Below are 141678 nucleotides of genomic sequence, written 5' to 3' on the forward strand. Positions count from 1 at the left end.
CAACGGCTTTACCTTTTGTATAGCATGGTTCATTGCGGAGCACCAGACTGAGAAGTGGCGGAGATAAGCCCACGGGGGTCACTGGGGAGTCCATGCCTTGTTTATAAGGGGTGATTGATTATGATCCAGGAAAGGTGCGCTGTGGTGGATCGTGTTGTGCGAGGGGTACTGTCATAGCTCCTTTCCGAGGTACCGTGGTGGTATTAAGGCACATAGTGACATGTTGTGGGGCTGTGTCTTGTGAGTACAGTGGTACACCTCTGGCCAGAGTAAAACTATTCGAAAAGCCGTGCCCGCGGTTATGGGCGGGTCTAACAATGTCTTTCGTGATTAGTCTCACACTTCTCATCATAATAAAAGATGCTATAACTGGTAATAATTTGATTAGCTCCTGGTTTGGAACGGTATATTCTTGGTTTGGAGATAGAACTGTGCAGCCGGGATGGTTGTTCAGAATGGTTGGGCCTATGCAACAGGGTATGTTGTATAGTGTTGGATTAATATTGTTTAATTATTACTTAACTGTTTTATTAAATTCTGAAATGTTTATTAAATGCTGTTTATGCAAATGAAACCCCACTGTGCCATCCTTTGTTATCCTGTGCACTTGCATATTTGCTGCGTGGCTTGCTGAGTATGTCATATACTCACCTTGCAATCATTCATCAGAGGAAGAGTTCTACAGTGATGTTGATGGTGTGGAGGATTAGGTGTAGCCCTGGTCAAGCTACCTGTGGAGTGGAGTCGTCTGCGCCGTTTATCTTTTTTTTTCCGCTGCTTAGATCTTTATTGATTGAGATGAACTATCTACCTCTGTAATGACATTTTATTCGCTTATTAATTAGAGTAATAATTGTACTCTATTATCAATTTGTTATTGTGTGCCTCGGCTGATTTCTGGACGAGGGTTCACACACATGTAAGCGTTTGGAATTTTGGATAGAAATTCCGGGCGTGACATAACCCTACATCCTGTTGGCTGGAGCCGGAGTTGCTTTTATTCACCATAATCACACCAATACAATATGTGGGGTAGCCTATCTAACTGTTGTCGACATCTCGGTCTGAAGATCTGACTCGTAGTCGACAACAGGGTAGCCTTCCTCCTCGAATCCGTGCCCGGCGAGATCAGAGATAGCGCTTTCGTCTCTCCTGACGGTATCCGGAGACACCGTAGGGGAATAGCCATGCCTATCCCTGAAGTCGATATCCGGCGTCTTGTCTTGGAGTATGTTGGCTTGTATGTTGTGGCTTCTATGTCGATTGTGTTGGGTGTTGATTGTCTCGTCATGGTGGGTGTTGATCGTGTTGATCGTCTCATCATGGTTGTCCCCCTGTCCTCCTAGGGGGGCTTGTATTTATACCCATAGGTGTCCCCTTGTCCAAGTAGAACTAGGGAAACCAATATGGATACAATCCGAGTAGTCCTTGTCGTTTCCATGTAGAACTCTGGTTGTCTTTCCTTATCCGGAACTCCTCCTATATCCGCAGGTTGTTTCCATATAGGACATGGTATGTGGTGGGTCCTGCCGAGATTTAGTCAACTACTATTAGGTATGTGGTATACATAACCCTGACAGTAGCCCCCGACTTCGATGCAAATGAATGAATTCATATTCTCAACTGCGCAGACATTGGAGTAACTATTATCGAGCTCATGTGACAGTTCTCGGTGAGTTTAGAGAGAACGTTGGACTTCCTTTGTCAGCCTCGTGCGGGCACCGAAAGAGTTTGTCTAAGTCAATCTCTGATGTCGACCGAGAAAGTACAGAGCGTACGACTAAGTCTCCCGTCTTGCTGTAATCGAGAATTTGGATTGAAGTCAAGAAATTTTATCTCGGCGGGTACACCATCTCTTCATTCCGTATTCCTTGTCGAGATCTAGCAACCGTTCTCGAGCGATCGAGAAGGCATAGAGTCCGCGACGGAACTTTGTCGACATTTGTCGTACTCGCCTTAGTCGATCTTGGTGTAGAACCATAGAGACATGCGATCTTCGATAATGTCGAATAGAATTTTCCTGAAATCAATACTCAGAAAAGAATATTAGATAGAAATAGCCCCCGAGCGAATGCTCAAAGGGTGACATGTTATAATATGTATGGTAAATTGAAAATGAATTAAATTTACCAACCAATGTTTTGTGTATGAGCGTCTTCTCTCTTACCGACTTCGATCAGTCAGTTTGTAGAGTCATATACTGTCCCTAGCCCCCAGCCTTGTCGTCGGAGAATCATTCTCGGAGGATAAGGCTCTTGGACCCTTGACCTGCCTTGGTTGAATAAGCACTGATCCTAGCCCCCAGCCATGAAGTTGGAAAACTCAATTTCCGATTACACGGCTTGGTTAATACGCAGGGCGAGAACTGTTACACGACCAGATCTTACATGGTCTTTCGTCTCTACAGGATCCGACAAGGCCTTATCGGCTCTGGGCGTCCCCAGCCGAAGATCCCTTAGGTTCCTCGGAGGCCTTGTCAAGACGGCGTAAAGGGACAGTACGATAGGTTTCAACGCTAGGTGTCGTGTGATAAGGGATCTCTGGGTAAAACACTTGGCGATATTGTGTACCTGCTGCCAACTTTGTTGAAGTAGAGGTAATGGGAGAATCGCTACATCGCTGGTCGAGGACCAGTCAGTAGTCGTAACTCGACCACTTAAAGTGGAAGTAGTGGGAGAAACGCTACATCACTGGTCGAGGACCAGCAGTAGTCGTAACTTGACAACTTCAAGTGGAAATAGTGGGAGAAACGCTACATCGCTGGTCGAGGACCAGGCAGTAGTCGTAACTCGACCACTAGAAGTGGAAATAGTGGGAGAAATGCTACACCGCTGGTCAAGAACCAGGCAGTAGTCGTAACTCGACCACTTAAAGTGGAAATAGTGGGAGAAACGCTACATCGCTGGTCGAGAACCAGGCAGTAGTCGTAACTCGACCACCTAAAGTGGAAATAGTGGGAGAAACGCTACATCGCTGGTCGAGAACCAGGCAGTAGTCGTAACTCGACCACCTAAAGTGGAAATAGTGGGAGAAACGCTACATCGCTGGTCGAGGACCAGGCAATAGTCGTAACTCGACCACTAGAAGTGGAAATAGTGGGAGAAACGCTACACCGCTGGTCGAGAACCAGGCAGTAGTCGTAACTCGACCACTAGAAGTGGAAATAGTAGGAGAAACGCTATACCGCTGGTCGAGAACCAGTCAGTAGTCGTAACTCGACCACTTGAAGCAAATGTACGAGAGATCACTACGATCAACTGGTTGAGAACCGGTGAGTAGGAATCCCTTGATCACATGGAGTCGTGGTACGAGGACCGCTACGCTGCTGTAGTCGTACCTTGACCATCTGAAGTTAAGGTGCGAGAGATTGCTACGTACTGGTGCGAGAACCAGTGAGCGAGCAGAATTATCTCTCGAACACCAATGGAAGTTGCGGTGTGAGAGATTGCTGCGTACTGGTGCGAGAACCAGTGAGCGAGCGGAATTATCTCTCGAACACCAATGGATGCTGCGGTGCGAGAGATTGCTACGTACTGGTGCGAGAACTAGTGTGCGAGCAGAATTATCTCTCGAACACCAATGGTAGTTGCGGTGCGAGAGATTGCTATGTACTGGTGCGAGAACCAGTGAGCGAGCAGAATTATCTCTCGAACACCAATGGAAGTTGCGGTGCGAGAGATTGCTAGGTACTGGTGCGAGAACCAGTGTGCGAGCAGAATTATCTCTCGAACACCAATGGAAGTTGCGGTGCGAGAGATTGCTACGTACTGGTGCGAGAACCAGTGTGCGAGCAGAATTATCTCTCGAACACCAATGGACGCTGCGGTGTGAGAGATTGCTGCGTACTGGTGCGAGAACCAGTGAGCGAGCGGAATTATCTCTCGAACACCAATGGACGCTGCGGTGTGAGAGATTGCTGCGTACTGGTGCGAGAACCAGTGAGCGAGCAGAATTATCTCTCGAACACCAATGGAAGTGCTAGAGTTGGTTTATTGCAAGTGTATCTCATGTGGCTAGTATGACTCACGTACCCAACTTATAGCATATCCGGATGTCCGTTCGCAATCATGTCGGGTGATCAGGCCGACGACGTTCGCGAGGAATTATCCGTTAACAACCTTTTCTCGAGTAGTCTAGCCATGGCAGATGCTATGAGATAGGTCGTCGGTCTTTGTTGGTAGGTTGGGTGCGATAACTCCGCATTTGTCGAAAATGTTCTCGATAATGGAGTGTACTCGACCATAACCTACTCGAGTGCTCAATTGTTCCTGAAAAATATTTTTTAGAAGGCAAGATATATAGCAGATAATATCGAGTATGTACTCAAAAAACTGCATGGATCTTCTAGTATTATCAGGATACAACAAGCAGATGCAAATATTAAGCATTATGTAAACCGTGAACAAGCATGATTTATACAGAAGAAAACAGAGTGAGCCCCCAGCGTTAGACCGTAGTTGGTTTAACGTCGGAAACATCCGCGCAATAGATATTGTATAAAAAACATGCTCTAGGTAAACGTAATAAATTATAGATCTGACAATGCTGTATCATCTGAATAGGTACGATAAATTGCATATAAAATATTGCGTACCTTTGTAGATACATGCCGGATGTATCTACGAAATTAGTAGACCATTTTTAAAAAATCAATCTACTAAATACCTGATCACGGGCGGCCGTTGATTTATCTGAATAATCAACACGTTGCAATTTAGACAGCCATGTTGGTCTTCTTTGCAGGTACACGTCGGCCAACTAATGCATGCATGCCTAAGCACGTACTGAGTCCATGCATATGCATGTGTACACGTCAGGAGCAAGCATATTAGTTGGATCTTTGTCTTGTTGTTTTCTCGATACCTTGGTAGACATCCGTGATCAATAATCCCTGGAACACATGATGTCGGGATGGATGTTCTCAGTATGCGTCAGGGGTCCAAAATTTGGATCCTAATCGGGGTGTGAGAACGATCCAAATCCCAAAAGAATCCAGTGAATAGATCGAGATGTTGATTTTGGTTCCTCGATGGCCGGGTTTCTGAGCAGGCAGCAGCATTACCGAGGTTACCAAAAATCAGTTGATGATGTCGCTTCCGAAGAGATGGAGATCGGAGACCTCCTAGTTGATAATATCAAGTCACTGTTCTCTGTGGCGGTGACGTCTTGAAGTTTGGTCGATCTCGAGAGATCGAGTTGTTGACGACGATGGTTCCGATCTCGTCGAGAGACATACTCTGGTCGGGTTAGATCTCCCCACAGCGAAGTCGTCGAGTAGCTTGTTGTCGGAGAATCTGTCTTTTGAACCCATCTCGTTGAAATCCTAGAGCACCAAAATCCCCCTACCTGGCGCGCCACTGTCGACGTTTGATGTCTCGACTATGGTATTTGGACAGTATGGGGAACGTTGGTGCTAGGATATACACAAGACTGAGGTAAAAGAGATGGAGACGAGGATTTTTATACAGGTTCGGGCCCCTGAGCTGTCAGGTAATAACCCTACATCCTGTTGGCCGGAGCCGGAGTTGCTTTTATTCACCATAATCACACCAATACAATATGTGGGGTAGCCTATCTAACTGTTATCGACATGTCGGTCTGAAGATCTGACTCGTAATCGACAACAGGGTAGCCTTCCTCCTCGAATCTGTGCCCGGCGAGATCAGAGATAGCGCTTTCGTCTCTCCTGACGGTATCCGGAGACACCGTAGGGGAATAGCCATGCCTATCCCTGAAGTCGATATCCGGCGTCTTGTCTTGGAGTATGTTGGCTTGTATGTTGTGGCTTCTATGTCGATTGTGTTGGGTGTTGATTGTCTCGTCATGGTGGGTGTTGATCGTGTTGATCGTCTCATCATGGTTGTCCCCCTGTCCTCCTAGGGGGGCTTGTATTTATACCCATAGGTGTCCCCTTGTCCAAGTAGAACTAGGGAAACCAATATGGATACAATCCGAGTAGTCCTTGTCGTTTTCATGTAGAACTCTGGTTGTCTTTCCTTATCCGGAACTCCTCCTATATCCGCAGATTGTTTCTATATAGGACATGGTATGTGGTGCGTCCTGCCGAGATTTAGTCAACTACTATTAGGTATGTAGTATACATAACCCTGACAACGAACGGTCAAATATATTTAAAATGGTCAACGGCGTCAAACATTTAGGGATGGAGGGAGTAGCAGGTTAACCTTCCAGCCTGGTGGGTCTTCATGGCCAGCCCACTTAGGGCCCAAGCCCGTGACAGTGTGATAATGTGAAATGAGAAGGAAAATGATTTAGTTGTAGATTAATCATGCTAGGTTAAAAATAATAATGGAGGTGATGATGTAGCTTAATAGAAATATCATTTATTACACTTGTTGGGGGCCAATGACGTTGGCGTTAGGATTCAACCACCCATAATGTGCCCATTCATTCTAAAATTAATTGGAGGTTTCTACCGTCTTGAAAGGTAAATGCATTATTAGTGTTAACGGGGAGGTGTTATGTTATGCAATATTTCTAGAACAATGAGGTATGGAGAAACTTTCAATGACTTTAAAGTTTATTCAGTTCAATAAAATGGTCATTTTGGTTCTTTACTATCCAATTATATTTATTGGTATTATCAATAATTTCGTAGGACATCAATATTGATTTGATAAAAGAATTGGCTTCAATCCAAAATTTAGCCAAACATTATTGAGTAGAGGATCAATTAGTAAGGCACATTTTGATAGCTATCCAGAATGGTCCGTACCTCACGATACATATCAACTCAGCTAATATAGTTTAGTTTTGCTATGATAATCCTAAAAGGAAGACTTAGTATCCTGATCTAACATTTTTTTTAGAATATGTCATTAGGAGGGGAGAGTTTCCCCACCTGTATTTCATTGATAAAAGGGTGCCTAGAAGTACAAGATCATTACAAGATCGTTACAGATTTAGAGAACGAAAGGAGGAAAAGAGGAGATCCTTCCAAGCTGAAATTACAAGTCTATTCTCGAAGTCGTTCAGCCCAGAGTAGCATCCTTATACACTTCACCAAAAGGCGATGTAATGATAGTGGTTCATTTCTGGAAACCACACCATGACGGTGGTTCGAGAGGTTCCAAAAGCAGAAAAGCAGAGAAGATAGAAACACATGATAATGCCTCTTTTGCTGCTGACTTCTGGGAGCTACTGAACATCCTGATCTAGCATGCCAAAGTAACGAGTGTTATCTGATAGTATGATCCCTCACCATGGTATGTAGTGGAGTGGTTTACAGCATGGTATGTATCTGTGAGATAATACTGATACACGAGCTTGGGTTGTCATCACTTTCACTATTCTTGCGTGTTTCCTAATGCATCCTAATCCTAATCCCTCCATGTCAATGCATGGACAGAGTTACCATGAGTTTTAGATTTTGCGCGGAGAGCATATGCTAGTATGCATCGCGTCTCTCTCTCTCTCTCTCTCTTATCTATCTTTGCTCCCCTTAATTGTCAACTCATTTCTACAAATGTTGAGGCGCATCTCCTTCTATTATTTGCCAACACCACTACTTATATATAATTAAAGACTAGAAAAATACCCGTGTGTTGATACGGGAGGAAAAGACCGTGGAAGCGGGCGTCGTTCTATGGCAGAGTCCGCAATGTCAACGAAGGAGTAATCATGGCGGAGCTGGTGGAAGTAGTGTCCAGACACCTTGGTGGTTGATGGCACATCGCCGACGAAGCTTAGTGCGGCCGACTACAGGAGCTCTTGCCGGCATGGCAAGGAAAAGCTTGCTGGCGGCAGCAAGATGACGACACACGGCTTGGGAGGGACAGAGCGGCACGGAATGAAACAATTCACGTCCTTGGTGGCATGTTTTGAAAGTGTTGCGAATTGAGTGGCACATCCTGAAGGTGGTGCAGCAAATCGAATGGCATCTTCTAAAAATTCTCTCCTAAACCATTTGTAATATGTGATAGTAGAAATGCCGGCATGTTTGCAATGGAAAAAGATACAATTGCGTATGTAAATCGGGACATGTTTATATGTGTTTTTAAGTGAGACCGTCATAAATTTTAATATCGATTCGTCAGTTCCAATAAACATATTGTCATGGGCGGATCACCCAAAAAATTCTTAGCCTAACACATAAATATACGTATGTGAAAAGAAACTTTTGAAAAAACGAAGAAAAAAGGCTCGTTTTTAATATATTATGATGCATATTTGATCCATTTATACTTTTAGCTTTGTTATATATAAGTTGGATCACCCATATAAAAGTTCGAGATACGTCATTGGTATTGTTAAATCTATTATTAATTAGTCATTTTCATTTTTAAGGGAGTATTGTTTCCAGTTTATAAATTAATTACATTTGAGGTCAAATAGTAGTATTTTTTTACCTCAACAAATTGATAGAGAAATGAGAAAAATAAAAGGAAGAGAGGTCTGGTAGGGAAAAAAAATAAAGAAAGAAAGCAGAGCACGAGAACAGATAAGTCATAAGTCCCCATTTTCACTTTCTCCTTCACTTTCCCCAAATCCATCCGCTCTCATCTCGTGTCCTTTACTCCTGTCTAGCTGTCTCCCCCGATTCAACTCCCCACCACCGGCCACCTCTAGCATCATTGTGCTTCTTCCCCGTCTGCTACCCCCTCCCCCTCCCCCCCCCTCCCCCCCCACACACACAACAATCTTTGAGCTCCTTCCCTACCTGTTGCGCCCCATCTTCCTCTCTTGGCGGCATCCGGTTATGCATCTGGGCTGCAGCTCAGCTCAAGTAGTTGACGGGGGCGGAGTGGCCTCGGCAGCGGCGTGGAGTGGATTCGACGGTGATGATCTGCTTCCAAGCCAAGTCTGATGCCGTGCACGGCCGCCTCCTGGTTCTCTTCCGCACGCAGCCAAGGCCACGACAGCGAGCCTCGACCTTGCGTGGCCCATGAGAAGCAGGCGCAAGGCCGGTTCAGGGTGACGGCTAGGGTGCGTGCATGGTGGTGCTAATTCTGTGCTCGCATCACATGATGGCGGTGATTTGCCAAATTGGTAAGCCATCAATCTGATTTGCTTAGGGATTTACCCAGAAATTTGAGTTCTAAATTTGGGTATTTTTCGTTTTAGGGTTTTGAAATCATGCGACGTGCGGCCGAAGATAGAAACCGGTGAGAATGATTCTGGTGGCTGGAGTTTTGCTTTATTTGGATTTGGGATCTAATTCGAGGAAAATTTGGAATTTAGGGTTTGTGCAAATTGGGTATTTTTCCTAGAACCAATTTTTGTATTTTTATATGTTGTATATATGCAAGTTGTCCTAGTGTAACACGAACCGGTTTAAATTTAGCCCAATTTATGTAAAATCCTGATCGGAACCGATTTGGTGCGGACTTAGGATTACTTTGACTTTTTTTCTCCGTGTCAAATTGAATCGGATCTGTGATTCTTTTGTGCATTGGCCAAAGTATGCGATAAACTCATACGGATACAGACACAATCAGGGACGACGTACGAAATTTGTGGCAAAAACATCTTAAACTTTTATAATAGGAAAAGATAAAGATGAAAGAGAGAGTTGTATGTTGAATTTAACGGCATTGTGTTCATGTGAAAAGTACATATTATAATAGACGTGCGGTTGATGTAATTAAAGGGACTGCACTTGTAGAAAGTTCATAGTAACGAATCATCAAGTAGCTGATGTGAAATAATCCGTTTGCCAAAAAGTTGAAATAGTCTCATGTCTACCGTAGGTAAGCTGTTAGAGAAACTTGTGGCCGAAAACATCTGAATTGCCTAGCTACACAAATACACAATTATACCTTGCAAAAGAAAGCACAATTAATTAGTCAACCCCATCATGCTTTAGTGGGTCGGATTATCCGCTCGCGGATCATGCCAGAGACCCTTTTTTTGTGTGTGTGTTGCTGCGGATAATGTCAAGCTCGATCCAACGATCATTAAGTTCTAAAAGATATGATGATAATCACAAAATTATTTATTTTGACAATGTTATGCCGGAGGACCAAAATATAGTTCACTTTCTAGTTTCTTCAACGTTAGCTGCTCTAGCTCTTGTAGGTCTCTCACCAGTGACGAAGCTAAAAATTTCTTAAGACTAAGGTTAAACTAGGCTCAACTAATATTTTTTTTAATGTCCAAAATTTACATGCATGGTGAATTTAGAGAATTTAATTAAACATGATTTTAGAGGTAAGCCTAAGACTCAAGCCCTAGCTGCTCTATGCCTGTCTCTCACAACGACACTTCACCTAAGCATGTACTTCTCCTCCGAAACACTCCGATATTTTGATCTCTCTATATTTCCCATACAACCATATTAACCAGGGATGTTATCGCCTTCCTTGGTTGTCCGGCTACTAGCACTGAAACCTTACGTCAAGTCTCCAACACATACACTACCTTCCATAGAAAAATGGCGTAAGGTTTCAGTGCTATAGCCATAGTTGTATTTCCTAATACATCCCAATCCTAGTTACAAAATGTGTATGGCAAGAGTTACCATAAAGTTTAGATTGTGTGGTCTGTAAAACTTGTGGTGAAGTTGTACATGCAAAATGTATGTTGTTATTCATCATTTTGTCCTCTCTTTAGCCCGTTCCTCTCATCAGCTAGTTTCTATGAAATGATAGACGCATATCCCTTTCTCTTCTTGCTCAGCCCACTTGTATATAAAGAGAGGTGTAGTATCTTAAATTTGATCTGGTATTGCAGCCAGGGGCGGATCCAACGTGGGTGCAGGGGGACTCAAGTCCCCCTACACCCACAAGACTCATGAATACCCTCCGGAGCACCCCTTTTATTTTTTCACTATGAATGATAAACTAAAAGTCTCTAGATGGCTGAAGGTTGAAAAAACTGCGCAATTGAGCCTCTCCAATTTTTTTGTTCCTGGATCCACCCCTGATTACAGCCATGTGTCCATGGTGCAGACCATGTTAGGCACTTGGTGTAATAAGAAAAGAGGGCATCAGAGTAACTACAATTTATAGAGACCATATATTTGGACACACGATCTGTTAGAAACTTTGATACTTCCTCCATTTCACAATGCAAGTTATTCTAGCATTTTCAATATTTATAGTGATGTTAATGAATCTTAGACGCTAGAATGATTTACATCGTGAAATGGAGGGGGTAAAATATAAAATCTACTGCAGGGTACACCCTCTATGAAAAAAAAAGACCACTTCTAGATTAGAATGGAGAGAGTAGGTGTTAAACACATATTGCCAAGAACAACAATGCGTCCATTTCAACCAACCATTAATCTTTTACGAGGGCACATACAACGTACGTATACCTCTTCACACATGGACATACTACGTGTATACGCTCGGCACACACATACGATTTTTCGTATACATTGGATGTGTGTGTGGCCTTTGTCCATAGGGAGTTAGTTAATCACGAGAAGAAGAGTGAATAAAACCCTCGATTGGACGCACAGCTGTGTCATATCCAATCCAGAAGCCACACGTACGCACGAACACAGCCCAGCTGGATTGCCACCGACCACCGGTCAAATTTTCGTTCGGCCGACTTGGATTGGATCTCTGGCCATGACTTCTGTCCGTGGAAACGCCCTGGTATTCCCGGTTATGACTGATCCATTGCTTCCCAGTTTGTGCCTTTGTGGTGTTTGGATTGTGCATCTGCAACATATACATATATATACTAGTATGGTGTACCGTAAATAATTCTACTATATTGGCTGTGGGCTGGACCCTTTGGATTTCTGCTCCATTATGCATATGTATCGACCAAGTGTATATATATGGCTCGATTGGTGGTGTGCACGTTGTTGCGGTGTGTAGTTGGCGGTGTGCAGTGGTGTAGGTAGTTTTGGTGTGTGGGCAATATTTGTAGACTTTGCGATCTACTAAGATATAATTTGCTAAGCCTATAGATCACCCTAATGCGGAATTGGGGTTTAACTGACCATTATTTGAAGTCATTGATGCGGTTCTCCTTGTTCTTGTTGGTGTAGAGGTAGTAGTGGTAGCAGTTGCAGTGTGAGCACCGGCTTGATCCCGAAGGGGTTGCCGGTAATCACTTGTGGGGTAGCGATGGCCTTCCGGTCGCCACCTACACTGTCCCAGAACCACCACACGTTCTCCCTCCAGCGCTCAGTTGATCGGATAGGTTTTTGGGATTTTCGGGGAGAAGATGATCGTGGAGAGATCGTCATCTATCCACGATACCGGCCTCCCCTATTAGTATGGCGCTGAGGGAGATCGGGGGCAATCCAAACATGGAAGGATTTGGCGCTACCGATCAATACGCGTAATCACGTAATTATGGAAATAATTGCAATTGAATCGCGTTAATCCTATGGGCAACGGGTGGAAAACGGCCGTCTAGGATTTCCTCTCGAATTCCATGCTGAGAGATATGCTCTATTTCACATTAAGGGATTTCTCCGGATAAAAACCTTAGATTCATTTGGATCAGGCGATGTCACCGTTCTGTCGGCGTGTCCTTCTCGAAGGCTTCGTTTTAGGGTTTTTCCCTTGTTCAACTATTGTTCTTAGGTTCAGTGTGTCAATGCCAGAGTTTTAGGTTCAATTTTTCTTATAAATTGGATCAACTCTCTTTTTCTACAGTGAAGTGTAAGAACTCCTTGACTGTTCTCTCAAAAATATATATATATGGCTCGATCTCTTTATGGATCATCGTGACAACAATGGTGAATTCGTCAGCTTTGTGGAATGGTCAGTGCTCACAGAAATACAAGAACTGATCACTGTAAAAGATATAAGTAATTAATCTAGTAATCTACTCCATATAGCCAAAACTGGAATCGATGTATGTTCAAACGTTTACTCTGTCCAGTCACTAACTCACTATGCTGCCGGAATTGAAGTTGTCTTTAATTAATTTCTTCCGTGTGCCAAGTTATGTAGCCAAATGAATAGTATGTTATGATGTACATGTAATGCAAAACTAGTAACACATCAATTGGTCCCATGGATTTGTAATTTTCAACCACTTTCAGACCAGAGAAAAGGAAATTGGAGCGATAGTCTTGAGGGGAACAACGTGTCTCACTCGGCAGAGGAGGAAGCCATCTCCAGCTTTGTTCTATGTGTTCTTTTTTTTTTTGAAAACCATGCGTTTTATTAAGCTCAGAAACAAAGTACATGGTTGACAGTACAATTTCGAGCCCTCAGGCTAGATCTTAGGGTAGAAGCAAAACATTGATTGGATGGGTAAGCAATATGAGCAATGTTTTGGCAACTAAAGATTGGAGGGGATGAAGGGTTCCCTCTAGCATCCTTGGCTAGCTTATCTGCCAACTTGTTGAGATGTCTTGGAATCCAGTGGACCTTGAGCAAATGTCCTGGTAAGAAGGTTAAGATTTGACTCCAAATAGGTAAAAGACTCCAATGGCTTGGATCTTCATGGAAGTTTCCTTTCTTCGCTGTGTCCACCACCGTTGAGCAATCCATGAGGAAGATTGTGTCTGTGAAATTCAAAACCAAAGCAATCTCCATAGCTAATTGCAAAGCAAGCAGTTCAGCTTGTAAAGGGGATTCAGTCAAGTGACAAAAAGCTTTAATGAAAAGAGCATTGTGAGTAGCAGGAAGATGAAAAAAGATCCCAATGCATGCTTTATTATGTTCCCAGGAGGCATCAACATAGCATCTGTTACCTTCAGGCAGCTGTTCCATTCTTCTCTCCGAAGGGCTCTGGTCGATGTTATCCTGCAAATGAGGTTGCTCAATCAAGCAAGAGTAAGTGTTGATCATAGCTTCTGCTGCAAAACAGACTTGTGTTGGCTCGAGCACCTTCCCCTGAAATTTAAGATCATTTCTTGCTTTCCAGATTTGCCACATGATTGAGAAGATTCTATTAAGGGAGGCTTTGTTAGAGCAATTATTTACAATGCAAGCAATAATGTGAGCCATTGAGACATTATCAGAAAAAATGTCAGTGTTCAGATTGATATCTGAGATTATCCAGGTGATTTTGCTAAAAGGGCAGTCCAAGAAAAGATGGAAATCATTTTCAATCATGCCACATCTAATGCAATTTGGAGAAATTTCACTGATTCTGAAATTAAGCCTGGAAGCAGTAGGAAGAGCTCCCATCAGCAATCTCCAAGCAAAGGTTTTAATCTTTGGAGGCATACACTTGTCTTTCCAAACCTGTTTCAAGATTGTTCTGGCATGTTCACTTACTTGAGATCCATGTGAGGCTTCTCTTTTCCAGATCTCCTTGTATGCACTTTTGGAATTGCACTCTCCATTGGGAGTGAATTTCCATCGAAGTTTATCTTCAGAGTTGTCTTGGATGATTGGTACCTGCAATATCATATTAACCGCTTGCTGCTCAAAGATTGAATTGAGCTTTTGGGCATCCCAGCACTTGTCAATTGTCCAAAGATCTGCAACAGTGTTAGGAGCTTTGTTCTATGTGAGAGTGTGTTGAGGCCTTGCAGCATTTCCAAACGCCTCCAGTTCCTAGCTAGCCTTGCAAATGCTCATGGCTGACCTAATCATCACTGCTATACATGACAGTTGTGAAGTTTTGATTTTTGTCATGGAAAACAAAGAGCAAAAAACTCTATAAATCATCGATCACCTCCCGAGTAACTTTCCAGGAAGCTGTGAAAAACTACTGATAAGTATTTATTTCCTCTCTTATTTTGCTACCTTCCATTAATGAAGAATATCTCTATGGTCCTCTCATAGTTAAGGAGAGTGTAGTATTTTTCACTTGACGTAGTTTAAACTGCACTCACTACAAAGGGGCTGCAATAGTAGCATTTGGTTGGGCATGTACTCACTACCAGGGTTCCGACGAAAACCGACCGGATTTCGTGAAATTTCGACGTTTCGACGAGGCTCGAAAGTAGAAATCGTCTGAGATTTCGAGAAGTTTCATCCAAATTAAAATTTGAATTGATAAAAAAGAAAAATCAAATAAAATCTTATAAATACTATGATATTCATAGAACCTATTGGGATATAAATTTTCGAAAAAAATGATGTATTGTATGTATTTACTGAAACTTACATCAGGAAAGAAAAGAATAAATAATCAAGAAAAGGAAAACACTTACATGGGCAAAAACCGACCGGAAATAAAAAAAGGAAAACATTTACTGATTTCGATGATTTCGATCAGAATTTCGCCAAAACCGACCGGTTTTCGAGAACTTGTCGGCAAACTTAGGGAATTTGTATTCAAATTTTGGTTTATGAAATTTGTTCAGAATTTACTGGTTTTTCACCGGATTTTGCGAAATTCCGTATTCCGCCAGTACCTGAAACAGAAGGGCCTGTCGGAATCGTAAACCCTGCTCACTACTGCCTACCGAGCTAATGTAATCCTGCCGTATTCCTGAGCAGAGTAAAGGAACAAAGGAAGCCAATAGCTTTTTGGCACTTCACCTTGTTAAAGCCAATAGCTATAAACATAGTATATAGTATATAGGATTATTTGTGAAACATAGTGTGTGTGTGTGTATTACGATATGTATGGGATTTGTACATGATCTACGATCATGATAACACGATCCACTAAATCAACAGATATATTTTTATGGTTATTTATAGGGACTCTCAACACGATGTGTGATTGCGATAATACGATACACCAAATCAACGGTAAGTTTTTTTTAATTAACGCAATAGCTCCTAAGAACTGTATAATCAGTTTAATAATATAGCCAACTAGTTTCAAAAATTAACATATCATCTATAGCTAACTCAATAGCCTACTAATACAATAGTCAACTATAGATATATATTACATCATTAGTGCATTCCCCGCATTTCTCTCACATGGTTTATTGGAGCTCGTGCTGCAGCTGGCTATAAATCTATAGTCTGCTTTTCCTCTCTCTCCTCTCCTTTCTGCTCCACATAAGCACAAATACATGTGAATATATATATAGCCCATTTACATCATCTTATTATACTCGCTCTTACATCTGGCACACCACTAGGCTTATGTAGCTTGTCCATACTACAGTGATTGGAACGCAGAGAGATTTGGGACTACGAGCTATAAAATCTATAGGCCGCTTTTCCTCTCTCTCCTCTCCTTTCTGCTCCACATAAGCACAAATATATGTGAATATATATAGCCCATTTACATCATCTTATTATACTCGCTCTTACATCTGGCACACCACTAGGCCTATGTAGCTTGTCCATACTGCAGTGATTGGAACGCGGAGAGATTTGGGACTACGAGCTATACCCAAAGCCGTCACTTTCACTGTAGTTGTGTCTCCTAATCCATCCCATTCGTAGTACTACTTCCATTTGATTTGCATGGACATGTTATGTTTGTCATGAGGTTTAGATTGTGCTAACATGAATCTCTTGTCTCTCTGTACTCTACTCGATCATCTGGTTTCTATGAAATGTTGGGGTATCTCTTCTCGCTTCACCAACACCGCTTATATATAAAGAGGAGAGGGGTAGTATCTTGAATTTGATCTGGTATTGCAGCCATTTGTGGAAGGTACAGAGTACAGACCATGATAGGCTCCTGGTGTAATGAGAAAGAAATACACTATAAAGTTCAGAGTCACTCCATCATGAAGTAGCTGTGCTGCAAAAATTGATGAGACCATCCATATACTCCCAAATTGTTTGACACCGTTGACTTTTTTAAAAATGTTTGACCGTTCGTCTTATTAAAAAAATTAAGTAATTATTAATTATTTTCCTATATCATTTGATTTATTGTTAAATATACTTTTATGTATACATATAGTTTTACACATTTCACAAAAGTTTTTGAATAAGACGAACGGTCAAACATGTTTAAAAAAGTCAACGGCGTTAAACATTTAGGGAAGGAGGGAGTATATCCTTGAACACATGGTATGTTTGCCCATAATCATGAACACATAATACTAGCAATTAGCTGCACTGGCACAGTGGTACATGAATTGATATACTCACACACAATAACATCTCCTGCACACACATACAAAAAAAAAAGCAAAATTCAAAATATTACGCACTATGCAATTATAGGAGATCTTATGGGAAAATCGGGGCAGTAGTTTGTCCACAACGAAATTGAACTTCACAAATCAGTTTATCCAGCTAGTGCTAAAGTAATTTCAATTGCGAAAGAATTTTTTTTAACATGAACATGAGGAAAGCTGTCTCTCTCAGGCGAAGGAATGCTTGAACACAACTTCACCTAGACTTTCATCCACCACCAACATAACATACAATGCTGCAGCGGAATTTTCAAAATTGATCGTTATTGCTTAGACAGCTGTGATTAGTTCCAGGAACTCATTCAGTTCATCCCACATCCTGCTTCTCAGAAGACATTATCTAGTATCTTGTGCAAGGAAAACAACGATGCTTCTCGGTATCTGAAAGAACATAGTCATAGTTAGTCTAACGAAAAGGTAGGAAAAGTATCTTAAAGATACAAAAGAAGAAATTGTCATGAGCAGACGTACTAAACCATGTAACTACTGACTGCAGAAAATATACAATTGCATTTTGGACATTCATCTAACTCAAGTGCACGGATAAATTGGAAAGATGAAAAGTTAATCATAGCATTATGCCCTCTGCTGTCCAAGCTGTATTGGAGAATTTGATGGTAGAAGTATGCCAATGATCAGTAACTTAACCACAAGACTGCAAGGAGCATTCCCAATAGGCATAAACAAAAAATACACATGGAAGATCAAGAGTGTATAATTATGTAATACCCACCAAAGTCAGTGGCTACCTAAGCACAGGGACCCAGTGACTTTAAGAGTTAAAATGATTCAAGTGTAATGAAGATTGCTTTAAAGTTAACATCCGCTATACTCTTGAGACTTCCTATTTTAGTACATCAGACTACAAAGCATGGTTTTCAAAAAAAAAACATCAGACTACAAAGCATGCATTTTTTCTGTTGGCCACAATTACAATTTAGCAAGTTCAAATAAAATTCTGATTTTTACTGCACAGATGGTACACTGGTACTGCATGAATAGTGTATCAGAAGATACTGTCTTTGAAGCCCCGATCTTCTGAAGGAAGTTATCCAGTTCAGAATACACATAATTTCAAGTTACGCTGTATCTAGACAGAATCAATGGAACTGATGGCAATATTACATAGGGCTACCGCTCTAAAATCTGCAGCATTTTCTATTGATAACAGGGGCGGAGCACAATGGACCAGGGGGGGTTCCCAGGCACCTGGCCCAATTTCTAAATTTACTGCTTACCGTTAAGTTTCACCATAGGGGCACCCCCCTTGGCCCAACTCAGTGTACCCCCCGTTGGCCCATACGCAGAGGAGAAGGCTGAGAATAGGCTGCTCGCTGAGATCGCCAGCACTCGTCCTCGATGCCAGGACCGACGCCTCGATCACTTCGTTCGCAGAGACCCATCTCTCTTTCTCTTCTTTTCCTTTTCTCTAATCGCCATCAGGACCACTCGCTGACTCGTGTTAATGCCCTCAGGCAACAGATCCGCCGTCATCCCATCACCGTCGACATCTTCTCTTACGTGTAGCTGGAGGAACCGATCGATCAGCATGGCAAGAAGCAGTTCAATCCACTTGCTAAGATTTGCTCATCTAAATATGCCACAAAAATTAAAGGTATCGATTTTTCTCCTCTTATTTCTGATCTAGTTAGTTTGATTAATTTGTTCCAAGCAAATCTCAAAGTTAAATAGCGTTGTTTGAACTATGTGACTGTTTATAATTCTTTTTTTTTCATATTAGGGTTTGAACAATTCAGGATACATTTTTCATAGATCGATTGTTTTTTTTATATTTTTTTATGTTTCCCTCCATGGCTTCCTTTCATCTTTTATTTCGGTAAGCACTTTTCCTCGCTGCTCACTGATGTTGTAGTTAAAAGTTGTCTAGGAATATTTAAATACCATTATCTAGAGTGTTATGCCACCATACATATGGCAAAGTGGTGCACCCCCCTCAATTGTGCTCCAGCTCCGCCACTGATTGATAACACCATAAAGCATCGGTCTTCTTTCAAAAAGAGATAAAACATAGGTAGCGTTCTTCGTGTTGCAATATGGAATGATTGACAAATTTTAACGAATTCAAGTTACCTTAGCAGCAAAAGTTGTCCTTAGAGAGGCGTGGTAAATTTGATAGCCTTGAGAATTCTATTTTCCAGTTCATTATCAGCAATCCACACAGAGCTCTTCCTGCCCAAGAGCTCCCTGTCCTCCGCCCTCTTATCTGCTTTGAGCTTCTCCTTCTCCCTCCAGTTCTCCAGCTTCTCACCTCTTACTTTCATCTGTACATCATCTCATCTCAGTTATAAAGTCATTTCGCTGATATTTTTAACATATCGTACCAGAAAAAAAAATTAAATTAGTAGATTCATTTCTACAAACAAGTAACGTAATTCACTTGATCCTCTAAAAAAACCCGCACGGTAATCGTAAGACTCCCACTCCGGCAATTCAACAAGCAACTCATGTGCAACGGGTGATCAACGCAAAAGAAGGGGGATGAAGCGGGACTAGGAGGGATGTTTACGAGGGCTTGAAGGAAGTAGTCCTCGAAGGCGCGGCGCTCGGCGGCGCGCGTCTGCGCGGCGGCGGCCTTGCGCTCGTCGGTGGCGAGGCGGGCGGCCTCGGCGCGGGCCTCCGCCCTGCGCTGCCGCTCGGCGCCGAGCAGCTGCGCCTCGTAGGCGTACTGCCCCCGCAGCCCGCACGTCGCGCGCGTAGCCCTTGCGCAGCCGCTCCAGCCGCGCCCACGCCTCGCGGGGATCCCCAGCGGGCTCCCCCCAGCTGCCGAGGTGCTCGCTGGGGTTGGAGAACTCGTGCGGCTCCGGCCTCGCCAGGGCCTGCGCGGTGGCGTGGAGGCCCCGGAGGAGAGGGCGGAGGAGGTGGCGCGGCCGGGAGGACGAGAGCGCCATCGCCGACGAGGGGACAGGGGAGAGATCGCCGCGGCGGTGGCCGGCGACGGCGAGTTGGAGCAGGAAGCCCTTCCTGTGGGCCGTTTGATCATGTTCTGATGGCCAGCTCGGCCCATGTAAAGCCCAACAATTTTTTCCTTGATGGGCTTAATCTGAGACCAATATTACGATACTGTTTAAGTGTAGCAATTTTAGTGCAACCTATATTAAGTTGTGATCCAAATTCATTTGCACATAATAAAGGCCAGTTTCTACCGGAGTGAAGCGGAGGTCCGTCGCCAGAGGCTTGTTACGAATCGTTATCCTTTTAGGGTTTCACCTTCATATATACCTGTTATAAGCCGTTGTTCGGTGTTGTTAACCTCACCCCGATATAATGAAGATATTTTGCTGGCTGGCGCCCGTGGTTTTTCTCTCCTGTTTTGGAAGGGTTTTCCACGTTAAATCTCGTGTCTTCTGTGATTGATCTCTTGTTATTTATCGTTTATTTGCCTATCGCTTCCTAACAACCTGAAAATATAAGTTCTAACTGAAATTGGTCTCAACATATTCTGGAACTGCAGATGCTGCACAAGACGCATGCCCATCCAAGATACCCTTCTTTCTTTTCAGGATTCAGAATGCATCATGTACAAACATACTAACTAGTGCAAGTCTATTTTCACTGTTTCAGTTCTGTTCCGGTGACCTTATTAAACCTGATACGTCTTCACTAATGAATTACATGGTAAATTTACATTAAAATGATCAGCTGCCCTACACTTATACACTAAAATGCAGGAGCATCAATTACAGAATAGATGCGTGTCATAATGCCAATTGTAGGGATTGAAGGAGCAAATCAGCAAAGGGAATCTGATGCTACCTCTGCTTACATATCCCAGGCTCATCCAATTCAGTTGCATCTTATCGACATTCCATCCTATTACTACTATAATAATCTGTGAATTCATCGCGTTTTCCACCACCTGACACCAATTTTTTAGCTTTTGCATCAAGCTCTCTTCCAGCTTTCCACAGGTAGTTCAACCCAACAAGCAGCTCAACTATGGCAGCCTCGCTCTTCTTCTGGTCAGCAAAATGCAGCGTCTGCAGGAGCAGCACACCTGTACCGCTCGACGCAACATTTCTCTGCTCGAAATTCCTCTCCGATTGCCATCGCAGCATGTTGTGAGCCAGCGGAGCTAACCATCCGAGGATGCGCTGCACCGTGCCAGACCACTCTGCAGCCATGGCAGGATCACAAGCTGAAGAAGAAGATGATGAAGAGGCTGCCATGTTCTTGGCGATCGGCCTGAGGCGAGCTCTGAGAGATGCCCGAATCCGATCGGTGAGCATGTTGTACAGGGCATCTCTCTCGTCTGGGCAGATATGGCGAGGCGCGACGGCGAGCTTCTCGATGAAGATGATGAGATTCGCGTAATGCAGGGCCAGCGCCGCGGCGCCGAGTGTCGTCACCGCGGGCGCGTTCATCACCCAGTTGTGCGATGACGACTCGAACACTATTGAGAGATTCGAATTTGTGTGGTCGCCTTGGAACGGGGAATTGATGCTGGAATAATCGTCGTTGCTGGCTGACACGTAGTAGCTGAAGCTGAGTGGAAGATCACCATCTCCATGGATCTTCCACCTCTCGCTGTCCGGAGACCTGCTCCCACTGACCATGCAGCCGATGAGGTGCTTCCCGGCCATTGGCCATTTGAGTTGTCTCAAGCTCTGGCTCCTGGAGACAAGAAACCGACGAACATGTTCGCCGCCATTGGAGACCTTGCCGGATTTTGCATCGAGCAATGATCTCCGGGGAGTATGTGTATCTGCGGCGAAATCTGAAGGATAGACCAAGGAATGCACGCTGCCGACGAAGGAATTAGTCCATGAGAGGCGGGTGGTGGCGAGCGAGATCATGGCGTCGTCGTCCATGGTGGCGACGTTCTTGGGCTCCAGGCCGAACACTTGGGCGATCCTCGCGACGATGGTGAAGAGCGACCTGGCGAGGAGGCGGACGGCGTAGTCGAAGCTCCGGTTCCACAGCGAGGCCGCGCGGAGGCGGTCGACCTCCTGCCTCTGCTGCGCCACGCGGCGGGCGGCCTCTCCTTCTCCGCCGCCGCCGCTCGCCGCGCCCTTCCGTCGGGTGCCTGATCGGCGCAGGCCCCCCGCGGCCGCCTGCTCGAGCTCGGCGAGCACGTCGAGCTCCTGGGACAGGAGCGCCGTGGACGCCACGAGCCGCTGCATCTTCCGCGCCTTCCGGTCCATCTTCCTCGCCGCGGAGTACCGCAGCCGGTGCGGGTCGGCGAGACGGCCGCCACGGACGAGGGCGGCGAAGAGGGCGTCCAACCTGCGGAGCAGCGGGTCGGCGCACCTCGCGGACAGCCGCGCGACGGCGCGCGAGAGGTCGGCGCAGGCGGCCGCCATCTCGGCGAGCGCGAGGGACAGGAGCGCCGCGTCGTCGTCGGCCACGAGCAGGCGCACGCCCTCGAGGCGGACGCGGTCCCCGCGGAGCCGCCCCACCTCGGCGTCCCCGAGCGCGCGCCACAGCCCCGCCGCGCGCGACATGAGTGCCGCCACCTCGAACGCCACCGCCCCCACCACCCTCCTCTCCCCGCCGCCTCCGCTCAGCTTCCGCATGTCGTGACGCGACGTGGGTGGGTGCGTGCGGGCAGCGCGCGGCGCGAGTGGGTTTTAGGCGAGGCGACGAGGCGAAGCGAAAGCATAGGTGGTGTCACGGGTTGCGTTTGCGCGGTGGGAGTTGAAACCGAGTGAGGTGGGGGGGGGGGGGGGGGAGATTATTCGGTGGATCGAGAAGTTGGGGTGATTTGGGTGGATTCGGCGTGCGTCCCGTCGCCCAGCGCTGCGCAGCAGACGGAGGGGAACTATTCTAACCTCTCGAATATCGTTTTCGTTATTTGCATGTCATTATCTTTTCAATATTTACATGTAATTAAATAGTGAAAGGATCTTGATATCGTCTAAAGGGGTGAATAGGCGATTTTTAAATAAATACGGAAGCTAAAACAAAACAGGGTCGGATTGTCTGATATCAGGTCGGATAGTTCTATGTGATCGGATAGTCTGAACTGAGATCAGACTATCTGACCTGCACAACAACAATACAAACAAGAGAACAACCTAAGATATCTAGATTCAATCCACAAGCAAAGAGGTGAGCTCAACCAACAACAATATTAGCATGCCACAAAGCAATGCAACAAGAAGGTAAAGAGAGTGAGGATATCACCGAGGTTTATGCGCCGATGTATTTCCCGGAGTTCTAATCCTTGAGGGGATTCTAGTCTCCGTTGAGGGGCTCGCAAAGAGCCGGGTCTTTTTCAACCCTATCCTCGTGAGGTTGCACAAATGGACTCCTCCTTTCACTAAGGGTATCTCTTTCCTTGCGGAGGCGAGATCCGGCCTTCACAAACTTCTCTTGAACAACCACACGTAGATCGGTGGCCCAAGAACGACACCTAGCCGTCTAGGAGTCCTCAACCTCCAAGAGTAATAAACACCACACAACTCTTGGACAAATCCTAGTGCTCAAGATCAAAAGAAATATACACTAGACTCCCAAACTCCAAATTCACACACAAAGATCCAAGTCACAAAGAACAAGGGGGATTTGAGATAGAGAGGGAGATAGCTCAAAGATCCAAAGCACTTAGCACAAAGCTCAACCCAAAACAAGATTTGAATAAAATGAGTTTGGGCAACCCTAGAAAAGGGGTTAGTGGGGGGTTTTTATAGATCCCCCAAAATGTGACCGTTGAAGGGGAATCTTTCAGTCCACGTCGGATAGTCCGATATTTTAAACCTCCAAGGCAAGGAGAAACAGAGAACGAAGTTTCATGAAATTTCGGATTTTCCGAGACATCAGACTATCTGATATTAAATCGGAGTATCTGATATTTTAGAAGCAAAAACTTCATCTTCAAACAGAGACTCAAGTTCCATGAAATTTCGGAGTCTCTGTATCATTGGACTATCTGATCCAACATCGGATACTCCGACACTTAGAAAAACTCACTCGAAAGGATTTTTCAAACAAAGACAGAGAGTGAAGTTCTGTGAAAAATCAGATAGTCCGATACATCGGATAGTCTGATTTCAAATCGGATAGTCTAATGTTGCTCAAGCAAAAATGCAATAACTTTTTACTCTGAACTCCGATTTCGAAGATCTTGGACTCTATGGAAAGCTAGTTTCGTGGGCTATCAAACCCAACATAAAACATGGTCCAAAACCTTCAAGAGATATTGAAAAACTTGCAAAGAAACCCGGTGTAAGTGTTGTGACAAGTGAAACAACTCGGGATTAAAAATTTTGGCTTAGGTTTTTCAACTCACACAAACATGAAGCATTTTGAGCACTAGTATTTAACCAATTATATGCATGTGGTATCCCTCTTAATAGTACAGCATCCTAAACTCAAATTTAAAAAGCAAAGTTATACCAATAGGAGTACCTTCACACCATATTGATTCTTCACTTGGAGGGTTACCAACGTCAAAGTCATTTGATCATCGGGAAGATCTCATCTTCTTGATCTTTGACATTTCATCTTCCATTTCTCAAATGATTAATGTGGATAATCCATGGCTTCAAATGGCCTCGCACGGTTCATCACGACACAGTATTCACTCGCCCTTCACCACCGGTTTCGGTTCGTCGGCGCCAAGCCCCTTGCTTGCCCTTCACCACCGCATGGTCCATCGCAACTGAGCGTCGCTTGTGCTTCACCGTCTTGCCATAGGTAGTCACTTCATACCCGCATCTTCAATATCTTCTCTTTAATTCTCATCCATCGATAAGTCTATTTCCTAGCTTCTTCATAGGACTAATCACTTGCTTATACACTCAATAAGTGCATTAGTCCCTTAATCGTTTGTCATCAATAAACCAAAACCCACTAGGGGCATAGATGCTCTTTCAAATAGTTACAAAAAATATAAAAAAATTAATAATATATATTATGTGATAAATTACTCCACAAATATGCAGTATAAAATTTAACTTGTGCAAGTTACAACGAAAACAAATTTAACTATGAGAATACGTTAACTGATCGTAGTTTAATTTGTTTTAATTTGCATATTTGTGGAGTGATCTATCATATACTTCCTCCATATGTTATTCTATAACGTCAATGACTTTTTGACTTACATTTGACCATTCGTTTTATTAAAAAAATATTATATAATTATAATTTATTTTATTGTGACTGGATTATGATCAAATGTTTTTTTAAGTATGACATAATATGTTCATATTTGCAAAAAAAATTTGCATAAAATGAATGGTTGGTAAAAAGAAAAAGTCAACGGCATCATGCACTAAAATACGAAAGGGGTATTAATAAAATAATTTTATTATTTCATAATTATTTGATAACATGCACCTCTGGAATTCAGGATCCACTACCCAGACGGAGGCGATGCTCTGTTGCATGGCTGTGTTGTGGTGCGGGAGGGAGGGTTGGGATGTTCGCCGCGGCGCGGGGATTCCAATGATGGAGAGGGTGGAAGCGGACAGCCGGTTAATTTGTTCGTCTCGGTGGCAGGCCTGCCACTTTGATCGCCTCTTTGACTGGCTTATATTACTGCACGGATAATTACGAGTTTATCAGTAGTGGAGACGGGAGAGTACCGCCAGTACAATTTACAGGTTTTGATGCTGGTGGATTTGGCGATTTCCCCGTGTCTGTGTCATGCGGTATGATGTGATGCGTCCAAATTTAAAGTTCGGTTTCATTTCTTGTGTGTTTGTGTGAGATACCGGCCGAAGTGGGTTCGATTATTGGTCCATCATACTAGTACAGTGTGTGCGATACTAACACGTTAGTGTCAAATATCAGTGATCTAGGTAATTATTAAGTCCAAAGTATACTAATAAATCCTTCTCACTCAAGTATTTTGGCTCATTCTTTCTTCATTTTATTTATTTTTTTGCTATATACTTTGGCTCATTCGATATCAACTAACCCAATGATGTACTCTGAATTATTTATGTCAGTTTTGGATCACCTTCGATAACAATAAGTCGTATACGTTTGTAGTATGAAGTATCATGACCCTTTCGACCAATTACAATAACAAGTTTGACATGATGCTATATAAAAAACAAATAAAAAATATGTTAACTCTCATGCAAGACTTAGCTTTTCACATATTTCAAAGTAAATGGATTAAACAGGTAAAGAGAGAAGAGAAGAAAATTAAAGACAACATTATATATCATCTATTATACATATCAGTTTCAACATTAGTTTCAACCTTATAGCTAATAGTTAGCTCTACTATTAAACTCGTTGTTAGGTGCTACAAGCCTACAACATAATACTCCATCCGTTTGAGGTTAGTTTGAGGTTATAAGACGTTTTGACTTTGATCAAAATCAAACTACTTTAAATTTGAGTAAGTTTATGCACAAATATAGTAATATTTATAATACCAAAATAGTTTCATTAAATTAATAATTGAATATATTTTCATAATAAATTTGTATCGAGTTGAAAATATTATTTTCTTTTCTACAAACTTAGTTAAATTTAAAGCAATTTAACTTTGATAAAAGTCAAGACATCTTATAACTTTGAAACGGAGCCTCCTAAATCCGAACTGATCCAAAACATAACGTCACTATTGGCCCTGATAAATGATAACGCATCATCCTTCGGAACCATTTCACTCGGTGGATGCCTGTGCGTGTTGTTGACCTATTTGACTGGCTGCAGAGATGATTGCAATCAATTTTTCAAAACTAGTTTTGATGTAAGAGGATTTGGCAATTTGCCGGTGTCTATGGCTAATGGCATCATGTAAAGCGGCCAAATATAAGATCATTTCTACCGGCCCAAGTAGGTTGGGGTATAGTACCAGACTGGTCCAGCTTGACGAAAGAAAGAACAGTTAGGACTTAGGCAACGGCAAGCTTTCTACTATATACCAGTAGGGTATATATAACTATAGGTATGTTGGTCTGAAAATGTGTGCAATACTAGAACATTTGACTACCTGTTAAGAGAAGGGTTAAAGTTTTAAGCCTCAAACATCAGCGAGCTAAAATTAAGTTCAAAGTATATATGGTAAATCACTAACCCTTCCAGAGTGAATGTTGAATGGCCGAATGATTATGATAGTTATTCGAGAGCGGAAATGAATAATTAAGTATTATAGAGTTAAAAATAAATTATATCTCAGAGAGTCATATATATAAAGTTATTAAAAAATACACCATTTAGAATTTTAAAAAGCGTGAGCATTTTATCATTCCATTATAAGGTGAGAAGAGCGTAGAGTACAGAACTAGCTCATTCGAAATCAAGTATGTAACTCGCTACAGCTTAAACTAATATAGTGATGTATGAATTCATGTCAGTTTTGGATCACCTTCAATAAAAAATATACTTTTTTATATGTTGCTACCTACGCTTCCTAACAGATCCAAAACCTAACATCACCATTGTCCTTGATGTATCATCCTCTTTGGAACCATTCAGTAGCGGTGCACCGTCTCACCGGCTCCCCTGCTCAACCAGAAACTTCTTTTTTTTTTGCGGGATTTAAATCGTTAGTGATCCAAACAAGCCATAAACTAAAACTCTTCTTCGTCTTGTTTGTTATATTAAACCTCAACAACTTTCTAAGGTTCTATTTAGGCCTATTTAGCAAGGCTCTAACTCTAAATTTAAGTTAAAGATTAGGTCTAAAGTAACCTAAACCACAGCTTCACATCTCTAGTTTATTTTATGATAGCACTTTAACCAGTTCCAATTCCATTTTAGATAGAGCTAGAAATGTTAGTTGGAGCTAGAGCGCTCTACCAAACAAACCCTTAGAATAGCTCCAGATCTTATATCCATGTTGGATTTAGAGTTTGTATATTAAATTATAGTGATTTAAAACTTTATATTTTATATAAAATAAAAATAAAATGATTTATATAGATATTATCAATGATCCAGATCTATGAATTTGTAGAACTAGGAATACTCAGCTCTAAGAAATATTTGAGTTGTGCCTAACATCCCCTAAATCTTGATTTTCCATCGAATAACGCAACAATTAATTCCCTGTCTACCCTCCTCCCATCTCTCTCGTTTTCATAGGAGACATTGTACACATATTTCACAGAAAAAAACACACTCTTGGCTCAAAATACCATGCTGGGATATCATCGATATCTTCATTCTTCATGAACAGACCATGCAAATTTTAACATAGCATCTTTCCTCCCGGAAAATTTCACGCACCAATTCGAAATGAACGAGCGAGCCATGCGGCCTCCTGGGCCCATCCGGCCCACTGGGCCGGAGAATCGGTCCAATCCCACGACGCGATCACGCCGGCGCCGCCCCACCCCCACCCCACGGTGAACGGAGCCGCGGCCGCCGGCGATCGAGGCGGGCCGCCACCGCCGGAACGGCAGAAACCCACCATTGATTCGCCGGCCTCGTCAATCGCCCGGTTCCGTTACCCTCATCTGCGGCGGACTGTCTCCGTCTCCTCCCCAAGTCGTGGACGGACGCGGCGTCGACTCTCAAACTCCTCGGCTAAATCGGTGAGACGGTGACCCTCTCCGGCAATCACTTCCCACAAACTCCTCCGCTCCTCTCATCTTCATGCTTGATACTAACACAGTCACTCAACATTGTAGCGAGGTTGATGATGCTGATCCGGCACGATCTTCTGCGTAATCTTGTTCTCCGATGTCTGGGGAAATCAAGCTAGGTGTTGCCGGTACGTATGCTGGTCTGGATTTTTCTTTGGGGTGGCAGCAATGCAGTTCCCAGAATTCGTTATGAAATTCTCTCGCGCCGAATTTAAAATTCGGTGTTCTGCCGATCATTTTGTTGCCATATTGTGTTTGTGTACTTAGCATAATGGTTCGGAAATCACAGGTTGATCTGGAAATGCAGCAATGTGTTTGCCACCCTGAATTCATCATGATGACTACATTTGTTTCCCCTTTCTACCACTAACCTCTAGAGCTAAGATGAACACCTTTTGTGACTTGTTAGAAGCATGAATTTTACTGATGATAGCACCTGTGAAAACACTAAGGATTATAGAATGAATAATGGAAGGATATATTTTGTATTTGCATATGAAATCTCGGTTCTCACTAGATGCTTAATTGAAGTTGTTGATCTTGGACCACTCTAGTTCAGTAGTTATGTTTGTTTATATTTTACCACACATGTTGCTTGCATTGTGTATTGCGGTATTACCTCCGTTTTGTTCAGCGGAGTGATTTCTGAAGTTTTGCGTCATTCCCAGATCTGCACTATACATAGATCAGTTTATTTATTTTGTTTCAGATATAAAATAACATTAGTTTCATTGTTTTGTGTCAGTGAAAGCCGTATCATAGAGTCCTCATCCTCATTATGTTATTTATAGACCAATATTTTTTCAGCTTCAAGTCAGGGTGTGTTTAGATCCACGCCAAAATTAGAAGTTTAAAGAAATTGGAACGATGCGACGGAAAAGTTAAAAGTTTGTATATGTATGAAAGTTCGATGTGACGAAAAAGTTGAAAGTTTGAAGAAAAAGTTAGAATCTAAACAGGGCCTCAGTTGGAAAGTACAAACTACTGTATATTACATTGAAGTCACTGAAATATTTAGTAATTGGGTGAGCGCGATCGCCACATGTACTATATACATCGGCAAGGTAGGAGGTAAACAACCTTTTGCTTTTACTGTGAACATAGATGCAAACCCACAGGTATGTGCTCCACATTTCATTGAATATATTGTATACTCGACCTTAGCGTGAATCTCAAAACAATACTAATAACATTTTGAGGAAATCTATAATAGCTAGCGTGATAGACATTTTTTTTTCACATATATATCATTATCATAAAGAAGGTATGCATTTTCTGATCTGAAGTCATGAAGGATTTCTCTTTTCTTGAGTTAACATCGATCTGTTAACTCATTCAGTAATTTTTGTATTGTCCCCAGACCTCAGCCAAGTGGGGGAGCTTGTTGGCTGGGAAGGGTGCTTGAAGGTCATGTGAAAGGTTAGAAAAAGCATCATATGATGGTACTCTAGGTCTGAATTCTCTGTTTGTTTTCACTTTAATTATTATCTGGCAGCTTTATAATTTTGGTTCCCGTATTGTTTTCACTTCTTTAGCATATTAAAAGTTGTAAACAACAGAGGTGTGCTAGCTGCTTCCTCTCGTCCTGTTTTCTTTTATATCTACAATAGGCTTGCAAAAAAGTTTGAGATCAGAATTCCCCCCTTCCTTGTGTTAGGATAAAATACCACCATCATGCCTAATTTAATCATGAAAGCCTTATCGGTAATCACCCTATTAGTATTACTACTATTAAACTTTGGGCGGCGAGTTTTGGCTCCTTGTGAGTACTTATATCAAGCAAAGAGGGCTATCAATTGATCCATACTCCACATCTGCCAAGTCAAATATCTCCAAAAACTTCAAGGATAGTCTTTTTCTGTCTTTTTTATTTCTAGTTTTTGTCTACCAAAAATGGGTTTTTCATAAACTTGTCAGGTTTCTAATTGGTCTGTTTTAGTATTAAGACACAAATTTCTTTTCGAGAATACATACAAGTATTGCGCATCTTTATATTAAGACTTGGGGATTCACATCAAGTATCTACACACAAAATCACTAGTAATGTACGATACTATCACAATATTTTGCATTGGTTTTCATGTCGATTACACCTGTGTCATTAGTGATCCTGCTTATGTGGGTTTGGCTGAACAAAATTATGATTGCTCAGTTGTTGAGATCAAGTAATAGAAAGAAAATGCTGTTCCAAACATTTATCTGAATAGAAATGATTGAGGGAAAAAAAACTTAAAGAAGGTCAAAATTATTTTCTGCGTAACAAACTAACAACTGGCAACATTATCACGCTGAAAGTAAAATTTATAGTAGCACATTTATCCTGTTATGTGCATGGCCCATGTTTGCATGAGTTGTAATGTCCTTCATGAATGGTGATGTCCATATGGATGGCAACTGTGTTTTACAATTCCTGGTTTCAGACGAATAATTCCTACTAACAACTAATAAAGTAAGTGCAGTAATGAAATACAGCTCTTTTGCATTGTATTTTGTTTCAATTATCAGAGTATGATCTATCTTTTTACCCTTTTCCTCATAAAGGTTTCCATTTCTCCACAAACATGCCATTTTTGGGCAGATCTCTGATCAAATTTTTGAAATGGGCATATTGATTTCTAATTAAATATTTTATACATGTTTATTTTGTTTAGCAAATACTTCCTCCGTTTCACAATGTAAAACTTTCTAGCATTGTCCATATTCATTTAAATGTTAATGAATCTAGACATATGCATGTGTTTAGATTCATTAACATCTATATGTATGTGAGCAATGCTAGAAAGTCTTACATTGTGAAACGGAGGGGGTATGTTATAACAGGATTATTATATTTAGAAAATTATTTCAATTTTGAAGGGGAAAATGTTTGTGACAGTTATAGGAGATCTTGCTTCTTTGCAAGGTACCTATTCCAAAAAGATTTGGAATAGACACTAACCGCTTGATATGAAAAAGCTGAAAACAATAGGCAAATGAATATTTGGTAATGTGGCCTGAATAATGTTGTTTACATGGGCTGTGTTTAGTTCCCTTCAAACTTCCAACTTTTCCGTCACATCAAATGTTTGGACACATGCATGAAGCATTAAATGTGAACGAAAAAAACCAATTGCACAGTTTGTATGTGAATTGCGAGACGAATCTTTTGAACCTAATTACGCTATGATTTGACAATGTGGTCTACAGTAAACATTTCCTAATGATGAATTAATTAGGCTTAATAGATTCATCTCGCAGTTTACACGTGGAATCTGTAATTTGTTTTATTATTAGTCTATATTTAATACTTTAAATATGTGTCCGTATACGTAAATTTTTTTTACCAAAACAACTAAACACGGCCATGCTCAAGTATCTGAAATGTTGTACATGGAAAAACTGTAGTATTCATTCTGAATTGTTTGTGCATGTTCCAGTATCTGAAATGCAATAAATGCAACAGTTATTACTAGTGCATTGCGTATCCATCCTTTTGATCTGCACTTCACACATTTCCATCTTTCGCAGTAGATGCCGGCATGCCGCAGTAGATGCTGCAGAAAATTTGCTCCAGCTGCTGTACAGCTCCAGAGTTACAGCTGTTGACATCATTGTTTCCAAGTAAAATTAAAGGAAACTGAAACTCCCTCTCCCATGCTCTCTTATATACAAACTTCCCTGCAATTTCTAGTGTAGAGCATATGTTTTGATACTCCAGTATTTCCTTTTGCTTCTTTGCCGGAATTATCGAAGGAGGTCATTCAATATAATTAAGATAGAAAGAAATGTTACAAGAAAAGTTTTACATCAACAGCTGGCTGTCGAGAAAGGATGTGCACCAGAGCACACGCTTCGAACCATGTGCCAACCGTCCAAACACGCTACAGAGAGGAAGCCAAGCACGGAACCGGCCGTCGCTATGCGAGACCGATCACCACCGGGACAACAAACCACCACGGCGCGAAGACTCTACAACGACACCCTCACGAGGGTCGTGACGCCGAAAGACGCCGTCGTCATCCATCCAAAGAACTGGATAAGGTTTTCACCCAGAGCTCCTTTCCAAGGAAGGAGGGGGTACCTCAACAATGCCCTCAGGAGGCTTACCACGCCCGAAAGCGTGGTCACTGTTGGCCCAAAGAAATTGGGCTAAGCTTTCGCTCGAAATCCCCTACTGCCGTGGTCCGTCGCTCAATCCGAATCCACCATCTAACACCGGCGGCACATGGCTTCCGCCACACCTGACCTACGCCCCTCCACCGGCCGACTTCCAGTCCTGCCAATGACAAGACTGCCATAGCACCGGTCACCTCCGCCAGCGCGCTGACCCAGGCTGCCTCCGCCACGCCGCTCGCCGGCCTCCCAGTCGAATCCGGCCCAAGGGTGCCTGGACAAGGAACAACATTGCCTCAGCAACCAGAGTTTTCCTTGTAGACCGACCACCACCTTCATCCTGCCAAGAAGCTCCCCACAGAGAAGGGGAGGAGCTCCCCAAACAGGGTTAGCCTGCCCGACCGCAAGGAAGACGACCCTGCCGCCAGCGCCCTTTACCACGCCGCTACTCCCTAGCACGCTGACCCAGGCCACCTCTGCCACGCCGCCTGTCGGCCTCCACGTCGAATCCGGCCTATGGGATCTGACCGGGAACAACCTCGCCTTGGCAACCTGAGTCTTCCCTGTAGGCCGGCCATCGCCTCTACCCGTGCCTAAAAGCTCCCTATAAAGAAGGGGAAGAGCTCCTTAAATATAGTGGTAACCTGGCCAACCACAAGGAAGACGACCTCGCCGCCAAACCCACCGCCGGCCTTGTCGATGCCACCACTCCGCCGCCACCTTGCCGCCCACCAACGGCCACTCGGGCCACTCAACGTCGTCGGTCGAGCCTCCAAGCCACATCGCGGCGGCCCTAGGCCGCCGATGTGGGCCGTCGACATCCGTCACCGGCGCCACCGCTGCCATCTAGCCGCCCGGACACTACGCCGCATCCAGCGCCGTCGACACCGACGCCGTCCAGCCTCAGTTGCCTAGCTGTCGCACCACCACCACCGTTGTCGTGCAGCCGCGGCCGCCGGCCCTGCAGCTTCCCGGCTAGATTCGGCCCAGGGAGGCCGGATCCCGCCGCGTGGGGGCCGGATCCGCGGCTGCCCTCACTTGGATGCGCCGTCGCCGCCGCTATCCACAAAGGTTCGTCGCGCCGCCCGAGCCTCTGACCGCTGTCGCCGCCCCCACCATCGTGGACACCAGATCCGCTGCCGGGGGGTGGATCCACCGCGCCGGCTGCCAGATCCATCGCGCCAACGCCCGACCGTCGCCTCCCGCTTCTCGCTGCCGCTAAGCAACCCCGATGTCCTCGCCGGCTGGGTATCCTCGTGGGGAGAGCGCCCCGCAGCCGCCGTCCTTGCAACCGTTTGACTTTGCTGGCGAGCCGCTCGGGCGGCGGCGAGTCGAAGGGGGGGAGGTGGGAAGGGGTGGCGGGGGAGAGTTTTTCGCCGTCCATGTCGCCCCTGGGACGGGAGCGAGGTGGATGGAAGCGACTCAGAGAATCCTTACTTTAGAGCAAGTTTAATAGTATAGCCAACTATTGGCTCCAAATCATCTATAGCTAATCTAATAGACCATTCATATAATAATTAACTATAAAAATATACTACATCATTAATACCCAATCCCACTTGTCATACACACATAATGTCTTGGAGTCCATGTTGCAGCTAACTACAAATTTGTAGCCCGCTTTCTTCTCTTTTCTTCTCGATACGTGGTTATAGCTAGCTTATAGCATGCTATTGTACATACTCTTAGTGGTTCTTCCTTTTGCTTATTAGAGCAGGTACAATAGCAAGCTATAAGCCAGCTGTAAACATATTTTAAAGAGATAAAGGAAGAGAGAGAAGAGCAGCGGGCTATAGATTTATAGCCAGCTGCAATACGGACTCCAAGACGTAATGTGTGTATGGCAGGTGGGACCAGGTATTCATAATATAGTAAGCAACTATTGTATGAATTGGCTATTAGATTAGCTATAGATGAATTAGAGCTAGCAGCGGGCTATACTGCAAGTTTAATAGTATAGCTCACTACTAGCTCCAATTCATCTATAGCCAATCTAATAGCTAATTCATATAATAATTGCTTACTACTATACTATTAGTATATGGTCCCACCTATCATACACACATTGTGTCTTGGAGTTCATGCTGCAGTTGGCTACAGATCTGTAGCCCGCTACTTTTCTCTCTTATCTTTTATCTCATTAAAATATGTTTATAGCTGGCTAATATATAGTCTACTATTGTACATGCTCTTAGCTCTTAGAGTTGTAGTCTGGTCTTTTGATTCCTTTAGCATTTTCTTTCTATGGATGATACTAGCAGGTATAATAAGGGCTAGGATGGCATCAGTGGCCTTGTTTACTCAGATCATTTCATTCGTTTTACAGCAACGAGGATTTCGTGCTTTTACAGTTGCAGCACATCATGGATTTGACTGGGATTCTTTATTGTTCACTTTGAATTAACTCCAGTTTTACTGATCAACCAAATGAACTTTCGGTCTTACCCCGTCAGAAGCCTAATGGACAGCTGTACAGGCAGAGTTTAAACAAAAACAGAATTGTTTCGCTTTGTCAATTGATGTTCTCATAAAGTACTACACTTTTAACAGTTCTCGTACTGTACGAGAGTCTCATTTGGAGACTGCCCTGAAGGTTTACTGTAACCGCTGGAAAATGAATGAGGGCCTATTTGGGAAACAGGGACTTAAAGTCCCTGTCACATCGGATGTTTATACACTAATTTAAAGTATTAAACATACACTAATTATAAAACCTATTCTATAACCTTGGACTAATTCGCGAGACGAATCTTTTGAGTCTAATTACACCACGATTTGACAATGTGATGCTATAGTAAACTTTTCATAATTATGGATTAATTAGGCTTAAAAATTCATCTCACAGATTAGCTTTCATTTATGAAATTAGTTTTTTTATTAGTCTATATTTAATACTCTAAATTAGCGTCAAACATTCGATGTGACACGGACTAAAAAGTTTTAGCCCCATCTAAACACCCCCGGAGTAAACAAGAATCTGCTTTTGATGCCTTTTTATGCAAGCCTGGGAATTTTAAAGAGGAAGGAGCATAGGGAAAGCTGCTCTCCTTGAGGTAAGAAAAATGTGTGGATCCTTTACTTCAATTTCATTTATATATGGTCCCACCATTTTATTTCTTCACACGTCAATGTCTGTAAACCCCACATATACCAATACAAAATAAGAAAAATTAGAATACTCATACTTTATTAACTCTCAATGAAATCATTTTCTACTTTTATAAATTCTAATACAATGATTACTTAAAAATATATATTTATTTCGAGATAAATGGGATGAACCACAAATGAACGAAGAAAGTAATTAATAGTAGTCTCTCTGGTACTGTAATTTCTTAACTTTGACTATTAATTTTTTTTAAATTATTTAGTTTGAACACACTAAACAATACATACAGACGTATTAAAAATATATCCAAAAGCTTTGTATAAGAAGGAGGAAATATGTTTTGGAGACCATATTGTTCGGGAATACTCTCTCTGCTTCACTACTAAAGTCTGACCACTAATAAAATGAAATTGTCCAGTCAAGATTGATTAATTTTTATAGCTTTATCATGCAAGATGCTTAGTTTTGTACTTTCAGGTATTTATTTATTAATAAAAGTTTTAGAATAGATAATACAATACGGGATGTGTTTGTACTGCTAAGAAACATTGATCAAAACAGTAAAATTAACATCACCAATTACTACACTGGCTTTGTAACGGATAGAGTAGTTAATTGCAGTGCAATAAATATTGCTCAAAGTAATGAACTTCAGGCACATTCTCCAACGTGCTTGATTTTCTCTTTACTCTGGAAATATGAACAATGATTAAAAAAACTGGATTGAGGGAGAGAGTACGTCCACATTTTCATTCAAAATTTGAAATATATTCGACGAATTTCTAAGCTCTCACAACCTACTCGTTAGAGTTAACGAGCAAGTATAATAGCATACTATAAACCATCTATAAACACATTTTGAGGAGATAAGAGAGGAGAGAGAAGAGCAGCTGGTTGCATATTTGTAGCCAGCTGCAACACGGACTTCAAGATGCATGTGTGTATGATAGGTGGGACTAGATAGTAATTGTATAGTATATTTTATTGGTAACTATTGTATGAATTAGCTATTAAATTGACTATAGCTGAATTGGAGCCAGTGGTAGGCTATACTATTAAACTTGCTCTTATGTGTCGAACTTTGATCAAGATCGGTTGAAAACTTAATTTTTTTAAGATATTGCAAGATTCATTTATCTTGCTGCCTTGTTGGTACTCGAACTTTAGCTCCAAAACAAGATTGTAAACTACATGCGATTTTGCATGATTTTCATATAAGACAATCTAATTTGAGAAAAAAAATCTAATTTTTCAAATAGAGCTTTAAATGTATTTGTGTAGTTTATTTCACATATTATTTCGTTTATCTATCAATTTCTTGACTGAAGATACTGTGTGTATGAGTTCTCATCGTACTGTTCATTAAGATGGGCGTACCCTATGCTGTAGTACTCCAGTACACTTTTGCAGTCCAAGTGTCCAACTAATCCAGCTGGTTGGTCAAAGGAGAGAGAGATAGAGACAGTCACATTAACCCCGCCATTTTTGTGCAGTCTCCACCTCCAAAATCTCATTTTTATTCATGTCATCTCCCCATCTTCAAATTCTTTTTCCCAGCTACTACTATACTTGCTGTGCTGCCTGGTGATAACCAGACACAAAGCAAAACTAGAGTGAGGTGTCTCACTGTCTCACTGTTGTTTGTCTTCCTCCTTGGTTTGGTTGTGTCCAAGCAAGAAAACCAAGAAAAACAAGCAAGAAAACCTTGTCTCTCTCTCTCTCTCTCTCTCTCTCTCTCTCTCATGCTTGTACATGGAGGGATCAAGATCAAGGGAGTGCATTGCTGTGGCAAGTGGCCATGAAGCAGCAGCAGCGCCAGCAGGCTACGGCCTGTTCATCAGAACAGCAGATTGTTCCATGGCTGAAGCAGCTGCACAACAAGAAGCCGCAGCAGCAGCGAAAGGGTACCGGTCTTCTCCCTCCTCGCCGTCGTCGATGTCCCCCACTCCGTCACCTCCACCGGCGGCAGCTGTCCATGGAGGAGGAGGAGCGGAGGATGCCGCCGCCGCCGCCATTGCAACGCCAGCCGCGCGGAGTTTGGGTGCAGGGGACAGCGGCAGCATGCAGGTGAGTGGCCATGGCGAGCATGCTGGGTTGAGCTCCAGACGGCGTCGTGGCCGGCCGAAAGGGTCCGGGCGGCGCCAGATCCTTGCCAATCTAGGTCAGTATATATTGCTTCTTCAGAAATGCAGAGTTCATTACATGATTTTCTTTGGATTTGGAAAATACCCAGTTTCCATTTTTTTTCATGTTTATGTTCTTGTTATTGGTGTCTCTTCTTCATTTTTTTTGGGGGTGAATTTCTGTTTCATTGCTTGCATGGGGTCCAGTGGAGAGGATGATGTGTAATGTTGCCTTTTGAGCTGAAGAGGGCTCTACTGCTTACCAGTCAATAACCGTTAGGAATAAGCACATTTCTGCTGTTCATGCTCTTGTGTTTGTCCGGATTCATCTCAGTCCAAACCTTTGGATATGTATGAATTATTTGGTGATTTTCCTAGGTGGTTTAACTAATCGACCCAATCCTTTGGGCGATTTCGTTGGTTTTCATGAGGATAAACTTCAGTTAAGGAGTAGTCTGGTAGTAGACAACAAAGTGCACATCGCTTTGTCTGATTGGTATTCTCAATGCTTGTAAAGGGGAATGGTATGCGTTATCAGCTGGAGGGAGCTTCACGCCTCATGTCATCATTGTCGCCACAGGGGAGGTAAGCCATAACTGAAGTTTTTTTTTTAACAGTTAGCTTGGCATTGTGATTTGATTATGAAAGGATGAACACTGACTGTTTCTTTGGTGCAATTCGTTGGTAGGATGTGGCGGCTCGCATAATGTCCTTCTCGCAGAAGGGTCCTCGCTCGGTTTGCATTCTCGCTGCCAATGGCACCATCTCAAATGTTGTATTGAACCAGCCTGGCTCGTCTGGTAGCACCTTCTCCTACGAGGTATGAAATGGAGTTCACTCCTTGCATCGTGTGATAGTATGATACTTGGAAATGTTGTGAGCTAATTTGACGGCTGCCTGAACTTCTGATGGAGTTATGGGTATGTCTCAAGTCGGTCTATTCAGTTTTTTTGGCCTGTCTCTACCTAATCTCTTAGTTTCAGTATCACCACCTTTATAGTACTAGATACAATAAATGGTCTTCTTGCCTAAGTTGAGAAAGTATTTTTTCTGTAATGGTGTCTTAAGTCTTAACCACCTTATGCGAGCCACTTTTGAAGACAGATCAAGGGTGAAGTCTTCTTCCCAATTTTTCTATGTTCATGATAGCACATATACAATTCCGGCAGTCTGTAGTAACATACTCCCTCTGTCCCATAAAAAAAAAAGAGTAAAGTCCACCACCGGTCCCTAAACTTGTACTGCTGTGTCATCCCGGTCTCTAAACTCGCAAATTGACTGTTCAAGTCCTCAAACTTGTTCGACTGTGTCATCCCGGTCCCTAAACTTGCATATCACTTGTTTAGGTCCTCCAACTTGTTCAGTTGTGTCAACCCGGTCCCAAAACTTGGATTTGAATATCATTTGGGTCAAATAGGACGGTCTAAAGACTTTATATTTAAAAATAATTCATAACTTTTCATGTGAACTCTAATGAAGACAAACTTTATATCAAACTTGTAGCCCTCGACGCGATCTACAACTTTGTAGTTGAATTATTTTATTTTAAGTCATTTTTTGTCCCAAAATGTAATTTTAAAATTAAAATTTCAAAATCTATAAACATGCAACAATATTTTGGGACCCTAAACAGTTTTAATTCAAAAACTTTTCAACTACAAAGTTGTAGGTCACGTCGAGGGATACAATTTTGATATAAAGTTTGTCTTCATTAGAGTTCACATGAAAAAGTTATAAATTATTTTTTGATATAAAGTTTTTAGACCGTCCTGTTTAGGGACCGGGGTGACACAACTGAACAAGTTGGAGGACCTAAACGAGTGATCTGCAAGTTTAGGGACCGGGATGACACAGTCGAACAAGTTTGAGGACCTGAACGGTTGATTTGTGAGTTTAGGGACCGGGATGACACAGCGGTACAAGTTTAGGGATCGATGATGGACTTTACTCAAAAAAAATCTAGAACTGTATGTAACATATTAATGTGTCACATCTGGTATTATGGTGGGTTTTATAGGACGGAGGGAGTATACGCTCAAGTCTGCAAATTGTACGCGAGTCTCAATAACGTTGTCCAGAAAACAGTCAGTGATGCCCGGCCAAAAAAAACAGTGGTATATTACTAGATTAGCATGTGATTTGTGCTAATGTCTCCCACTCCCATCCCCGTTTGGTAGGGCTCCAAACTCTAACTCAAGTGAGAGCTAGCTCCTATTAGAGTTGAAGACTCGTTGAAAAGTGTTTGGCTACGTTTCAGCTCTAGATATGAAAAAAAAAGAAAAAAAATTGAAAAAATCGCTGGCCGCGTACCACCAGCCTACCAGCCGCTCGCCGTTCCCAGGCGCTTCGTCCGCCGGCCGGTGTTGTCGCCAGGCGTGCCGCGCGCCGCCGGCCACACGTTGTCCCCAGGCGCGCCACCCGCCCGTGGTCTCCGCGCCGGCCTATCGCCCCCTCCCCCGCTCCCGCTCCCGCAGCTCGGTTGGCATCGTGAGGAAGATGGGGGGAGGAGAGAGAACGGGATGAGAGGAGTGAAGGGTAGTTGAATGGCATTTTTTATAAATAGACTAAAAAATTAAAGGGTAGTAGGTATTTTAGGATGGAGTGGAGCTGTGGAGCAGAAAAACCCAGCTCCACCCCCATAGTTCATTTTCTAGGAGTAGATCTGCTAGCTCCACTCCAAAAAATGGAGGATCTGGACCGTTTGGCACAGCCCCGGCTCCAGGTAAGTTGGAGTTGGGAGCTAGAGCTGTGCCAAACAGGGCCCTGCCTAAGAGACAGAGCGGCTGTATGCCTATATCAGTGTAGGATAACAATTGAAGCGAAGTTGTTACTTATCGTACGTGCATACACATTTGTGTTTACAGTTATCCTCACTGAACTCTAAGATGGCAGCATTTATGGATATGTGGTTGCCAGGGCTGCTTTGAGATTCTTCAACTGACTGGCTCCTTTACAATTGCGGAGGAAGGCGTTCGGAGGAGAACCGGCGGGCTCAGTGTCTCGCTTGCCGGCCCTGATGGCCGTGTTGTCGGCGGTGTAGTAGCTGGGATGCTGCGAGCCGCCAGCCCTATTCAGGTAAAGAAACAACAACAACAACTGAAGAACCTGGACAAAATTAATCGATTTTTCGATAACGTAATTCAGTCGAACCAAGTACCATGCTTTTACAACTGAAGATAGAGAACTTCGTTGTTAACTCTGTCACTCATGCATGGTAGACTCTGTAGCCATTTTTTTTCTCTGAAGCTCTAAACACAATATCTCCATGGACAGGTGATTGTGGGGAGCTTCTTGCCCAACAACCTGAAGCAGCATCAGAGAAGAATGGGCCTACATCCACAACCATCTGCTGCTCCGGCATTTCCAGCACCGATGGCTCCTCTTCATCCTCCTCCTGTGCTCACAGCTGCGATGCCCATTTCTCAGGCAGCTCCTGGCAACAATGGCTGCCGTTCGCCGCAGGTTTCGATCTCATCCATGCCTCCACAAGCACATGCCGGTGTGGAGCAGAGTAGAGGCGCCATGAACCTGAATTCATCGAGCTCCAGTACTGGTTTCGCCATGGTTGGGTGGCCTGCAGCTGCAAGCTCGCAGTCCATGGTGCACAGGCCTTCACCTGACATCAATGTCTGCTTGACTCCTCAAGAGTAGGATCAATTTGTCCTATTTTTTTGTTGCCCTCGTGCCTGACATGCGTTGTTGTGGCATGGCTGTCACGTGACATGTGTTTGGGTTCAATTCTATCTAATCACGTGTCTTGAGTAGTTTGCAGTTTGGTTGGGGGATGAAACAGGCCAACATAAGAACAGTTTAGCCAGAATCTGACAGAATGTGATAGTTTATATGCTCTCAGTTAGAGTTGGGGATGTGTCATTTTGCTGGGACATTTGGATGTGATTCATTCTCGCTGTGACCTTCTCTTGTACTCCTGCTTCATTGTGTTCCTCCTCCGCATTGTTGCTCGGTTTGTGTCCAGTATGAATCTCATAGTCTCAAAATCTAATATCCGTACGGTTATAAACATTTTACTACATTATGATTACAAGATTTAATTAAACTCCCCACGAAAAAAAGATTTAATTAAACTTTTAAAATTTGAGCCATCAATCTTACAATAAAATAAGTTCGTAAAATCTACTAATAAGTTTTTGATACTATGGTAGGTACGTATATCATTTTCTTAAAACAAAGAAAGCATCTGAAAAATTATTAAATGGTTGGAATTATAGAAGTTTTATCAAAGAGGATTGCTCCCATCCAGCAGGTAACCAGCCCGGTACCAAATCTCAGCCATTCATTTAGCTCGATCGGCCGGTGGAAATTATACGGTACCTCCAGGTACATATTTGCCCATGAGGTGGTACTGGAATAGTTAGAGGGGTGGAAGGGTAATGTTGTCTTTTCGCGTAGGGATCCATCTCGATTCAGCTCTGATCCGTGAGAGGTGGCGGTGGTGCTCGACGGGAGCAACGCTCGGAGGCGGCAGCAGCGACAGCTGATTCGTGGGAGGCGACGAGTAGGTGGTCCATGGGAGGCGACGAGAAGGTGGTGGCTGGTCCGTGGGCTGCGGTGGTGAGGTGGTGTTGGCGGCGGTGTGTGGTGCTTGGGCCCGTGTCAGTGAGGTGGCGGCGGCAATGGCGTCGGCAGCGGGTGGTTCGTGGTGGGCATCCTTCTTCAACCTCTGGTTATTCTGTAGCATTGCCCACAGCTCAAGCACTCAACTGTTATGTTGAGAAAACGAAGGCAGAAGAGATAAAATGAAGCTAGAGCTGGAAATGGTTGACCATGACCGGCTTTCAGACATAGAAAATTCATTCAAGAAGTTGTCTAAGCAGAAAAAAGAGACTGATGACATTAGAAATTGGTTCATAGGAACAGTAGTTGTAGCTGTGTTCCTTCTCATGAAGCTATTTGATAATATGTACTATGCTTGCCATTGTTGATTTTGTACATGTCAATTACCAGAATTAATGGATGGGGATCACTCAGCATGTTGATGTCTCAGCAACCTATCCATGTGAATTCTGTTTATCTATCTCCCACTATTTGAAACTCTAAATTACAGCTTCTTCAGATGGGTTGTCTAACTTATCCTTCAATTTTAGATTCTTGCTAAGTTCTAGTTCGTTCTGTTTGGCTGAAAATTTGCAGAATTCTGTTTATCTATCTCCCACTGTCTGAAACTCTGAATTACAACACACTAGTACGAGTATGTTTGTTTCAGTCTTTCAGAATCATGTAAATTATACTTTTTTTCAGTAATTATTGCCCATGTGTCTAGCACTCTACTCCAGTGATTCCTCAACTTTTACATCTATAGCTGGATTGCTGTTCATTGAAAACACTTGCTTGTAACCATTGTTGTGCTGCTGATCACTCCACAGAATGATATATATTTTACAGGAGATCGAGCAAAAACATCAGACAAAATATTAATGGCTCTCAATACGACATATATATCATGCTCTGTTCACAGCAGACAAAAATTAAGTCAAAAGCTCCATTCAACGATAGATCATGCCCTGTAAACAGCATACCAAAAAACGGACGACAGATGAGCTTAAAATTTTCCATTCAAAGATTAAAGTCTCCAGCAAAAGCTTGTGCTTTTCTCACAAATTCATTACAAGAAACATGGCAGATTGAATTGTTAATTACAAAATAACTAGACCATATAGTGGAGTAGTGTTTGAGCCGTAATGGGGGCCTAGGCTGCGCCATGGCAGCGGGGGAGGTTAGGTACTTGCTTGAGCTGTCGAGGGAGGGGGATAGGGGACACAGAATACCATGACATCTTCGCTCGTGAATGCGGCGGCGTTGTTGGTGACACTGTCGCGGACAGCAGATGGATGGGAAAAAATCGGCACCGGCAGAGGCATGGATGCGGGGCGAGCGCGCCGTTTCTCCAGTACCGCGACCACGGACGGCAGATGGATGGGAAAAAACCGTTCGGCGGGGCGTGGATGCGGCGCAACTGCTCCGTTTCTGCGCTCAGATGGAGGAATAGATGAGAAAGAACCGATGCGGGGAGGGAGGAAAGAAAGAGCGCAGCGAGGGAGGAAAGCGGCGGCGTGTGACTCCGGAATTGTTCCGCTTCTATTTGTTGTTTTCCAATCGTATCCTTTCAAGTTGGACGGCCAGATTTAATCTGGTACCTCCTAGTACCAGTACTGGCTGGTACAGACTGCCGGACGGGAGTAAAACTCTTCATAGATAGATGAATCTAGATAGATAATCAATATGAATATAGAAAATGCTATAATGACTTACATTGTGAAATGGAGAGAGTAGTTCGAAAGCATGCGCATAGAAAAGAAAGAAATAGGTCGGAAAAGTGAAGGAAAAAAAAACTCAGCCTATAAGTAGGGTGCACGTTTATAGTTTCACTAAGTGTTTATACTGTGTTTCTTGATAGAAAATAATACGGGCTTTAAATTTCCCGTGACGCTATCGATGCAATTCATGCAACCAACCAGGCGTGCTGCGTGCAACACCTGGAACAAATCCTTTCGGCGTTCGTTGCACCTGGACACACACCTGCACATGACGTGGCCCCCTATCCATCCATCCCTTACCGCCTTCCTCTCCACGCGTCGCCTTCCGCCTCCGCCACCTCCTCCCCCTCTCCACACACTCTTCTTCTCCACTCCTCCGCCGCTCGCCTCGCCGCGCGCCGCTTATATACCCGCGTCTCTGCGCTCATCGATTCATCACCCAGATCGCAATCCAACCACCGCAACCAATTCGCCGGAGAAAGTTGTGAATACCGACCTACCGGCGGCGAAGATCGATGATGTACATGCGCGCGACGCACCGGGACGAGGAGGGGAAGAAGGTGACGGAGAAGGTGGCGGTGCCGGAGACGCGGCACCCGGACACGGCCAGGCACTTCGAGCGGAAGCTGGACCAGCAGGGGCTCCACCGCATGGAGCGCCACCCGGCGAACGGCTCCCGCGGCATCGGCGCGCCGCCGCCCAAGTCCGGCCGCGGCGGCAAGTTCACCTGGGAGGGCCCCGACAGCATCGTCGACAGCCAGCTCGATCCCCTCCCGGCCGCCATCGACCGCAACGACCCCAACTACGAGGAGGAGGAAGGCGACCACGAGCGCGAGGCCGACGTCGTCGGCGAGGTGGAGGTCGCCAAGGTCGCCGGCGACGCCAGGGATGGTGTCGCCAGGGTCGACGTCGTCGCGCCGCCGCAGCTGCACGAGAAACTGCAGCTGCAGCCGCAGTAGGGGCGCCCAGCCGCCATTTGAGTGGTGTTTTCGAAGTGTGTTTGTTACTTTGTTTGAGTGTTTATTTACGGTTTTGTATGCGTGTTATTTATGCCTCTGTATGAATAATAATCGAGCATCAAACTGAACTTGGATGAACTGTGGTATCTGGATTTAGGGATTGTTCAACTCATTGCCGAAATAATGTGTTCTCCCGATCTTGTATTTGGTTAAATTTATTTTTGTGTGCTGATTTCATTCAATTATTTTTAAATACACTTATTTTATAGAGTGATAGATTTTATAGAGTGCTAGATTGTAATAATAGACTGTAGATTGTAATAATAGAATGTTGCTCTGTAGCAAATGTCGGTGTAACTCAATAGCATTCTGAAGCTCTATCATCTTACTCGAGCATCCCCTTTTTATTTTTTAGGATGCTGGTCTCATGTTTTAAACCATAAAGCAAACCTGATGGGTATAAATCCTAATAGGGACCCTTTATTTATTTTAAAGGGCAGGTAAGTAATCTTCTAATATATAAAGGACAGGTAAGTAATCTCCTAATATCGTTTAGGGGTAATTTTGATATGGATTGTTTAAATAAAGGGCAGGTAAGTAATCTTCTAATATATAAAGGGCAATTAAGTAATCTCCTAATATCGTTTAGGGGTAATTTTAATATGGATTGTTTTCTTTGGTTCGATCACATCAGGTCGGACTCCTTATCGCATCGCATTAGGTCCGACTCCGTTGCACGCAGTCTCGTCGCTATTCCTCCCCCGGCGTCGCCGCCTTGTCCACCCCCTCCGTCACCATCCGTATCCCCCGCCCTCTCCGTCGCCGCCTTGTCCGCCTCCTCAGTCGCCGTCCGCCTCCCCCACCCTCGCCGCCTTCTCCTCTCCCTCCGTCCCCGTACGTTTTCCCTGCCCTCTCCGTCGCCGTCCGTCGCCCCCGCCCTCTCCACCTCCGGCACCGTTGGCGTCTCCTCCCCTTCAGCGTCCTTGCCTCCTCCGTCGTCTTCCTACCACGCGTGGCATCAGGTCAGAGGCAGGCACCGGCAGGCGGCGGCGCGGCCGGCAGCTAGTCCTCCCGGCAGGCGGCGTCGCGGCCGGTGGCACGGCGCGTCGCATCTGTCCGACACAAGCACCGGCAAAAGCGGTGGCGCGGTGAAATCCTCAGGTGTCCACTCCTCCCCCCCCACCTGACTTTCTGTTCCCCTTCCTCTCCTCAGTGTTAAACTTGTCTGAATTTTTCCTCTACAAATGCATATACTTGCTTGTAAATGGCTGTGTATACTAGCTTGTAACTATACTAGAGAATCTACATTTGCGGATGTTAAATTGAATAGGAGATTTATTAAATCGATTTTGTATGTTAAGTTGTAAGCATGAACGATAAAACTGAACAATAATTTTGGTCTTAAGCTGCAAATGAAATACACCTGTCACTTGAAATTCCACTCAAAACAGTTTGCTGAAATTGATGTGTTACTAATATAAGTCCAACATTAAACCTCAGCAAAGGTGGCAAGTTAAATCATATCTTGTGCAATTGATCTTTGATCTTTTCTACCAAATGATTGCCTTGTCAACTGGTTAAAGCATCCAACATTTCCTGCTAGTTCATCAGTAGTACTAGTAGTACATTGAATTAATTTATTAGTGCATGCCTTAGTTCTTTTATCATACATACAAAATTTGCAGCCATTATGGGGGAACTGTAGTAATTGTTCAATAGTTTAGAGTGGCAATGAATTTATGCAGTTGATGGATCTGTGAGATGGATACTCTTTTATAGCAAATCAAACCTGTCTTCCTGAATTTGGCCATCTCTGCATCTGCATTACACTCTGAAACTGAAAGAATAAAGAATTCAGGGCATAATTTGGCCATCTCTGCATTTGCATTATACTCTGAAACTGAGGCACTTAATTTATTTTAGATGTGTACAGAGGCAAATAAGCTAAAATGCTTTAGAACTATAAAAGAATTCTTTGTCAGAAACATTACATAAATACGGAATTGAGCTTGATTTAATCCATTTTCAGAAAATTACAGAATTGAGCTGCCTCCTGTGTCCTAACTTGACTTGTTGCTGCTTGGTTTCTGAAAATAGGTCCTGGATGACGATCATGGAGCTGTGGTTTACCCTGTCAGGAGGTCAGTAGCCCCTCCTGCAGTTCAGCGTTGGGGCGACGTCCCTGGGCAGCATAACTGTGGCGCACCTGGTTACCCTGAGATGATTCCGGCGCAAGCACAGTTCTGTTGTTTGCGTTGCAAGGCTGCTTATTTATTTTTAAAGGAGTGTAATGAACAAATAAATTTAGTTGCCTTTTTAAATATTAGGATTAAATGATCTGCAACTGGAATGGTGACTTCATTTTGTGATGCTTGTGTGATGCTTTAATGGTGCTGTTTGCTGGAATGATGCTATTGTTGATGCTGGAATGATACTGCTACTATTCGAAATTGTGCTGCTGCTAGAACTGCACTGTTGTTGCTGGAATGAAACTGAACTGCTGGTGCTGCTGGTGCTGCTGAAACTGTAATGCTGCTGCTGCTGCTGCTGAAACTGGTTGTTTTTTCATGCAGAGCCTACCAGATCAATAAGAATGCACATGCTGCTGGAGGACTCATTCTGTCCATATTTTTCTAGTTCCAACTTCGAATTGCGATAGCTCTATTCGGAGTCTCGAAGCCACCAAAAAGGATTGGTGGTGGGAGATTTGGCATCCTCAGCCATCAGGCCTCCAGAAGATGCTGATTCAGGAGCGAAGCAAACCATAGGAACAGTTCCAGGGGGAACATGTCGTCCCCAAGAAAAAATGATACTGACACATCATTTTGTTCTCCGTAGCATCCGATTTTGATACAACATTAGCTTACACATTTGACAGTTTGACAGGATGTAAGATGTTGCATTGAGCAGCTTCTTTACGTAAGATTTGCAGTGCAGAAGCACAAAGGTGCTTCGTCGTGGTACGAGATGTTTCTTTAAACTCGCAGAAAGTACTTATCATAAAAAATCATGGTTTTTCAATCGACCGCGCGCATATATTATAGCAGAACATTATTTTTTTTACAAAAGAAAGAATAAGTCCCCGCATCTGACATCGTTGAATAACGAGATTGAGTATCATTTAATAAATAACAGATAGAGTTTAATATTAAAAAATTAACACCTAGCTTATTCGAAATGAACATCCGACAAGACAAACTAAGAATCTCCAAAATAAAACATCTCAATGATAAATGAACATCTCAGAATTTAATGAAAGAATATCCTCCCAATACAAAGCTGAACATCTTAGATTTCTTCGGAGATGGCCTGTGCATGATTCAAAATTTGTTGGATGGAGAGTTGTAAAGAATCGCTGCTAGCTTTCTTATGTATTCATCGATGCCTTCCTGCATAGATCACAACAACTATATGTTATCTTTCTTATTTTCTACAAATGTCCTTCTGTCATAATCAAACTTTTTGTTTGCTATGATGGGCCTACCATCCAGTCCGCGTACTCATAGTTCATATTTGTATCCATTTGAGAAGGAGCGGTATATGAAACCTTACGCTTCGGGGTGACTCAGGGCAGTAAGCAGTCGACGTCACCAACGTGCATCTGCTTCAATGTCGCACCTGAACACCGAGAACCCCTTCGCCGGCATGTGGTTCAGAGTAAGTAAGTAAAAATGCTGTTAACATTAACCGTTCTGTTATGAAATAAACAATGTATTTACTGAACCAAAACGAGCAATATAATTGGTGAAAAGGACACCAAAGTTCAAAGGAAAGAGACACCACGCATCATCTACTCGTAATTAATTGATGGTGGCATAACAATGCCAATGCAAATATAGCCACTAGTAACAGCCACCCATTCCAAAGCCCCCACAACAGGTGAACATTAGTTTCATTCAGAAAGATGACAACTTTAGACATCATAATTCAATAGCACAACATTGCGTGCCAAATCCAATTGGTACGACGAAGCAGCCACACGTACCTTCCAAGATGGCTTCGCGCACTTGCTCTTGCTCCTTGCAAATACTGAATGCTCCCACCAGCATCCCAATGCCATGGCACCTCGGAGCACCCAGTAAGCATGCCTCTCTCGGGATCGCCAACGCCATGGTGGAGTTGTTCAGATATAGATGGATCATCTCATCCTTCATGCTACAGATTAATAGGAAACAGGTAGCCTCGGAAATCAAATCAAAATTTAAGAAAAACAAACAACTTGAGATTGAAAGTTGAGGGGCGGCATTAGGGGAGTGCATCTTACTGCAAATTTCCGGGCATTACCTTCCGCTATTGTCCAATGGCAAGTCTTCCTCATGCTCCGAAGGAGGTGCTTGAGGTGGCATGGGGACGAAGGGGAACCAGGCGTGCGTTGCCATTGGATCCAGAGGCTGCGTCCTCCGCTTGTGGGCGATGGATTGGGGGCTCTCCCACGCGGCTGCAGGAGCGATGGCGGGCGGAGATGGACGGGGCTGGAGCCGAGCGTGGGGGAGGAGGCCGACAGCGAGTAAGGGGATAGCGAGGAGGACGAAGGCTCGGCGGCAGCGAGTGGCGCGGTGCTGGGGTCTAAGGTGGAACTCGCCAGAAGGTGTGCCGACGCGGGTAGCGGCGGGATAGGGCGGAGCTCTGGAGATCCCAGACGGAGATGCGGGATCGCCGAGAGGAGTGGAGAAGGGGGCAGGGGTTGATGGGGAGGAGGACGTGGCGGCGGTGGCGGGTGGAGGTGACGCGGCGGAGAGGGCTGGTGGCGAGGAGAACGTGGCGGCAGTGACGGGTGGAGGCGCGACGACGTGAGGCGACTCGCTGGAGAAGGGAGCGGGGGAGGAGGATGGCTACCGAGGGGGCTCACAAGGCGGCGTGGAGATGCGGGCGGGGGAGAAGGTGGCGATGGCGGGGAGACGGGCTTCGACGGAGGGAGCGGAGAAGGCAACGGCGCTGGAGGGGGAGGAGACGCGAGGACGGGCGACATAGATGGCGAGGGAGATGGACGGCGACGGAGGCGGGGATGGAGGGGAATGGCGTCGGGATGGAGTGAAATGGCGACGATGCGATACGAATCCATAGGATAGGGATAGGGTGAGTAAGAGACTGATAATATACGATAATACCCTACGCGAATTATTTTTCCTGGATGAAAACACCCCTTCACATTTCTACTCCCACTAATTCTGGTGGGAGTAGAACTAGATCTTAAGCCTTCAATTAAATATGATCAATGGCTCAGATTACTTTCTACTCCGAGTATAAAGCACCGGAGTGGGACTCTAAAACTAAAACTACACGATGAAGCTAAAATAATTTGGTAAATTTGACAAGATAAGATGTGGTGGCAAGTTTTAATATGGTCTTTTGAGGAGTTTCTAGAATTATCAGTATAGTTTTGTGTGAGTTGATGTTTCTAAAATTACCAAGTGAGTGACCAGAAGTTTAATTATCATAAGATTGTGATGGTTATGTATGGTCTGCTGCGAATAAAAAAATGAGAAATGCTAAAATTTGGTGCCAACAAGGCCGAACGCATAATCATTCCACTGCGTAATTTATGCGGCCCATACGAAAGAAAGGCCCCCTTGTCTGTCACTGACTGGTGGGCCAATCCTCTCATGGGCCAACGCATGCTAAAGCTTGACTCTCCAGTTGGGCCAATATAGGTCTCACTGAGTAATGGGCCTCACCGAGCAACTGATGCAACTTAAGTGGGCCCATCTAGAAAATGTGGCCCACTACCACCGGCCCGGCCTTTTTAGTGGCTTCGCTAGGTTTTTTCCCTCTGCGTGCTCGGGGTCGCGGCGGCTAACCGTCTCTCTCGCCGCCGTCTCGCACCTCGCGTCGCCGCCGCCGCCGCGAGTGTCGGAGCGGAGGAGAAGGGGAGGGGGGCCATGGCGAAGGGCGACGACGCGCTGGCGCGGAAGCGCAACAAGGTGCGGCGGAAGCGGATGCGCAGCAGCGAGAACGCCGTGTCGGCCCGCGTCGCCGGCATCATCGCCTCCAAGCGCCGCCGCAAGTCCGGCAAGCGGCGGGCCTGCGAGGGCATGTGCTTCTCCCTCCCCACCCCGGAGGACCCCTTCAACGACCGCCACGGCAAGAAGCGGAAGGGCGACGACGAGCCGACCGGAGACGCCCCCGCCGCCGCCGCCGCAGGCAGGGACGAATCCAAGAAGAAGAAGAAGAAGAAGAAGAAGAAGGATTCGAGCGCCAAGAAGCAGCCGGCGAGGGAGGCCGCCGCCGCCGCCGCCGCGAACGCCAAGTCTAGGGAGAAGGACGGGGCGGAGTACGACCGGCCGTCCAAGTTCCTGGTGGTCTGCCTCAACGCCATCCGAGACGCGGCGGCGTCCGAGGACGGCGGCGGCGGCGGCATCCACGACACCGGGTCGTGGGGCGTGGAGCTCTGGAATTGCTGCTCGGCTGCGCCGCCTACGCACGTGCTCGACACCAGCGGCGAGTGCGCCACCCGGGAGAAGACGGCTTGGCTCGTCTCCACAGCCTGCGACATCGTCGCCAGGAAGGAGAAGCTCGCTGTGGTCGTCTCTTGCCCCTTCCTACTCTACCTCGTCCCCTCCCAGGAAAAGGCCGTGCAAGTTAGTGCCGCCATTTTTGCTCGTTTGGTTAATTCACTTAAGATTGATTCCTAAATGATGAATCAGTGATTCATTTGATGGTGTTTTGTGCAGGTGCGTTCGATTTGCAAGCCTCTGAAATCACTTGGTATCCATTCCGTCAGTCTGCATCCCGGCGCTTCCATTGAACACCAGATTTCTGGGTATGTTTTGGCCAAATTAATTATCAGTCTAATCCTATTATCAGTGTCATTGTTATCTGTAAGCGTATAAGCGTGTTAGGGTAGGGGATGTTAATTTCATGCACACTCAATTCAGATTAAAGAGTTGCGAACCGGAGTTCCTTATATCCACGCCAGAGAGGCTGCTTGAACTAATAGCTTTAAAGGCGATTGACATATCAGGCGTATCGATGCTGGTGAGTTAATTTGGTTGTTGAACTTCTTTGTACTAAGACAGATCATCTGTAACACTTCCATTCACCATCTTAGTGATTATGTAATTTCAGTTTGCAAAACGAATGCTGTTGTCATATCAAATTATATTTGTATCTCCAAGTTTTGGATACTCTTAGCAATTATACAACCTAGAAGCCTATTCCCAACAAGCCTACTCATCCTACAGTCAAGTTTAATTTAAATATGGAAACTCCATTTGACAGGTGATTGATGGTCTGAAGTGTTTCACGGACCTTAATGTCAGCGACAAGCTTTGTTCTATTAGGGATGCCATATTGAGCAACCCTCAAATAACTATATTCAGTGACCCGTCTGACCGAAGGGTAGCTGCACTGGCAACAAAACTAGTCGGTGGAAAAAAGATCACAAGGCTTTGTACGAATGATTCAGTTACTTCTAGAGGTGCATTCATAACACAAAAGATACACATATGCCCATCAAAGGACCAAAAGGCACCGAAGGTAATTATCATAACCAATAACCACTGATGTATTGCTAGTTCATTACTTATTTGCTCCATGTACTTGCCTTTGAAAAATAGTTTTCCTTTACAGTCATCCTGGCTTCATAATATCACTTAAAGGAATCTGCTTCCTGTTACTGAAGATTAGTCTGTTAGATCACCTTGCTAAGCCTTGATCTGCCTATCTTACTCTTGTAGCCTTGTTCTCTGTGTTGTTAAGCCTTTTAACCTCATGTACTGTTTTCACGGTTGTGATTTTGGAACAGAAACAGTTACAAATCTCTTGTGCGATTAAAATATGCCTTTTTGCCTGCCATGGTAAGCTTATGGGCTTTTCCAACATGCAGGTGAAGGAAATTCTTGAACAAATTCTAAATGATCATGCTAGAAAGACTGCAAAGGTCCTACTGGTAACCGCAAGTGATCATGAAGCACAGCATCTGTCATCATCCTTGAAATTGCAAAATTGTACCGTGACCAATGACTCGCATGGCAACTCTTTTACCATATGCAGCAGGTATGGAAAATATTTACAGTATGTAGTTTATTGCCGAACATCCTATCTATGGGGACAAACCAAGAGCTGTGCAATGCACCTAACATTCCCTAAACTCTTCCAAGCTGAAAACTGGTCACTAAGACTGGGGGTTTACTTGAAAGGGAATTGTAGTCACACCATTATCTTTTGATTTGAGATTGGCTGCTTTTCTTTTACTTTGACAACTTACATTTCTCTGGATTTTCTTCAGTGTTGGGCTGATTAATGTCCTTGTGAAAGACTGGGAGAACATAACAACGGCAAATTTTGAGGACTTCGACACTGTGTTGGTTGCAGACTTGCCTCCTTCAGTTGACGAATACATTGAAATCCTCGCTGGTGCAAGCTGTCATGTGCTTGTGGGGGAGGTGCATTGCATCTTTTCTAGCGCTGATGCTCTGCTTGCAAAACCCTTGTCTGAGGTTCTTACAAGCTGTGGTCAGGTAGTGCCTGAATTTCTCAGGAAACTGGCATCCTCATAGCAGGATCGGTTTTCTCATGGCAATCATCATATAGTATACGCTACCATATTCATGGTTCTTCCAGTCACTAAACATTTTTGTCAGTTTACTGTTCCTTATCATGTAATTCTCACAGCATAACGAGGATCTTCAGCCTTGTTGTATCTCTGCAACTTTGTATTTTTTGAATGCGATCAAGTCCTAGTCTGTGAGAACCAATTGCTTTTGCATTCATTAACATTACATGGTACAATAGTCAAGTGCAAACTACTAAGTTACTGGTTTTATTATTGTGAAGGTTGAATCAGCTTATGATTGTCAGGGACCGCCCTGCTCTCCTCTTTTCAAGGGGAGCAAAAGAGAGGCAGTGATAGATCTCAGATCTTTAAAGTGCGTCAATATGTCAAAGAACTAACTTCTTTCAATGCACTTTTTTTTTCATCCTCTCATCTACTTCTGTTTCACACTACTTATTCTGGCTTTATTTTTTTCATCCTCTCATCTACTTCTGTTTCACACTACTTATTCTGGCTATGGCCTGTTCACTTTGATGCCATTTTCAACCTTACCAAATTTTGATAAAGTTACCAAAAAAGTGGCTACATTTAGTTTGCTGCCAAATTTTAGTAACTATATAAGAAATCATGCAAAAATTTTGGCAACTATACCAAAATTTTGGTAATGCCAAAACTTGGTAAGGTTTTTTTTGGCATCAAAGTGAACAGACCCTTATTTTTCAGCAATAATTTTACAAATATTAAAAACATACCATATTATCATATTGTAGCTAAATACTCTCTTCGTTTTAAATTATAAGGTGTTTTAGTTTGACCCTAAATCAAATATTTAGAAAAATAAACATTTTTACTACCAATTAATACATTGTCATATTTTATAGTGGAACTAATTTTGATGCTGTAGATGATGGTGTATTTTTCCGTAAACTCTGTCGAAGTTAAATAAATTGGATGAAACTAAAACACCTTACCTTATGGAATTGAGGTATAATTAACCATATATATTTTTCTCCATCACATTATCACAACCTAACAATTTAGAAACTAAACTATATTTCTTTATTGATGGTCAATGGTTGAAATAGAACTGAGTCAAGGCTGATAAGTACGTTTAGAAACGGATGGAGTAGCTCTCTTCTCCCATCCTGTGCAACAGTGCAAGCATCTCAAACTCGAATGGATTCTTTATGCTGCTGAGTTGGTCGCAACATGAAAAAGGAGCTCAGATTTGAGCATCTTTCTTCATGAAGGATTGGTCCAATGGTCCTAGTACTCACACTAGGATGGGGAATGAAGGAAACCTCTCTCCTTTTGGTTGGGAGCTCGATCGATCCATGACTAGATGCTGATCAATCACAAGAGGAACAATCTTAGTTGGTGACTTGGGGACCATTTGGGGCAGAAAATGTCATGTCGATGCAGCACCAAAGCAAAGCAAAGCCTGCATTGCATGCACAACTCGATCAGCGTATCTGACGAACCTTACCTTTCTTTTTGCAGGGAAACATGCATGTCCACTCTTTTCTCTTGCCATCTTGATTCCTTCATAGTTAGTACAACGTTTACATCGCATTTTGTGCAGTCAATGATCGGATCCAACCTAGTAAAATGCTCCTTGATATCTAACGTCGTCTTCAGGCGACGAACAGAACAGAACATCCGAACATGCATGCAGGCTTGAAGCTGAAGCCTATCGAGGCGAAACATCTCTGAATCTCTCTCTGATGGAGCTTCAGCAGAGCTCTTCTTTCTGGAACATGAGCATCTCGAGGTCAAGCAACCTTGTCTTTAATTTTGGCTCGAATCTCTTTCTATATTAATCATGATATCATTTTTAAGAGGGAATATATGCATGGCCAAAACTGGGTTACTAGGATTAATTCTCTAGTTGCCACTTATAAAGAAGAGGAGAAATCAATGATGTGCCACATATTTTTTTTGCAAGCTTTACCCAAGAACATCAGTGTCACTAGTTTATACTCCTACGGAGCATATGTAGGTAAGTACAGCAGCCATGGAGAATCAGCACGAGTTATCATGCATTTCATGAATGCTCAATTGCTTCACATCGATTGATTGGTGTGAGATTGTCTTAGTTTTTGATGAAAAACTTTGTGTCCACTCCTTTTCCTGCAATTTGGAGATCTACCGACCACTACACCTTTTATCGTGAGGTGTGAGGAATTTTGCACTATAATACGTAAAGCAAGGACAAGAGGAAGTACAGTATAATTCCTCAATAAATTCATGTTTATTTCTTAAAGATGTAAAATGCATGTTTATCGGTGTGTGCTTTCTTGTACATGTTGTTAATTAAACATATTATCACTCAGAGAAAATTCCTTGTGTGCCCTCGAGTACGGTACTCTACCCTTTTCATTCCTCCGAGCTTTGTCTCACATCCTCTACTCCTCAATATCCATTTCATAAGTTGACTGTGAGTTGAGTATTACTTTTTTAGAATGACTATATTACCACTCCTCTCTTTATATAAGAGCTAGTGAAACATAATCATGAAGGCGAAAACTTCAGTACGGAAAATTGAAGGGAGATAATTGTTTGACAATTCAAAATTTTCAAATGAATTGCAATCAAATTTAATAAAACTTCAAATAGGGAAATTGCACAAATCAACATTTATTTTTCCTCTACTTATTAGAAACCAAATTTCTATATGTTTTAAACAACTTCAACTACTTTTGAAGAGATCCCCATGTAGAGAGAAGGTGAAAATTCCATTTAAAATTTTCATCAAAGAAATTCATTACAAAATTTAAATGTGGGGTGATATAATTATCTCCTTTAGTTATAAATTTAAAATTGTGTTTACATTGAAAATTATGCCTTTTGAGCTAACTCATGTACATAAGGGAGGGGTAAAATAATCATTCTAAAAAAATCTAGTGCAGAACTAACTAAATGGCTATATAGGGATCAATACAAAAAAAATCGGAGCCATACAGGGGACAAGGGAAAAACTTGGAGTCATATAGGTATATGGCAAAGATTTAAGGCTGCACAAGGATCATCTCTATTGCTTAGCCATATATTTTTAAATAATGGAATAGATAACATCCATACCTTTTTCATTAGCATAATCTTTTGAACTAATGAATTAGCCGGTGCAAACAATTTATTATATATGGTATAGTTAAATAAAGGAAATCATATCCCACGTTATACTCACTTCATCCGAAAATATAAAGACTTTTACAATTGAGTATCAATAAAAAAAAGGTAAAATAAAATGATAGATGGTTGTGATTGGTTGAAATGGGGAACGAGGTATAAACAACACTAAATAAAATATGATGGCTGTGACTGGTTGAGAGGTGAAAAAAAATAAAAGTTAAAGGCATCTATATTAATTTTTTGGAATGGAGAGAGTATATATGCATGTTTCTTGAGGAGAGAGTATATGTGTTTCCTCAGGTTTCTAAGACAGCCTTCACGTACGTGAGGGAGAAATGCTGAAGTATAAACAAATGGGGTTCATCCTTATGGGCTGAACTAGGTGCGCTAGTATCGTTTAAGCACATACCCTAAAATATATATTATTCCAAGAAATTAAACAACTTGATATCCGAAATAAAGGGAGAAGCTAAAGCTTTCATTAACGCCCAATTTGCATTATGGGCATGATCGAGGGTAAACGTTTTACGTCTCTCTCATAGAGCATGCATGCTCGATTAAGCATTTTGCTCATTGCTTTGCAAAGTATATGCAGATATGCTGGTTATGCAGTTTCATTGTCACCAACTAAGCATCATATCTTCGTCGCCACTATTCCACTAGAAAACTTGTAATCACGTGTTCTTACTAATTTCAATTGTTTAATTAAAGCTAGCTATAGGGATTGCAATACTGGAAACTATTGGCAACTGTATTATAGCATGCTGTGGTTGCGTCATGACATTTATACATCTACTTTTCATGGATGAGCTAAGCTAGATTCTTTTGTATAATTACTCGAGCAGATTAGCTAGGCCAAATCAAATACGTATGTACATATGGAGTATCATATTCGTGTGTGGTACTAGCCTTCTAATTGAAGAAAGAATCTAGACCATGAGAAATTTTGTTTCGATCTACATTATCATATATGGACTGTTTCAAAATAGCACCACGATATCTATATTTATTACCCCTTCTTTTTTAAAGCTAATGCTCACTAAACATCTAAAACTCAACATGAGTCCAGATCCCCTAGAGATGAATATAACTCTACAGGGTGGAGTTGGCCAAATATGTGCCATTCCGTATACTTCAAGGACTGAGATTAAGCCACATTAATTTGTACTTAAAAACCAGTAACTGACCATGCAACAAATAAACTTGCAACAATAACTTGTCATGAGATCATTTTTACTGTATAATTAGCACAAAAATTTCATGCTTCATCTATTATATAAAAAATCACACACATTAATATTGATATGGCTCATTATATGTGAAAGCACTATATATGTTGGTATGCACTCCTTGAAGCTTTAGAGTTGATGGACTATATCAGTTGTTTGGGCAATAACAAAACACTGGTCTATTATTTTTTTGTGAGAATTTAATCAAATCGCTATTATAGAGGAAATGCATGGAAAAAAATTAAGTTTCCTCGGAAGTCATAACCATTAATTTAAGGAGTTAATTTATTAGGTGAAATTGATGAGGAATGATCTCAGCTGTAGGAAACAATGGATGGCACAGATTTGGCCAACTCCAGATTTGGCCAACTCCACCCGGTAGAGTTATACTCAACTCCAGGGGATCTAGACCCATGTAAGCATAGTTTTTATTAGCACTCCTAAAACCTACATGTAAGCATGTCACATCAAACCATTAAACACACAAAGCTCAACATGCAAGCATATAGTAATTATATCTAGAATTTATTTCATTCTAAAACTAAACATACACGTGCTAAATCATCATTCTGATATCATTTTCATAATATTTCAATATAAATCATTTCATCATTTATCTAATATCTAACTATATCCTGCAGCAAAGTGCGATGCATCATTTAGTTTATTAGATTGCAGATGGCTCAAAACCGTCTATGATAATACCACATCATACATAGACAATTTTCAATTTGAACAAGCGGGACTCCTCAATCATTTTTTAAGAGTAAGTTGCACGGCCTCGTCCTAAAATAACTTTATTTTTTATGCAATCGTTACATTGGAGTTTATGAAAGTGGTGACAAATATATTAAGAATAGATAAAGTGGAGGGTAATTGCATTAAGATATAATAAAGTGAATGGCATTTTTTTGGCTTTTGTATTGGTATGTGTGTTGGATGGGTGAAAAATAGAGTACTTTGTATTGGTTAAAATTAACACAGTCTTTCACGTTACATAGGTTAAGCACACACTTTCACTTTGCATCAGCGTTAAGTTAGTATATGCTTTGTACCATGTTGCTTCGTATAATCTATGAGAAATCTTGTAAAATATGACTGGAACTTTATGAACATTCTTGAATTTAGACCACGTTTTTATGAAGTTTCATTTAGATTTTATGAAATTTCAAGAGATTTCTATAGGATTGATGACACATGCTGGTATTATTGAATGTAACATATTTCAATACATCCTAGCTTAAAGTAGTGTAAAGTGAAAGCCAATACATTTTACCCATTGTAAAGTACAATTATTTTTCTAATTAACGTATAAAAGGCAGAGAGAAGTTATAGAATATATCAAAAGGATACAGAGGCTTGAAAAGGGAGGAAAGAAAAAGAAGAAAACTTTACAAGGTGCAGTTAATCGATCGATCGAGTCTAGCAACCCAACCCATTGAGGAACCATCATTCAGGTAAGTTGGTTTAGTGCGGAACTCCCAAATTAAGACAGTTATTCTTTGATATTTGCCAGACATTTTTTGAATTGTTATAGAGTTGTATTGTTTCCAGTATATCTTGGAAAAATTGTAAAATGTTGCATGATGATTTAACTAATCGCTTGGGGGGGGGTACGTATCCAACAACTTGTTCATTATATATTTCCCTCGCTAGATTAAAGTTTGCATCATATCTGATCGAGAATAGTGTGGTCAGTCATTTCAACACCTCAATCACATAACAATTAGTGGATGCGTTGTGAACACGCTGCAAAGAAAATTGACACATGTGAAAACGAAGAGAGATAGACAAGAACATGACGAGTACAAACAATTAAGCTAAGATGCCGATGCATCCTAATCTTCAAGAAAAGATGTAGTGCATGCATTATGCATATGCATATCCTGTAGAGTGTGCTGCAGATAATTAATTAACGCAGCTGAAATATTAGTGGGTGAGTCAACGTTTGTGTTTCTGACCGTACGTACTTGTGTGAACGAAAGATTGGAATTATGCCAAAAGAATGTGCATGTGTGATCTCTCTTGTGACTTGAGACGTAGGTCAAAGAAATATCCTAAACCCTTTTTAGATCATACACACGTCAGGCATTATTCATTTATGCCATCTCCTAGATCGCAAGCACACAGTTCATTGGTGGTATATACACGCAAGTAATTGTTGTTTTTTTTTTGTCATCGAATATAATGACGAATTAGAACGTGATATTTATGGTCGGAATTATGCATGCCACACTAGCTGAAAATGATAGGGCAAGCTCGGCACCTGCAATAATGAGTACGTAGTGGATGGTATATATTTAGATATTCTATCTACCCTCCCACTGAACTATACTCCCTCCATTCTATAAAAAACTAACATACTTTTAAATTTAACATATCTTAATAATATAAATATGGACTGTACATAGTACTATAATATATCACATCTAATACTAGGTTGATTTTTTTTGATGGAGAAAGAGTAGATCACTAGAATGAATTAATCGATCTGGTAGTGGTATGTTAGGATCAATTGATTAGCTAAACTATAATAAGTTGTCTCCCACTTATACTTATTAAATTTACCTTTGTTTTGCCGCACGTGAAACTACACATGCTCAAAGCCAAGTTAATTGGCTTTTTACCGATCAAGCGATGTTAATTTACCGCACATTTGTGGAGAAAGCGTTTGTAGTCCCGGTTCGTAACCTCTTTAGTCCCGGTTTTCAAACCAGAACTATCAATCCGGGACTAAATATCGCTATCTTTAGTCCCGGGTGAATTGAGATGACCTTTTTTTTTCATGGCCCTGTTGCTGCATGGTTAATATATATATATATATATATATATATATATATATATATATATATATATATATATATATATATATATATATATATATATATATATATATATATATATATATATGAACAAAATATATATTTACATTAAAGAAAATGTGTACATGCATATAGAAAAATAGACATGTATTATTTACAATCCATTATGATGTCCTAGCTAGCTACGATTTCGATGAGTAGTAGTCGTTATCTCAGAAGCTAAGGACCTATGAATTGTATTTCCGTCGTAGTAGAATTCACCCTTGGGATCAAGGATTTATTCGTTGATGAATCCCATGAGTTATTCTTGAACCGCCGCGATAAATTCCTTGTGTGTGATCAGATTATCCCTCATGCGAATAAACTATATGAATGTATGAAATTAATTAGTAATTAAACAACAAATCGATACGAACGCAGTGAAATTTTGAATTTATTTGTACGTACATCGAGCTCTCTTGTGGTGATGATTTGGTCTGCAAGGCAGTGGTAATACTCGCACACGTAGTAGCCGCACAAATTAGTTCTCTGCTTTTGCTTTGCGCACAATAAATAAATGACAAACGGCGAGAGATCTAATTAATATACACTTATTAATATACACTTGTATGTATTTGAATTGGAGATTGAATATAAATGTAGAGCATGTGTACTCACAGGAAAATTGAACTTCCGCCTAAGTCTTTCTCTCCATTTGCCGCGGACCAAATGACGGAACCGATACCAAGCCCTATATGGAGTTTAAAGCTATGATTCGTAGTAGCAATTAATTATAACAAGATTCTTAATTAACATAGGAACTTATGACAATACCTATCTATAAGTTCGAAAACCTTGTTAAACGTAGACTCTTTTTTATCCATTGAGTCATATACATTGACGGTGCAGGCCTCCAGGTCGAAGAGTAAAAGGACCCAATGGAATCTGCAATGTGCGTGGGATGCATTACACATGAAACACTTAGCATGTTCGTACGGGAATGAAATTTGGTATAGGAAGACAGTAAAAACTAACTCTGTGTTGTACGGCAATAGTATAAACGTCTTGTAATGCTGCGCCTTCAGGAGATGGATGAGATTGTCCTCTGTGGCTTGCGGATACTGGTCGAGCATTGCGACATTTACTTTCCAAGGGTCGATGAATCCAGTATCGAAAACCCCCCGCCGTCGGGCCCTTTGAATCTCTATTCTACAACGATAAAAGGAAGTATATATTATATATAGTCTACTTATATAGAAGGACCTAATTAATTAAAGGAAACATAATAAGAAATCTAACTGAACGATACTTACAAAATCCAGCAACTCATAATAGAGACGTCGAGGGCGTCCAGCTGGTATAGTTCGTAGATACCCTTGAAATTGATCCAGAGAATGTCATCTCCTTGCAAGAAGTCTGTGTCCCTGATCCTCGCTCCGATCATCTCTCTACCGGTGGCGCTCATCTCCATGTACAGTTGATGGAACTTGTACATTTGTGTGGGTAGGGACTGCAGCTGCTCAGGCTAGACAAGCGATTTACCGAGTTCGTACATGTATTTCACTTCCGCCTTTTCGATTGGTGCGCCTCGTAGCAATTGATCCGTAGTTAGCCTGGTGTCATTACACGCGAGTGGAAACAACTACGTACTGCGCAGTATATAGTTACAAATCTCAGCTCAGCTCAGATTCTCAAAAAAAAAAGAAAGAAAGAAAGAAAAAAACTGCTAGGCGCCGCCTCGCCGCGCCGGCCGGCCGGCCATCCGCGCCTTGCCGCCGCAGGCCACCGCCTCAAAGGCCGCCGCCGGCAGCCACCGCCTCGCCGCGCGCCGCGCCGCCCTCGCGCCAGCGGCCGCCGCCTCGCCGGGCGCCGCGCCGCCCTCCGCGCCCCGCCGCCCTCGCGCCGGCCTGGCATCTCCTCGCCCCACCGCTGCTGTGTAGAGAGGAGAAGGAGAGGAATAGATAAGGTTGAGGAGAGAGTTGAAAGGAGAGGAGGAGATAAGGTTGAGGAGAGGAGGAGGGAGGAGTTAAAGGAGAGGAGGAGATACCTCGATCCGATCGCGTAGGCCTCTCTGATCTCCGCGTCGATCTTTTTTCCCGGTTGGTGTTACCAACCGGGACTACAAATAGATCTTTAGTCCCGGTTGGTAACACCAACCAGGAGTAAAGTTTATGGCGATCTTTTTTTCCGGTTAATGTTATCAACCGGGACTACAAATAGATCTTTAGTCCCGGTTGGTAACACCAACCGGTACTAAAGATTGGAAAGTACCCCTGGAGCTTTAAAACCGGGACTAAAGATGTTTTTAGTCTTGGTTTTTAATACAACCGGGACTATTGTGAAATTTAGTCGACCGACCAAAGATGGTTTCTCCACCAGTGCATGTATTATATTAACACTGGTGGAGAAAGGGTTATTACTACCGGTTCGTAACCCCCCTATAGTCCCGGTTTTCGAACCGGGACTACGAATCCGGGACTAAAGATCGCTATCTTTAGTCCCGGGTAAAAAAACCGGGAGTAAAAATCTATTTTTAGTCCCGGTTGGTAAAGATAAAGCATCTTTAGTCCCGGTTGGTGTTACCAACCTGGACTAAAGAGGCTAATCCGGTTGCTCTTTCCGGTTCCTCTTTATTATTTTCTTTTCTTCATTATTTTTAAATATATTGATTTCACCCCATTCCATCCCCAAAATCCCAAATCAATCATCCTCAAATTGCCTCCAAATCCACAAATCGATCATCTCAAATACTCAAATACATCACAAAATCTTAAAAAAAAATTACATCACAACTTCTACAAAATTCATCACATATTCACATCACACACAAATCAAATACATCACATAACAATCTCAGATCCAATCAAATACATTCACACAACAATCTCAGATTCTGCAAAAAAAAAGAAAAAGAAAAAAAAAAGGAGAAGACGCGCGGCGAGGCACCGCCGCCGCGCCGGCCGGCCGGCCGGCCCTCCCTCCGCGCCCTGCCGCCAGCTGCCGCCGCACCGCCGTGCGGCTGCCACCGCGCCGCCGTGCCGGCCGGCCGGCCCACCGCGCCCCGCCGGCCGCCGCCTCACCGCGCACCGCGCCGGCCGGCCGGCCCTCCGCGACCCGCTGCCCTCGCGCCGGCTTGGCAGTAGCGAGGAGAAGGAGAGGAGAAGAAGAGGAGAGGAATAGAGATAAGAATGAGAAGAGGAGATAAGGTTGAAGAGATGAGTTAAAAATGAGAGGAGGAGATAAGGTTGAGGAGGAGAGAGGAGTTAAAGGAGAGGAGGAGGTACCTCGATCCGATCGTGCACACCTCTCCGATCTCCGCGTCGATCTTTACTCCCGGTTGGTTTTACCAACCGGGACTATAAATAGATCTTTAGTCCCGGTTAGTGTTACCAACCGGGAGTAAAACATATGGCGATCTTTTTTCCCGGTTGATGTTATCAACCGGGACTATAAATAGATCTTTAGTCTCGGTTGGTAACAACAACCGGTCCTAAAGATTGAAAAGTATCCTGTAGCTTTTAAACCGGGACTAAAGATATTTTTAGTCCCGGTTTTTAATACAATCGGGGCTATTGTAAAATCTGGTTGACCGACTAAAGATGGTTTCTCCACCAGTGTAATTAGCGCATCTTTTGATGAATATACACATTTTGTTTCTCAATGACACAGTGTCACAACGAGTAGCAGCCGGTGCCCTGTGACGCCGATCTATGTACATGAAGGTCATGCTGGATCCGATATCGCTAATTAGCGATCGATCACCTGGGGTGATTGTTCTTTTTTCATCACTTTATTTTTTTTCACCATATAGTTTTTCTTTTCGGATAAGTTTACATATCTAAAGTTTATTTATAGGTCAAAAGTTTATATATATATACCTGATTTAAATTTAAATTTAGATTTTGATGTTTTTATATAGAATATTTATATAAAAAAGTTTATACATACATATGAAGTTTACTGTATATATTTATAAGTGTAAAGTCTAAAGACATGGATATATTTTTAAGGGACATGGATATATTTTTAAGGGTATTATTTTGTTTTTTAAATTTATTTTTTTATTTATGGTGCAGTAGGAAGGGAAAAAGAGGAAGAAACGTACGTGTTAGGGGGAGAGACGGGGGTGCCCGATCGCTGTGGGCGATCACCAGCCCATTAGCCCTTCCCCGGCTGGATCGATCGATCGACGAAAATATTGACTGACGCACGTGCGAAATTAAGAAGCACGACCCAATGCAAATGTCGTCGTCATCCATCGTCGTGCATGTCACGTAGCCATCTAGCCGACATGCATAGTACTAATATACTTTGATTAATTAGCAAATGGATTAATTTCTCTTTCACTAATCCATGGGCAACAGTATACAGTACGATGATCGAAGATCAAACTACCACGAATTAATGTAGTGTCTTTTGTTCGCAAAAAATTAAATACACGCGCACGATCACGTACGTCATCACGTACGTGTGCTAGCTAGCTGTGACTTGATGGATCGATCGGGATTGGGCCGGGGAGTTGGTCAAGATTCGCCATCCATGCAGGCATGCGCGTCGATCCATCGTGCCGTCGTCGGCGTGCGTACGTGCATGGTGGCCGCCGCTCGTTTCCATTCCGCGTCGCATGCATGCGACCTACTCCTCCGTCAAAAAAAAAAAATAATCATATCCATAAATCTACATACACACGTGTCATATTCATAGTAAGTAGTTAGAATTTATCTTTTTCCATAGCAGAGTAGTAGTTAGCACTGTGCTACTCTCTCTCTTCCTCCCCCTCTCTCTCTCCAGCTCAACATATATCATGCATATTTCCGCCGTGTCACTGTCCTGGCCGGCCGGGGCCCTCACCGCCGGCGGCTCAGCTCCCTGCGCGTACTACTGCCCTTGATCTCCAGGGCTGTCCCAAGCTAAGATCTGGGACCCTGTGCTAAATATAAATTAAATAAGACCTCATACGTAGTGTTGATAAGTACTGTTTACTGGGACAAATCTATAGTATAAAGGCCAGAGTGTCAGACAACACCGATGACTTTCGATAAAACTTATAGCGAAATTGTTTGTCCATATACTATAACACCATGATCTAAGTATAATTAGCACACTATGACACTAATAGACACGTTATAACACTAACGCATCAATTTTTTTGGATCCGCCAACTTAGTAATGGTGATCTTATATGTGTAGAGCTATGCCAAATAAGATTACCACCTAATTAAGTAGTGGCAAGCTGGCTAGTTAAGTAGAAAAAGAATCGCCGCATCAATTCAGTTTTTCTAACTAGTGTAAAAGTGAAATCCTTATTACCTGAAACGCATGTTTACATTATCGTCATGAAGTAAAGTTCCTTAATGTACCTATCATTATCATCTAACACTTGCTAGAGCCAAGAAGAATAAATCTCCTTCTAGCCTAATTCAATGAAACCAAAAGAGAAAAAGAATAGGTTGAAAAGATCCTAAACATTATCGCTCATCTCGCACGTGCCCATGGACGGTCCTGTTGATCTCCTAGGGATTCACCAATCAACCACTATACCTATGTTTTTTTCCTCCTCACCCCCTCTCTCCCCTCCCAACTTCAATTACACTCGCTGCCATCCCTCACTCTCCGTCTCCAGCTAGCTCTCCCACTTGGCAATCGCTGTCTCTCCCCTTCCCTCTTCAGCGGTGGCGGCGACAATGAGCTCAGTTATCCCTCTCTAGCACTTTCTCTCCACTCTTCAAAGATGGCGGCAACAAGCTTCCCAAATCCATTCTTCCCTAGTGGTGGCGAAGGCATGGATCTAGGCAAGCCAGCAACAAGGAGGCGGAGTGTCAGGGGCTCGGAGTTGGAGATGAGATCTAAGCGAGTGAGGTGTCAACCTTAGTGGTAGCGAGGATGGTGCGATGAACTGCATAGATCGAGGTGGCGGGTAGTGTAGATTGAGCATTGTGGTTGTCGTTGCTCTAGGCATCCTTCAGCATAGATCGGAGCTGCCCTCTGACAACGAGCTCGCCGGAGTAGGCCGCTTTGTCCTCCACCATTGCTTAGATTGACACCATCGTTTCTCCTTCTTTCTCCTCTGTCGTGCCACCTTCTTCCAGGAGGGACCACACGCGAGGGTAAGTGGAGGCAGGGACGTGGCCGCGTGACCTCCCAACATGGATGCGTGCAAGCTATTTCCTCACTTGTAGATGGACATCAGTGATCTCGCCAAGAAACAAGTGTCCTCATGAGGGCGTAGTCCAATCGGCCGGAGGAGAATCTCTGAGTGAACACCCAGAACCACACGCCATATCACTCCACTGTGAATGGCTTAGGTGATTCTGAGTTTGTCGCAAGTAAAACACCATCGTATCTCCTAAGTTTTACGTACTATATATTTATAGAAAACGAGATAATTAATGTCTACCACATCTGAAAAGTAAACTATGAAAAATATTTGATAATGTATGTAATGGTGTTTATTTGATATATCACAAATATTATGTTTTCTCTATAAATTCAATTAAATATAGAATAGTTTGACTAGCTATGCATGCTGACTAGTCACCAGTGAAGCAGTGACAAGCTGAAAGCTACAGAGCATCGCACAGCAACAAGAGGGACATCGAGCTACTATAGCTCTAGCTGCAGGAGCCGTTGACTGGTACGATCGGTTGAACAGGCACATCGACTAGTCGTACACCCAATTCAGTCCATTCGATCACGTACCCACCCACGATCGAGATGAACGGGCCCGTTCAGTTTATCGCCAAAATAAATCTGATTAAATTTTAACAATATCAGAATTTTGATAATTTAATAATATTATCAAGTTTTGGGACGATTTTTTTATGTATTTACTAGAGTTTGGTAAAACACTAAAAGAATACACATATTTAACACCTTTATAAAAAACGATATGGTTTGAAATGACGACAATCTGAACAACCGAGCTCGACAACCACGCCCACATATGACCCCAGCGGAACGAAGAAGCTCACATGCTGCAATCGTCCGTCGTTGCAATCATGCACGCAACATACTACTCTCTAGTAGTACATCCCATTTTTCTCCTCGTCGTCTCAGCTAAACACACACACTATTTTACACATGCATATGAGCAAAATTATTTGCAAAGAGGAAGACCAGCACTACATACGAGTCTACGAGCCTGTTTAGGGGAGCTTAAAATTTTAAGAAGCAGCTGCTGAAAAGCTAGCTGGTGAGAATCTAGAGAAGCTGCTTCTGGCTTCTAATTTATTTTCCAAATTCTACAACTATAGTTTCTCAGAATCTGGACAAAAAACTAGACTGTTTAGGAGAGCTTATAGCAATTAAAGATTCTAGAAGAAGCTACAGCTGCTACAAGCTTGGAAGCTCTCCAAACAGACCCTACGACTACGAGGAAGGAGGTAAGCTAGCCGAGATAGTGGCGCCAATGATGCAGGGGATTTGAGTGGAGGAATCAGGCAGGCAGCACTGCACTGCATCAGAAGACGAAGCTCTCGTGCACAACAGAGAAGCATGAAGTAGTAGTGGACTTGGCCAAGATTTCCCAATGCACCACCACTAACGCATGCAGTTGTAACGCAGAGGATAGGAGACCTGGCAGCTTCTGATACACGTGTCACCTGCTTGTTCTTTGCATGTGGGGTGTGTGGGCCCCACTTGGTGGTGCTGTGTGGGCCCCAGAGACTTCTCGCACTAGCTTGTATGCTCGGCTTCGATGTCCTCTCCGCGGATGCAGAGCACCACAGCTGCAATGCCTGCATGCTCTGAATACTCTGATCTGAATCTGCTGCCAACTTCGTGAAATTCAGATCGCAATGCACTGTTTCTCAACGCAACGGGGACCTCTGCTAAATTGTAACTTGCTTCTGCTCATTTCTGAATAATACTGATCGTTTTATCTGATGACCAATGTTGGAAACTGGTCGAGAAATGCATCAAGCAGTGCATGAACTTCAAATCTTTAATCATGTTTGGTATAGGCCAGGAGTAAGCATACAAGGGGGCCCAAGAAAGCTATTTTCTCCTCCATTTCAGGATGCTAGTTGCTGCAAAATTCCAACCATATCCAGCGCATCCTCCTCTGGCTAGCAAGCTAGCTCAGATGTTACATCCGTGAAACGGCTCTTTGTGGAAACGTTTTTAGACTTTCTAGTGAAAGAGGACTAGAGGAGTGTTCTGTTTTCAGGGATCAGACAAATCCAAGATTAGTAAGGATTGACAATAAGCGTACCGTTTGCCATTCTGTTCTTTGTTTTATCTTTCCTTTTTCTTGCGTTGGACAACGCATCCCTCTATCACTGAATATTCTTTCCTTGCACACAGATACACAGTAGTAGGTTTTTGGTAGGGTCGGAAAGTCTCATAATAGAAAATTATCAATGAATTAACTATGTTTAATAGTCCTACAATTTGATATAATAGGATGTTTTTTATTTTCTAAGTCAAACTTTTTAACTTGATTTAATCTATTAAGAAAATATAGCAACATATATAATATCAAATTATTTCAACTAAATATGCCATTGGTTATATTTGTATAGTTTTTTCTTGAATACTATAAAACTATATCCAACAACGAATTTTATTAAACTAATATGGCATTGTTGATGTTGTTACGATTTTTTAGAAATGGGACAATTTTTTAAAAATAACTTATAACAAACAAAAAAAACACTTGTAGTATAAAAATTGGATGAAGTAAGGTCATTGTCTACGGCTGATTATAAGATATAACGGCATATTAGCGATAAAAAATAATTTATAGAACTTTTTTTACTATATCCTTTGTGACTTAAAAACTAATTACAATGCTTGAAAAAAAAACTATGTTGAAAAAATTATCAAAATTTAAAATTTAAAATTTAGCATTGCTTTATATGTCACAGATCAAAGGAAGCTTTTAAATCAAAAGTATGCTACCACCCTAATCTGTATTTACTACTATGGCCTGGTTTAGTTCCCAACTTTTTCTTTAAACTTTTAACTTTTCTATCACATCAAAACTTTTCTACACACATAAACTTTTAATTTTTTTCTTCAAACTTCTAATTTTAGTCAATGGAAGGCATATGTCCAAGACGAAATTGGCAGTTTGTTTGCCTGTGTTGGCACCTACACAAGTGTGAACCAACAAATCTACTCGTGTTTTGTAACCACGCGGCCGACTAGCAGCCTTAGCTAGTGCATGCGTGTGCGCCTGCCTGCTTACTTCCATCTCGAATTACCAATATTAATCACTTTCTGTGTTCTGCTGTTAATTAACTAACCTCAGACGACGTCTCGTTAATCTGAGTTGCTATAGCTTTACGAAAGGCCACACCTCGGATTATAAATACTACCCAGCTCATGGCACCACCACACTCTTCAGTCTCACACAAACCCAAAAACCCAAAGCTTAGCCAAGCTACTAGCTAGCTCCTCACTTCTTCCAGCTTCTTACACTAATACAGCTCGAGCCACTTCGTCTTCTCCTCTCTTGCAGCATAGTTTAAGTTTGAGATAGGATTGGCGATAGATATGAGGCCGACTGGTCGTCGTTCTTCTCCGCCGGTGGCTGCTGCTCTTGCCCTGCTTCTCCTCCTCGTCCTCTTCTTCTTCTCCCACTGCGCCTCAGCTGCTCGCCCACTGCCAGCATCAGCAGCAGCAGAGCTAGTGCTTCAGGATGGCGCCACCGGCAATGGCGACGAGGTTTCCGAGGTGAGAATTAATCGAACACCACACAGTAGCTGATTATACAAGAATTGATCGAAGAAGCAACTAGTGGTAGCTTGCTAAGCTTGATGTGTGTTTTGTCTGTCTTGTTCTTGGTCAGTTGATGGGAGCAGCTGAGGAGGAAGCAGCAGGATTATGCGAGGAGGGGAACGAGGAGTGCGTGGAGAGGAGGATGCTTCGCGACGCCCACCTCGACTACATCTACACGCAGAAGAGGAACAGGCCTTGAAATCTTGAATCATAATCTCCAAGTCGATACAAGGAGGAATTAATCAGTAGTAAACCTACATAAATTAATCTACTATCTGCAGCCTGTTTTCAACTGCATGTATCAGTGTATTAGTCGATCTAGGATAATATTTTGCATGTGTACTCAAGTAAACTGTCGTCTGTATAACCCCGTTATGTACATGGTTGTATTTCTTTCTCCAAAGTGTTATCGAACTCTCTGTTGATCTCTGATACATCTGTATGTGTAGCATCAGAGAAAAGATCGAGCACTTGTGGGTTATGATCTGACGATCGAGTGTATGAACAGTGCTAATGGTGTAGTAAGTTTTTGCTTAATTGTCTTGGACTTCTCATGGTGTGAAATGTTCGAACAAGCAGAACATATTCCCTATATCTTCCTTGGTAGCTGGTGCTTGGTACTACTACCAGCACAAATGTTACCAGTATGCATGTTTCATAAAGAGAAGGTATAATGGATTATAAATATATAAACTTGCATTTGTTTTCTGCCGCATGTCTGTGTTCCTGCCTGCCTGTGACCTTTGTCTGCCTCTGAACAAATTTTATATTACTCCATGACCATACAACCTTCCTAGTAGCTCACTCACTGAAGAACAGCTACTACTACTAGTACTGTAGTATTTGTTTTTCTTTAAATTTCTCCAAGACAACCAATGCGTTCGATCTGTCACCCTGTCTACAGTGCTAGCTAAGATTATGGGCTTTATTTTTTTTTAAGTTGCAACAAATCTGTTCCCTAAGATTCGATACCATGATGATCCACATAGAGATGATAAAAAGTCAACACCGTGCAGAGGCTACAGCGGCTTTGATAAATCTGACCCTGACCATGAAAAGAGAGACACCGAAAGATGCTCCCTCACATGCCCTGCCAATGATTCACACACCATACCAACAGTAAGTATATAGTACTCTTACTATCCCATTGCAAACTGTAATTAAGTATCAAATCAAAATAATCATAACCATGCATTAGCTAGGGTAATTAAGCTTTTATTTTCTGACAGAGATATGTCATATCGTATGTGTATCTGTGGTGGTAGCTAGCTGAGAAAGATCTCGAGCCTTGAGTAGTCAAACTGATCATAGATACTCCTACTGTCTAAACTAAACACCAAGCTCGGTTACAAGCTTAATTAATTAATTACTACTGTAAACCTTAGCTAGCTACTCGATCGAGCTAATTAAGAAGAGGTGCATGTCATGCCCACTTACCATATACTAAACAGATTAAGCATAGTGCCCAGCCACTTCTATGATCTATCTCCTCCTTTTCAATGGTTTGTGCAGATCTAGTGGCCAATAGTGTGAACTCCATTATCTGAAGACTAAGTGATCAGTACTATGATCAGGTCAGTCTTAGCTTCATCATCAGTTTGCTAGCTGATGCTATTCTACTATAGACAATAGAGTATATACCATCTTTAGTACACTGTACTAGTGATCTCTTTCCTCCATCACTAGTGTTTCTATCATTCAAATTTTGTCCACAATATAAGTATTTCGGGAGCATTGATTCTAATGCACGATAAAACGAGAAATTCAAGCATTTTGGGCAAATGAGATACGAAAAATCAAAATAACTAAAAAAATTGGCCAATCAAATTGTCGAAAAGATAATATTAATCTCTTCGAAATAAGTTATAGAAATGCTTATATTCAGAAACGGAGATGAATAAGTAGTGCGTTTGTCAGGTTGTCGCACTAGACGCATGCATGCGCGATCGATAGAAGAAACGGGCACGCTTTAGTTGCTTCTTTTCCCGGCAGATCGATAAATCTTACTAGTGAATTAGTGATGACTGATGATAGTATATGAGTGTGAAACAGAGAGGAAGCGGCGGCCACTGAACTCGCAATTGGAGGGGCCGAGCACTTTTGGCCCTGCACTGCAACATAATCTATCTATCCATCAATTAATCAATCTATATATATATATATATATATATATATATATATATATATATATATATATATATATACATCCCCTCGTGCATCTAGGAGGGCAAGGTTGAAGGATATACTGATTGCATTTCGGACTTTGTATGGATCATGAATATTGAGATAAACTAGCTAGGTAGCTAGGTCAGCTTAGTTACCTTAGCTTAGGGTAGCTAGGATATGTAGATAGGACAGATGGAGGATTTATTCAACAAAGCTAGGCTGATGGATACAGACCATAATTCCAGCCATTCTTTAATACTAGATACCATCATTAACTTTTAAATATATTTGACTATTTATATATGATTTAAAAGCTACTCCCTCCGTCCCAAAATATAAGAACCTAGGATCGGATGGGATATTTTCTACTACTACGAATCTGGACAGACTAGAAAATGCCCCATCCGATCCTAGATTGTTATATTTTGGGACGGAGGGAGTATATAATCGTTGTGACTTGGTTTATAGTTTAAATTATATTAAGCCTGACTTATATATATATATATATATATATATATATATATATATATATATATATATATATATATGATTTTTTAATAAAATGAATGGTTAAACTTTTGTTCAACAACTATTATACCAGAGGTTTACTACTATACTGTGTGCTGGATTAGCAAATAGTGGTCGGCGTGTGTACATCCATGAACACATGTACGGCCGCCGCAAAGTACATGCAAAACTACAATACGGCAGCTTGCATGCTAATTAAATCCGGCTGGGAAGAAGACAAACAGTACATGTAGGCCAATATGGCACATTGTAGTTGGTGTTGGTCGGCCGGTAGCTATATTTGTGTAGGGTAGGATGTGAACTAATTAAAACGCGGGTAACACGCGTGTTAGCTACTGTACTACCTAGGTTAATTAGTTGCTGATGAAAAAAAGAAAAGATTAATCTGGTGATTTGATTTGGTAGCCTGTTTGGTACAGGTCGATCGATCTGTGTGTCAAGGGCTAATAATTCTAATCAATCAGATAATGCTTGCCGGTCTTAATTAGCTATACGTAATTAAGCTAGCTTTGCTCTTTTCCGTTCTACTAGCTCGGTCGACGCGGTTTATCCTCTTTTTCTGTTGACTTGGAATGCTGACCAGTGACCATACATACTCCGAATACGATACGGAATATAAGTAACTTTTATTTTTCTAGAACTGAATATAACTAACTAACCTGATTGAGCCATGTCAAGTGGCAGTAGGCATCATGACGGGTAGTGTTCCAAACTCCAAAGAGACAAGTGGCATGCAGCTACTAGTATAGTCATCGTTACAAGGAGTACTGTACTATACACAACCGTCGACGTAGTACACATCAATCACAATAATATGTACTACTGTCCTCCAAGTATATGCATTTTGAGAGTTTCAGTAGAAATTTCGGTTGAGAAAAGATGAGTTGAGATGAAAAATTAGATAAAAAGATACTTACATTATGATATATAAATTTAAAGCTTCAAATTCTTATATTTTGAAACAAAACGAACCAGCAGCATGTATGTATATATGCTCCAACTAATAGCTGAGTGAGCATGACGTGATGATCGAACCAAGGACAGATCAAGCGCTTCAACCCCATGTATTCTTCTTTCTCTCAGTCTCAGTCATCTTCCTTCCCCTCTCCCCTTGTTCTCTACGGTGATCTAGCAATATAAGGCGGAGGGCCACGTTGAATCAGTCCAATTTGAACTGACCACACGAGGTATGTGCAATCGTAGATGTTGCGTAACCATCGATCTCTCCCGTCGCTGTACACAGCTACTACCTCCATCCCAAAATATTTGACACCGTTGACTTTTTAAAAAGTGTTTGACCGTTCTTCTTATTCAAAAAATTTAAGTAATTGTTAATTCTTTTTCTATCATTTGATTTATTGTTAAATATACTTTTATATATACATATAGTTTTACACATATCATAAAAGTTTTTAAATAAAACGAACGGTCAAACATGTTTAAAAAAGTCAACGGTGTCAAACATGTTTAAATTTTTTTTTCAAAATGTTTGACGGTGTTGACTTTTTTAAATATGTTTAGCCGTTCGTATTATTCAAAAAATTTAAGTAATTATTAATTATTTTCCTATCATTTGATTTATTATTAAATATATTTTTATGTAGGCATATAATTTTATATATTTCACAAAAGTTTTTGAATAAGACAAACGGTTAAACATATGCTAAAAAGTTAACGGTGTCAAATATTTCGAAACGGAGGGAGTATGTACACTGTACATGCATTACTCTAGCTGCAGAGTGCACATATATGGGACGGTGCTCGAGTGCATGATGACGCACATACGGCCTCATGCATGTTGCATGGTTGCCAGAATATCAGGCTTGACTGCAGCACTACTAAATAAAAGATTTTCTTGTACGCCGGCAGGGGCGGATCTAGAAAAAAAATAGCAATAGAGGGCTAAATAAACTACATCAGTATAAATCGAACCTCCATTCCCCACATCCTATAGATCTATGGAAAAAAAGAATTAGTGGGGGTTTAGGAGGGCCTCCATTGTCCCGGGTGCGGTAGTGGGGGTCTCAAGACCCCTCCGCCCCCATTGTGAATCCGCCCCTGTAAGCCGGGCCCTTTTGTTTCTAGGCAGGCCGTGAGTGGAACCGCACGGGATAATCGATTATCCCGTGTGATCCTCTTAATCCGACCGCACGGGATAAAGAAAGATCGATTTTCGTGAGCGGGCTTTTTAAGTGGACCGCACATGAAAATAAAATATCCCTCCCTCTTTTCCCTCTCACCCACTTCAAATTTTTCACGCCCTCTCTCTTCCTTTTCTTTATTATATTCCTCTCCTCCCCTCCCCTCTCTCTCTCTCCTCTCCTCTCTCTCTGCCTCTTTCCTCTCCTCCCCTCCTCTCCTCACTGAGCGCATGGGCGCCACAAGCGCCGCCGCCGATGGCGCGGGAGACGACGCGGCGGCTGCTGGCGAAAGCGCGGCGCGGCGGCAGCTTGGCGACAACGCAGGAGGCGGCTCAGCGAGCGATGGAGCTGCGACCGCGCCCCCTCGACAAAGACGACGGCTGACCTCGACGACGACGACGGCACGATGGTGGTGAGCTTGTGACAACGATGGCAGCCTCGGGGAGACGGATCCGTCGTCGGTGGGCTCAGGGGAGGCGGATCTGTCGCCGGTGAGCTCGGGGGAATCGGATCCGTCGCCAGAAAGCTCATGGGAGGCCGGCGGGCTCGACAGCGACGACGGTGGCAGGCTCGACAACGACAACGGCGACGACGGTCACGGCGGCACGACAATGGCAACGAAGAGTTGCGGCGGCCGGGAGCGATGGCCGCAACTAGTCGCAGCGGCGGCGGCCGATTCTAGGGTTAGGTTAGGGTTTTTTTTGTTTTTTTCTAGTTGCGTGCGGGCGGTATAATTTGACCGATTATCTTGTGCAGTCCATTTAACCCGACCGCACGGGAAGATGATTATCCCGTGCGGTTGGGACGCCCATACGCGAAAATATTGATTTCTCCATGCCCCTGGGTCTAGACAGTAAAAAACTCTGCACGAGAAAATCTATTTTGACCACACGGAATAATGCTTTTATGTAGTAGTGCAAGTTTGGGATAAACTAATCGATTTTGAAAATCTTTGCATACTTTGGCTGACACTGACTACTCCTCCGTCCCACATAATTAGGTTCATTTTTTACTTTCTCTCATTTATCCTAAACTAAATTTATTTTTAAGAATCATTGAATAGGAGTTTGTACGTAAAAGTACGTAATAATTGTATCGGGAGTAGATAAAGTGAGAAATAGTTACATTCAGATTTGAAAAAAATAAGGATATTCTAATATTTTTGAATTTGTATTGCTATGTGTGGGATGAATGGAAAATAAACTTATTTTGGAACAGATGTAGCACTCCTCTATATGTCTGCAACGAACACAGCAACTGCGGAAATGGTCGATCACATCTCTGGAAACGATTCTTTGTCGGGAATTAACCCCAACGTATAATTGTTCAGTGATAATTGTAATGCAATTAAAAAAATTCAATTTTTTATAGCTAGAATTGAAAATGGATACTCATTTTCATCACCGTTTCCATTTCCCTAACTGCAACGACCGAGCGTCTGTCCGATGATGTAGGCAGCCTCAGGAGGGGTTTCGGGCTTTTGACTAGGCCCAACAAAAAAACCGGCCCGTATATTTTTCGTGCTTTTTACTGGGCCCAACATGAAACCGGCCCATATGTGGGCTGCCCTAAAAACAAGTCTGCGCTCTCTCTCTCAAATTAACGAACCTGAATCGGATATCGCAATTGGATCAGACCAGAATTCATTTTTTTGGTACGGTCAAAATCCATTTTTCCATGTGGAGGTAGCGCCCATCTGCACGGGATCTGCAAAAATCAATATTTTTGTGTGCGGGTGATCTAACCGCATGGGATAACTGATTATCCTGTGCGGTCAAGTTATACCGTCCGCACGTATAAAAAAAACCAAAAAAATAAAATTGAAAAAATAAAAAAAGCCCCTAACCCTAACCCTAGAATCGCCTATTGTCGTTGCGCCACCACTGCTCCCGAGTCTGCTGCTCTTAGCCACCACAACTCATCGTCGAGCTCATCCGTCGTCGTCGCGCCGCCGCCGCAGCACCTGGCCGCCACCACCACTCTCGAGCCAGCCGCTCTCGGCTGCCACCGTCGAACTTGCCCGCCGCCGCTACTGTTGCGCCATCCGCCACCGTCACCGGATCCGCACAGATCCGCGTGGGGGACATCCACCGTCGCCAGATCCTGGCTGCTCACCGCCGCCGTCCGCCAAGCCGCTAGCTGCAGCGCTTGCCCGGTCGCCGCCTCGTCGCAACCACCACGTCGCCTCCCGCCCATTCCCGGCCGCCGCCTCGTCGGCGGCGCCGCCGAGCCGGCTGCCTCATGCGGAGAGGAGAGGAGAGGAGAAGAGAAAGAGATGGAAAAAGAGATAGAGGAGGAAAGTGAGAGATAGGGAGGAGTGAAAATAAAAAAGGAAGTTTGAAAATCGATTTTTCCGTGCGGTCCACTTAATATGTCTAGACGCGAAAATCAATTTTTCCGTGCGGCCCTCTTAAGGAGCCGATTATCCCGTGCGGTCAGATTAAGACGCCAACACGGGATAATGCATTTTCTCGTGCGGTGATGACGCTTTTGAGACAGCGCCACTTACAGTCCGTCTGAAATCTATCGGGGCCGGCGATCCATCAAGAAACCGACGATCCATCAAGAAACCGACAATGATGTCAGCACGGCGGCGACGCATAGCGCCACGGTTAACATTCCCGCTTCCATCCGGTTATTTTGATTTGAAAGTTTTCAAATCTATGTTGAAAGTTTCAAATTTTGAGTTAAAAGTTTTCAAATCTGAGTTGAAAGTCTTAAATTTGAGTTAAAAGTTTTCATATATGAGTTCAAAGTAATAACACAAAAAAAATAACTAAAACAAAACGCGAAAAAAAGAAAAAAAAAGCGGCCTAACGGAAAAAACAGATGTGTAAAAAAGAAAGAAAAAACACGTAAAAAATATTTTCGTCTCATGCGGCAGATTCCTCCAAACGCGCGCGTAACCACTAAGTCGCGCGCGCAAACGAATCCGAATCGGATTCGTATTTCCGATTTTATATCATGTAGCGCACAAAAACAAATCCGAATCGGATTGGTATTTCCGATTTTCGAAATAAAAGCCCCCCTCCTTATATATACAGTACATGCACCCACATCGACATCAACATCGATCGATCATAACTGCTAGCTAGCAGCTGCTTGTTTTGATTGTTAGCTGTTGTTGCATCGATAAAAACGATCCATCCATCCATGGAGGCCGATAATGATGTCAGCACGGCGGCGCTCACCGACGGCGGCGGCGGGCAGCGACACCGGTTCACGTTCCTGCTTCCATCCCAGAACGACGACGAGGACGCGACGATGCCGCCGCCGCCGACGTCGACCGACGATGAGGACGACGATTTTTCAGTGGACGATGTCGCGCAGATTCTGTCGTTCCTTCTCGTGAACGGCGTCATCAGCGGCGAGACGGCCTTGCTCCTACAAATTTTAACCGTGGCGCTACACTTCGACCTCGGCGGCGGCGGCGGCGGAGGCCACGGCGAGAACGACGACGAGGACGCGATGATGGCGGCGCCGCTGCCGTCGATCGATGATGAGGACGACGACGACGGATCGCCATTATTGGATCAAGTTCTGTGCTACCTTCTCCTGAACGGCATCATCAGCGGCGAGAGAGCCTTGCAGATACTCCAAAACGCAAACATGCCGCTCGACCTCGACCTCGACGATGGCGGCGCAAACATGCCGCTCGACCTCGACGACGGCGGCGGCTTCCGGGGGGTCCCAGCGTCCGCCGCCGCCGTGGCCGGCCTGGAGAAACAGGTGTTTCATCAGTTTGATCACCACGGCGGCGACGACGACGACGACGACGAGGCGAAGGATAGCGCTGCAGGATGCGTCATCTGCATGGAGGAGTTCGTCGCCGGCGACGAGGTGTGCGCGATACCGTGCGCCGGGAACCATAGCTTCCACCACCATTGCATCACCGAGTGGCTAGGGCGCAGTAACGTGTGCCCGCTCTGCCGCCATGCTTTGCCCGTGGAGGAGCAGGACGAGGGCGTTGTCGCCTCCTCAACGTGATGCCAATATATGTCCGGGATCGATTTTCTAAAAATCAATTCTTTATGGGATGAAGGAAGCACAAAAAGTATTGTAAAGTACAAATTGTGTACCCATAAAGCTGAGCAAAGTTATATATTATGCAAACAGTGACAAAGAGCTAAACTATCGTTCAATTTTTTTTATTAAATTCTGAGAGAATCTAATATAAATTTAAGAAACAAGTCTAGGGTAAAGCATTAGTTGTTCTATAGTTGTCTTGGTCCCCGGCTTTATTTAGATTGAAGAGCATTACAATTCTTAATTTTTTAGGTTCTTAGAAATATATCTATACTCTTTTTAAAAAGACTAGTGGTGATGTTGAGTGGTAAATATGCTATACCACCCTCACCACCAACTTTAAAATTTTGGAAAAGAAAAAAAAAAGAAAAGTTGGGACTAGAGAGACCCCATATCAATCTCCCCACCACCAACTTCCTACCGTTTCTTTTATAAGAAAAATAAATAGTGTGGTATTTAATGGTCTACGGTTAAGTAACAAATATACATAAAAATAATAACAGATTAGTTTTATATTTTTTTTTTAAATTAAAATTCTGTTATAGCGCATGAACAATACGCTAATATCGAAATACAAATGAAAGAGTAATTTGGTGATCTCAATCAGTTCCGATCTGTTCCTTTGTCTTCGTGTTGAGGGTAATCTTCTTTGCCTTCTTGCAGGTGTGTCTGTTGTTGGCTCGGCACACATGTTGGATGAAGAAAGTAAAAGATGTGCTACAATGTATAAACTACTCCGGATGTACATATTTTTTGCTTGGCCAGCGGCGAAGAAAAGCCCTGATCAAATCTATACCTACTAAAAAAATATGACAGAATTCCGGTGAAAGTTTTTGCCTGTCGTCACCTAAATTGTATTTGTCCGCAACATCCTGAGTCCAACACAAAAAAACATCCCGAGTTTGCAAAATAACAAATAAAAAATTAAACTAGTTCATGTTACACCAGAACATCCATATACAACAAACAAAAAATGTTTACAAAATTTCCACAAATTAGATCCGAATTACAAAAATTAAAGAACGACAAACAAAGAAAAAAAACAAAATCAAACAAAAATACAACCACCGGAGTCATGGTCTCACCGGTTTCGAACTTGGCCGCACATGGCATGATTTGTCGCGTGCACTCCCAATCGGCTTAGCGATGTCGTCGTACCTCACCGAAGACATGAGCGGCATGAGTTTGCTGCCATCGAGCTTCAACTGTCACCACCGCCTCCCAATGCCAGATTCGGCGAGCAGAGGGCTCGGAGTGGCCGCCAGCAGTTGCTCAGTCGAGCTGTGCCGTTGCCGGGCCGCCACCGCCTCCCAAGCCCAGATCCAGCGAGCTTCAGGGGATCTAGCGAGGAGCAGGGTGGTGGTGGCACCATGGCGAGGAGGAAAAGGGTTGACAGTGGGGGAGGGAGAGCACCTGTAGGGGGAGGGGTTGCGGTGGAGAGGGAACGGCACTGCCAGTGGGTGGGAGGGGGAGTAGCAGAGATTGGCGTGGGGAGGGGGAGTGACGGCGGTCTCGGCTAAGGAAAAAGTGAAACTAGGGTTAGGATTTTTGGGCACCGATAGTTTTCGAAACCAATCCGAGCCATACATTAAAACGAACGGCTCAGATCGACCCCGCGTCGAGCTGGCTTCCATTGATCCCCAGGCCATAGCTCGCAACACTGTTGGGCCACGCACCCGAATGCCCTAGTAGGCGGACAAGGTCCAATGGGGCCTTTTTTTTTTTACTTTCCTTGTCTGCCAAATTAATGTTTTATTTTTCAGAAATAGTAGCAATACCTTTTAAATGCTTAAAATATATGAAAAATTATGTAACTTTTTTATGATTGCTTATTAATATAATTCCAGCTAACTATTTCAAGATATGGATCCATTCTATTACCATCGTTGATTATAAATTTATGTAAATTTTATTTATGTTCATGTTTCTTAATTTTTCATGTAAGTATATGCATGTAATTAAATGAGCCAACACAAATTAATTAATTATAGCGATCCCAATATTTTACTTTATTGCTTAGTTTCAAATAGCCGTTGAAAAAAACACCCTTACCCGCTGCAACGCACAAGTATTTTTTTGCTAGTAATGCTAGAAGAGATCAAATTTTATTTATAACAAGAATTGAAAACGGATAAACATTTTCATCGCTGTTTCCATTCCCTAACACATTTATCAACAAGGTTTCGGGCTTTTGACTGGGCCAATATGTCGGCTGGCTGGAAATAGCCAAAGTACGTAACGGGGATTGCTACCTGGTGCGCGCGAGCCAGCAACGGAAGTCTCGCGCGCCAGCTGGCACCCCTCCCATCATTCTTTTTTTTTCCGATTTTATCTCTTTTTCAGCCTTTTCTTTCATGCGCCTGAGCATCCGTTTTCTTCGCGTGCGTGAGCTATACCCGTATTTTTTCCCCATATGATTTCTATTTAGCGCACCTTCGTTTCCGATTTTTTTAGTTTGTTAGCACATGTGTTTTTCAAAAATTTTGAATTGAAAGTTTGCATAATAAAGAAAATTACAAATCTAGATTTGAAAGTTTTTAAATTTTGAGTAGAAAGTTTTCAAATCTGGGTTGAAAGTTTCAAATTTTGAGTTAAAAGTTTTCAAATCTGGGTTGAAAGTTTCAAATTTTGAGTTAAAAGTTTTCAAATCTGAGTTGAAGGTTTTTCAAATTTAAGAAGAAAAGTCGAAAGTTTTCAAAATTTGACTTAAAAATAAATCAAATTTTGAGTTAAAAATTTTTAAATCTGCTTAGAAAGTTTTTAAATATGGATTGAAAGTTTCAAATTTTGAGTTGAAAGTTTTTAAATCTATGTTGAAAGTTTTAATTTTGAGTTAAAAGTTTTCAAATATGAGTTCAAAGTAATAACACAAAAAAATAGAAAATAACTAAAAAACAAAACGCGAAAAAAAGAAAAAAAAATGATGCGGCCTAACGGAAAAAACAGATGCGAAAAAAAGAAAGAAAAAACACATAAAAAAATGTTTTCCGTCTCATGCGGCAGATTCCTCCAAACGCGCGCGTAACCACTGAACTCTCTCCTGTCGCGCGCTCAAACGAATCCGAATCGGATTCGTGTTTCCGATTATATCATGTAGCGCACAAAAACAAATCCGAATCGGATTGGTATTTCCGATTTTCGACAGTACATGCACCCACATCGACATCAACATCGATCGATCATAACTGCCAGCTAGCAGCTGCTTGTTTTGACTTTTGATTGTTAGTACGTTGTTGTTGTATCGATAAATCGATCAATCCATGGAGGCCGACGATGATGTCAGCACGGCGGCGCTCACCGGTTCACGTTCCTGCTTCCATCCCAGAACGCGATGATGCCGCCGGCGCCGCCGACATCGATCGATGATGAGGACGACGATTTTTCACCGGACGATGTCGCGCAGATTCTGTCGCACCTTCTCCTGAACGGCGTCATCAGCGGCGAGACGGCCTTGCTCCTACAAATTTTAACCGTGGCGCTACACTTCGACCTCGGCGGTGGCGGCGGCGGCGGAGGCCACGGCCAGAACAACGACGAGGACGCGATGATGGCGGCGCCGCCGCCGTCGATCGATGATGAGGACGACGACGACGGATCGCCATTATTGGATCAAGTTCTGTGCTACCTTCTCCTGAACGGCATCATCAGCGGCGAGAGAGCCTTGCAGATACTCCAAAACGCAAACATGCCGCTCGACCTCGACCTCGACCTCGACGATGGCGGCGCAAACATGCCGCTCGACCTCGACGACGGCGGCGGCTTCCGGGGTGTCCCAGCGTCCGCCGCCGCCGTGGCCGGCCTGGAGAAACAGGTGTTTCATCAGTTTGATCACCACGGCGGCGACGACGACGACGACGACGAGGCGAAGGATAGCGCTGCAGGATGCGTCATCTGCATGGAGGAGTTCGTCGCCGGCGACGAGGTGTGCGCGATACCGTGCGCCGGGAACCATAGCTTCCACCACCATTGCATCACGGAGTGGCTAGGGTGCAGTAACGTGTGCCCGCTCGGCCGCCATGCGCTGCCCGTGGAGGAGCAGGACGAGGGCGGAGCTACATAAGTACATAGTTGAGGGCATTATCTTGTATTGTTAGATTTTTCACTAAATTCTCAGGGAATCAAATAGAAATTTAGGAGACAAGCCCTAGCTATCCCAGGCTTGTCTTTGCCCCCTTGTACATATTGAAGAGCATTTCAATCCATAGTTGATGAGGTTCTTGTAAATATATCTATACTCGTTAAAAAGATAGTAGTGTTGGTGATGAGTGATAAATCTGCCATCAGGTCTTACCTCCAACTATATACTTTTTGAAAAGAAAAAAAAAGAACAATGTGAGAACACAGAGTTTACTTTTCAACCATCCCACCACCAACCATTTCTTTTGGTAAGGAGCATGGGGCTAAATATATAGCCTACATGTAAGAAACAAACATATTAAGAAAATGATTATTATAACGTGATATTTTTCTAATTATTACTCCTATACAACACACACGGGTAATATGCTAATATCCCTAAAATAAATTGAAAAGTAATTTGATGATCTCAATCAATTCCTTTGTCTTCGTGTTTGGGGAAATCTTATCTGCCTTCTCGCAGGTGTGTCTGTGGTTGGCTCGGCGCCGATTGTCAAGTCATGGAACAAGAGGATAGTGTAACATCCAAACGAACCAAGACCTACAACCGCAGCTATTAGCTCTTGAATGGTAGCTATTCCAAAGCTGCTCCTTTCGACTACACGACTCCTTCTAGCATAGTTGTAACTGATGATGGAAAAGAGATATCCAAATTCACCTAATCGACGGAGAAATTCTGCATCTGATTCCTCTTCCTCCGGTGTATCTTCAAAAGAGCGAGCCGTGATGAAAGGCATCCTGAATCCAGTATGAGAGATGCTATTGTTTCACCTATTGTAGAATGAAAAGAAAATCGATCAGATGCTTCTAATGTTTGCAGACACTAGGAGATATCAAATGAAACACATCAGATTAATTAACTTCGTAGAATTAAAATGATGGGATGGTTAAGAGAGAAAGAATTACTAATTTCAAGTCCAGAACAATCTGCAGGGAGTATTTAGGATACTGAGTTCATTAAACACTTCATATGATTGATTGCGGGAACGAAAGTGTTACTGAAAAACTTTTATCTTATAATCATTAAATCATGTATGCCTATAGAATTGCTACATCAAAAAACTTGTTCTTGCGGATTAACAATGCTTAAGGCAGAGAATTCATGAGTTTACACCACAAACCATAGGTTAAATGCACACTTGTTAAGATAAGTGCATAATGCATTCCATAATCAATAAAGTAATTCCCTCTTTAAATTAAAAAAAAAGGTTAGTTTCTATGGATTGACCTAAAACTGAAATAAAAAAATCCATATATAGGTAAAGAAATCAAAATTCATCATTCCTAGATGATACTACTACTTTGTACAATCATATGTAACACCGAAACATGTTTCCATGTAACACAATAATATTTACTTCGACGTATATAATGATTTCCCAGTTGGCCATTTGAATTTGAGATGCATGCCTCCTCTAATTAATATACCGCCACCATTGGCCAAACTATGCAACAACATGACATTTATGATGATACTATACTAGACAAATTTCTGTATACTTTTAGGTGATGTATTGCTATGTCCCAATTCCAACAATCATTATATCATTCCACCTTGGTGTTTTTACCAAAATTACTTACATACTCCTGTTAACACCAGCACAGAATACTCTCTCGCTTTCATTATTTGTGCCACAATGTTAGAAAAGAATTTCTCTTAGTTAAAAATATTTCAATCTCCTATAACTCATACATGCCAGAAGGGAGAAAAGCTAATAAAAAAACTGTTGTGCACCTAGTCCTTCTGCTCCTCCCTTCCCTTCTTTAGAATATATTTGTAAACTGTTACATGGAAATGATCAAAGTATCTTACATGACCTAATAGATATTTCAGGAAGGCATTACTGGCGATTAAAGAAAACTGTTGGCATGCAGGTAAAATGTTTTCGCAAGAGAGAATACTTTAGAACCTGTTGAAATGTTGATGGGATAAAGATACATAGCCTTTCCTACTATGTGCATTTCAGTTGTTTACCAATGTAAATAGCAGTTAAAACACTAGTCACTTTTATGATCACCACCACAAGTATAGCAAAAATAACATGTTAATGGCTCCCAATTATTACTTTACATAAAAGGAAATATGCTAGCAGCTACTACCTCCGTTTTTTAATATATGACGCCGTTTACTTTTTTACATTATATTTGATCATTCATTTCATTAAAAAAATTAAGTAAATATCTTTTCTTTTGCTATGGTTTGATTTATCACAAAAGGAACTTAAAACAGTACTTAATTCTTAAGATTTGCACAAAATTTTTGAATAAGAGAAATGATCAAAGATTGTAAAAGTCAATGGTATCATGCATCATATATTAAAAAACGGAGAGAGTATTTATCTATAAATATTATGGCATAGTGGAGAAAACAGGAAAGGCCATGAGCATTGAACTGCAAGTAAAAAACCTCACAGTTATCAGTACGTAGAGGTAGTTCCTCAAAATTGCAATTGGCAAGTTGAATTGAGCAATTTAGCAGAAGACCGAAGAAAAGTTTCAGTTCATTACCGATAAAACACAAGTAGTACTCTTTATAGAAAACAAAAACTAGATGCTTTTGACTAGTAGTGGGCCAATCCAAACATATGTGCGCCGGGATTTTGCTACCACGTACAGCAAAATTTGATGAACAACGAAATCATAACAATGGGTTTTTAAAGTTCAGTTTTGGGGATTTTTTCTGGTGTGTTGTTCACAGCCACACACACACTATTTCACTTAGCTACATATGCAAGAAGGTCCCCAATACAAGTGCATATTACATCAACACTCCCCCTCAAGATGGGCAAAAGATATCAATCATGCCCATCTTGTTACACATTGACTCACTCTGACTAGGACCTAATCCCTTGGTTAAACAATCAGCTAGCTGCTCAGAAGATTTAATGTATTGTAGTCTAAGAGCCCTACTATCGATCTTCTCTTTGATGAAGAACCTATCAATTTCGATATGTTTGGTGCGGTCATGTTGAACTGGATTGTTTGCAATGTTGATAGCAAATTTGTTGTCACAATGAAGCACCACAGTATTATTTCTGAACAACCGTAGCTCCAACAATAGATTCTTCACCCACAACATCTCACTTAAACTCAATGCCATGGCTCTATACTCAGCTTCCGCGGTAGATTGAGCCACTACCGCCTGCTTCTTGCTTCGCCAACAGACAACATTGCCACCCACAAATACACAATATCCTGATGTAGATCTTCTATCATCCACACTGCTTGCCCAATCAGCATCACAATATCCTTCCACATCCAAGTGTTGGTTCTTTCTAAACCACAACCCCTTACCAGGAGTTCCTTTCAAGTACCTCAAGATCCTATGAACCACCTCTAGATGAGTTGTTCTAGGATCATGCATATACCTACTAACCACACTCACCGCATAAGAGATATCTGGTCTCGTGTGGCATAGATATATCAAACGTCCAACCAACCTCTGATAAGTTTCCCTATCAACTGGATCACCTGACTGTGCACTCAATTGGTGATTCCTATCAATGGGAGTAGCACTTGTACGACATCCAAGCATTCCGGTTTCTGTTAACAAATCAAGGACATACTTTCTTTGAGAGAGAACTATCCCCTTTGATGATCGAGCAACCTCAATCCCAAGAAAGTATCGAAGAGGTCCAAGATCCTTCACCTCAAAGGCCTCTCCTAATCGCTGCTTTAAGCATTTGATCTCTTCTACATCATCTCCAGTGATCACTATATCATCAACATAAACAGCCAAGATAGTGATGTGTGCCCCCCTATGTCTATAGAAAACTGTGTGATCTCCATTACATTGTGAATATCCCATATTGCACAATGCACGCCTAAACCTGTCAAACCATGCACGTGGGGATTGTTTCAAACCGTACAAGGACTTCTTGAGCCTACATACCTTCCCAACAGTCTGGCTATTTCCAAATCCAGGGGGAATCTCCATATATACCTCCTCTTGTAAATCACCATGTAGAAAAGCATTCTTGACATCTAACTGATGAAGAGGCCATCCAAAGTTAACTGCACATGATATCAAAATCCTCACCGTACTCATCTTAGCCACAGGTGCAAATGTTTCATCATAGTCAATTCCATATGTTTGACTATAACCTTTTGCAACTAATCTTGCTTTATATCTATCCACTTTCCCTTCAGGGGTTTGCTTCACTGTAAATACCCATTTACATCCCACTGCTCTTTTCCCCATTGGTAGTTTCACAAGTTCCCATGTCTTATTCTTTTCAAGGGCACGCAACTCCTCCTTCATTGCATCCTTCCATCTTGGATCTTGTTTTGCACATCTCCAGTCCTTTGGAATAGGCACTATTTGCAATGATGCAATGAATGCTTTATATGCAGGTGAAATATGAGAGTATGAGATATAGTTTGCAATGTCATGTCTAGAACTAAGGTGTTCAAAACCAAGGCGTATAGGAGGTCTTCCAGCATTAGATCTAGTTTCTCTACGTTGTGCAAGAGGTAACTCTACTTGTTCAAAGGTAGGAGAAATGTTACCACTTGTCTCAAGGAGGGAGGAACTTGTTGGAGAGAGGCTAGAGGAGGAATCTGGGACTGGGTACTCAAACTGTTGCAGCTGTTGTGACTCCTTGTCTTGCTCTTGCATAGGCTCACCACTTCTCTCCCCCTGATTCTGAATTTGGCTCCTCTGGTGCACTTGCTCCTTCCCTGTCACCTTATCAACTTGGTTCTTGTTCCTTCTTTGATATACTCTCATTTCAGTTTGTTGTACTTCCACACGCTCCAGAGGACATGGGATTGTCCCGACAACTACCCCCTCATCCTTGTCACAACTAATGTCTACTACCTTCTCACCAATGTCCACAACCTTCTCAATAGTATCACCAACAAAACTCGGAATTGACCCAATAACCACATCATCATCACCTTGCTTATGTGCATCAACCTCAACTATCTCCCCCTCTCGACTGTCGATCTCGATGACAGTTGAGAACTCCTCTAGAAATTGATCAAGGTCTCCTCGACTCCTGTAATAAGGTTCAAACTCTCGAAATGTTACATCCATACTAACAAATAACCTCTTCCCAATAGGGTCCCAACACTTATAACCTTTCTGGTTAGATGCATAGCCAACAAAGACACATTTTACTGCATGAGGATCCAACTTGCCAACAAAAGGTCGATGATCTCTCACAAAACAAACACAACCAAATACCTTTGGGGGAACTTTAAATTCTCGCTTCCCAAGTAAAAGTTCAGCTGGTGATTTCATACCAAGTATCCTGGATGGCATGCGGTTGATAAGGTATGCGGCTGTCATCACTGCCTCACTCCACAGATACTTAGGTACGTTCATTTGAAACATTAATGACCGAGCCACCTCTAGCAAATGTCGATTCTTCCTCTCAGCTACACCATTTTGAGGGGGGGCTCCAGGACAAGTGGTTTGATGAATAATTCCATGATCTGAGACATATGACACAAACTCACTATTAATATACTCCGTCCCATTGTCAGTTCGAATAATCCGAACCCTTGCATCAAACTGATTGGTAACCAATTTGTGGAAGTCTTGAAAGCAACGAAGGACCTCATTCTTATGTCTAAGCATGTAAATCCAAGTCATACGAGTATAACAATCAATAAAGGTAACAAACCATTTGAATCCACTCACAGAAGTAACTGGGCATGGTCCCCAAACATCAGAATGTATTAATATAAAAGGTTCACAACTACGAAGACCAATTCCAGCATATGTAGACCGTGTATGTTTGCCAAACTCACAAGCATCACAAACAAGTCTACTCTTGTCCACTTTGGTAAAGAGGTCAGGATACAGCTTACTCAAACTCTCGAAAGATGGATGTCCTAATTGACAATGAAGCAAAATAATCTCCTTCTCAGTATCTCCCACTACTACAGCCAATCCCATCTCCTCTTGATTGATGTACCACAGCCCATTACGCCTGACTCCAGTCCCAATCCTCCTCCCAGTCCCCTTCTCCTGGAAGAGACATGAATTCTCATCAAATATAACGATGCACTTGAATTGATCAATGATAGAACTAACAGAGAGGAGGTTGACTGGAAAGGAAGGGACATGCAAAACAGATGACAAGCTAATAGATGGAGTGCACTCTACTGACCCTATACCATGAATGAGTTGAGATGAACCATCAGCAATTTGGATAGTTTCAGAGGGAGCAATAGGGGAGTATGAGGAGAAATTATTAGGCAAGCCTGTGACATGTTTTGATGCACCTGAATCTATTATCCAGTCTACATGATGTCTATATGTGGATGCAAGTGCATGTGCCTGAGTACCTTCGCCCGTGTGGGCGTAGTTGGCAAAGTTACCGAAGTGGCTGGTTGTTGCTTTAGCAGAATTTTGTTGATTGGAGTCCACGGGGCCCTTATTCTTTTGCCATTCCTCCCATTGTGCAGCTTGTTCACCTGTTAGAGTGATAGATGAGCTCTCCCCCATGACAACATTGGCCCTAGGACCACCTAGGCCTCTACCTCGACTTCCACCACGGCCTCCACGTTCACCTCCTCGGCCACCTCGGTCTCCTACATAGCCACCATAGCCACCACGGCTCCCATTGAAGCCACCATAGCCACCACGTGCTCCTCCACGAGCTACACCCCGACCATTATTATTCCTAGGAGAAGGACAATTGTAGCTCACATGCCCCTTTAACCCACAATTATAACACTCCCTGTCATTAATTGTGATGTATGCAGACCTCACAGGATTACTTCCTTTCATCACTTTCTGCCTCATCTCCTCCTGAACCATGGCTGAAATAGCTTCCTCCATATTAGGTAATGTAGCTTGGTGAAACATAGCTGCTCTTCTATCCTCAAACTCCTTGTTCAACCCCTTTAAAAAATGAATGAATCTTCTCCTTTGCAGCCATTTATTTCCAATCACAATATCATCATCATGCTTTAATTGTAGGGGATCATAATGATCAAGATCTGCCCATAAATGTTGCAACTCGCTGGCATACTCTTGAACTGTTCTCCCTTCTTGCTTCAGATTATCTACCTTGTCTTGAGCCTCAACCATCATCATAACATTTCCCTCTCCTGAATACATGTTGCTCAATGTCTTCCATATAATTGTTGCATTCTGAATAGCTTCTATCATCCTAGCAATAGATGGGGACACCGAAGTCATCAGCCATGCTACCACTGTAGAATTAGTGGCATTCCACATCTTCCATTCCACACTAGATTTATCAATAGGTTCAACACAAGTTTCCTCCAAATAATGTTCTACACCTTTTGCTCTCAGCATCAACCTTGCCCTTCTAGACCAGCTCAAGTAGTTTTTGGTCCCCTCCAACCTCACTTCATTTGGCATTACTTCCAATTTTATCTCAGATGGTCCTATCCCACTCCTAAGACCCATCATACCTGTAGCTATGAGGTCCTGCAACAGACTTTTCATCTCACCTTTAGTGAAAAAAGAAGATTCTCCTGCCACACTTTCCTTCTTCCCAGCCTGCAGTGCAGCATCCTCCTCAGCCTTTATTTGTTCTTCAGTACCCTCGGTGTTCACCATCTTCTCTGCACTCCAAAAACCACTCTCAATAGATCACTGGTACCCCACTTCCCTTGCTTCCCCTTATCAACAATGGTAGGAAAAACTCTCCTCTAATCTTGGATAAAAGAAAAAAGGACCAGGCTTCTTCCCCTCACAGACCACAAGTCAAATGCTCCTCCATCCAGGCAGTAGCCAAAAAACAAGCAAAAACAAGAGACGTACCACCTCCTTCCTAGTTCCTGCAGCAAACAATCCTCCTATGTCACCAAGTCTGCAGCCAAGCCACCATCCTCCTTTTCCCTTAGCTGAGCTCCTCACATTTCCTGCGTGAGCAGCAGGTTACAACACACGCGCTGCGCCCGCGCGGCCGCGCGCAGCGCGCGCTCACTAGCCCCTCAACGTGGCTGTGTGTAGAGGCTGGTCAGGCCGGATGAGAGCAGGGGCGACGTGCGACGACGGCAGCGGCGACGGCGGCGGCGATGGACGGCGGCGGCGGCGGCAGCAAGCTAGGGTTAGGGCTCTGATACCATAAAGTTCAGTTTTGGGGATTTTTTCTGGTGTGTTGTTCACAGCCACACACACACTATTTCACTTAGCTACATATGCAAGAAGGTCCCCAATACAAGTGCATATTACATCAACAGTTTTCCTCATTACCTTAGGGTGGGCAACTTCAATTCCCCGATCCAATTAATCTGGCGATACGAGACCGGTAAATTAAACTAAGGCGGCTCAAGAAACTATCTGAGACGGATAACTTGAGAAGAGAAATCCGTTAGATGGCGGCCGGAGAGGAGGTAGAAGTAATAAGGGATTAGGGCGGAATGGTAGCGCCGCCACTGTAGTCCGTCGGTCGCAGACTCGCAGAGGACGTGGGGCATATGTGCCGCGCGAGGCCTAGCAAGGGCCCAGAGAAATGCACAAGAGAAAAGGATGGGAATAAGTTCACGTTAGGTCCCTCTATTTGACGCCCAGTCTGATTTTTTTTCCTTGAACCGTAAAACCGGGTACGACTCGTCCTCCAACTTACGAAAACCAGGCAAACTAGGTCCCTCGACGGTTTTGATAGCGGTTTTAGCTGACATGGCATTTATGTGACTAATTTGACTCGGTCTTCATCTGACGTGGCACTGACGTGGCGCTGACGTGGCAATTCATTCCCCAAAAATAATAAAACACATGGGACCCGCATGTCAGTTTCATGCACAAAATAATAAAAAAGGTGGGACCCACGTGGGCCCCACCTGTCATCCTCACTCCTCCCTCTTCTCTCTATCCTCTCTGTCCCCTCTTCTCTCTATCCATTCTCTCTCCGGTCGGCAGGAACGGGCGACGGGCGGGACGGAGCGGCTGGCCGGCGGAGTGGGGCGGTGCAGCGGCCGACGGCGGGCTAGGTCAAGTCCGCGGTGCACGGGGCCATAGAGCGCAAACGGCGGCGACTGCCAGTGTTGTGGAGAAGGGCGGCGGCGGCATCGGCGGGAGCATCTCCTCCGGTCACGCCTCATTCCCCTTCTACGCCGAGATTGAGCCACGGCGAAAGAAGGCACACCTACTTGACCAGGAGAACAAGGCTCTTCTTGCCAAGCTCAAGCTCGATAGAGAGAAAAGGCACAAGCTATCTAGCACAAGCTACGCTCTTGGCCGACGGTGAGAGGTTGCAGACTCCGATCCATTTCAGACAAATACAAAAAATAAACTTGAACCTATCTAGCACCACCACAAGCTACATGCTCCATCAACTGCAAAAAAGAAAAAGAAAAAAAAAGAAAAAGAAAAAAGACCTAAAATGCTCAAATCAACAAACGACACAAAATGCAAAAATCACATGAAGCTCATCCGCACCTAATCACGGCTGCAGGAGCCGCCATTTGTGCACCGCCGATAGCAGCAAAAGCCGCCTTAACCACGTCGCCGACCGCCGTAGAACCCGACAACCCGTCATAGCTGCCTCGCCGACCACGGCGCGGCCACCGGCAACAAGAATCGATGTCAACTCCATCTCCCATCGAGTATCGCAGGGCTCCTCGGCGTCAAGGTGGCCGCGGTGGAGACGGCCTCCTCCTGCCACCCGCCACGGCCTCCCACGGCGGAGACGGCCACTGAGAAGCAAGAGGAGAGCTACGAGGCGATGGTGGAGGCGCAGGCGGCGGCGGCGGCGGCGGCGGAGTCGTGGTTGTGCCGCTGGAGAGAGAAGAGAGAGGAAAGGGGATAGAGATGATGAGAAGGAGATGGGGAGAGAGGAGAGAAAGGAGTGAGGATGACAGGTGGGGCCCACGTGGGTCCCACCATTTTTAAATTATTTTATGTGTGAAACTGACATGTGGGTCCCATGTGTTTTATTATTTTTCGGGAATGAATTGCCACGTAAGCGCCACGTCAGTGCCACATCAGATGAAGACCGAGTCAAATTAGCCACGCAGGCGCCACGTCAGCCAAAACCGCTGTCAAAACCACCGTGGGATCTCGTTTGTCCGGTTTTTATAAGTTGGGGGACGAGTTGTACCCGGTTTTGCGGTTCAGGGATGAAAGTCAGACTGGGTGTCAAATAGAGGGACCTAAAGTGAACTTATTCCAAAAGGATGGAATGGTCGCTCCCTTATTGGGCCCTTTGATAATAAAGCCCAGATAGAAAAAGTCCACTTTAGGTCCATTAACTATAGGTCAGTTTCATTAGCGTCTCTCAAACCGTGAAATCGGCTATAGAGCGTCTCTCAAACCGTGTTACAGTACCCTGATGGGTAGTTTAGAAATGAGTAAAATGCACTAGCGGTTCTTAAATTTGTCAGTAGGTTTTACTTAGGTCCACGAACTTACAAAGTGCACATCGAGGTCCCTAAACTTGGTTTATTGTATCATCTCGGTCCAAAGCCGCGTTTGACCGTGGTCTTGCCTACGTGGCACGCCACGTGAATGATGACATGGAATTTTTTTAATTTTTTTCTCCCTTCTTCCTTCTTTTTTCACCACTGCGACAACCCCTCCTCTCGTGCCTCCTCTCACCACCGAGAAAAAAGAAGGAAGAAAGAGAAAAAAGAAGGAAGAAGGGATAAAAAATAAAATAAAAAATTCCATGTCATTGTCCACGTGGCGTGCCACGTAGGCAAGACCACAGTCAAACGCGGCTTTGGACCGGGATGATACAATAAACCAAGTTTAGGGACCTCGATGTGCACATTGCAAGTTCGTGGACCTAAGTGAAACCTCCCGATAAGTTTAAGTACCGCTGGTGTATTTTACTTTTTAGAAATTTACTTTAACACCGTGGAAGGGTATTTTCGTTAATTCAGGTGCTCTCACGAAGGCAGAAGGGCTAGTGATTCGCTCGTTCCCGTTCGTTGCGCACGACGGCCGCCGCCCCTCCACGACGTCTGCCTTCGCCTTTCGCGAGGGATATGGAGTATATGATGGTATACCTGCTCCAGGGAATTGAAGGTCGCTTTGTTGAAATGTGTTCTTGAATCACTCAATTGCTATACTGCAAAACTATAATTACTGAATGAATCACTGATATTTAGCTAACGATGTGCTACTAATTTAATCCTTTTCGCATTTGCCTGCTGCTAATGCCGAAGCTATCGTTTATCTGCATGCAGCTACTTGAATATATAAAAATGCGCTTATGGGAGGGCAGGTAATCTGCTCTTGCTCGATCGAGTTGACGGACCAAGTACTGAGTTTGAGACTGAACTAGTACTGAAATAAGGTTATAAAAGAAAGCTCAACGACTCGCGGCCGGTTGCAAGCCCACTCTCGCTCTATTAGCGTCATTCTAATCAGTTATCCGAATCTACAATTGTATTTGACTGATCACAAAAAATAACTAACTACAATCAGATATGAGCTAAAACTGTACGTTAGTACTGTCTTGTCTGTCTTCTTAATCAGCTATTTCAATCTGCAATTTGACCGACAAAAACAACAACTGACCAACATCAGCATGGCTACGACGGTCTTGAAACCCTTCATCGATCGGTTTGATCACCTTCCGGCCTTGTCTTAGATGCTGATATGGATCATCCCCTTCAATCAGGTGTTGCATGCTAAACCTGACGGCTGACGCTACGGTTCAAACAGGTGTACTAGCTAGCAGAGTCCTTTGACAGGATCTCATCATCAGTATCAAATTGACGGCACTGCCATACGCGTCAAGTGCGGCGGCCTCCGTCGCGCACTCGCGACCAGCAACACTGCAGGTCTGCAGCACCTCGCCTCGCCTCGCCTCCCTTCTCCCTCTCGACTAGCTCTCGCATCTCATTTCTCGACAGAACGACTCGTCACCATCCCCGCGTCCTATAACCCTAGCGCTGCAGTTGTGAACCGATCGGGCATATTGACCTGTGGACCAGATTACGATCTTACCCCTAAGCCAATTGCAAATTCATCACAGTACCATCTACTACATTTCCAACATTACCCCTCCACGAATTATACTACATCTACTACCAGGTGTAGTAGGATTGAATCTAATCCATTAGATCGAATCAAATGGACATCTCACATTTGTTTTGAGGTACTTCAAAAAAAAATCCTAAAACTAGTGTAAATTAAGTTTCTCGGTGGCTTCATTCTAAGTGGCGTGTTGACCTAGTTTTCATCCGACATGACGCTTACAAGTAACTACAATCAGCGAAAACAATGAAGCCCACGTGGCTATGATAATTGTAAAAGAGACAATATATGGTCCCATCATAGAAAAATTCTCAGAGAATCAATCTAGATTTTGGGCCTGTTTAGATCCATTTGGAATGGCAAATGGTAAATGGCAAAAGTTTTGGTGGCAAAAGTTTTGGCATTGCAAAAGTACTAGTTGGTGTTTAGATGCATGTTAAAGTTTTGCCATTCTAGCACTAAAGTGAGAGAGAGAAAGAGAGAGGGAGTGATCTCAAAGCACTTTTTGGCACAATTTGCTACTATGAACTAACAAATGCCAAATGACAAATTGTCAACTTTTGCTACTAGTGTTTAGATTCAAAATGGCAAAACTTTTGCCATTTTGGAGGATCTAAACAGGGCCTTTATTAGTTGCTATGATTCATTTCCATTGACCGCAGATACTAGCAAATTTTCCTATGACTGGTATCAGCAAAGCAGTTTTGCAGGAGTCGGTTCACGTTGATTTCCTTCAGCGCACCCTATAGATGGCCAAAAGGCCCGCCCGGCACGGCCCGGCCCAGGCACGGCCCACCAGCCATCGGGCCGTGCTGGCCCATGGGCTGCGCCTCCCGCCCAGGAGCGGCCCACCAGCAGTTGGGCCGTGCCGGGCCGGCCCAAAGGCGTGGGTGGCCCATCGTGCCTTTTTTTAAATAAGTCTATTTTCCGTCCCTTCTCTTTGGGCTATGATATATATATATATATATATATATATATATATATATATATATATATATATATATATATATATATATATATATATATATATATATATATATATATGTGTGTGTGTGTGTGTGTGTGTGTGTGTGTGTGTGTGTGTGTGTGTGTGTATATGTGTGTGTGTGTGTATATATATATATATGTGTATATATATAGCGAAAATAAGTCTATTTTTCATCCCTCCTCTTTGGGCTGTGACATATATATAGTGAAAATAGGTCTGTTTTCTGTCCCTCCTCTTTGGACTGACATATATATAGCTAAAATAAGTCTATTTTGCGTCCCTATTCTTTCAACCGTGGCAAATAATATGTTTATTTTTACTCCCTATTGTTTATGTGTCGGGCCTGGCCTGCGGCCCATCGTGCCGTGCTGGGCCGGTGGAGAGGCCCAGGCACAGCCCGGTGGTCGGGCCGGGTCGGCACGGGCCTGACCCCTGACGGGCCGTGCCGTGCTTGGGCCAGGCCAAAACGTCGTGCCGTGGGCCGGGCCATTGGGCCTCGGGCCTTTGGGCCATCTATAGCGCACCCTCTCTAGTGTCACTGTTAGGTGGTGCCACGGAGGGGTGTGACACAAACCACTAAGAGCTATTGTTTCCCAGCCACAAACATCCCTAGAAACCGCCCAAGAGAATATTGCAACAAGGCAATACAGAAAATGTTTTATTTTCGAAGGGGTTTTACTTTTCCACATAATCATTGTTTTTCTATCTACTACTCCCCCAAAAGTTAACATTTTGTACTTTCTGTTTTTAATAAATGATGTCGTTGACTTTTAGAAAATAACATTTGATCATTTGTCTTATTAAAAATTAGTTCTAATATGAGAACGGATAACTCATATTTAAAGTTTGTTTACAACAAAATGAATAACATTTATATTATATTTTTTGAATAATACAAAGGGTCAAACATCATACAAAAAATCAATGTTATCATCTATTAAAAACGGAGTGAGTATATGGATTTGGTTGTGTACACCCCCTTTTCCCCTTTTTTGCCAGATCATTTCATGAATTTTCATCCTTATGGTTGTTTAGTTCAAGACTCCTATTCATCCCTACGAACCTCTGCACCAGCTCCCTGCTTCTATCATCCAAGTTTCTCCTAAAATTTAGTTCCCACTCCCTCTCTATCACCATATCTTTCACGAACTTACCTTGTTGGTTACTGATGGTAGACAAACTAGGAAAGCTTGTTTTCAGAGAAGTCTGACCAGCCCATACATCTTCCCATAAGAGAGTACTTCCCCCATTATTTAGTTTCCTTTTACAAAACACACTTACCCACCTTTTAATTTTATAAGCAAGCTTTTTTCAGAACTAAATATGTCCATGAGGGACCTATACGTAATTACAGAAAACCAGAGGGCTTTTTCGTAAAAATACACCCGAGCACTGTACAACTATAGCAAATCGCTGACGCGCCCCATCGTCCGCCCTTTCTGCACCCCTTAATTTTCCCCAATTGGGATGCACCCTGGACACTATGGGAAAAAAAGAATTGGGATGCACCCTGGACGGTACTCAGGAAAAAAAACCTCTCTCCAATGAACTTGTTTCTCAGGAGTCAGGACCTCTAAGCACACACTTTGCGTCTCAAAGTTACATCTATCGTGTGCCAACTTCTGGATCCAAGGCCAATTAACTGAGTGTTGATTGCTGACCGTCATTGTCTTATTTCACAACAAGCGGATGTATAGAAACGTAGGAGTAACACAGAGTAGAAACAGGTACAACAGTGGCTCAGTGCATATAGTGAACTGTCATGCTGTGGTACAAAACTGACATTTTACAGTGATTGAGACAAAATTTCACCTCTCACTTCCAAAAGAAGGAAAGAAAGAAAGACAGCCCTGTGCCCCTGTGCACGTCTGGCACCAACACCTAGCTGGTAATCTAGTATACTCAATTACTACTATGCTGTACAAGTGAATGCCGGAGTACAAGTAAAGTTAAAATCTCAAGTGAATGCCTACATGTCTATGCTGTACAAGTTTTCACACAGTAACTTCCCACATGGACACGATCGATTGCAGACCGACCCTACCATAACCGCAGCGGAAGTGGGGGAACCCAAAAAGCTTCCCATAGCTGTTTTGATAGACAAGATGGCCAATGCTGTTGTGCTTCATCCGCTCAAGTTCAAAATCACAAGTATCAATCGCTGCTAAGTGGTTGTCGAGCAGGACATCACCAGCAGGATCACCAAAACCAACGAACATGACCGCATGGGACCAGGTTACTCCATCCCTGACAATTGGGCGTGCATAATCGTAGTGGTACACCTCTCCTTCAGCGAGCTCGAAATAATTACAAGAAACTTTGAAAGAACCCACAAGCATTCTTCCTTGAAGCAAACGCTCAAATATTTGTTCAAAGCCCTCTGCCTCAATGTCTATGCGCCTGAACGATGATATCCTTATCTGCTCCATCTATAGATGCCAGGATAAGTTAGATTAACAATTTTTTCACAAGATTCGAATACTTTCTATCTCAGCTGTATCATGTTAAAACTTAAAAGTTAAAACACATGATAAGCATTCATTGTCTATAAGACCATAAAAAGGTAGTAAGAACTGCTCTTCGATCCTAAAAGATTCTCTTGGGAGCATTAGAAAAATTTTAAGCTCTGCAAAAGCTCATGTTCACTTGAGAGCAGCACAACATTAGACAATGAAGAAACAACCTTACTTTCTTATGAAAGCCATTACTTGAGAGCAGCACAGCATTAGACAACTGAAAGCCATTATTTTTTAACACAAGAAAATAAAAGGAACAATCTTACCTTCTTATCATTATCACATCCATCAATGCCTCTGACACCACGCTTTTTCAGAGTTTGTAGAGCTTTTTCAAGCCGTATCTGTCCCCTTTCCCCTCTCAATTCGTCTCCATATGTATATCCAGTTTCCTCCTTGTACTGAAGGAGCATGTCTTGTATGTCAAGAATAACATTAAAATCTGTAGGCGGGTCATGTGAGGCACAAATCAATTTGTACAAGCTTTCCGTCGTTGCCATGGAAGAATGTAGTACACATGTTACTGCTGTTAAATGGGAGAAAAATGAATTAATGAAATTGCAGTCAGTGCCACAATTTTTAAGGAAATGACAGGCACTTCGCAAATACCTTTTGGTCCCTGATCACGAATAGGTGCTAAAATGTACTTTCTGTTGTGAGGTCTTGCTATCCAAGTAAACTCTGGTTTTAGTACCTGCAAAATATTTTCCAACTTTGAATTATCTCCTTGAACGTAAGAGTTTAGGTATCAATCTGCAACCAATTTAGATGGTACTAGAGGAGAAAATTGGTCAAAATTGAAACGGTTGCTTGGACAAGTATGAATCAACCAATTCCATTTATGTACTACAAGCAACCCAATAGATTTTTCATTCAGAAAGAGCCAAGGGGTTAATCAAATATATCCAGGGAAAAACTTTACTGTAACTACAAATATATCCTTAATTAATTGCTTAATGATGTGCTAGAGAGTGCCATAGGGTTGCTTGTGAGGGCTCACACCACCCTGGCTAATGTTTAGAGGGCATGATATCAACTTTGAGAACAAGCTGAGACCAGGATTTGGGTAGATAACCAAATCAAAACGTAGGTGCCTAGTAAATTTTCAACCAGGAGAACTACAAAATAACTTGACCACAACTGACCCTTCCAATTTCATGGACCCTACTTTGGATTAGAACATATATGGGACTAGAACTGAGAAATTAATCACTGCCTGGCACACTAGCAAACCCAAGTGCCTGATCTTGCTTTCACTTGCAGCTAGTTTTCCCCTTTAGAATCCCTAGTAGAAATACTGTAATTTTGAGCATTTGACTACTCATGGCACAAAAGCACAATAGGAAGCTCTACTTGTCTATTAGCATAGATGTATGCAAGGCTGCTCACTTTTGATTTGCTAGACACTCTTCTTCCATGCTGCCCAGTAATATATTGATCAAGCAACAGATGTTGATTGAATCCAAGGTCCAGTAATCTCTGAAAAAGAGAAACACCGAATGCATCTTGTTGATAGACCTACAAATTGCAAACGTGTTACACAGATTATAAACATGGTTAATATTCTATTCACATTTTTTGTTGAAACAAAAATATATGCATATGATATTACCTGGTTTCCTACTGTAGGCTTCTTTGCCTCATCTCCAGCAAGAATAATAGAATGTAGCGAGGGTAGACACAATGGGACAAGGGTTTCATACTCATTGAAAAGATTCGCAGAATCAATTATAAGACAATCAATCTTGAGCTGAATTTCCCTCAAATGAAACGAATTGTTTGTTGAACAGAATATAATGCTGGAGTTCTTCATACAGAACTCCTCAAGATCCTCTCTAGTCTTGAAGGTCGGCAAATCAATTGATTGGAGATCTTCTTTAAACTTTCTCAGCAGTTGTGCACATTTCATTCGCTTATCATTTAACTCTTCAGCAATACCACAATCTCCAGTATCAAACGTTTGCACAGCCTCAACTTCAAATGCTTTCCTCATGCTGCCATCACTAAGGTTACGATTTCCTAGCAAATCCTCTATTTCGTCCAAGACCTTTATCATCTCTGTTGTGCTCTCGTTATGCAAACATAACTTTGGGAGCCATATCTTTTAGACTCCTAAGGCATTCTTTGAGTTGCTTGGAAGCTAAGATAAACTCCTTTTTGAACATATCCAAAAAGGAGATCTCTCTTCTTTTTCTAAAAACCTTATACTTTGGTCCGAATTTATCTAGTATATCAAGTGCCATATTGATGAAAAATTTCCACCCAGGAAATCCAAAACACATATTTGTGTCATCAAAGTAACTCTCTAGTGTTAAATGTCCAAACTCAGGTCCTATGTCAGATTTCCGCTCAAGTACAATAGTCTTCTTGCAGAAGTTGTCAAATTGATTGTGTTTTCCACCAAGATATTGTATCTCATGGAGAAGATCAGTGATCACAAATAGAGAGGGAGCATAGACAACACACTGAAACTTAGATGTCAATGATAGTAACAGAGCTGATAATAACCGTGTCTTTCCTGTCCTAGGGGATCCTTTGATGAGCTCAACAGTATGTTCAAAGTGCCTACATGATGAGAGCGATGTTGTAATACCTTTGAATGCTTTCAATTGATATTCATCAAGATTATCTCTGAAGTTAGGATTAGGAACATCAAAATTGGAAGATGACTTCTCTTATGTACATTTATCGAACACCTACAAATAGAAGAAGTTAAAAAACAATAAAAGTTGAAGAACAATTGTTTTGAAAGGCTCATGACTAGAAAATTACCACAAGAGGAGCTTGTAGAATAGAGTTGATTATGCATTGACATTTGTTGTCAATATCCTGATGTATTGATGACCAAAATTCAACTTGTCCTTGAATATTTATGTCCAACAGAGCTGCATAGTTAATCACCAAATCAACTGGCCTGCTCTTTCTTATGATCTGAACTTTAAATGCACTTCGAAAATATTCATCCTCATCTTCTACTGCTACTGCAAAGAAACACCCTTTTGGTTTCTTTGAATATGGTGACGTTGGATCAAGCAATATCAAATCACCTCGTCTAATTGTATGGCATCTGTTCTTGTAGCAATCCGTAGGAATATGGACAATGTCAAGCAAATAATATGGAAATTGCACCTCACTTATTAATTTGACATCATGCCAATTCGCTGTTCCAAGAAGCTGAAGAGGCATTTTCAGTTGTGCTGTTGTTAATGCAACTGCCTCAATACATAGTGACTCAAAATAATTGTCATTCGATACAAAAGTAGTCTGAGCCTGTGTAGAATACATAATTTTAATAAGATTTTATTGTATAATGTAGTTTGTGAATTTTTCTCTGGAAGCTTCACCCCTTCAGTATTGCTATCGTTATTTACATATACATGAGTAGATGGGCCTCTAGCTGATGGGCCAGCACACAAACACACACACACACTATTCTATTTACAGCCCAACACTCCCCCTCAAGATGGGTGATAGATATCTATCATACCCATCTTGTCACACGAACGATTACACTCTTTAACACCTAAACCCTTTGTTAAACAATCAGCAACTTGTCCACTAGACGTTACAAATTCTAATTCCAAAACTCCCTCATCCAGTTTTTCCTTGATAAAGAAACGATCCAACTCCACATGCTTTGTTCGATCATGCTGAACTGGGTTGTTAGCAATGTTGATTGCTGACTTGTTGTCACACCACAATTTCATGGGAGTATCCACCGACAACTTTAACTCAGAAAGAAGATTCCTTAGCCATAACAACTCACTCAAACTCACTGACATTGCCCGATATTCTGCCTCAGCAGTTGAGCGAGACACCACCGGTTGCTTCTTGCTCCTCCAAGATACTAAATTGCCACCAACAAACACACAATAGCCTGAAGTTGATCTTCTATCATCAGGACAACTTGCCCAATCTGCATCACAATAGCCTTCAACCTCCAAGTGTCCATTTTTCTTAAACCATAGGCCTTTACCTGGGCTTCCCTTCAAATATCTCAAGATCCTATAGACCGCATCCATATGACCACTCCTTGGATCATGCATATATCGACTCACCATACTGACAGCATAAGTTATGTCAGGTCGTGTATGACACAAATATATCAGTCTTCCCACCAATCTTTGGTATCTTTCCTTATTCACTGGATTTCCAGACTCTGCACATAATTTATGATTTTGATCAATTGGTGTAGAGGCTGGGCGACATCCAAGCATACCTGTGTCACTGAGCAAATCCAATGCATATTTCCGTTGTGACAGAACTATCCCTCTAGGAGATCTTGCAATTTCAATACCCATAAAATATTTCAACTGGCCTAGGTCCTTAACTTCAAATTCTTTGCTTAGATTCTGTTTCAACCTAGTTATCTCCAAGCAATCATTCCCAGTGATAATCATATCATCAACATAGACAGCAAGGATGGTTATATGATCTCCACTATGATGATAAAAAACTGTATGATCTCCATTACATTGCTTATAGTACATAGCACACATTGCACGCCTAAACCGATCAAACCATGCTCTTGGTGATTGTTTAAGACCATACAAAGATTTCTTCAATCTCAGCACCTTTCCTTCAGTTTGTGAAGTAGCAAATCCCGGTGGGATATCCATATACACCTCTTCTTGAAGATCTCCATGTAAAAATGCATTCTTGACATCTAGCTGATGCAATGGCCAATCAAAATTAGCTGCACAAGATATGAGAGTTCTTACCGTGCTCATCTTTGCTACTGGTGCAAAAGTTTCATCATAATCAATTCCATATGTTTGACTATATCCCTTAGCCACCAGCCTTGCTTTGTATCTTTCCACCTTTCCATTAGGATTTTGCTTTACTGTATAAACCCACTTACAGTTGACAACTTTCTTTCCTTCAGGAAATGGTACAAGATCCCATGTTTTGTTCTTTTCAAGAGCCTCTAGTTCATCTAACATAGCTTGATGCCACCTTGGATCTTGCTTTGCTTCTCTCCAATCCTTTGGGATTTCCATTGAATCTAGTGATGCTACAAAGGCTTTATATGTGGATGACAAGGAGTCATAGGAAACAAAGTTGGATATATTATTTTCTTCATCACCCTCATCTTGATCTTCAAAACCATACCTTAGTGGAGGTTTACCTGCATTGCTTCTCACACTCTTTCTGACAGCAATTGGTAAGTCAGATTCTTCTCTAACTTCCTCTTCTTCTCCTCCTGACTACAAAGACCCTTGCTCATGACTTACATCTTTCTCTACCTGATTATCCTCTTCAACTTGTTGGATTACTGGACACCTTGTTCTCCTTGTGTATACTTGAAGATTTTCCTCTTCATGTGGCTTCCTCCATTCTTGCTCCTGTGCAACAGGACCACCCATAGGACATGGAATTGAACCAACCACAAACTTTTCCTTCTTTGATTGTTCATCTCCCTTTGGACCCAATATTTCACCTTCCATCTGTTGACCATCATGACCACTAGTTGAATTATCAAGATCAACGAATAAAGAACTTAAATCTGTTTTCTCACCGTAGAATGGGACAGATTCTCTAAAAGTAACATCCATACTAACAAAGGTTCGTCGTTCTGATGGACTCCAACACTTATACCCCTTCTGGCCAGATGGATAGCCTATAAAGATGCATTTGACAGCCCGAGGATCAAGTTTTCCAACGGAAGGTCTATGATCTCTAACAAAACAAGTGCAACCAAACACTTTTGGTGGAACAACAAATTCATTCTTTCCAAATATCATCTCACATGGTGTCTGCATTCCAAGTATCCTTGATGGCGTGCGGTTGATAAGATAAGTTGCTGTCATTACTGCCTCACTCCATAAGAATTTAGGTACATTCATAGCATACATCAATGAGCGAGCTGTCTCCAAAAGATGACGGTTTTTTCTCTCAGCCACCCCATTTTGTGGAGGAGTATCAGGACAAGAAGTTTGATGCAATATTCCTTCTGATGAAAGAAAGCTACTAAATTCATTGTTTATATACTCCCCGCCATTATCAGTTCTAATAAACTGAACTCGAGCATTAAAATGATTTTTAATGTATGCATAGAAATTCTGGAAGCATTTAAACACCTCATCCTTATGCCTCATAAGATATAACCATGTCATGCGAGAGTAGCAATCAATAAAGGTAACAAAATACTTCATTCCACTCATAGAGACCATAGGTGAAGTCCAAACATCTGAGTGAATTAGCATAAATGGTAACATACTTCGGAGTCCTCTACTCACATATGATGTTCTTGTATGTTTTCCATACTCACATGCATCACATACTAACTTATGTTTATCCACTCTACTTAGTTCTGCTGGAAACATCTTACTCATAGTTTCAAAAGATATATGCCCCAATCGACAATGCAAAAGTAATACCTTAGCCTCTTCTTTACTTGTAGAAGCCATCAATGCAAGACATACATCTTCACTTGTCTCCTTTCGATCCAAATACCAAAGTCCATCACGCCTGACGCCAGTCCCAAGTTTCTTCCCTGTTTGCCTCTCCTGAATTAAACAATTCTCACGATCAAGGGATACCCGACAATCCATACGATCAACAAGAGAACTTATTGAAATCAAATTCACTGGAAAAGAAGGGACATATAACACTGATGATAAAGTGATTGAAGGAGTACATTGTACTGTTCCCTCTCCCTTAACTGGGCATGATGTTCCATCAGCAGTTTCAATTGTTTCTTTTCGTGTAAATGGGTATGGTTTATATGATGCAAATTCTCCACACATACCCGTGACATGTCTGGATGCACCCGAGTCAAGTATCCAATTTGAATGAGAACTATTGATTGACATAAATGCTTGGTTTGAGTTACCTGAGATAGAATGAACAAGGTTGGCAACATCAACATTTGTAGGTCCAGAACAACCCTCTTCAAGAGTGACCACATTAGCTCTGTGATCACCTCTATACTCATAGCCTCTACCTCTGTTAGCTCTACCTGCATAACCTCTTCCACCTCTTGCTCCACCTCTATCACCACTTCTTCCTCTTCCATAACTAGGCTTGCAAGGAGCACGACAATCACGCATGAGATGCCCCATTTCACCACAATTAAAACACTCTCTAGTCTCTTTACCTTGTAGCATTGCATAGGTGGGACTTGATGAAGGTGGTGTAGCCTTAGGCAATACTTTCCTCTTAAGCTCATCTTGAGCCATAGCTGCTATAGCCTCATCCAAGGTAGGAAGAGTAGTCTGATGGAACATAGCATCTTTTCTCCCTTCAAACTCTGGATTTAGGCCTTTCAAGAATTCAATAACCCTTCTGCGCTCAATCCATTTCCTCATTTTTGCTATACAATCGGGGTGCTCTAACCCAAGAGGATCATAATGATCCAAATCAGACCATAGATGCTTCAATTCTGCAACATATTCTGCAATAGAACGCTCCCCCTGTCTCAAAGCACTTATCTTCTCCTGTGCCTCCACCATTAGCATCACATTTCCTTCTCCTGAGTAGAGATTAGTGAGAGTTTTCCACATCTCACTTGCACTTGAGATGGTCTCAACAGTTGTAGCAATAGCAGGGATAAGTGAAGTCAACAACCATGCTACTACTAAAGAGTTGGTAGTGCTCCAAGTCCTCCATTCTGCACTAGCACTCTCAGGCTCCTTCACTTCTCCGGTGACATATCCTTCTAATCCCTTAGTCTTCAAAATCAACAATGCTCTCCTTGACCAACTTAAATAATTTTTGACACCCTCCAACTTAATATCATTTTGCATCAACTCAATTTTTTGCATTGTTTCAGTATGAGGAATCACTGCATTACTTGTAGTTGGGGCCTCACTAAATTTCTTTGCAAGCATGTCCACCAATTTACCCATCACTTGTTCAAGTCCCTGATTTTCCCCCATTTTAATCAAGCAGCACTCAACTAACTGCTGTAACAAAGCAAACTCTCCTTGTCTACACTCCACCAGCAGCACTAACAACAAGCCAACAATTCCTCTACCCTGTATTTTCTTCCCAGTAAATCAGTAGTAGCAGCAAGAACAATCTCGATTACCTCAATCTTGAAGAAGAACAACAGTAACAACAGTCACTAGTGCTTCTTCCCTCAACCACAAGCCACAGTACAGAGTCCACCACCAGCCAACAAGCAGAAGCACGGCTGGGAACCAACTCAACAAGCAGAAGCACTGCCGGGGAACCCACTTGTAGCTGCTGCCCCTCCAGACCTCCCTGCTCAGCTCACGCACCTGCTGTGTGTTGCCGTCACCGCCGCTCGCTGCAGCAGCCGTGAGCGTCCTGACCTGCTGCGCCTCCAGTCCACTCCTACTTGTCCCTGCTCACCGTCCTACACCACCACCAAGAACTCCAACCTCAGCGCTTGCTCCCTCAGCTAGGGTTCGTCGCCGCCGGCCGCCAGGAGCACGGCTCTGATACCATGTAGTTTGTGAATTTTTCTCTGGAAGCTTCACCCCTTCAGTATTGCTATCGTTATTTACATATACATGAGTAGATGGGCCTCTAGCTGATGGGCCAGCACACAAACACACACACACACTATTCTATTTACAGCCCAACATATAACATACCTCAAATCATCGAATTAGGCTAAAGATTCAAGGAGGATGAAATAATATTCAGTAACATAAATAGGAAGGAGCAGGGATCCAAGCAAAATCACCTTCTTTATCACAGGTGGCGCCTTCAAGATGTCTCGCACTGACCAGGACATCATCCGGTCAATCAAGAACTCCAGGTTGTGGTCAATCCTGCCATGCCGGTGATGGCAGCCAGTGACGAGCTCCTCATCACAGCCATCCCCACCCAAATTGTCACTGTTGTTCCCGCCCCCACAAACCTCATGCTCCAGGCTATGGTTGGTCCTGCCATTGCAGCAGCTGCCAAGCTCCTCATTGATGTCAGTTGTGTTTTGACATTGTCTTCCGTACCCTGATGGAGGATTTTGATCAAATATTGAAGTGAGTTCAGGGAGAACATACAATGCAGCAATGCTTAAAAGGGTTGAAGCAATACCAAGCAGACGTGGGGCTTCTTCATGAGTATCAGCATGCAGTAAAGTTCTTGGCCAATCTAATCGATTGACATAGAACGAGGATACCATCTGAAATTATAAAAGGAAAAGGTGTAAACATGTGAAGAAAGCATAATTTGTTTTAACAGACAACATAGAACAAATAACATAGAGCAGAAACCTTTGGTTGACGAGAGGAAATATCAACCAATGACTTCAAAGCCAATGTATGAAGTTCACTAGACCCATCATATGACATGGCATGTTCTAAAAGCACACACATTTTTGCTAGTGTAGAATTAGATAGATCTTCTTGAAGAAAATCTGAGCCATCATGTGTGTTAAAGCACTTCATCAGAAACTTTATCATTGCAAGAAATGTGTCTGTTGGGAAAAGCAGTTTTCCATTCCTCTGCTCATAGCAATGCAGCAGCTGAGGCTGTTGGCTGTAAATATAATTCACCATTTCCGCAATATCAGGATAGCTTATATCCGTGGCCATTGTAGATGACTGCCTTTCATCATTTAACAGATTTAGACCTGCTAGAGCCATTTCCCTGGGGACAGCATAATCACATAGTTTATTTTTTATATATTAAAAAAAAGCTAAATGAAACCAACAGCAAAGAAAACATGATGTAAACAATTCAGCATAACATTTATCATCTTTTCTAACAAACCTTATATCTAGCTTCACATCTGAAGCACCAAGCATGCAAATGTATCGGCTTGGGCAGTGCTTCATATTGTATAACGTCACTGCCCATCTTACAGCAGAAAACCGGACCTCACTTTGCTCCTTGAAGAAAAGTTAGGATAAGAAATGTAAAATCAGAAAAGTATGCAAAACTAAACAGATAAAAAGTTGTATTCCTCAAACAGTAGGGTTTCAACTACTCATTATTAATTAGAAGAAATAGTTATATTCAAATAAAAATTCTCATTATTAATGTTCCATCTTTTTGAATTATTACTTTCACGTACATCCAACTGAGTCTGAGGAAAAAAATTAAAAGTAATGCCTACAAATACAACAATAGATAGGAAAACTTTCCATTTTGGTGAAGACTGTGGGTTCTCGAGTATTTAAGAATCTACATTGAACAGAACACCAAACTTTACCGCTTGACAATATTCCAGAAGAAGTGCCTCAAAATCCTTCAGTACTATATTCGAAGCACCCTGGTATCAAGGCCAAGAAATGGTAAACAAAAATCACGAAAATATCTCCAGAAAAAGTGGAGTAACATAACAAACATATGAAACACGCTGAAGACATTATGGAGTAACACAAAAAAGCAATAAATATATATGCAAGTCACAAGTAAGCGAAACCCAAAATGTCAAAAAATATTTCTTGTTTCTGCCCTGCGTGTCGAATAGTCTCTAATGGTTACCTTTATAGTTATAGATCAGACACCAAGAATATCTCAACTAACGACTATCTCATGATTAAATTTATCTCTTAACCAAACCTAAGAATATGTCTGCTGATCTATGTCAGCAAGCTGAACTGCTAGTCTCATCCCTCAACTGCTAGCCAATCACTGCGTGTACCTAGCTGCCACTATTCCATAGTCCACAAAGCCCATCCTTACACCCTCAGTCCATGGAACATGGAGCACTATCTTTCTACTTCCTTCCTGGCTCTTCCTCAGCCCACAGCATAACTGTTAGTACACTGCAGGCATTACTAAATTTGCTCTCAGGAGATGAAATAGATGCACTCTGTTATAATTAGAACTAATAACACTTTCAACTATTAACTATTTCAAGTCACATGCAAGTGATTTGAGCATCTGCCTAGCCAGAACTTGGAGGTCATATGTGTGTGTGTGTGTGAATGTATGGGGTTAGTTCATGTTGGTCGTAAAAGGCATGAAATTGGCTTGTGTGTATTTTAAACAACTCCCTGGCTAATCCAATTGCAGAAAACGAGGACAGAAGCTTAAAAGTTGCCATGGCCCATGTGCTTGATTTAATCCTGCTAGTGTGTAGATTGTAGCATGTATGGACCATGGGGCGTCAGAATCCGTTCATATGCTTCATCAACAATATACTAATAGTTTGTATTGCATCAAGTCATCACCCATCGCCAACAAAAAAAAAAATTCACTATTCAAAATTACGAGACATGTCAGGACAGCAGTACAGCACCCTTTAGGGAAATTAATAACCTTGAACTGCAATTCACAATCATCTTTGCCAACATTTTTAACAGATCAGGACAACAGGAGAGTACCCTTTTGGAGAAATTAGCATATCATCCACAATACCTTATATGCTGTAGCAAGGGCAGTAGCCGCCTCCTGAATTATTGAACGAAGAGATTGCTCCTCCAATCTTAAAGCAGTAAACAGCCGTATAGCCATGCCAGTTTTGTTGCTGCAATGATCATAACAAGTAGAAAAATTCAGTCTCCACTACAGAAATGAAGCATGAATTGAGAAAGCAGAAGAGTAAGAAAAGCGCATACCAGAATAAATTAGGCATGCGAAAGGCAAGCAAACCAATGGCCTGGTATGCAAATATTCTGATATCCCTACTGGAAGAATCTGGACATGAAGGAAATCAATAAATCATTCACTGTTTTCTAAACTTATTTGACATGGCAAAATGGGAAGTCAACAAGTAATGTAAACGAAAAGAGTGCCAAGATAAACCACATGCACGTCTTAACAAGTAGAGTCGATGAAATGTAAAACCTGCTTCTGTAGTGGAAGAACCATCAAGTGAATGTAATATTCCACTGAGAATAAATGGACTGATTGCCTTTAGCTGTTTGTTTGTTGCCTAAATCAATAAGGAAACAGTGATAATTGATAAAAGTTTGAGACCATGAAAAAAGGTTGACAGAAAGGGAGAACTGCCAAGAGTGAAAAAAAAAACTAAATTTGGAATGGCACAAGCAATTAATGCTAGAAGCTACAGCAATCAATATATGGTGAAAACAAAGGAAGTGCACCTACATGTTTGAAAACCCAGACGGTGAACTCCATCCCTAACTGCTTCAATCTTGAAGTGGTTCCATTTCCTGCAGGTATGTAAACACAGGAGGTAGAAATGAGAATTTACCAACAATGCATAGCATGAGCAACATAACAGATAAAATTTCAGATGGGATGAGAGTTGATGATAGATTCACAAAAATACCACTTAGAACTATCAAATATCAGAGAATTTGTGTTCCATATAATAGAAAATAGACACTTAAAAGGAACTGATGTGTTTATCTTGCAATTCCCTCTTTAAGGAAGTGATGCATATATGTGTTATGGGCTGCACCATTGATTTGGGTAAGGATTATTAGTTTCTACATTAGATGCTTCATTGAAGTTGATTGCTATAATCTTCAAGGTTTGCTTTTTAATTAGTTTCTTTCATTTGGGTTCGAGCACCTCTACATAAGGAGGCCACTATTATGATATTAACAATACCATTGAGTCATTGAGTGAGAAAAAAATGTCAATCAAGTTCTTCCTCAATGTTCTTCAACCCAGATTCCCTGTCTGTCTACCTCTCATCCCTGGGAGCCACTGCCATCTTGCAATCCTCCTGATGGTGTTCATCCTCCATGAACCCTAGCCCATCCCTTTGAGCTCTCTTACTTGTGCCAAATATCAATTTCTAGGCCGATGCTTGATCGGTTATCATTTTCTTATAATGTATATTGTACATTGTTGATATTAGCAATTTTCCAGAAGGTCATACTCTACTGTACTGTTGCTAGCTTTCCATAAAACTCTAGAAGATGCTTAAAAGAAAAACTATTGAATATAAAATGACAAACATAGTCAATTTCTCTGTCCTACTTAAAGATGCAGCCCATTGATGATATAATAATCAAAACTAGGATAAAAATACATTCGTTAATGTCATGACGACGAATAAGGTAAATAAAATATATAAAAACAGAATACCATAGATGCAACCAAAAATGCACTGAAATGTGTGTGTGAACGCGTTTGCTGCAGCAATCGATCGGCAGAAAACACCCATAAGGCGGACTCGCAATGAACTATGTGCTGGGGCAACTTCCAACTCTGAAGCTATATTTTCTGAGCTTGCAGTACCTGCGGCACCAGAGAAAAATATCATATACCAATTACCAAACCAAACCACAAATATTTAGATTGGTACTGATAAAAACAAGCAAAAGATTTTGACAAAACAAGTACTGACAATCTGACATCTAAAAGCGAAAAAGAAAAGAGAAGCATGTGCACATGTCGGTATATGAGAGTGCAATGTGAAAATGCAGGGCCTGTTAACATACAAAATCATTTACAAAATATAAGGCTTAGTTTGGATGAGAACAAGGATTAAGAAGGGTATGAAAACAAGAGAAGAAGAGGAGGACATGACCTTGTATGTTGAAAATATGAGACCATTAGTTATAATTGTAAGGTGATAGAGAAGATAGCGTAAAAAAGGATCACTAAATTATCATGCATGCTTTATATTTTAAATGAAACTTGTTGGACGATAGACACCTATATCCCCTATGGCATCGGGAGTAGGCTAGACGAAATATGTTCATGGAATATACACGTGAAATGTACCTAACTTGCCCTAGTTAGGGCTATGAGAATGAGGGCATAGTCACCTCAGCAAAGGAAAAAAAAAATGTCTCAGGTTGCCAACCTCGAGGACAGAATAACTTATGCCACACAACAAAAATGATAATACATAAGAACAAAGTGACAGTTAAATACTGAAATAAAATTGATTGAATTAGAATCCTCCAAATTATGCATACCATTGAATAGTGTGAACAATCTCTTGATAAGGTCGGAATCTTCTAAATTCACAGCTGAAGCTTTGAGTATTAGCATTTCCTCTCCTCTCTTAGCAACTGCCTCTTGACTTCATGAAACAGGGATCCGCATGATTGTTGATCCATACAAACATTTTAGCAGATTGAATCTTTCTTTTTAAAAAAAAAGTACCTATCTGAAGCAGCCGCTAAATAAAGAGGGTAGACGATCTCTAGTTTGAACTGCATAGTTTCAATGACATCCAAGATTCCTAACTGAAGATATTGCAAGTGAGGTTCAACTGTAAGAAGCTGCTGGTACTACAGTACTACACTCAAGACTAAAATAGAAAAATGTGTGAAGACTTATGCTGACATGATTGTACACACAGGCATAACATGAATATGGGATACCTAATGTGAAACACATGCATTTATTTATTACCTTTCTTGATGCAAGTGTATCGCCTTTTAGTGGCAAATTTCCAGTAACACGATCCGATTGAGCAACTGAAAGCCCTGCCGAGCATCTGATACTGAAGATTGATATATGTCAACTCTCCATAATAAATAAAAAATGTTTCATACTTATACCAAGTTTAGCAAGGAAACCAACCCCTGAGGTGGTGTTTGATACAGTATCATGTGCAGACAGAAATCAGCAAAGACTAGGCCATCATTAGATGCGCTTATGGATTTGTACTTTGAAGCAACAGTCTGATCCACCTTATGTGTATCCCATTCACCAATAGCCTGGCAACAATTTAAAAAAAAAAGAAAACTAGCAAGTTTTTTAGGATGAAGATACGTCAGAACAAGAAAAGGAAACCACGGATAACTTATCGAAGATCATTGTAGACTTGACTAAAAGTGCAGTAAATTCAATGCCATCGGTCTGATGATAGAAAATAAGCTGACAATGATTCTTATTCCAGAGAAAAAATGCAATTCTGTTAAGATAAGGTATTGAACAATATTTGCATGTACAACCAAGTATATTCATCAACTTTATAGATTTTGACTGAAAGGGTGAGATTTAGCAATTGCCGGGTCCATGCATAACCTAACCTACATAATTGTCAGGTCCTTTCCCTGAATTGTTCAATGGAAACCATTTAGCCATTCCGCCTTTTTTTTATGATCATGTGTAATTGTATAAAGTCAGCGGAGACTGGAGACCAGTCTTAGTAAAATTTATAAAGCAACAGAAAGTGTGACTAACCTTCAACACAAGTCTCAGGATAATTCCCTGATGTTGCTCTGGAACATTTGATATGTTGATTAAAAGATCAGGTGCTATGATTGCCTTATCCTGTTACATAATGTTAACTTTATGTTGTTGGCTTTTGCAGAAAAGTTAAAACAGCTGAGAAAATGAGACATAAATGAAACTGAATAGGATACCTCACTTAGTAGACGCTCAAAGCCCATCTCAACATAAACAATGCAATAGTTTTGAACAACTGTTGAGGTAGATTCAGTGTAGATCCTCCATAGATCCATCATCATTGAAATATCAGGCCTTTGCTTTACCAGTTTGTCAAAGAGACTGCCATTTTCCATAAGCTGATGGAACCAAAAAATAAAAATCGTTTCTATTAAATATCATCGGCTCATCGCCTCATTGACATGAAAATTACTATGTTATAACGCATGCAAAGAACAGATGGAAAATAGTACTAGTACTGCCCTTTTCACCCCCTGAACAGGTTCAGATTATGTAAACAAATGCAAGTAAATCTCGCAACCTAAAGCACAAAGTTCTCTAATCTAATTATAGTGTATAAATAGAAGATTATTTGTACATGCGCGAATTATTCAGATAGTTTCATAGACGCTATTAATCAAATTTCAACGCCGTGTGGACAAATTGTAGCAGTATCATCGCCAACCAAACGATCAACTAAACCAATCGAAGCAGGAAAATTCAACATATACGTATGCATACTAATCCGAATCGACACAGGGCCTGAGGAGTGGTGTACTTACGAGCTCACGGACAGACGCGCCAGGGGAGACGAGCGAAATGGTGGTGTAGGGGAGAAAGCGGCAGAGCAGCGACGCGACGGAGTCTTCGGTGAGGGCCAGCCTCGTCAGCATCCGCTCGAGCGCATCCACCCTCCCCGCGTGGGTCTGACCCGCCGCCGCCGCCGCCGCGGCCGGTGGCGATGGCTCCGCCACCGCCATTCTCCCGACGATGTTGGAGTGTTGGACTCGCACTCGCTGTGTTTCCTTCCGGCGCAAGAAGGTGAGAAGACTAGAAGAGGATGGTCGAATCAGGCACGAATCCGACCGCTTGGGATCGTTGGGCTTGGGCAGCACGGGATTCCGGCCCATTTCGGCATCCCCAAGAGAGATGGATCCGAGAGGATTGGGAAGAAATAATTATCACAAGACTACCCGATTTATAGGATAGAGCAAATTTATTACAGAACTATAGTCCTATAGGTTTGATGTCAATTTATCCTAAAACTACAACGTTTATAGCTCCAACATAATGTTAATACTAGGGATTTAAAATATAGAATACGTAGTTTTGTAATAACTTTAATGTTAAGTATATAGTTTTGTGATAATTTCGAGAGTAAAATACACGGGCTGTCCTTAAACTTGTACGGATATGTCATCAAGGTCTCTAAACTCTCAAAATACATTTTTGAGTCATCGAACTTGTCATAAGTGTCATATAAGTCCAAACGGGTTCCAACCCGCTCCGTGAAATGATGTGGCATGCCACGGTGACGCTTATGGGATCTACATGTTAGTCACATAGAAAAAAAATAAAAGGAGAGGAGAGAGAGAGAGTGAGGAGAAAAATGATGTTTTTAATTTTGAAAAATAAATGAAAAAAGTGAGGAGAAAAAAATGTTCTTAATTTTTTCTATATGTGACTGACGTATGGGTTCTACTGACACATAGGCACCACCATGGCATGCCACGTTAGCACACGGAGTAGGTTGGAGCCCGTTGGACCTATATAACACCCGAGACAAGTTGAGAGATCCAAAAATGTATTTTGAGATTTCAGTGACCTAGGTAACACACCTAGACAAATTTAAGGACCGCTCGTGAACTTTACTCTAATTTCCATATAAAATATGTAGTTTTGTGATACTTGACCTTATAAATCTAGAGTTTTGTGATAAATTTATCGCTAGAACTATGTAGTTTTGTGATGCAAGCTCTTAAACCTGTAGTTTTGTGGTAGTTTGACCAAAATATTTGTTGTTTTCTTAAATTTACTCAAAAAATATTTTTTTAAAAAAAACAGTGAAACCCACATGTAGCTCCTTGCATCATCTTCTTCCACACCTCTCCATATAGTAAAAAAAGAAAAAAAATCAAAAAATACCACTGACAGGCACCCTAATCTAACAAATGTCATCAACGAACCCAACTTTCTAGAAATGCCATCATACAAGCGTCTTTGTCCCGGAAATGGCATCGCAATTAGGTTTCATTAACAACATTCCATTACTTGCTATAAAAAGATTATTTTACCCCTATAAATTGTTAAAAACTTTTGCTCTACCCTTCAGCTTACACTAACTTGTAGGTTGCTCTTTCCACTAAATTATTGTAAGTTGATTGAGAGGCAAAAGTTTTAATCAACTTTCAACAATCCATAGAGTAAAATGGTCTTTTTTAAGTATTTAATGGAGGGTTGCTAACGGAAACCTAACAACGATGGCATTTGTGGGATAAAGACATTTGTACGATGGTATTTTGTAGAAGTTTGGTTCATCAATTGTATTTATTGGATTATGGTGCTTATTAATGAAATTTCTTGGATTTTTTTTAAAAAAAAAACAGTGGTTCAACTAGAAAAACCGGAACCAGTGTCTTGATGGTGGGCAGGGGCGTCCCGGCCAATCGAGTCCCTGTGCAAAATATTAAAATGGGGCCCTAATAGCCTAGTAATTTTTATAGTAAAATTAAAAATGGGCGTGGCGATCAGCCGATCATCAGCGATGAAGTAGAAGCGGAGGCCGGAAGGGATTGGGGAGAGGAGATGAAGCGGCTGCGGCGTCGGGACTTCGGCGATATGCGACGACGTAGACGCCTGGACGGGAGTACGATGGAAGATGGATCGGTTCACCTTCCGCAGCGTTTTGGGCCTTGTTTTACTACTATTTGAACTGCAAATTAACAAAATTAAAGTCTCTAATATTATTATATATAGGACATACTTAATATTTTAGGGACCTTTAAAATTTGGGGCCCTATTCAGTCGCACAGCCCGCACGGGCCCAAGGACGCCCCTATGGTGGGTTCGCTCCAAAGAATGGTCATACACTTGGACAAGTCGAAACCGAACAAACCGGACGGTTTTTATTAATACCAACTAGCCGGACTAGTCCAAAATTCTATCCCAAAATTTTAGTTCCGAGAATCCTAAACAGAATTTGAGATATTAAAATTTTCATCTCTCCAACAAATTAGCAATAATTGGTTTCCTAAAAACAAAAAGGTAAGCCCATAGAAAACTTCCAACAGAAGGGAAAATTGCAAAATAATCCCAGAAGTCACTTGAAGTTTGACATTCTATCCCATAAGTTATTTTATTACAAACACCCACTCCCCTACCCGGTTTTATTGTAAAAACTACCCCATTGCACACATGTTTAATTGAATCAATATGTTTGGGTAAATTGTGAGGCATCAATGTGGTCTGTAGCAAATTAAATACTTCTAAGAATGTAGACTTGACACTTTTTTTTTTGATATTCCACAAATAAATCCCTTCTTTCTATAAAGTTATCATCCACTAACTACAATTAATATCCTAAACCTCAGATAAACTAATAAATTGGCATCCCTTTTGTAGATTATTTTACAAATAAGATAAACTAATAATTATTTTCTGATAACCTTGGCTGAAACTAATTTCTTCTAGAAATTGTTTTGCAAATTGCTTTTAAAAGCAAAAGTCTAATTTCCTCCCTGGTGGGCCTAGCTAGCCCATCGAGACCCAAAACCCTCACGCCTCTTCTTAAAACCTAAAGTCTATTTAAGACCCCATGACCTCCCTTTCTCCTTTTTCTGTCTGTTTTGGCTTACTTGTGAGCCCCTCAATCCGTGTACAAGCACATGATTCGCCGGAGGTGTGTTTCTTTGTATGCCGGCATAATTTCTCCTTCACTTTTGTGTTTATACCTGCATCCAAGTTAATTCTCTAATCCTAATACAACTACATTATTTATTATTGGTATGCGTGTAAGAAATACTAGTTTTCCTTTTATTGATTGTGCTATTTGGCGGTTGAAATTGGTACTTAACGACCGTCAACAGTTGCTTAGTGTGCAACTGAGTGCTCTAGTACTAAGACTTTGGATAAAGAAAGAAGTTTATGTGCAAGGCTAGAGTAGTAATTAATAACTTAGATGTGGTGTCTAGCTTAGAAATTACATTCATATGTTGTGTACTTTACGGAGGTAGGTGGCATGTGGTGACAACCATGTCCGTTCTCGTATTCCTCCACATTCGACTACATCATAGAGCTTAAGGCCGGACTCAGCCTGGCAGATCAGGAGAGAGCCGGTGCTTGAAGAATTCGATAGAGTTTTACCTTTAACTTAATTAATAGGAATCCTCTCTAACCAATTTATCTCAGGTTGTTGTTCTTGATTGAATCTTGATTGTAGATAACACACACATTCTTCCTTCTTTGTGTTCGATACCCTTGGAATACTTCAAGGGAAAGTGCTACAACGATACTTCGACTATGATTGACCTAAAGAACTGTAACTTTTACCTTTAAGGAAACGTTAAAAGCATATGATTTTCAGGTAAAAGTTAAAACCACATGATTTTTCAGGTAAAAGTTAAAACATATGTCTGATCGAGCATAATCCCTACCAGGAAAAAATATTTTTGCAGGTGCCAAAACATGTTTTTGCAAGCGGCCAAAACCTCCACCTGTCCTTAAAGGCTTGTGAAAAATCAACGATTTTTGTTGTCAGGCCCCTTGTTCGACTAGGAAAATAATTTTGGCAGGCGGCTCCGCGGCTACATTAAGCGATCCACGTGCGAAATGTGATTTTTGCAAGCAGGCAGATAAAGCAGACCACATTGAAGATAATTTTGGACCAACAAAATTAAAAAATATTTGAAAATATCCCCAATCAGCTGCTATTTGATAGATCAAGCACAATGCAAATAATCAAATGTCACCACACAAATGAAAAAAATAAGATTCACATATTCCACAGAAATAAAGAGAAAAAAAAAGAAATTATGGATCTGGATCTAGAGGAAGAAGAATAATGAAGGAGCTCTAGAGACCGCCGACGTTGCCCTTCCCGCATGGTCGCTGTCGCCATGCATCACCCTTGCCGCGTGTAGTCATCGTTACCGTCTCCACCAGCTGCCTCCTTGTCACCACTCCTCCTTGTTGAAGAGCTACTGCTGCCGACGGGATTGGAGGAGAGGGGAGGAGCCGATATGTCACCGCCCCTTCTCCTCATTGTCGCTCCTCCTCGTCAAGCCGCCGCAGCTACCGGCCCTCCTCGCCGAGCCGCCACCGCCACAGCCGACTCCCCTCCTCATCGTTGCTCCTCCTCGCCTCGCCACCGCCGCTCCTTGTAGCTAGGCTTATGTGCTCTGAGGAGAGGAAGAGGGAGAGGGTCTGATGGTGAGAGAGAGGGAGAGGGTAAGGTTAGATAGGGAGTGGTTGTGGAGAAGTGGGGATAAGAATAAATGTGTGAATTTATGTTTTAGTAGGTTGTTTGGATGTGGTTTTTGCAGGCGGCAGTATTAGTGGTAAAAATTAAATTTTTGTAGGCGAATGGCTTAAAAGATGGGCCTAAAAAAAATAAGAATATTATAGCACTTAGCTCCTTTAAGCCATCCGCTTGCAAAATCCATTTTCATAGACGGGGAAAAATCGAATCTCTCTTTACATAACTACACATGCAAATAATTATAGCTAAAAATAATGATCCGCGTGTAAAATTTATAAGGCTCGTAGCGCAAAATCCTTTTTTTTATATATAATCGTGAGTTGTATTCTTTGTCCGACTCTCTCTCTCTCTGTCTGTCTTTCTTTTTTAGACTACTAGTCCGACTCGATCAATGCATTAATTATATAATGCAACTACGCTAGCTGCGCCAAGTCCTACTCCGATCCTATGCCGGTGCACGCGCAGATTGCATATATATAAACTACTACTACTACACTCCAGTAGTTTTGGTTAGGTTGGCGCAACCAGGGTTTAACTTACCACCGGTAACCGCGCGGTTACCGCGGTTACCGGGCTTACCGCGGGGGTACGGTAATATAAATACCGTGGTAACCTCCTTAAATACAAATAAATTTTAAAAATAATTTGAATTTTTGATAAATTTTGCATGGTTTTGTACGGTTTTTCACGGTTACCGCGGTTACCGCGCGGTAACCGTGCTTACCGTCAGGGCGCGGTAACCCCGGCCCCGGCGGTAAGGTAAACCCTGGGCGCAACTCCGTAAAAACCAGACTATCGAGGTGTGCCCGCGCGCGCGTGGAAATCGAGTGATCAGCCGGCTCAAGCTCAGCTCAAAGTCAAATTAAGGTACGTGCACGTTAATTAAGTCAAGTTCATCAATGCAACACATACGATGTGTGGAAATCCTTTTCGATCTCAGTATCTCAGGCCCTGGTTAGATCTCACCCTAAAATTTTTCACCCTGTTACATCGAACTTTTAAACACATGCATGAAATATTAAATAAATATAGACTAAAAAAATAAACCTAATTGCTCCATGATTTGACAATATGGTGCTATAGTAAACATTTGACAATGACGGATTAATTAGGCTTAATAAATTCGTCTCGTGGTTTACTGACGGATTCATTAATTAGTTTTTTATTAGTGTCGAACGCCCCATGCGACACCTTATATAATATCCGATGTGACACGCCAAAACTTTACACCCCTGTATCTAAACACCCCCTCGTAGCCCGTCTGTTTACACATCTTCAAAGACACGAGAGATTAAGAGGAGCACGTATTCCCAACCAACCTACCTCGCCGTTCCCTCATCTTTTAAAAACTATAAAATATTTTCTTAAAAAAGAGAGCACGTATTCAATCATTTTGATTTTGAACCACTGCAGTTTTATTTTGATAAAGGATATCAATTTGGTTAATGGTGAAAATTTAGGACCACGATATGTGGTGTTATGTGTCATGTGCTAAACTTATTATGTTCTCGTGTAAATTGGAATATCATAGGTTGGGTTTTATGAAATTTGCTCATTTTTAATAGCTGTTCATCAATTTATTCGCGGTACTAATTTCACTCCTAACCTAATTTCTATTTTTGATTTGAGTTATGATTTCATTTTGATTTGAGGTAAAAAATTATTATGTTTGAGTTGGAAGTATCCGTTGAGTTTGACAAGTTCATAATATGATGCGAAAAGATTTTCGTTGGGAAAAAACTTATAAACTCATCTTTTTTCCTATGCTTATCAGTTAAAATTTGAATTTTTAATCTTAAATTTATAGCTGATTTTTGAGGAGTTTTTTTTATCAAAATTTATTTTTCAGTTTTTGCTTTTAAATCACTAAGAACACGTATATAAAAGTTTAATTTACATATCATTTTTCGTTTGCAATTATATCGTTTCGCTGGGCCGTTATATTTGCGACGGAGGGAATACTACTAGTAGCAGCTTCGTAAATGGAAGAAAATGGCTCCCTATCCGTATCTGTATTATACAGCCTATCAAGCCGAATACACTGGGCTGAATCCAAAACGCATGGGCTTTATTCCGATTCCTTCCCTTTCTTCTTCCTGCTACCAGTCTTCTAACCGTCTTCTAATGGCCATATGGCCTGCGGCCCATGGCATGGCGCTTTGCCACGGCCCAGGCACAGCACGGCCCGACAGTTGGGCCGTGCCGAGGCCGCTGCCTTGTCACGGTGGGCCGGCAGGCATGACACGAAAGTTAGGGAGGAGCAGTAAACTTATTTTCAGACATGTTAGGCCACGTACCAACGAAGAGGGACAGAGAATAGACTTATCCAGCTATATATAAGGCACGGCCCAAAGAGAAGGAACGCAAAGTAGACTTTTTTCATAAAAACCACGACGGACTGTCGTGCCTTCGGGTCGGCCCGGCACGGCCCGATTCTGGGCCGTGGGCAGGCACGGCACGGCCCGATCTACACGTCGGCCCAGACCCGGCGGTGAGGCCATGCCGGGCCGAGCGGCCCATTTAGGCATCTGTTCTACTAGTCGCCTAGGGCTTCCTCCTCCCCCCTAGCCGCCGCTCCAGCCAGCCACACCGCACATAACACACACACTCTCTCTCGCCATGGACACCGCCGATGAGCGGGAGACGCCGATAAGTTGGAGAATCTCTTTCCCATTAGACGCCAAAAGACGAGCAAGAGACGATGCGCTTACAGGAACGCCTCAAAGACCTACGGCTTCAGGAGGAAATTTGGCGTATCCTTTCCAAGATTTGCGCCTATGAGGGGACGGAGACGATCTCGAGTCCGATACCCATCTTAGTTTACTCGACATCAGGCAAGTTTAGTTATATCAGCGCCTTTTTTTTTTCCTACATCCAAATCGGATGTACGCAGCCATCTTGGGGAGGATTCGCCTTCTTATATTTCTCCCTTTTTTTTTTCTATTTAGACCCACAGCTTTGGGAGGCCGCTGTCCGCTACCAGGAGCAAGTCGGTGGGAGAGTAAGATTTCCCCTTCTGTATCTCAAGGTGGACAACGAGTCCGGGAAGGTTGTGGACGTGGGAAAGTACTGGGACGATCGGCACGGCGTGGGAGAACCTAGAGGTCGTTTCAAGTCATTCAAATGGTTGGTGCACTCTCACACTCTCACTACACGCATATTTTATTTGTTCTGATTTTGTCGTCAATGGCCAAGCTAGGATTTGGATATGAGGGGGGGCCGACTTAAATATGATTATGCTAATAAGAAAATAACATGAAAATGTACATATAAAGTTTTAAGGCATATAGGTACGTTAATAGCATAAACATAATTAACGAGTTAATTTTATCCTAACGGCAAAGCCCATACCAATCATTTGTCTCATCTCATCATCGCACCCTCTTACGATCTAGCGGCGAATCACCTAGTTTAACTGTGAGTTCGATTATGGCGCCATGCATGTGCGGATGTGCTGCGATGGCAGGCAGCGACATCGAGACCATCAAATATATTCGCATTGATCATCTAGACCTTATCGTGTTAGCAAGCAGCCAAGCATGATCAGATGATATATTTACTTTAGAGGAAGATATATAGATATATACCGATCGTTAAGACTTGTTCTTTTCATTTACTTTGATCAAGGGCTTTGCAAGCCAGCTATTGGCAATATGGAAATATGGCAGGGGGAGGGGGTGGCGCTAGGTTTTGTTCTTTTCATTTACTTTGATTCCCTGGCTTCGCCCCTGCTTGTCGTTTCCCCAACATATATTAAATCAATCACACACTGTTGACAACAATGTCGGTCTCATTTTGATTAGAATGATTGCCTTTTTTTTATTACCTGCTCTCGTCCAATAAGTGCATTCTTGATGACTGGTCGATGTTCGTCTCATCTTCAGGTTTGCGGACAAGCATAAAATGTTTACGGCTGAAGCTGAAACAGCATCCTCCACCAAATCGACTGCACAACTTCAGCAGCACTCGTATTCAGAGGAGGAAGATTTGACCATGTAAGTTATCTCTTCGTTAAATTTTCTTTTGCTCAAATAAATGTTCACCCTCATTCCCCTACTCTCATTACTGTTGTCCTCTTCAACTAGCTAGCAGCCTCCCAGTTCATTGCCACACCATAGATCCCCAACATTTGTTTCAGAAACATTTCTCCACCATACCACAGATCCCCAATCTTTGTTTTAGAAACATTTCTCCATTTCGCTTCTTCCCCAATATTTGTTTTAGAAACATTTCTCCGCCACACCATAGATCCCCAATATTTGATTCATAAACATTTCTCCATTTCGCTTCATCCTTGGGGTAACCCATTTTATTTAGCTGTTGAAAATCTAAGGTCTAAGGTTTAGATTCTATCAGGCTAGCAAAGGAGGTTTGATTATTTCAGCTTCTGCCACACGTCACGCGTACGTGTATATTGATATCCACTTTTTGCCACATATTTTTATTTTCCTATTTTACTAAAAAGTATTGCTCCTTTTGACTTAATACTAAGTGTTATGATGTTCTTTCCTATTCTCTATTATTATAAAAATTGAAAATGTTTTTGTCGATACTTTGGTACGTCATTCGTGTATGAGTTTGTTTTTAAGTTCGTTCGCTTTTGGAAATACAAATTTATATTTGAGTCGGGGCAGTCGCATAATAATAGAGACTTACAAACCTCTTTAAAACCTCTTTAAAAAAACTTATATGCTAACTTGAGATGATTGGATTCCTAATTACAGCTCATGATTTTCTAGAGAAAATATATATCCAAGCGAATTCTCACAGTGAATTTCACCTTAACTCACAGTGAATTTCACCTTAACTAAACCATATAACAATAATAAAATTAAAATAGCCTTCACCCGTTGCAACGCACGCAACGGGCATTTTTTTCAGTTTACTAAAAAGTATTGCTCCTTTTGGATTACTACTAAGTGTTCTGATGTTTTTGTGTTCAGGTACAAATCCCATCAACAATTACAGGTCTCAGAGGAGAAAGATACAACCATAGAAGAAAACTCAGAGAAAAAGTGGCATGCACGTCTCATAGATGAATACATTCGTGGAATATTGGAAGGGTGCGTTTAATACACTATCCCCTCCTCTTTGAATATGTATTCAATGTTTTTTTAATTAGCGTTTGTTTCATTTTGTTATGTCGTTTTGTTTATTAAGTTCTAGTTTTTAGTTGTGTAATTTTCCTGCTACCAAATAATTGACTTATTTTCTATACACCAAGGCACTGTGGAATATACTATTAATATGTAAGTAAACTTGCATTTTATTATTTCATGAATGAAGTCGCATTTTTTCTTGTATACAGTATAATTAAAATTTCCATATGATGTTTATGTAACCTCACTCTATTTTCCATTTTTGGTTTCCTACACTAGCACAAACTCTATATCTCAACATAGACTATGTAGGTGTTTATCTATTAAAACATATATATCTTTCTCTACGAAGTTGTTGATAGCTTGATTCTTTCAAGAATGATAACTCAGATACGGAGATTGAGGACGATGAGAATGTTCTCTCTAAGAGTCCTGTGGAAGTTGACCCATGTGCTATTGGTCAATTTCAACATTTCAAGGAGATGAATTCTCTCCGTGAAGAATGTGTCACTCCAAACCCTAAGAATGTTGACAGCTCATCAAAAATATCATCGCAACAAGGACATGCCAAATTGGCAGCAGGTTCTTCTAGGTAATTTCTGCACACTGATTGTAAACATGTTCTCTATTTTTGCTACGTAGTGTTTATATCATGGCGTCAAGATTGTAAGTTTGAAGCAATGGGCATATTAGACTGTGTCATTTTAAACATGTTTTTGGTTTAGTTAATGTTTTTTGCATGCTAAAGCTAAACTATGACATTTTTATAATGATGACTAATTTTGGGTTGAAACACAGCTCACACTATAAGGCAGTGGGATATCATGAGTATGCCGATCTAATCAATCGAATAAACAAGGGTGTACAACTCTATTCTAATAGCATGCAAGAACTTTCTCAGAAAGGAACAGGTGGACTTAGTGAAGCGTTCGTGGCATTCAGAAACTATTTTGTAGAAAAGGATGTTTTTGAGGTTTGTATGACACTCATATTCCTTATTCCTTATTTTCATTATTATCACTGCTTATTCTAAGTCGTGTTTGTAGGAAATTGATTACAAATTCGGAGAAATATTGCATCACTGCTCTCGTACTGTGGGAATTAGGAAGATTTATCATCACTATAATTTCACAGTTGAGATGAAAAATGATAAGGACTGTTGGATCCCTAGGGTTTATTTTGCGGAAGTCAAGATGAAGTATGGTTTCAAGTATCGTTTCTGTGCTCCTCTCGAGGCGACTGATGATGGTATGTGTTCTTATCTGTTTTTGCTTATTCAAACTTTGTGGTTCAAACAACAATGTACGCATTTGTGCTATGTGGTTATTAAAAAACATATTTGAAATAAGTTATAACGTTGTGCTTCTAGTTGTATTGAAACTATGTTTAGTCATATTTCTAGTAAAAACATAAGTTGGGATTAGTCTTATTTCCATTCATTTACGTTTTGCTTTTGATTTTTATAAAGGAAAATATCATCCTAAAATGAATTTGCTGCACCAATATTTGAATTGGACTAGTAAAGGACATGAACAAGAACAAGTAGTTTATATAGTTTACACGATAGTTGTGCCCATGTGTTGTGATGGATGATAAAGAAATGTATTATAAGATCCAAAATAAAAATACAGTACATATAATCCTCAAATCTTAAAGTTGTGTATATGACCACATGAGATCAGTTAGCCCCCTACAGTATGCTAATGCAAAAAGAACGTGATTTTTTTTTATAAGAGTAGAGAAATATCACTACACATTACTCTATGTTCAATTCTTTTGTGACTTGATGTCAAAGGATGCTGAGCCTATTTGATAAGGGATAGTCTTGCAGTTGCCCTCTAAAGGTGCATGAGGATTTGCCACTTAATGTCTTGCTGACATATTTTTGATCAAATAATACTTGGCTTAGGCATATATGAATAAATAAATGGTATTGACTTGTGAATAAATAAGTAGTATTGACTTGTTTTCTCATGTCACGAATCTATGTTTTAGTTATCATGTATACGCAAACCAAATATCCTTTTCTCATGTGAAAGGAGGCTTGCATACCAAATATACAAATGACCTGTACCAGCAAAAAACACAAATAAAAGAGAAACATAGCAAAAACATAATTTAGTTTCCCCATATTTGTAAATATATGTAGAGAACTGGGGAATAATCCACTAATTTTCCTTTGAAGTGCTCATTTGTGTTAAGAGGCAAAAAGGTGATAGGGTTTACCTTAATATGCTACATCTAAGTAGGGTTGATTGCTTCAAAGGGTGAAGTAGAGGGTCCTAAATAATGAGCATACCTCCTCTAATGATTAGTATTATTTATGTTCTCTGGGGACCGGAGATAATTTTCATCAGTTTTTACAAGCTTTATGATTATCAATTGCTTTATGATTATCAATTGTGTGATACACATTTCAACCTAACAAGCATGTTTCATGTCTTTAATTCATTGTCTGTAGGTCAATGTTATTCGTGCAAGAACCAAGGTATTGATAAACTCAAGCACCCATCTAGAGGAGGGTACTCAAAAGGTTATGATGGTGCTGTATGCAACCACCTTGGTGAGGATAGTTCTGATGAAGAGGACGAACTTATGTAACCACCTGCTAACTAGCCAGAGCCTTTAGGCATTAGAGCCAGAAGCGAAACTGATCGAGTGGCAGAGAAGCCAAACAGAGAGTTGATACTTAAGCTGTATTTATATAAATTTGTGCCTTCTGTCGGCAAGTTGTGCCAACTTTAGCTATTTATATAAAATTAGTTTGTACAAAGTACTTACGCACACACCTTAGCTTTGCAGCTTCGCTAATTAAGTGCTACCATGTACTTGAGCCATATGTGCTGTATTGGGTATTTTGCAAATTTACATTTATCATATATTTGCATAAAGATGTCTCACTTCTACGTATTTGAATGACACATAAAAATGATGAGATCTAGATTACTTAGTCTCGTACCTGAAAAACTTAATTGATGTAAATACATCGTTTTCCACGTCTGAGCGCTTCCTGAATTGCTAAATGCTACTTATTTTATAAAAATATTTCTATAGAAAATTTATTTTTTCAAAATCATATTATTTTTTTTCAACTTTCAAATAATTAATATTTAATTAATCATGTTCTTCACATCGTTTAAAGTATCTTCTCATTTTAAAAAGAAAAAAAATTGAACTCTAGAAATCAATCAAAGTACTCCCTCCGTCACTTTTAGCTACAATTTGTAGCTAAAAATTGCTACGAATCTCAACATATGCCTGGGTTGTAGTTAGAAGTTGCAATATTTTAAGATGGAGGCAATACTATAAATGATGGAAATATAAAACCTTTTTGCTTCGTGAATTTGATATATATCAATTCTGGCAGTGTCTCACTGTTACGTACAAGTTTATCCTAAATACAAACACATGAAAGTAGCCTGGGAAACAAACAATTAATAGGTGTTTTAAGTTTATTTTCGGGGAAAATATATGTTAGGTTGAAACATCTACTAGATTGCAATGTATACATTTTCAGTATCATTAATTGGTATCATCACTTTGTATTGTACGAAGCCGTTTGGGTCTAATAAACAACCTTGAGTGCACCAAACCGTGATTATAAGTCAACACAAGCTTCATATTAAACTGCTTTTGAACGATTTAATTGAATTCAGACACAAAGTTGAGCACAACCCCTACTCTCCATCCATTGCCACACCAGAAGTTGAACCCTCAGTGAACTTCAGCTCCATCCTGTCTCCTTGTAGAGTTCCATGTTGTGCTTTCCTCTTTCTTATCCTCTGCTTCCACTTAACTCCAACACCTCCATACAATTCCTTGTCTGATCTCTCACCTGAATCTCCCATGTCCATACCAGAATTCTCAATGACCTGATGATCATACAATCTCCTGTCCCTCGAAGAAAACGCCGATGGTGACCGGCTCCAACAGATCATGGCAAGAACAAGGATGAAAACGTAGACACAGAGAGACACCCACACACATAATGTCCATTTCAATGCGCGAACCAGCTCTTTCGTCCATGGAAGCGTCGTCTGCACAACGATCTCTGCTTGGTACACTTGAGGCAAATGCACAGTCATAGCTCTTGGCTGCAGCATCACTCTGATGAGCACAGTTCTCTTGTGCCGGCCATGGCCTTCCCTGTAGTGAAGCAGCTTGAGGTTGGCATCCTGGCTCTCACTGCGAATGCCCATGGTGAGTGGCACGCAGAGAAGCGCGGTTTGTATCAGCCGAACTGGAGAGCTCTTGTATTTGATCAGATATGGCTGTGTGGTTGATGCAATGGTGATCCCACTCGCGGAGATCGCCTCCGATTTAATCTACAGAATGTGAATTTAGAATTTTTAGGATTCAGTAAGATATATAGAAATTTAAATCAGGATATTCTCCCCCAGGTTGATATACTTATCATTTGAACAAGCACAATGGTCTCCAAATAAATAACTTGGACAACTATTTTCTATTAATTATAATATATATAAAAACATCAATAAATATATGATTTTATTGAAGTATTTCTTAGGACTAACGTTAATATATACATATGGTCTCCATATTTCTAAGATAAATATTTTAGATGCTATTCATAATCAGAGTTTTAGAATTTAACAATAGCCTTTTTCAAATGGTCAAATATTATCAACATGGAGCGAGTATTATTTTTTTCTGAACATTTGGATCAGGAATGTAATGAACATATGACTTAGTACCTGGAACACGCCGATGTGGCGGTTGTGGTAGGAATCAGGCAGCAGCAACGCCATGGACACCCTCACGGCGTGGCCGGCCGGCACCGCCGCCGCTGCTCCGCCGCCAAGCGCCACGGCGGCGCTCGGCTGCGCCTCGGTGTAGTCGAAATACAGAGGATGGCGCGCGGTCACCGGCTCCGCGACCCAGTGCCGGACGAGAGCGAAGCCGAGCACGAGGGACACGACGAACGCGGCGGCGAGCACCGCAAACGTGCACGCCGCGGCGAGCAGGCCAGTGGCGGCGCGCCGGAGGAGAGAAGCGACGGCCGCTGGCACGGCGCGCAGCCAGCCGATGAGAGCGGCGACGGGGTAGACGAGGCCGAGGATGGCAGAGGCGACGAGCTCGCCGACGAAGGCGGCCAGCCTGACGAGCCACCCTGCCGGAACGGCGAGGAACAGGAAGACATCGGTGGAGTCAGCTCCGGCGGCTGGGTTTCTTGGCTCGCCGATGTAGAAGCCATCGCCGTCGCCGTCGCCGTCGGAGCTGGAGGCCGCGGCCGGCAAGAAGGGGTAGTCGCGATGGTATTTGGATGTTGAATTCATCAGAGGCTGTGGACGATAGGGAATGGAGCAGACTCGGTCGAAGGTTCACCGTTTCGCTGTAGAGCTGACTAGCTGAGCTGCTGGAGAGTGAAGAGGAGGTACGCGTGGCAGGAGGAGGACACGTGGCACAGTCTCCGTGCATGAAAGTGACCTTGTCATCTTCCTCTTCCTCCATGCGGATCACCGATGGGAATCAATCCTCGTCACCATCCCAGCTCGGCCCATCACTCCCACTTGTCACCATCTTCAACTGCTGGGGATATCCAATTACCCTCATGCTTGGAGATATAAATGAGATGCAAAAGAGATGTTCAAACATTAGTAAAATACAACAATTGTGATGGATATAGCTAGCATGCAACCAAAATGTTATTCGCATTCAGGTTTTAAAATGTTATTCATATTATCCGTTTTATCACTATCTATATACTTCCTCTGTTTCATATTACAAATCGCTTTTACTATTTTCCTATAGAACGACTTACTCCCTCCGTCCTAAATGTTTGATGTCCCTCCGTCCCTAAATGTTTGACGCCATTAACTTTTTTAAACATATTTGACCGTTCGTCTTATTCAAAAAATTTAAGTAATTATTAATTCTTTTTCTATCATTTGATTCATTGTTAAATATACTTTATGTATACATATAGTTTTACATATTTCACAAAAAAATTTTAATAAGACGAACGGTCAAACATATTTAAAAAAGTTAACGGCGTCAAATATCTAAGAACGGAGGGAGTATAATATAGAACGGAGTGAGTATATCGGTATGAGATATTTACAGGAATAGTTTTCCTAAAGGATGTTTACCTTCGAGGAAGTTAGAATTCTTCATCAGTTTCTGCTGTCCTGGTAATAGGTAGTTTGTGCATCGGACAACACCTCTTCCTTTTGGGCCTTCATGCAAATCAATGACGGCATCACGATGATGCTGCCATCGTCTAGATAAAAAATTGGAAGTTTGGTTGAAATTGAAACGATGTGATGGAAAAGTTGAAAGTTTGTGTGTGTGAGAAAGTTTTGATGTGATGGAAAAGTTAGAAGTTTGAAGAAAAAGTTTGGAACTAAACCAGGCCTAAATACCCGGATGTCCTACAACCACTAGAGTTCTTTCTATTCAATTATCATCTGGCAACTCATTTAGCAAGGCTTGGTCTGCATCCTTTGACAGTTTGACTTCGCCCACAGTCCCACCAAGAGTCATGTATTCCATACTGCCCACCCAACCAGACAGCTATTTCTCCAAAGCTCTGCAGAAGAGAAGCAAGCAAGTGATTGTTAATCCGAAAACATACAGAGCTATTAAAACTTCCATGTAACCAGACCAGGTAGTTATTAGTAGGCCCTATCAGGTGAGGAAACACTAGCAAAATCATTTGGTGACTGCTGAGCATCTAGAATAAATTTGACCTCTAAACTTGCAATTGGCAGGGTCCAATATCTCCATAATGCAAATGAGAATTTTTAAAGCATACACAGGATGTTAACGCTGCTGCGATTCTTAACATAAGTCAGAAAGAGGAAATGGACAAATAGTCTAACAAATTCTTTGTTTGAAAGGCATAGTCAATTTCAAGTTTTAGCAATATCTTCATTTCCACATAACAAGGCAGACAATAAGCAATCTGCAGCCCCTTGGACCTGCAATTTATGGTTAGATAAAGCAGGTAATAAACAGATAATAAAACAATGGTACTACTAATTGAAGGCCCTCCAACCAGTCTGGGGTGAAATCCAGCACACTAGCCCCACAATTATAGGGGTGTAAGTGGGTCAGCCGCGAACCGCTTATTTGAACCTACTTATAGGTCAAAATAAGCGGTTTCACGGCTTATTTTAGCCTATAAGTGGGTTTCGCGGGTTAGCCACTTACACCCCTGCACAATTACTCTAGAGAAGAATCCGAAAATACCTTGTATACCAAGTCCTGAAAATGAACAACACGAAACGACACATGAGTTGTGGCCGCGACCTTGGAACTACAAAAATACAAAATCAACAGAAAAGCTTAGCAGTACTACCACCAACCCAACGAAGTGGCAACAAGAGCCTGGCTCACTGCATTGTGTGCAACAACAACAAGCACCGACTTGCCCAGGATCTTCGATCTCCCAGCAGTTGCGACGCGGTGTCCCAGAGCTGATGCAATGGGTAGTGCCCGCCAATGCTGAAGTTGGCCGCATTCTTCAATAGACCCTACAAAATCAGCAATGGACAGATCGACCACTATTGAGGCATTTCCACAAGCACCTGAGGAGCACCCATCAAAGAAACCGGAACTGTTGAGGCATTTGCACAAACACCCAGCAAGCACTCCATCGATCCCGACCTGAAAGGAATAGAGGTCGATCTCCTCTCCCGGAGGTCGGAGTCCGGGATGAGGGCTCTCATCGCGGTCGGCCCAGATGATCTCGGCGGGAGCGGGCGAGCACGTCCAGTGACCTCTCCAGCTCGACCGGCACAGGAAGGAGGCCGGGTCCAGGGGTTGTCATCCGCCGGCGAGGCGGCGAGCGGTGGTCACCGGCGACGGCGGTGGGATTTGGGCAGGATGGCAAATAGTAGTAAATTCACCCATTTCTTCCTAACTTCTTTTTGGCACTACTTCTATTTTGAAGTTACACCCTCTGTTTCATTTTTCATATTTTTATTTTTAAAGTTACTCTCTCCGATTCATTTTCATATTATAAGTCGTTTGATATGAAACGGAGAGAGTATTAATCATCAAGTAAGTCGGCCATTCTATATTTCGCTATTAATAGTGAAACTCATGTTAATTTGTTGAATCACAATTTGGCTTGATATGAAACAGAGAGAGTATTGATCATCAAGTAAGTCGGCCATTCCATATTTCCCTATTAATAGTGAAACTCATGTTATAACTCATGTTAATTTATTGAATCACAATTTGGCAAGGAAAAGTTGTATGCCAGACCCAATGGGCTCGATGCAGTACATGTGAATGTGATGGCAACAATGATACTGCAAATGTATACATTGCAACTTGAATATTTCAACTTAACACATACTCATTGTTTCATTTCTTTCGTATATACTCCCTCCATATTTTAATGTATGACGTTGTTAACTTTGACCAACGTTTGATTATTCGTTTTATTAAAAAAAGATTTATGCAAATATAAAAATATTTATGTCATACTTAAATTCATTTGATGATAAATCAAATCAAAATAAAATAAATGATAATTACATATTTTTTAAATAAGATGAATGATCAAACGTTGATCAAAAAGTCAACGACGTCATAAATAAAAATACGGAGAGAGTATGCTACTCTGTTTTCCTTATTAGTAGTATTTAACCGTGACACTCTACCAGAATTAATACATAATCGTATTTCCATCACTAGTACTGCTTAACAGTGTAGAAAGTATTGTTCCAGAACTGTAAAGTCAAACTCAACCTTAGCTTCCATTTAAGCCAGATTGCATACCAACCATACCTGCTTAATTTTTGTGTACGTCCTGCAAAAACAAAGGTTCCAACTTCTGCAAGTAAATGAAACATTTTGACACAACTAATTATCTTAATTTAAGTGACAATTTGCAAAACACCTGATGTTCTGTTATTTTCAACTCATACTACCGCATAATGGTCTATGTAGACCCACCAGCATAATTAACCATCCATGGCTCTACCCTAATTCCCTTGTCAACTATATTACAGGATATATATTTTTCATATAACAAAATATTTTGAACCTCACTCTCTCCGCCCAAAAAAGATATTTTGAACCCATCTTGGATTGAGATTCCTAAATACTGGGCAAAAAATTGAGTACTCAATTAAACATATGACGTTCTCTCCAAATGTTCCACACGCTACGTAGTACGCCAAAGTTGCTATAGCATCAAGGAATGCAGTCTTTTCTTGACGGATCCCTCTTCGTTCAACATAAATCCATGATATGATGGAAGAAAGATATCCAAATTCAGAAACAAGTCTACGAAGCGTCCTCCAGTCTTCATCTGAACGGTACCTTGGAGATGGATCCTCTAGTGGTCCAAGTGGAGGAATCCTTAATCTGCCAGTGCTAGAGCGGAATGGAGGCATCCTAAATTTACAAAAGGAACACAATATAAATTAGATTACATGGAAATATATGTTTTCTATAAGTTCTGAGAAGAATTAGATATCTCATTGGCAATAATCAACTCATATCACATTGTAATACTGTTTATGGTTATTACCATTCCATATTAAGTTCATGTCCCGCAATATCACACACATACTGAGTACAGTAAGAGCCTACTTGGCAGGACTCAACTCCTAAATTTAACTCCAAAAGCTGGGTCAGTGGAGTTGCGAAGCAACCTGAACCCCGCTCCACCTCTCTAGTTCATTTTGTGAAAGCATTCTAGTCTACTCCGTTCTCTTTTTTAGGTAGAGTTGAAACCATTTGGTTGGGCTCCAACTCTACAAGAGGTGGAATTGAAGCTGGAGCTCGGCCAAACAGACCCTAAATAGGATAAATATCTAGTGATCATTTCCATATGACAAAGCCAGACATATTTTATGAATATTAGCTGTTATAATACATATGAAACGATTTGTTTCGAGAAAGCCATGGGACAATGGTTCTGGGTATAACGAGCCAATGAAATCTTATTTCCTTCGCTGAGTGAGATTGTCCAAGTCCTAACAGGAACAGAAACCACTATCTTAACTTCTGGATTCCTCGGTCCATGTATAAAGGAAAATATGCTAGTGAGTAGTGATACCGAATTTATGTGTGTGACAAGATCTAAGCAACCTTTTCTTACTTGAAAAAAACAATTAAACAAGGTAAGAGAATGCCTTGTGATTTTAAGGTGGTTCAACAACATCAGCATTTGATGATTTTTGTTGAGATATAATACATATAAAATATCCTAGTAACTGAAGGGGACAACAGTGTGATGCCTGAATTGCCAGCAGGTTGTGAGCAGTTGTATGAAGTGTGATCTGTTGAGAAGGAGATGGGGGAATTAACCAAATGTTAACAGAAGTTTTTATAAAGTAGATACAAGAGGAAACAATGTTCCTATCCTCGCCTCCATTAGTCATTTTGTAATACATCTGTTCACATTTAAAAATCATGAGCAGTCTTCTTTTCTGACACCCAACCTACGGTTATGATCATGTGTATTCCATTTATTCTACCTTTACAAACAGTAGATACCATAGTCTGGTTTGAAATACTTATTATGCACTTCTCCAATATACTAACTTTTGAATGTTGTAGAAAAAAAATAAATAATTGCACATATTTATCCTGATATGTAAGCATTGGATACAAAACAGGAACTAAAAGCATGCAGGCAACCAATAGCACTACATAAATAAACCCAGTTCTTAATTGCACTCAAAATTAAACCATAATATGAGCAACATAATTATAATATGTGGAATTTTACAGTCCTTAAAAAAATATCTTGATGTACCTAAAATTTTTAAATACCTTGAGATACTTAGTATTTAGAGGTACTAAATTTTACAATTAAAAATATAGTACCTATTGATACCTTCTTAATAATGGTAAAATTACCTGGGTTTTCTCAGGTCACCTCGGTTTACAGTGCTAGAATGTCTCCCACTTTTTTTTAACGACTCGCACGAGACGGCGCGAAGTTCTATTGATAGAGTAGGAAAAAATTACAAGATTACAACCCTGGAGGGTCGTAACCAGGAAAAAGGAAAAAAATATACCACCACCCACAAACCGACAGCGCCAACACACAAGTCCGAGAGAAGGCTAGCACCGGACCGGCCGCCGCTAAGCGTGACCGACCGCCGCTAGACCAACAATCCACCACCACTCAACCTCTGCCTCCATGTGGGATCACTGCACCGCCGCCCCCCCCCCCCATACCGTGGTGACGGTCGCCACCACCACAGCCACCGCTGCCCTTCCATCCCCACCGCCATCTCACCATCCTCTCGCCCTTTCTCGCCATCATCGAGCTCCGATGGCACACGGCGCAGACCGCCCACCGTGGTAGCCCACGCCGCCGTCGCCGTGAGCTCGTCACCACCATCGCCGCGACAACCAAACTCCTCCGGCGTTGGTTCCGCCGCCGGCGCGGCCAGGTTTGCCTCACCGACGCCATCCCCTTACCACCTCCGCCGCCACCACAGCAGCCGTTGCTACCCTTCCATCCCCGCCGCCATCTCGTCATCCTCTCGCACCTTGTCGCCGTCGTCGAGCTCCGACGACACACGGCGCAGACGGCCCGCCGTAGTAGCCTGCGCCGCTGTCGCTGCGAACTCGTCGCCACCACCGTCGCGACAGCCAGACCTCCGGGCGCTGGATCCGCCGCCGACGCGGCCAGGTTCACCTCATCGACGCCATCCCCTTGCCGCCCTCGCCGTCGTCGCCATCCCCGCCACCAGACGCCGCCGCCGGCCGCCGTCCCGCCAGATCCAGGCGCGGATCTGGCGGTTTCCTCCGCCGCGGCCGCCAACGCCTCGACGCCGCTGCCACCACCACCAGACACCGCCGCCGCACCGCTCAGCCCCGCTGCCGGCTGCTCCACCGCCAGATCCAGTCGGCGGCACGGATCTGGCCGGTTCCGCCACCCTCGAGCAGGTCCCCCTCCCATGCCCGAGCGCGAGGACGAAGCCCCGCCGCCGCCGTCCTTGTGGCTTGGGCGGCGGCGAGGCAGAGGAGGAGGGAAGGGGAGACGAGCGCCGGTGAGGTCGTCACCTCCCGGTCGCCCGTGGGGGAGGGGCGACATGAGAGGAAACAGGTCAATATCCCGATCCTAATGTCTCCCACTAATAATCAACCTGTCAATATGCAACCACAAAAATAAGTATAATCAACCTGAAGCCGATGAACTCTTCACAGCAAGAGCAAATAGATTGTCGCACAACACATCCTAAATTCACCTCACCACTATTCTCCTTTTATCCCCACGTGTGAATTACTGAATTGTGATTAATAAATGAGAATACAAGCTCAAAAAAAATTGATGGGAAAAGACAAATACTACGTGATCTCGGACTAGAATTTGCTGATAGATTCGCGCTACTCATTGTTGGTGGTATTTCATTCACAAAGATTTTTAAGATCTCCTATCATTACGATCTCAGCCCAGGACGTAGCAGGCGGATCACCATGACCAGTTTTTCTTACAAAAAAGAAAAGAAAATCTTATTCGGATCGAATACCTAGGTATCCTTGCTTTTGTTATGGGGGAGGAGACTAACCGGAGACGGGCGCCGTCGCTGTTGTCGTTGCAGCGACACCGCCAAGGCCGAGGAAGTCGGAAGGGGAGGAGGAAGACGAACCGAGGAAGACGAAGGACAAAGGGGCCGAGATTTTATAAGCCTAGTTCGTCGCCTGTTAAAATGTTGGGCCAGGCCGGGCCAAAAGATTACCGAGAGAAAAAGGTCGGAAAAAGTACGTATAAGGTCCCTCATCTTGTCATCCGGTTACAAAATCGTCCCCCAACCACGAAACCAGATATATGCCCGCTGTCGTCATCGGCGTAGCCGCTAGACGCTGACGCCAACGTGGAAGCGGTCTCCTCCGGCTGCCACACCTGACTCCAACCGGTGGAAGAGCCGCGAGTCTCGACCCTCCCCACCACCGCCGCTCGCTGGGCGCTCGATGGTGACAATCAAGCTGCGGAGGTTGTCCAGCGCGTGCAGAAACTCCTTGCGGCTCGTCAGGAGGTCAACCGCTAGACGTCCCGAGCTCATGCGAGCTCACCAGCGACGACGACTGCCAACGTCACCCCTCTTGCGCGTTCCTTGGCATGTAGAACGCCTCCACGCTTCGCTCCGAATCCGTCGTAGTCGTCGTCATTGAACAGTCAGATGAGCTCGATGGCCGCCTCGTCTGCCTCGACAATGGCCGGACCTCATCGACGCGGCGGCATCTACTGCAGTAGAGGGATGGGACGAGACGGCGGCAGGGGCTTGCCGCACCAGCCTTGCCGGACTTTCTCCCCGTGTGCCGTCGTCGAGAAGGTAGGGACGGCCAGTCGAGCTTAGTGCCGCCGCCGCCTAGCTCCTCCCCCGCCGGCTGCCGCCCGTGCCGGTCTGTCACGCCTAGCTCCTCTCCATTAACCGCCGCCTATCTTCGCCTGCCATGCCTAGCTCATTTCTCCCGCTGCCGGTTGCCGAGAAGGGGAGGACGGGAGGAGAGAGGAAGAGAGGTGGAGAAGGGAGGGGAAGTAGTCACTGACATGTGCGACCCACGTGGGTCCCACACTGACTCAGCTTAAACAAAACCGGGGTCAAATCCGGCTAAGGACTCAAAGTGACCTAGTTTTATAGGTCGAGAGATGATATATATCTAGTTTTTTGGTTCAGGATGATTTTGTAATCCGATGACAAAACGAGGGACCTTTGATTGATTTTTTTTTCTAATAAAGTCAAACTTGAAGCCCAGCACCGACGTCGGGCTTTCTTGGGCTTTTTATGGGCATTCGGGGTGCAAAATGTGGGCCTATGAGGCTAGGCTTAGTGTCTAGGATGGGCCAGGTCGGGCTGACCAGTTCTGGCCTGGTTTGAACAACCCTAAGTGCGCTGCACTTCAAGCCGGGTCTGTTTGGTTGCCTTCATTAGGCCTGGCTTGTATCTCGCATACAGCTAGGGGTTGTTGGGGCTAGAGCATCTCCAACAGCCTCCTTATCCCACTCTCCAAGTTAAAATTTAGCAATTTTGGCTCAATTTCACGTCCAACAGACTGGCTAACCAGATGGCCAAGCCATCAGACTGACCAAAGTACTCCTCGCGCTGGCTAAATTTGGCCAGCCAAAATAGCCTAGCCAATCGTGGGCCCCACGCCAATAGGCATCCCTCTCCCCCTTTCTCTCTCCGCACACATCCCAAATCCAGGAGCAACACCGCTACCGTCGTCATCGAGTTGCCATCACCATCCACCGCTGCTGTCGAGGTCGTCATTGCCGGACGCCACCGTCGGCGGTGCCATCGTCAGCTGCCGTCGGTGCTGTTGTCAGATCCGGTGCGGCATGGAGTCGAGGACACACGTGACCTTCGCCATCGCCTGGTTTTGGTCGTCTCGCTCCTGCCGCCGTGTTCACTGACGCACCGATTTGCCGCCCCGCGTCCACCCGAGCTCGTCTCGAGTGGTGGCGGCGGATAGGGACGGAGCCCGAGCGACGGCGGCGGATTCGGCCTTCATCCCCCCACTCTCTCTCTCTCTCTCTCTCTCCCAGACGCCGGCGCACTGCAACGGGAGGCGGCGAGCTCGAGCACGGCAACCAGGCGAGCGGCGGTGGCGGACTGCCCCGGCGGAGGCCGGTGGCTGCGGGGAGCGTGCCGCCTCCCCTCGCCACAGCCGCAGGCCTCCGCTCGCCGCAGCCCGCCTCCTCCGCTCGCTGCAGCCGCGGGCCTCCGCTCGCCGTAGCCCACCGCCCCTGCTTGCCACAGCCTGCTTCCTCCGCTCGCTGCAGCCGCCGCTCACCACAGCCCGCCACCCCCGCTGGAATTGGGAGGAGCCAGGATGGGGAAGAAGGGGGCCCTCTTTGGTGCCGACCGCCTCACCTCCATCGTCGCCGTCGATGCCCTCTTTCGGCTGCGACTGCTGTCATCATCGAGGTCGCCATCACCATCTATTGCGTTGTCGAGGTCGCCGTCACCATCCATTGCGTGTCGAGGTCTGACGTCGGGGAGAAAAGAGGAAGAGGAGGGGAGGGTGAGAAAGAGGAGGAAGAAGGAGGCAGTAGAGGCTGACATATGGGACCCAATGTCATACTCTCGGAATGGAGAGGGTAAATGGAGAGACTGTTGGAGTGAACAAGAGTTTGGCTCTTCAAATCAGTTGGAGAGTTGGCTATATGGGTATTTGAAGAGTCTAATTTGACCATTCTATTGGAGATGCTCTTGCCTACATCAATCCGTGAGATAGGCTAAGCGGTTGCAAAAAAAACAAAAAAAAAAAGCCCTATCAGGCTGAACAGTAATCCCTCCTCTTATTCCTATCGTCCCCCACCTTTAATCGTTGGCTACCATGGTCACGTACCTTCTTCATCATGAGAAATACTTTTATACTATATAGTTCATATATTGTTAAACTATACGAGTTTTTAAATACTAATGATAAAGATATATATGTTTGGTTTAGACTATGCCTAGAAAAAAAAGGAGAGAGTAGTTAAGTTTTGAGAAGTCACTTGATCTGGTTGATTTGGTTGTCCGTGCAGTGCACACCTGTGATTAGGCACCTAATTGTTGCCAGAGATGTCCTAATCCCATCGCAGGCAGTGCAAACAGTTCAAGCTGGGGTCATCCATGCTTTAATTAAGTTGCTAATACCAAGTCATTATACATAAGTGGCTTCATGAAAAGAGGGTTGTAATGATGGGGCTTATCTTTTGAGCAGTACTGAGCCCCCAAGACAATGCCAGTGTGTGTCACTCTAGTCTATAATAGTGGGTGATGCAACTTGATTTTCTTGTATCAAAGGCAGTACAGAACAAAGGATCATAGTACTGTGCAAGGATTATTCAATCTCAAGCCACTGCAAGCCTAACCAGTACCAAGTAGGCTAATCATGGAAAGGAAACTTCTCATGCTGATCAGTGAGTACATTATTGTATTGTACTACTGAGCAGTTGCAATTTGCAGCTTAACATGGGGCCCTTAATTCCCCCAACTTAATCACAAATCACACAGCATCGAACAAGACAAGCTCATGCTTGTCCAATCCACACCAGAATATCAGATCCCTTCTACTGTACTATGTATGTGGTGAGCTACTCAGCTGAATTCTGATTTTCTGAATATGCATGCATCCTGAATTTCTGATGTCTCACTTCCTGTTGTTGTGAGTTTGGTGGGATCTGAGAGGGCTCTGTACCTTCTCCTCAACTGCCTTGCTGCTGTCAGTTATAGTAATATAACTTCTTGTCCCAAATGCAAAATATTATTATCTTGTTAATTTGATCCATGGTGAGTTAGAAGTTAGAAAGAGAAAGGTCTCTTTTGTCAACTTGTGTTTGCTGCACTTATAAAATTGCATTGTCAACTTTTGCTACACTCCTACTTCAACAAAAAAATTTAAAAGAAACCGTGTCCTGTGCAGCTGTGCGTGCAGGGGCCATATTAATCTACTGTTTGATAGTAAAGCATACTGTTTGTCACTTCCATTTCCCTGGCAATACTTTTATCTTCTTGCCAGCTGGACTAAATCAAGTAAAGTTGTATGCCCTTTATGTGGTGAAGATCCAAGCAAGGACCAATTAACTTGCAGCATTAATATTTGATTTCTTTTTATCACCGGTTGTTGAAAGCTTAAAAAAAATGGTCTATTGTTTTCAGGGATCCTGTTTTCCCTTGATTTCAGGCGACAGAGGAGTGCCCATATTTCTCCATTATACCATGTGGTAGGACAACTATCATTTTCTTTTCAGTAGAACCGCATAAGCAAAGTCAGAAAAAACCATTCTCTAATTTTGTAATGCTTCTGGGATCATGTGGCTGTTCTTTTTTTCTTCTGATGCATGAATCACACGCCCAAATCTCAGAGCAGGTCATGGCTCAATTTACTAATGTTTCAGTTGAGAATTTTTAAAGCCATAGATTGTGTCCTAGCTTCTCACATCATGTTTATTCATTATTCATGGACCAGTACCAGTACATGAGTACAGAAGGCAGCAGGTTTAGTCCCATAAATGTTTGCCTTGATCTGTCATATCCTTTTTGTTAGCTACCAAGATGATTTGATTAGAAGGTTGAAGATTTATGAGATTACGGTGTGGCATTTCCGTGCGACGCTTTTTCACCTGCCATGTTTGTGATGTGAGCTTCTCTATTTAAGAGCGATTGGTACAAAAAGTTACTTCCTTGATTGCCGAAATCGCCTCAAAACAACGATGCAAAGCAACTTTTTCAGAACAGTTAAGTGCAGGCAGTATCTCAGAGACAAGAAGAAAGTTTTTTTGTTTTTTTTTTTGCTTCAGTTGTAATTCATCACCTTGCTTTTCATGAGCTTATTTAAGTCATTAGTTAATACTCAATCAGTGGGAGATGAAACCAGGATACT

The 141678-nt window shown here is 42.5% G+C and overlaps 11 protein-coding genes, 4 long non-coding RNA genes and 1 pseudogene across 18 annotated transcripts; 10 read left to right on the plus strand and 6 right to left on the minus strand.

Moving 5' to 3' along the window:
• Positions 1-8463: 8463 nt before the first annotated feature.
• Positions 8464-9412, plus strand: LOC136354649 (uncharacterized). The gene is made up of 2 exons (XR_010738214.1): positions 8464-9009; positions 9085-9412. It is a non-coding gene; the product is annotated as an uncharacterized lncRNA (long non-coding RNA).
• A 7395-nt stretch (positions 9413-16807) lies between these two features.
• Positions 16808-19921, minus strand: LOC9267468 (uncharacterized; annotated as a pseudogene).
• A 628-nt stretch (positions 19922-20549) lies between these two features.
• On the minus strand, positions 20550-22617 carry LOC4351496 (protein PSK SIMULATOR 3). The gene has a single exon (XM_015763610.3). The coding sequence runs from the start codon at positions 22483-22485 to the stop codon at positions 20767-20769; it is 1719 nt and encodes a 572-aa protein (XP_015619096.1). The 5' UTR covers positions 22486-22617; the 3' UTR covers positions 20550-20766.
• A 5507-nt stretch (positions 22618-28124) lies between these two features.
• Positions 28125-32229, plus strand: LOC112937401 (uncharacterized). 2 transcript variants are annotated; one of them, XR_003239957.2, is made up of 4 exons: positions 28125-28413; positions 28510-28592; positions 29825-29883; positions 31972-32229. It is a non-coding gene; the product is annotated as an uncharacterized lncRNA (long non-coding RNA). The 2 variants fall into 2 exon arrangements; XR_003239958.2 differs by having other exon boundaries at positions 28150-28413; positions 31975-32229.
• Positions 32230-37285: 5056 nt separating this feature from the next.
• Positions 37286-41713, plus strand: LOC4351497 (AT-hook motif nuclear-localized protein 7). The gene is made up of 5 exons (XM_026022283.2): positions 37286-37826; positions 38306-38373; positions 38477-38608; positions 40705-40863; positions 41062-41713. Exons 1-5 carry the CDS (start codon positions 37418-37420, stop codon positions 41437-41439), a joined length of 1146 nt encoding a protein of 381 aa, XP_025878068.1. The 5' UTR covers positions 37286-37417; the 3' UTR covers positions 41440-41713.
• Positions 41714-44497: 2784 nt separating this feature from the next.
• Positions 44498-45160, plus strand: LOC4351498 (uncharacterized). Its single transcript, XM_015763145.3, has one exon. The coding sequence runs from the start codon at positions 44579-44581 to the stop codon at positions 45020-45022; it is 444 nt and encodes a 147-aa protein (XP_015618631.1). The 5' UTR covers positions 44498-44578; the 3' UTR covers positions 45023-45160.
• Positions 45161-45741: 581 nt separating this feature from the next.
• On the plus strand, positions 45742-47410 carry LOC136354793 (uncharacterized). The gene is made up of 2 exons (XR_010738575.1): positions 45742-46183; positions 47120-47410. It is a non-coding gene; the product is annotated as an uncharacterized lncRNA (long non-coding RNA).
• A 687-nt stretch (positions 47411-48097) lies between these two features.
• Positions 48098-50282, minus strand: LOC136354808 (uncharacterized). Its single transcript, XR_010738621.1, has 3 exons — positions 49307-50282; positions 48507-49177; positions 48098-48411 (listed from the first exon to the last, which is right to left on the minus strand). It is a non-coding gene; the product is annotated as an uncharacterized lncRNA (long non-coding RNA).
• Positions 50283-50794: 512 nt separating this feature from the next.
• LOC4351499 (DEAD-box ATP-dependent RNA helicase 5-like) lies at positions 50795-53718 on the plus strand. Its single transcript, XM_015762722.3, has 6 exons — positions 50795-51600; positions 51694-51782; positions 51898-51997; positions 52241-52498; positions 52848-53017; positions 53250-53718. Exons 1-6 carry the CDS (start codon positions 50902-50904, stop codon positions 53518-53520), a joined length of 1587 nt encoding a protein of 528 aa, XP_015618208.1. The 5' UTR covers positions 50795-50901; the 3' UTR covers positions 53521-53718.
• Positions 53719-70016: 16298 nt separating this feature from the next.
• On the plus strand, positions 70017-71116 carry LOC4351500 (phytosulfokines 5-like). Its single transcript, NM_001423322.1, has 2 exons — positions 70017-70356; positions 70472-71116. The coding sequence occupies exons 1-2, from the start codon at positions 70177-70179 to the stop codon at positions 70598-70600; spliced, it is 309 nt and encodes a 102-aa protein (NP_001410251.1). The 5' UTR covers positions 70017-70176; the 3' UTR covers positions 70601-71116.
• Positions 71117-78226: 7110 nt separating this feature from the next.
• LOC107275862 (uncharacterized) lies at positions 78227-79326 on the plus strand. The gene has a single exon (XM_026022309.2). The coding sequence runs from the start codon at positions 78390-78392 to the stop codon at positions 79221-79223; it is 834 nt and encodes a 277-aa protein (XP_025878094.1). The 5' UTR covers positions 78227-78389; the 3' UTR covers positions 79224-79326.
• A 3196-nt stretch (positions 79327-82522) lies between these two features.
• LOC107276076 (uncharacterized) lies at positions 82523-83401 on the plus strand. The gene is given in 2 exon segments (XM_066306631.1): positions 82523-82553; positions 82556-83401. Coding segments are annotated over 2 exon segments (798 nt in total). The 3' UTR covers positions 83323-83401.
• Positions 83402-86383: 2982 nt separating this feature from the next.
• LOC136354718 (uncharacterized) lies at positions 86384-91485 on the minus strand. 2 transcript variants are annotated; one of them, XM_066306270.1, is made up of 2 exons: positions 89730-91485; positions 86384-89376 (listed from the first exon to the last, which is right to left on the minus strand). In XM_066306270.1, exons 1-2 carry the CDS (start codon positions 90940-90942, stop codon positions 89333-89335), a joined length of 1257 nt encoding a protein of 418 aa, XP_066162367.1. In that variant the 5' UTR covers positions 90943-91485; the 3' UTR covers positions 86384-89332. The 2 variants fall into 2 exon arrangements, with proteins under 2 accessions (XP_066162367.1, XP_066162366.1); XM_066306269.1 differs by having other exon boundaries at positions 86385-89376; positions 89697-91485.
• Positions 91486-107395: 15910 nt separating this feature from the next.
• On the minus strand, positions 107396-114816 carry LOC4351501 (uncharacterized). The gene is made up of 17 exons (XM_066306579.1): positions 114570-114816; positions 113985-114146; positions 113803-113892; positions 113197-113333; positions 113026-113116; positions 112774-112856; positions 112584-112690; positions 111745-111897; positions 110794-110858; positions 110530-110617; positions 110301-110379; positions 110101-110209; positions 108947-109006; positions 108505-108623; positions 108006-108381; positions 107827-107914; positions 107396-107742 (listed from the first exon to the last, which is right to left on the minus strand). Exons 1-17 carry the CDS (start codon positions 114765-114767, stop codon positions 107396-107398), a joined length of 2352 nt encoding a protein of 783 aa, XP_066162676.1. The 5' UTR covers positions 114768-114816.
• Positions 114817-121829: 7013 nt separating this feature from the next.
• LOC4351503 (uncharacterized) lies at positions 121830-127253 on the plus strand. 2 transcript variants are annotated; one of them, XM_066306128.1, is made up of 8 exons: positions 121830-122097; positions 122212-122389; positions 123148-123258; positions 124207-124326; positions 124740-124954; positions 125161-125335; positions 125409-125610; positions 126824-127253. In XM_066306128.1, exons 1-5 carry the CDS (start codon positions 121965-121967, stop codon positions 124846-124848), a joined length of 651 nt encoding a protein of 216 aa, XP_066162225.1. In that variant the 5' UTR covers positions 121830-121964; the 3' UTR covers positions 124849-124954; positions 125161-125335; positions 125409-125610; positions 126824-127253. The 2 variants fall into 2 exon arrangements, with proteins under 2 accessions (XP_066162225.1, XP_066162224.1); XM_066306127.1 differs by having other exon boundaries at positions 124753-124954.
• A 581-nt stretch (positions 127254-127834) lies between these two features.
• Positions 127835-129698, minus strand: LOC4351504 (seipin-1). Its single transcript, XM_026022232.2, has 2 exons — positions 129078-129698; positions 127835-128687 (listed from the first exon to the last, which is right to left on the minus strand). Exons 1-2 carry the CDS (start codon positions 129657-129659, stop codon positions 128040-128042), a joined length of 1230 nt encoding a protein of 409 aa, XP_025878017.1. The 5' UTR covers positions 129660-129698; the 3' UTR covers positions 127835-128039.
• Positions 129699-141678: the final 11980 nt, after the last annotated feature.

This window comes from Oryza sativa, chromosome 12, assembly GCF_034140825.1.
Source record: "Oryza sativa Japonica Group chromosome 12, ASM3414082v1".
Lineage (NCBI taxonomy): Eukaryota > Viridiplantae > Streptophyta > Magnoliopsida > Poales > Poaceae > Oryza > Oryza sativa.

Bases quoted from the DNA above. Each gene is read 5' to 3' on its own strand.
- LOC4351504 (XM_026022232.2), bottom strand. From the start codon at position 129,659: ATGAATTCAACATCCAAATACCATCGCGACTACCCCTTCTTGCCGGCC. The intron at 128,688-129,077 runs GTACTAAGTCAT...CACATTCTGTAG, and splicing joins GCCACATCGGCGTGTTCCAG to ATTAAATCGGAGGCGATCTC.
- LOC4351500 (NM_001423322.1), top strand. From the start codon at position 70,177: ATGAGGCCGACTGGTCGTCGTTCTTCTCCGCCGGTGGCTGCTGCTCTT. The intron at 70,357-70,471 runs GTGAGAATTAAT...GTTCTTGGTCAG, and splicing joins ATGGCGACGAGGTTTCCGAG to TTGATGGGAGCAGCTGAGGA.
- LOC4351497 (XM_026022283.2), top strand. From the start codon at position 37,418: ATGGAGGGATCAAGATCAAGGGAGTGCATTGCTGTGGCAAGTGGCCAT. The intron at 37,827-38,305 runs GTCAGTATATAT...ATGCTTGTAAAG, and splicing joins CCAGATCCTTGCCAATCTAG to GGGAATGGTATGCGTTATCA. The intron at 38,374-38,476 runs GTAAGCCATAAC...ATTCGTTGGTAG, and splicing joins TCATTGTCGCCACAGGGGAG to GATGTGGCGGCTCGCATAAT.
- LOC4351501 (XM_066306579.1), bottom strand. From the start codon at position 114,767: ATGGCGGTGGCGGAGCCATCGCCACCGGCCGCGGCGGCGGCGGCGGCG. The intron at 110,380-110,529 runs GTTTTACATTTC...CTTCATGTCCAG, and splicing joins TTCTTCCACTACAGAAGCAG to ATTCTTCCAGTAGGGATATC. The intron at 110,210-110,300 runs GTATGCGCTTTT...TGATCATTGCAG, and splicing joins CGCATGCCTAATTTATTCTG to CAACAAAACTGGCATGGCTA.
- LOC4351498 (XM_015763145.3), top strand. From the start codon at position 44,579: ATGATGTACATGCGCGCGACGCACCGGGACGAGGAGGGGAAGAAGGTG.
- LOC4351503 (XM_066306127.1), top strand. From the start codon at position 124,299: ATGAATACATTCGTGGAATATTGGAAGG. The intron at 124,955-125,160 runs GTAATTTCTGCA...GTTGAAACACAG, and splicing joins TTGGCAGCAGGTTCTTCTAG to CTCACACTATAAGGCAGTGG. The intron at 125,336-125,408 runs GTTTGTATGACA...TCGTGTTTGTAG, and splicing joins TAGAAAAGGATGTTTTTGAG to GAAATTGATTACAAATTCGG.
- LOC107275862 (XM_026022309.2), top strand. From the start codon at position 78,390: ATGGAGGCCGATAATGATGTCAGCACGGCGGCGCTCACCGACGGCGGC.
- LOC4351496 (XM_015763610.3), bottom strand. From the start codon at position 22,485: ATGCGGAAGCTGAGCGGAGGCGGCGGGGAGAGGAGGGTGGTGGGGGCG.
- LOC4351499 (XM_015762722.3), top strand. From the start codon at position 50,902: ATGGCGAAGGGCGACGACGCGCTGGCGCGGAAGCGCAACAAGGTGCGG. The intron at 51,601-51,693 runs GTTAGTGCCGCC...TGTTTTGTGCAG, and splicing joins CCCAGGAAAAGGCCGTGCAA to GTGCGTTCGATTTGCAAGCC. The intron at 53,018-53,249 runs GTATGGAAAATA...GATTTTCTTCAG, and splicing joins TCTTTTACCATATGCAGCAG to TGTTGGGCTGATTAATGTCC.
- LOC136354718 (XM_066306269.1), bottom strand. From the start codon at position 90,942: ATGGTGAACACCGAGGGTACTGAAGAACAAATAAAGGCTGAGGAGGAT. The intron at 89,377-89,696 runs GTACTCAGGCAC...TGTCTCTTCCAG, and splicing joins CTACGCCCACACGGGCGAAG to GAGAAGGGGACTGGGAGGAG.